General features: G+C 40.9%; 1 protein-coding gene, 1 non-coding gene and 1 pseudogene across 2 annotated transcripts; all 3 read left to right on the top strand.

Annotated features, from left to right (window-relative positions):
* Positions 1-46,449: 46,449 nt before the first annotated feature.
* LOC143676591 (mediator of RNA polymerase II transcription subunit 27 pseudogene) lies at positions 46,450-47,317 on the top strand (annotated as a pseudogene).
* A 20,848-nt stretch (positions 47,318-68,165) lies between these two features.
* On the top strand, positions 68,166-68,356 carry LOC143678613 (U2 spliceosomal RNA). The gene has a single exon (XR_013173392.1). It is a non-coding gene; the product is annotated as a U2 spliceosomal RNA (small nuclear RNA).
* Positions 68,357-80,755: 12,399 nt separating this feature from the next.
* Positions 80,756-143,800, top strand: SERPINE2 (serpin family E member 2). Its single transcript, XM_077155273.1, has 9 exons — positions 80,756-80,951; positions 112,898-113,178; positions 115,720-115,947; positions 129,041-129,238; positions 136,386-136,584; positions 137,848-137,948; positions 139,822-139,908; positions 141,946-142,029; positions 142,996-143,800. The coding sequence occupies exons 2-9, from the start codon at positions 112,920-112,922 to the stop codon at positions 143,031-143,033; spliced, it is 1,194 nt and encodes a 397-aa protein (XP_077011388.1). The 5' UTR covers positions 80,756-80,951; positions 112,898-112,919; the 3' UTR covers positions 143,034-143,800.
* Positions 143,801-144,179: the final 379 nt, after the last annotated feature.

The following is a 144,179-nucleotide window of genomic DNA, read 5'->3' as shown; positions in this document are numbered from 1 at the left end:
TTGCAGACGCTCTAGCTGCAGTAGCCACCATCTGTCAAGCCAAACTGATAGCAAAACTTCTCAGTCAAGAAACCCACACAGTCAGCCCACAGATTTGTAGGCAATAATAGATGGTTATTTCAAATGAGTTTGGGGTGGCTAACAGATGTACGTCCTAAATACTTCCTATAATCAAACAAGCTTTGGAAACATTTGCCTGGAAAGTAACTGCAGCTTTCTTGGAATAAAGAGCTAAGTCTGAATGCCAACCTCTATAAATTCCCTAGTATTTGGCTCTTCTTCCTCATTAATTGAACATAAATGAAAATGTAATTAGGAAAAGTCAATATTAACTTTTAATAGTTTAAAAAAATCCACGGAAAGCTGTCAGAAAAAATATATCACCAAGAATTACGACCTCCCAGGGAGGCTGGAAGTTAAGATTAGAAGCAATCATTAGCACTTAGGTAGTTTGTTCATTACAAACTCTCCCCATCCCCACAAATGGAGGGCAGTATTGACATATAAAGCCAGTAATGTTTCTCAATTGTACTAATCTTAAATAGGCACAGGTACAATAATAATTTTCAAGTATAGAGTTTGGGGGCCTGGGAATAGGTATTGAATTCTTCATTCCCTAACAAGGGGCACAGACTACAGTTCTCTTCATCTCTTGCCCTAGAACAACACTCTTTTTAGTATTCATGACGAATGTCTATCGCTGAAGCTTCCAGATGAACGGCTTGATGACTGGACAGGAAATCCTGTGCACGTCCATGGACATCCTGCCTTAGACAGTTTTTAGTTACCAAAAAGTGAACTGCATTGAGTCACAGCAGTGAAGGAGAAAGAATAAAGCCTTAGTTATATGGATCATTTTTAACTTGCCTGTAGGTCAGCTGGAAAGTGAAAAGTGAGGCACCTTAGGAAAGGTGTGCCCTTGAGGAATCCAGAAGTCAGGCGGCTTGACCAATCTCACATTTCTTCCTTCTTCAGAGCTGATGAACAGACTATAACAGTGATGCTAATGATACTTTTAAAATTAACACATTGATCTGAGATTTTATAAGTGTATTTATTCTCCTTTTACCAGTTAATCCATTTTCTTGTTGCAAAAGAAAAAAAGACTGGCATTGCCTTGCTCTTTATATTATTTAGTAGGATCTTAGCCATTTTGAAAAAATAAAAAAATAGCACCATGAAGGTGATTCGAAAAGTAACAAATTCTGAACAAATTTGCTTGGACTTTAAGAAACCATATGTTTGTTGTTTAGCATTAAAAATGAGTTTAGAAGGGAAAGAATCTACATTTTTTGAGAAATGTCCATCATGAGCCAGGGTATAATATGAAATAATCATACCTCTAGCAGGAGAAGACTTGGGGAATGAGAGAACCCCTAGCTGTGTGTAGCTTTTTCATATAAGCCCTTTTGCATGCATATAATAATTATCTTTGATCATATCTAGTAAAGTAGACAGGGAATGTTTTAGTACACCCACTGTACAGATGAACAAACTGAGGTTCAGTGATATCAAGTTAAATACTCATCTTAGTTAAGTACACATGATATAATCAATAACTGAACACATTTAAAATAAGTAACTTCCAGTTCAAGGTGGAAAATTAGAGAATTAGACAGATGTAACTTTCTCCTGAGTCTTCATTAAATTTATTACTAGGGAGTAATAATTAGGAGAGAAAATAATAATAATAGGTAAAAACTCACCAAAAAAAAAAATAAAGAGAAAGGAGGGACTTTTAACGGATTCAAGAATTCAATATATTGCTAGAGAAAGAGAAAGCAGGTATGAGAAGTTGTGAAGCAGAAGAATCTGAAGACACGAGTAGATAGAGATGGGCTAGCATCCGAGAAAGGAGATGATCTGCCATCAAGAACCACAGGAAAGCTTGAAACTTGGGAATTCCAAGTGCAACAGAGTGTCCGGGCTCGTTATGGGGCTGAATATCGGACAGTGGATAATTGAAGTCTGTAGACTAAAGGGTCAGCTCAATTTGCCCACCAGGAGCAAAGGCCCAATAGACAGGCGTTTGCTCCTCCAGCACGGAGAGCTCTTTTCCTAAAAATTGATGAAACGGTCAAGAGAACTAAGGTGTTTATTGTCTTAAGTCGTAACCCAAAGAAATAACCTGCACATTCTAACGTTAGGGTTCCAAAGCATAAAAGCTGGATTACCACCCTTTCATCCTAATTTAGACAATAAACAAGCTTCATCCATCTTCATTAAACTGTAATTCCTCAGAAACCCTTCTGAGATGTTAGACTTCTTAATTTCACACATTTATTTCTTTAATATTTAAAAAAGCTATCTTCATAAATTTGGAAATTAAAAAACAAAAGAGCAAATTGTCATCTTGAGATATGTTTATTATTTATGCTTATGCTTTTATATTAATTGTTTCTTCTTGATAATAACATTTAGAATTTTTTCTGGCTAAAACAAAACACATATCCTACACTAAACAATTTAAGGATATGCATTAGTTACTAGACTGATCCCCACAGAATTGAATATTGTAACAAAAAAACATTGAAAAAAGGCAATCTGGGAATGATTAAATATATCACTATGCTATGATGCTAGTAAGATTTTTTTAAGTAAGATTTTTAAAGCCTGTTTTTAGAAAATATGTCCATAATTTATTACTGAGTGAAAAAGTAAGTTATAAAATATGACAGAATATTATAACAGTTTTAATTTAAAAGTTATACTTAAATATGTATATGTATTGAGAAAAGTCTGAAGAGGTATTCAATAAATTATTATCAGTGCTTGGTCCAGGGGATAAAATTATGGATAGCTGGGGGTTTTTTTCCACGTTTGCTTTTTAAATATTCTATATGAGCATGTGATATTTAAGTAATTTCAAAATTGTTTCACTGAAGCAATTTAATAGTATTTTTTTCTTGATTTTTCACTTAACATTATAGCATAAGATTTTTCCCAGTTAGAAGTTTTTCAGAGTAAATGTTTTTAGATTCATCAGGAATCTTCTTTTTGAAGGCTGTGCATACTATCAAAATACTAATATCATAATTTAAATAAGTGTCTATTATTGAATATTTTTGGAAATATAAATGATGCTAAAATAAAAATCTTTATTTAAAAACAATTGTCTCATTTCTGAGTTTTCTGAGAATATTTTCCTAGCAGTGAAATTACTAGAACCCAGGAATATGAATTTTTAAAGTCTCTCAGTTTATGCTGCCAAATTTACTGTTGCAGATACTTCCTTATCTCTATTCTCTCCTGATAATTTCATTTCTTAAATTTAACTCTTTAATATTTCTGTTATAGGTGTAATGTGAGATTATAAATTTAGTTTTGCCCCTAGATAGTTTAGCCAATTTTCCCAACAGTATTGCTGAAAGCCATTCTTTTACATTAGGTGCAATATCTGACATAGTTGTATGTGCAATTAGTTACAGGGCTATTTTTTTTTCCATCACCTTTTGTTGCTAAACATGAAAATTTTAAAGTGTTTTAATATTTAGCAAAAGTCCTTTTATAATAAGCATCTTTTTCAAAGCTATCTATGCAATTCCAAGTCTATTAACTTTCTATTTGTGACAAATTACCACAGACTTAGTTGCTTAAAACAACACAAAATTATTATCTCAGTTTCTATGGGTCAGGAATCCATGATTAAGTTAGTGAGGTCCCCTACTTGGGGTTTCACACAGCTGAAAGGGTTTCATGGTATCACAGGAGCTGCAACTTTCTGTTGAGACTCAGAGTCTTCTTCCCAGCTCATTGGTTGCTACAGAATTCATCTTGTTGTGGTTGTGTGGCTGATGTCCGGTTTTCTTGCTAGATGTCAGCCAGGCACAGCTCTCAGGCTTCTAGAGGCTGCCCACAGTTTCTCTCCAAGTGTCCCATAAGTAATTTACAGTAGGTTGTGTACCTCCTTCCAGGTCAGCAGGAGTGCATCTCTCTGGCTCTCTACCTTCTTTAAAGGCTCTTCTGATTAGGTCAGACCCACCCAGGCTCATCTCCCTTTTGATTAGCGCAAAGTCAACTGATTAGCAACCTAATTAAAGGTGTGATATCTCATCATAGCCACAGGCTCTGCACACGCTGAAGGGGAAGGGATTATAGAAGGTGTGTAAACCTGGGGGGGTGGGTGGTGAGTAGGGGGAACCTGGGAACTTCTTCAAATTTTGCTTACCACACTTACCATTATATTTTTCCAAATGAACTTCAGAATTATGCTTGGCCAAGTTCTAAAACAAAATCCCATGGAAATGTTTTTTCCTTGTAAATGATGTAAACATTACATTTAAGTACAGCATGCATACAGAAAAGTATACAAATCACAAGTGTACAGATGGAATTTTCACAAAGCAAATACCTCCCCAATAAGTACCCAAATCAAGAACTCCTTATGTCCTTTCCAGTCCCCCCCATGGTAACCACCACCTTGACTTCTAGATTGGTTTTGCCTGTTTTTGAGCTTTATTTAAGTGGGGCTTGCCATAGTTACTCTTTCGTGTCTGGCTTATTTTATGCCACATTATGCTTGTGAAATCCATCCATGTTGCAATATATAGTTGTTTGTTCTTGTTGCTGTATAGTATTTCACTGCGTGAATTCACAACACCTTATTTATCCGGTCTGTTGGATTGTTTCCAGGTTTTAGTTATGATAAATAGTGCTGCTATGATCATTCTTGAACATGTGTTTTGGAGAATATAGATCCATGGATATTATAATTATAATTTTTATTAACTCTATACATAATTTTGGCAAGAGTTGAACATTTACCATCTTTGATCCAGGAATATTCACCTACGTAAGTTCAACTTTATATCAGTAATGCCACTGTCATGCTCACCCAGTTTAAGGTCCACTGGCCCTTGTTAAAGAGACAGAAAGAAGGCAGGAACAAGGGAATTCTGATTTCTCTTTCACCTGCTAATGTTGTACCATCTTGCCAAAATATTGTTCTTGGCCATCTTTGTTTGTGTTCTTGTTCTGAGAGTAGATGTGATGCCTTTTGTTTTCCTTCACTTTTCTCAAGCATTCAGTCCAGACATTAGCTTTCCTGACACATGCTTTTACTTTCACTCGTGGTTATCTCTTGCTCATCCAACTTTTTGTACATGACCTTTTAAAATGTACACTCAAATCAAGAAATCTCCCTGGGGGACAATTTGGACTGTTTGAAAAGTCTTCCCTTTCTGCTTTGTGCATTTTTAGAAATTGCCCTTCCCTCTTGAGTCATACTCCTGTTGAGAATATTTTCTTCACATTTTACAAAGATTTGCTTCAGTAAAATCATGGATACATTTTGTGCTGGTTTGAAACTATTGTGCACCCCAGAAAAATCATGTTCTTTTAATCCTAATCCAACATTGTAGGGTGGGACCTCTTGATTAATCGTGTCCATGGAGATATGAGCCACCAAATTGTGGGTGATTTTTTGATTAGCTGGAGATGTGACCCCACCCATTCAAGGTGAATCTTAATTGCTTTACTGGAGTTCTTAAAACAGCCAACACAGAGAGCAGAGATCAAATGCTTGGAGACAGAAAGAAGAAGCTCAGAAAGGAGGCCACTGGAACCAGGAACCGAAAGCAACGAAACCTGGGAACAAAAGGCCGCAGACATCATCAGGTGCCTTCCCAGCCGACAGAGGAATTCAGATGCTGCCTTTCCTCCAAGAAGGTATCTTCTTGTTGGTGCCTAAATATGGACATTTTCACAGCCTTAGAATTGTAAATTTGTAACCTAATAAATCCCCTTTATAAAAACCTATCCATTTCTGGTACATTACATTCCAGCAGCATTAGCAAACCAAAACACATCTTACTAAGACTAAAATTCCTTCCAAACAAAGAAATAATCATCAGGCTTGCCAGGGGTTGATTGGATATCCTGTTTTAGACCAATGAAGCTTCTAGTCAATGGTGGAATGCTGAAGAATCCCCTCACTGCCACATCTGACTTTTGAGCAGAGCTTGTTCTATATATCTACATTAGTAACACACCTGCCAAACAGCTAGACCAAGTAATTTGTCAGTAAAGTACTCTCGGCACGAATCTGAGACATATGTCTTGTGATTCTGACCCCCCCCACACACAACATCTCCACATGGGCATCAACTCCCCAGCCACCTGGTCACCACTGCAGTTCCTGTGTGCTCCTTGAACTGGAGCAAAAGACCTCTTCCATACTCTTTGAGGGCCATGGGGACACTATTCCTCCTAGGAACATCATACCATACTCATTCACCTTTTTGGCAATGGCTGCTCCATTAAACTTCCTATCTTCAGACAATTCCAGGTCAGAAGCAGGTAACACACTCAGTGTTTGCTTATGACCCAGCCCCCCCAGAACACATATTAAGTTCTTGGAGGATTCCCTTCTTTCTTTCACCTCTACTCAGACAGATGCAACACAGCAAACCTGCCCATTCTGCAGCTCAACAATCATTCACCCAGGGAGCAGGCACTGGCCTCCCCTCCGCTGAAACCTCCAAACTCTAGGAGCAATTCCCTTGGCAATTCTGGGGCCACTTGGCTGGACAAGATGGTGATGAAGGTGGAGGAAACAACTTCCCACCATTACACAATTACCAGTGGTCTCTGCCGCCTCTTTAACTCTCCCCTTCCTCTGACAAGTCCCCACCCCACATCTGCTGGGGTATTGGCCAGATATGCAGCTACTAAGACCCAGAGCAACTGCCTGGTCTGGCATTTTATGCCTAATTTTAGAATTCAGGAGTAGCTAATTTTTTTGTTGTTGTTGTTTTCAGCTTTGAATCTAAGTCACTTCTTTAAAAAATACATTTTATTGTGAAATTAACATATATGCAAAAAAGTGACAAATTTCAAAGTACATTTTAACAAGTGGTTTTAGAACAAATTTCAAAGTATGGTATGGGTTACAGGTCCACCATTTCATATTTTTCTTTCTAGCTGCTCTAAGACACTGAAGAAGAAAACAAAATATCAATATAATGATTTAGTAGTCATACTCATTTATTAAATCCCATCTTCTCTGATACAGCTCCTCCTTCTCCTTTGATCCATGTCCCACTCCTTAGGGATATTTGAGCAATGACCATTCTAACTTCTTCACGTTGAAAAGGGATCTTGACATTATGGGGTAGTGGAATGTGCCAGTTTGAAAGGATTATACACACTGGAAAAGCCATGTTTTAATCCTGAGCCATTTTGCAGAAGCAGTGATTTCTTTTAATCCCTATTCAGCACTGTAGATTGGAAAATTTGATTAGATTATCTCCACGGATATGTGGCACGCCCAATTGTGGGTATTAACCTTTGATTAGAGGGAGATGTGACCCCACCCATTCCAGGTGGGTCTTGATTACTTTACTGGAATTAAAAGAGGAAACATTTTAGGGAGAGCCACAAGAACTATGAAAGTCCACGCAGCCAAATAAAGAAGGAAAACGTCCTTGGAGATAAAGAAGTAAAGGTCCCCTGGGGAGCTTCATGAAACAAGAAGCCAGAGAGAAAGCTAGCAAATGTTGCCATGTTCACCATGTTCAGTTGAGAGAGAAACCCTGAACTTCATCAGCTTTTCTTGAACGAAGGTAACCTCTTGTTGGTGCCTTAATCTGGACATTTTTATATACTTGCCTTAATATAGACATTTTCACAGCCTTAGAACTGTAAACTAACAACTTAATAAATTTCCCTTTTTAAAAGCCATTCCGCTTCTGGTATATCACATTCTGACAGCTAGCAAACTAGAACAGGGATGCAACTGGTTGATCATCTTGGATAGACTGGCAACTCTGGGTTTCAGGGTGTATCTGGCCTAGGAACTATCTCAAGATTATAGGTTTTTGGAAAATAAACTTAGTGAGTGAAACTTTTAGAGAGTCTCAGATAGAGCCCTGAGTATTCCTTAGGGTTTACAGGAATACTGTTGTGAACCTTAAGTCACTTTTGCAAAAAAATAGAAAGGTCTCAGCCAACAATAGGCTACAAAAGGAAAGAGAATACAATAGTTGCATATAGTTATAAATGCTGTGAAATAGGACAACGTGATAGACAGTGACTAGGAACACCTTCAGCTATGAAGGCTCAAGGGTAGCCTTTTTGAGGAGTTGGTACCTGAGACTCCACCAGAATGATGGAAATCACCAGGACCTAGGGAGATGTGGGAGAAGAGGGAGTTGCATGTGCAAAGACCCTGAAATTGGAGTAAGCTTGACAATTTTGAGAAACAGAAAGAAAGCCAGTGTTTCTTAAAATATGCTTTTTTGCCTTGGGATGGCCAGGACCATACCCTGAATCCTCAGCCTGTGTCCCAAACAGCACCATTCATGCATCAATGACAATACATTACAGAACCTCTCCTCACCATGGAGAGAGGTGATAAGCGCAGCTCCGTGAAGCCCTTCTTATAATAGAAATATATATAATATGAATGCATCATTAAACCTTGAATCCTTAAATGTTGGCAATGTAAAAAAATCACTCCGGCCTACTTTTGTGTGATACACACACACACACACACACACACACACACACACTAGTGGGAACACAACCTTGGGGTATTTACCCTCTGTTGATATATGGACATCCCTTAAAACGAAGTAACTAATTCAAGTCTTCATAAAGGTACCTGGTACCCAGGAGTCAGTAATCTACAACTCTGAGTTATAAAATGAGGAAGGTGTTAAACACCTGGATGAACCAGACATGGACAAAGAAAAGAAAAATTCTTCTTGGTGTACCTGTTATCATCAAGCAAGAAAAATATGTTTGTAAACATTTCATTGCAACTTCTAGGAAAGGGAATGATCAAATGTTTCTAGGAGTCGGTAGGGAAACTAATTTCATGATTCAAATTCTTATATCAAATGCATAAAATACTGCCTAGATTTCTTTTAAAAAAATAAAATTTTCATTTTCAAAAAAGAATTTCTAAAAGCCACCTAAACTTATGTCCCTAGTGAGAAATTGACCAGAACCCTGGCCAGGATTCCTTTGCACAGACAACCCGACTCCCTTGTTGTCCTGAGGGAGCTGTAGCCACCCCTGCTGCTCCCTGGGCCCTGCCCTCCTCCACCAGAGGTCAAAGCCGACCTAAGTGTGTGAGGCGCAAGGAGAGGCTGGGACGTGGGGAGGCTGGGACCGTGGTTGAGACCCTCCACAAAACCCTGAAGCCGGACTTACAGAAACAGAGTCTCCCTAAGGCTTCCCTGATCTCAGCTGTTCTCAGCTTCTCATTTATGCTTTTTCTCCATGGGGGCTCACAATCAGTATCATGGTGGTGAGAGATGACTTATGGGCTGTCTCCTTTCCTCTCTTCCCATACAGCTGGAGACTCACTAACACAAACTAAACAAAACAAAAGCCCTCCTCTTCCCTCCCTCAGTCAGAATACAAATCTCTGTGCAAATCCACGCTCCCAAATAGACTTCCAGTTCAGTTTCTGGCCCTCTAGCTCCACAAACAATCAAGTCTCAAAACATTAGTGATTAACAGTTATAATCGGCCAAATTCAAATATGGTCTCCAAGATTTCCTTCCCCTCTCCAGCTTGGCATGCAGCCTTTCTGGAATTCTCTGGGACTGTTAACATGATAGATTTTACTCCTATTACTAGGTTTTGATATACAGTTGACCATAAGGTAGGGAGATTGAATGGGTGGGCCAGACTAATCCCATGAGCCCTTCAAAGCAGAGTTTTCTTTTATTGGTTGCAGAAGAGGAAGTCAGAGATTTGCAGCAGGGGAAGGATTTGATGCACCATTCCTGGTTTGAAGATGCAGGAAACCACGTGGCAAGGAATGTGGGCATCCTCTAGAAGCAGAGAGTGGCCCCTGGGTGACAGCCATCAAGGAAATAGGGACCTCAATCTCACAACTGCAAGGAGCTGAATTCTGCCAATGATCTGAATGAGTTTGGAAATGGAGTCTTCCCCAGAACCATCAAACAAGACCTCAGTCTAACAACAACTTAATGTCAACCTTTGAGACTCTGAGCAGAAAACACAGCCATGCCCTGCCAGGATTTCTGACCTATAGAATTGTTAGCTAGCAAATGTGTATTGTTTTAAGCTGCTATGTTTGTGGTAATTTGTTACACATCAGTAGAAAACTAACACACAAATAATGGTCATTTGGCTCATTAATAAGTCAAGATTTTAAAGAATAATGGGGGTCTTGAGCCTCAGAGTTCTACTTCCTGTTTCTAAGGCTTTTCTCCAAGGATGACTAGGACTCTCCAGGGGTTTCCCCAAATCCAGAGAGAGTCATATAAATGAATCATACACGTAAATGTGTGATTCCCGGGAGGGCTCTGAGGCAGCCATCTTGGTCCCAGAAAATAATTACTGGAGATGCATTATTTAATTATTTGCTTTCACCCCTAATTATTCTCTTACCATTCTCTGACACTTAGCTAGGTTTTTATTTCAAGGTCTTATTAGATATTTCCCTCACTTAATAAATATTTGCTTAGACATCAAAAGTTGCTTGAACTCATGCTATGTTGGCCCAATTTAGGTGGATCGAGTAAATAGATGTCATATGAGAGAGAAAAGGAAAGATAAGAGAGAAAGATAAATGGAGGAAAGAAGGAAAGAAGGAAGGAAGGAAAGTAGGTAGGTAGGTAAGTGTATTAGTTTGTTAAAGCTGCCAGAATGCAATATACCAGAAACAGAATGGCTTTTAAAAAGGGAATTTATTAAGTTGCAAGTATAAAGTTCTAAAGCTATAAAAATGTTCAAACTAAGACATCCAGAAAAAGATACCTTGGTTCAAGAAAGGCTGATGGGTCTGGAACACTCTGTTAGCTGGAAAGACACGTGGCTAACATATGCTGGGGTCTCTGGTTTCTGGTCATCTCTGATAGCTGGCAAGGCACATGGCAATGTCTGTTAGTTTTCTCTCCTGGCTTCTCATTTCATAAGGATTCCCTGGGAACATTTTCCCTCTGCATCTCTGAAGGTCTATAGCTGTGTGAGCTCTGTTGGCTCTGTGGGCTCTGAAACTTTTTCCAAACTGGTTCCCTCTTAAAGGGCTCCAATAAGCGACTTCACCTTGAATGGGTGGAGACACATTTCCATGGAAACCACCTAATCAAAAGGTACCACCCACAATTGGGTGAGTCACATCTCCATGGAAACAATAAAAAAGATCTCACTCAGCAATATTGAATGAGGATTAAAGAACATGGCTTTTCTGGGGCACACAACAGTTTCAAACTGGCACAGAGGGAAAAAGAAGGAAGACAAGAAATGAAGGAAAGGAGAATGGGAGAGGGACTATTTCTGTTATCTATTGCTACATAACAAATCACTCCAGAACTTGTGGCTTAAAACTAGCAGACATTTTATCATCTTATGATTCTGTGGGTTGATAGGCTCAGCTGAGTGACACTTTAGCTCCACATGATGTTGGCTGGGAGTGCAGGTATCTGGGAACTTGAGCAGTTGGAACTTGCAAAGATGATACCCTCACATGGCTGGAAGGTGGTGCAGATGGCTGTCTGAAAGCTCAGCTGGACTGTGCACCAAGCAGTATGGTTCTCTTCCATGTGGTGTCTCCATGTGCCTTAGTATCCTCACAGCATGGCAGCTGGGTTTCAAGAAGCAAGAAGTGAAAGTAGGTCTTTAGATCTGGACTCAGAAGTCCCAGGACATTATTTCTGTTGCCTTCTAGTGGTGAAACCAACCATATGGTCAACCCAGATTCAAGAGGATAGGAAATAAGCTCTATCTTTTGATGTAAGAAGAGGCCTGCAGGTTGGGGAAAAATTGTTGTGATCCACTCATACCACAGAAAGGGAGAAGTCTTCAACCCCTGCCCCTTTCCCAACCCCACACCCACCCTTGCTTACACAGAAGCCAGAGCGATCCTTCTAAGACTTAGGTCAAATCATGTAACTCCTCCTCTCAAAACCTTACAAACATATACAAAGCGATATAAAACCTGCTCCCACCCTCAAGTCCCTCCACCCCAATCTCTGGGACTCTCTCCCAGGCTCATTGCATTCCAGGCTCACTGGTCTCCTAGCTGTTTCTCAAACTCCCCAAGCAAATTCTTACTTTGGGGAATTTGCCTCTGTTCTTTCATATGTCTGGAAAGTTTTCTTGGCTCAAATGTCAGGGGAGCTTTTCCTGATCATTCTGCATGAAATAGCAACCTCCATCACCCCACTGACATTCCCTGGCCACCTAACAAGCTTGGTTTTTCTTCATGACACTTAACACCTGGATGACTATTTATTCATTATTTGTGTGTTGTCAGTCTTTCCCCACCAGACTGCACATGTCCTTAGAATAGGGTTTGTCTGTTCTAGTCACTGCACTACCCCAAGTTCCTAAAAGAGGGCTGCACATTGAAGCTCTGTGCATATATATATATTTGTTAAAAGATTTGGATAAATGAGTGAAGGGAACCTTAATGATTAATAAAGGGGGAAACAGCATCAATTCTTAATCAGCTGAAAGCATGACATTTACTGCCTTTCCTAGCAAAAGCAGCAGATATTTTCAAAAGGTAGTACAGGTGAAATGATGTAGTGATAAAACCTTATTTAAGCCCTGTGAGAACAGAGTGCCAAGGGAAATAAAAAGGTATGATGATATGATGATGTGAGTAATCTCTACTCTGGTAGGTATGTCTTCATTTTCATATCATGTCCATATCAGGGCTTTGGATTTGAGTGAGACTCACCCACTGGAATCTGACAGTCTAGCATAGGCTAGATAGATCTATCCACAAGAAAAAGTGGTCTGCTTCTCTGCACACATCTATGATGTGCGTTTTGAATCTGTGGCAACACTAAAGGTATATCTTGAAGCATCTTCTAGATCCTCCAGGGGTTGTTTTCATAGCTGGCTTGCTAATGGTGCCCACTGAGACATTACATCATAAGTCTGTACTGGAACAATTTGATGCCAGAACATTAACCCTTTATGGGGATCGTCACTAAGTCTTTAACATCAAAGGATAAGTCTGCAACAACCTCTGACAGAGAAATGGGAAGTGGCAGTTATACCTGTTCTTCCCAATTACTATATCTCACATATATTATATCTCTACTGTAACATTTCTTAAATGCAGACTACTCAGTCTTTCTGGCTAATGGCTGCATAAAGCAACTGATGGTTCACTCCTAGTTTACTGATAATGAATAAATTAAGATTGGGTTTCAGAAAAGATTAAGAGAAGACCAAGATGAAGAATTGAAGAATTCAAACTAATGGTCTGCTTTTTAGTGCCCGTGTAGATTTTGCGACAATAATAACATAAAAACTACCACCTAAGAATTCACATTGAGACACATCTCTAGTTTCCAAATCAGAATCTCCAGTTCAGTTTCCCCTTACCAGAACATTTCTTTAAAGACACTCCATGAACTCCTGTGAGACACCTAGGAGTAAAAAAGAAGATTCTCAGAAATAAATTTGACAGACACTCTGTGGTAGTTTCCTAAGGCTGCCATAACAAATACCTCAAACTGAGTGATGAAAAATACAGAAGTTCATTGTAACACAGTTCTGGAGGCCAGAAGTTCAAAGTCAAGGTGCGGTCAGGTTAGTTCATTCTAGAGGCTCTGAAGGATAATCTGTTTCATGACTCTCCTAGTTTCCAAAATTCCGTGGCATTTCTTGGCTTATAGATGCTTCTGCCTTCACATGGTTTTCCCACTATATATCTCTGTGTCTTCTCCTTTTCTGTCTCTTATCATTGTATTCAGGGCCAACCATAATCAAGGATGATTTTGTCTCAAGATCCTTATTAATTACATCTGTGAAGACCCTTATTGCTAATAAGGTCACATTCTGAGCTTCCAAGGGTTAAGACTTAGACATTTCTTTTGAGGGGACACAATTCAACCCACTACACACTCTTAACTCAAGCTCTCGTCAGTCTCTGTGTCTCACAGCTACAGATACTGGTCATTACTTGGTTATAAAGCCCAGATGGAATGTATAGCATTGGTCCCTTTCTAATCTGGAGTGCCCCCACCCCTCTCAGAAGTCCTATTTCATTCCTTTTTCAAAGCTCTGCTCAACTTATATCTTCCCAAATGCAACCCAATGATTCCCACATAGTCCAGACACCCCCTTGCAAAATCCCACTTATTCCTCAGACACCTCCATTTCCCCAAATTCATATCTAGTCACAGAATACACTGAAAAGCATTTGGGCTTTAGATTCTGATCTAAATAGCTTGTAGCTCTGTCACATGATCTTGGACAAGGTCACATGATACCCTCTCTGAGGTCCAGTCTTTTTATCTATAAAATAAGGGTTGTTGTAAGAATTAATGATATGGTATATAAAGCATCCAGCTCAATGCGTTACTCATACATAGTAAGGGATCAGTCAAGGCTAGCCAATATTATTCTTCTTCCAGGGATCACCTTTCACCTACATATTATTGAATGCCTACTCCAGGCACAGCAGAGAACAGGCATTAAAGGAGTTTTATAGAGGCCAGAGAAGAAACATTATCGCCCTCAGAGAACTCATGACTGCAGTTTCGATGTTCTGAAATTCTTAGAGGAAGAAGGTTTAGTAATTTCCTGGAATCAGAACATGACCTTCATGGATCACGACTCTAAGAAGGCACATACTTTCACATCACTAATGGTAGGTATTTACTCTAACTTAAAATCTCTTCCAAAAAGAAATTACCTTTTCTAACAACATTTTCTCTCCTAAAGCCTGTTTTCTCTAGCTTCCTGGCTATTCTTGCAAACCAAGTAAGACCATCTTCTTCTAATCCTCCATGTAATTTCTGGTATTTAACCATTCGGTCACTTTTTAGCCATCTTTGATTATTTAAATTGCGGAACTTTGATTTGGTCAGCAAATTCTACAGGTCTAATGTCACCGTACTAAATTCCATATAAGCACTTATTCAATCAAATGAAAAATCTCTATTTGTGACCTTCCCTGAGTTTCTTTGGCACAATGCAATTGTTGATAAAAATGATCCTGAAGCATTGTAGGCTCCTCTAACATCTTCCGAATCATCTAAAGAATCAATAATAATCGGTCTAGTTTGTATGCTAAGTATATTTCCCTTGGGACTGGCAAATCTACCTATTGTTTGCAAGATAAAACTCATAGGTTGTACAATAAATCATGAGACTGATAAACTAATTGTTCTTTTCCCTGATCTTCTTGGATGGCAGGATGCTATTATTTTCTATAGTCAGTCTAGTCGCTATTACCTAAATCCTTTCACTTTAACAGTCAAGACTAGGGTTATATGCTAACAGTCCATGGAACTAATTCAGTCACAAATGAATTTTGCTTGGTTGGCACAGGGTAAAAAAGTATGCTATTTTGCTTTTAGGGAGTAAGTACTCCCAAACTCAACATGGACCCTACCACTCTACTGTAGTTTTATCCATTATGCTATCTGCCTGGTCCCTGAAAGTGTTTGAGTTATTGAGCGCTGGAGAAATTTAGCAATTCATTGGAAGATATTCAACAGTATTGGCTAATTGGTTCTCTTAGAGTTACTAATAACCCGTAGTCTGTTAGGCACACCCATGCAGAGTTACTTTGATCATTCTGACTCATGGACTCATATTCCAGACCTACTCAGACAGTTAATTGTCAGATTATTTGATTCCAAGAACAACTGGCTAAATATCATTGAATTATGGTACCTTGGTATTTCCCAAATAACACTGTGAAAATACCCAAAACAACAATATGCTTAATATTTTACCTTAGTGGAATACTTGATTCTATAATTTAGAATTTTGAATGAAATCCAAGCTGGCCCCAAAAATCCCAGAACAAACTTAAGAATGTATCCAGGAACTTGAGTTTATAAGACATAAAAAATGCCAAATAGACCTATCAGTTTTTCCCATACGGAAAACTTGATCTATTTGTGTGGATGGGTGTTCCATAAAAGAAGAATTTCAGGTGGGCCATGGTGGCTCAGTAGGTAAGGGTGCTTGCCTGCCATGCCTGAGGACCCGGGTTCGATTCCTGGTGCCTGTCCATGTAAAAAAAAAAGAAAAGAAAAACAAGAGTTCCTTGGTCAAATATATTGGGCAAACTCTGCGAAATATAGATAAATATGTCTTTTTTTTAACTGAGGAATCTCCAAGAAGAGCATACATATTATTTCCCAAGTTCATTTGCCTAGTAAACTCTTTTTGGACACAGCATCTATTCCCTAGTATTCCAAGGAACATACTTTGAGAAAAGCTGATGTAAGCTGGTGAGCAGAATTTAGGACAAGTACTTCAGTGAGAATCTGTTGTCTGAGGCCAAACTAGTGGTTCAGAACTGCTGTGTATCACTCTTTCTTCATCTTTAAAATGAATAGGTTAACTTCTCTTCCAGTTCTAATACTATTTGATTTTTCCCCACAGCTTTATACTATTATATTTAGTAATTTTCACTAAATGACAAAAGGGAAAGAATTTAAAACAGAAATTCCAGGATTTCCCAGTCCCACCTGACTTTGTAGAAATACAGGTTTTCAAGGCCAAATTATTTTCCCAGAGGCTCACTGAATTTACCGAAGTGGAATTGCAAGTCTTTAAATGTTAAGATCACTAAAAGATGTCTGTTGTTGGTTGCTTCATCAATCTGAGATGTTTCATATGATTATCAACAGAGCCCTTAGCCAATCTCCTTTGAATGAGGAAATCGAGATAGGCTAAAGGACTTTGCTATTTGGTTTCTTAACCTTGAAAGAGGTGGGTCTGAAATTAGGATCCCCAAAGTCTCCAGTTTAACCATGTAGCTGCATTTACTTTGGAAAAGGAGGTCACGATAGCCTATCTCCTCTCCTTCTGGGTCTTCACTTCCTGGAGTTTAAAACTAATGACTCATCTTTAGGATTGGCTTAAATGGCTTGGCAACAACCCCACTATTTTCAACAGTGATTTGTCTTTTGATAGCTCAAGAAGAAGTGGGAGCAGTTTGATACAGGCCATGGCCTTCTCAATTTATGACTCTTATTTTTAAATCCAAGAAATAGAAAAATATATATCTGCTTGTATCTAACTGTAAGAAAAAAATGGGTTTTCTTGTTATGAATGAGAGCAGAGTATTGTCTGAAAATAATACATTCAATTAATTAATGGATTTCTAATAAAGTACATTCAAAATGAATTTTAATTCCCATTAGGCAATATTTTTTAGTGCTGTTTGTTCTGAATATAGACGTAAGCATGCGCTTTGACTTTTCTTCTGAACGACAACTGGTACTAAAGGAATTGAAAGTTTTCAATTATATATTTGATGGGATTCAGGAAAACTACCTCATTGTCTTATATGAGAAATCGCCAATATTTGATGAAGGATGGAAAGTACACACAAATCTTTATTTAATTTTTCTAGCAAGGTTTGGTGGAAGTGGGAGAAAAAGTATATATTTAGAGGAAATTATATCAATCCAAGCCTACTGGCTGTAAGGATGGAAACTCAACTCAATCTACGACCTAAGCTAAAAAGACAGTGGGTTGGTTGGGAAGTCTGAGATATTCAGTTTGCTCTAGGTACAGTGAGAACTGGGGCCTTGTGTGTGATGCCTGGACAATCTCTCTCTCCATCTCCATTATTTCCATCTCCATCTCTCCATTCATTTCTGCTGGGTTTTCATTTCAGCCTCTCCGGTTGCCACCAAGGTGTCTTCTCCCAGTCCATGGCTACTTTGTCTTGAAAAAGAGAGAGACTCAGTTTCCATATATTAAATTTCATGGAGGTGCTCTGCAGGATTGTGAGTCATGTGACCATGGATGAACCAATCACTGTGGGCAGAGTAATAGAGTACTCTGATTGGCCAGTCTTTGGTCCTGTGTCCACCCCTAAAGCCAAGATTGACTGGACTCATCCACCCACCACCATGGAGGGACTGTTTCCCAAAGGAAGAGAGGCTGGCAGGCATAAACAAGAGATGACTACAGCATTCAGGTGCTGAAGGTAACCTCAGAATTTAGTGAGCCTCCTCATTCCTACCCAGGGTGCTGCTGAGGACTTCTAACAGTTGTGATGACTACAGCACATTTGTAAAACCTCTTCCTGCCAATTATTGACCTTCTCTGAAATGCTTGGTGATATAAGACTTGAAACTTAGGCACTCAAAAAATGTAGTAAAAATGAAAAAAAAGATTACTGGGAGAAAGTGCTTAGAACTCAAAGAAAAACTTTTTTTAAATTTATTGATTGATATTTTATGTTTTGTCGATACTTCAGAAATTTCCTTTTGTTGTTGTTGTTTTGGTTTCCAGTTTGTTGTTGTTTGTCGTTGTTTTGGTCTCCATGACTCTCCTGCTCAGATATCCCCCAACCTGTGAACTGGTATCTGAAACATCTTATATGTGAGCTCTCCATGCCTGAAAAATATTTTTGCTGCAGGCTTAGGATGTAAGCAATGATTCATAGTTTAATATTTGCTTGAAATTCTCACTTTGCCCTCTGATTCTTGGTTTTTTTTGCCTACTATTCTCTCTGCTTGGAACACCTGTCTTGCTGTCCACAAGTAGCTGGCCCCTTCTCTCCTCCATTATCATGTCCACAGAGAGGCTTTCCTGCCCTCTTGTAATAAAGAGGCCACTTTTCAGTTACTCTCTATCATGGAGTCCTTTTGGCTTCATTTATGAAGCTAATCATAGCTGCTTACCTGTTTATTAGTTTACTTGCCCGTTTGCTGTGGTCCAAGGTTATAAGTCCCATGGGGATAGGGGTCTGCATTATTTACCAAAACTCATGCAACTGCTAGCACAGTGCCTGGCACATTGTAGAGAGTAATAAATGAATGAATAAGGTATTTCAGAAGGGGGAGGTCATTTAAGTACTTCTTGGCCTTTGGCTTGATTGAGAAGATTGGGGTGGGGGTATGGAGTATGGAGATCAGGAATTTATGGTTACATTCTGGCAAAAATTAGAAAGGTGATGAAATGTGTATGGGGTTCCAGATCTCTACCTAAGCCATCATCTTCTGGTTCCCATTTCAGCATATCTTCTCTACTCTCTGCCCTAGAAAAATGTGCTCTTAGGAAAGAGTGGATAAGCTACTTCACTGTGTTGTATGTGACTAAGAACAGCTTAACATAGTAACCTTAGCCACAGCTTTTGAATTTTAATAGAAATCAAAGCCCTAAACTTTTACCATTAGATTTCAACTACAGGATTAGAAGGGATAGATTTATGGTGTGTCCTAAGAATCTGGAAACATAAGCAAACAAGCAAAATGTCCTCAAGGGCATCCTTAATTTGTAAAGAAATAAAATAATATTATCTTTGTTTCTAGAGTTAATGAACATTCTATAATTTCTTATTGTATATTATATATGTTGGGGGGGAGAGAGGGAATCTTTGAAACTCACACTTTTAGAAGGTTCTGGACCTAAAATAAAATGGGTTATTCTAGACTATAAGTAAAGAAGGTACAAAACAAGCAGTCTAGCACCCTCGAGAAATTTTCATAAAAGGCTGTGGCTAAGGAAAGGAGTGGAGGAGTGGGAAGTGATAAGTGAGGAAGGAGGAGAACGGAAGGCTCTTAATCTTAGTGAGTTCTAACAATTAGGTTGGAAAGCAACATTTTTGCCTGAGGCAGATTAACCAGGATTTAAAAATGTGTGTGTTTATACATAGGAACATTTTTTTTTGCTTTGTTCTTATTGGGACTTGAAGCTGAGTTCAGAATAAATCTATCTTTACCAATGTACCTTGGCTCAAAAAGTTGCTCAATATTGGCAGAATTCTTTTTCTAAGAATTCTTTTTCCTTTTTTCTAAGAATTCTTTTTCTAAAGAAGTCTGATCCTCCTGGGACACACCTTGTTGGTTTATAGGCTTCTACTCTCTCTTAAAACACAGATGTAAATTTAATCTCTCTTGATTTGGGTCCATACTGGTGGCAAAGGCCGCACCATAGGGCACTATTAATAACAGCACTTGGTCATCCTTGTCATATGGGTAAAGCCTTTACACAGCAGTCTGGGCCATTTTGTGTCGGGACGCCCAATTTCAGACAGACCATTCTCAGCTGATTGGGTTTTTTTGAGTTGTTCATCTGAGCTTACGTCCAACCCCTTAACCTCCCTCTCCGCCTTAGTAACACCCTTGCAGTTGCAGTCAGTATTATTGATGCTACTAAATCAACTAAGCACTCGATCCCAACTTATTTAGGCCATAATAAATAATGCTGCTAACATTTTTATATGCCATATATATATATGCTATATATATATAGATGCTGGGCCTTCAAGTACCTTTTTTTTTCTTTTCCTTCTAGACACCACAACTAAAGATTCAAGAGTGATGAGATGAATAGCTAGGTATCTGCAAACAACTCAGTGTCAGAAAAAACTTGCTGATACCACAGAAGCCAATGGAATCAGGCAGCCTCTTTCCACTTGTATTTAAGCAAGTGGCATCACCCTTTATAAAAGGAGCCTTAGAACAGTGCTCAACAGGTATCTTCCACCCTGTGCTGTGATGACCACTTTTCTATGGTCTTCGTCTGCTAGACCTCAGCTTAAAGAGCAACTATAATGTTAATTTTATTCTTTTGTCCTCACCAGTGAGCCTATCAAGGGGAAGTTTCAGCTTTTGATATCTCTGTATTTAGCATGAAAGAATAAGTTGATACCTCAGCAATACTGTCATATTTTTTCAATCTTTTGAACTAGCTTTGACATTTCCTATATCACTTGTTACCATTTCAAAAGGACCCTAATGTATAATTTAACTTATATTGGGAATTTCTATACTCACTAACCAGATTCAATCTGTAAAGTGGTTTTGAAAATTGTGAATACTGGAATTTAATTACATAGACATTTTTTTTTCAGTAAGTGTTTGTTTAGTTTTGGCCATGGATGTATCTTGGGTCAAAATGAATTGCTCTAATTTTTCAATAATCTGAAAAATGAGATATATAAGCAGTTAGAAAGAGCAACGTCTAGTGATAGCGATCAAAAGCAGTGTGTTCTCTGACCAATGCACTCCAATGACCAGTTTCTGAAACTTCAGTCTTCCAAGAGAGAGTTTATTGGTACACACAAAGCTGGAGATCAGATGGCCTATCAGTCTAAAACTCTGTCTCCCTGAACTGCAGTAATTCTGATAGTTTTATAGTATCAAAAAATGGGCAAGCTGTAGGATAATGAGCACAATGGCTCAAGATGATGAGGTTAGAGATTATCTAATTATTGAGCAATGTAGATTGATTACATACTTAGTCACAGAACATATACAAGAAAATGGTAGTCTTAATATGATGATGGATGTGATTTTTAGTTTTATAGTGAGGTATATCACTTATATGTTAAAGTTGAAGCTACTGCGCATGTCAGGGAACCAATTTTTATTAGATCCAGCTCCATCTAGCAAGATAGTTTCGGAATTAGGGTGAGTTAATTCTCGTCTTACTCAAGGCCCTTCATAATAAAAATTAGTGGCTGTCTTTAGAGATCAGAAGACTCCAAAGTTGAAAACAGGATAAGGGGTTGCAACTGAGGGTCAGTCACAAGGTTTTTGCAATCACAAGATAAAAGCTATATAATTATACAATCATTATCAAAGATCAAGGCTGCTGGGTTACAATTCAGCAATTTCAGCTGTTTCCCTCTGGCTATCCTAATACAAATATTGATATAAGATTCAGTAATCACAATCATTTGCTAATTCTTACTTCTCATTTACATTAATGTGAAGCTATACCATGAATGAACATGCTCACAAAGCTCCAGAAAGTGTGCAAAATAATATAACTTTGGAGTTAGAGCAAATCTCTTCTAACTTCCGATTTTATAGATGTGGCCCAGAGAATCTAGTCTAAAGTCTTAGAGCTGGATAATGGCCCTTGACTTTAATATGGAACTGAAACATTGCATTTGCCTTATAATTTTTTTCAAGTTATATCTGTTCACTATCATTTATTCAATTAATATTCATTGATTGATTATTACTATGTGCCAGGCACTTGGACTTTATTGCAAAGTAACACATGCCAGGTGGGCAACAGTAGCCCAGTGGCAGAATTCTTGCCTGCCTTGATGGAGACCCGGGTTTGATTCCCAGAGCCTGCCCGTACCAAAAAAATAAACAATAAATAACACATGCCTGGTCCCTGTCCTCATAGAGTTAATAATTCACATGAATGAGATATACAAATAAATAAATTAAATAATTACAAATTGGAATATGTGCTATAAATGAAACAATCATGAGGTTGAGAGAGAGAATAACAGAGGAATGCTCACTTTAAATACAGCAGTTACCTATAAATAGTAGTGCCCAATTTTCTACAGAAGGGGCAGTTAAACCCGTAAATTGAAGAATGAAAAAGTGATAATCATGGAAAGAGTTTGGAGAGACAAGAAAAGAGCATCCCATATATCCAGAGATGCCTTCAATGTTTTTGAGCATGAGGCTACACTCTGATAAAGGACATACTTATAATGTCTGAGGATGAGTCATTTGCTTGACCTACCCACCTGGTATACCTAGTTCAGTTCCTCATTTAGCTCAAGACAATGCTTCTTACATCTATAATGAAAGAACTTCTGTTATTCACACTGAGACCCAAATCTCATACATCTTCTCCCCACCCTCTTCCACTTTCTGCATACAATGTTGGAAAGCGATTGAGGTTGCATAGTTTTCCACTGCTAGCCTTGCTCTTGGAAGCTTGACTCTTCCTGATTTAATTGAGGATAGATTTTCCTGGCAGGAAAAAATAAATAAAACACAAGACTTAACAAATATTTCAAGTAGTTCATGAGTCGATGAGAATTCTACCTGTTCTCTTCAGTTACATTTATAGCATGATGACCTCAGTTCTCCATATTTCACATACTAAACAGATATGTGGCTTAAAAATGATGTCCAGAAATTACAGTTGCATTGGGCCTACTGATTTGATAATATGAAAGGTTTTGCTGCATCTGAATTCATTGGCCTTCTTCAACTCTGATCCATTAAAATATTCACAGCCAAAAAAAAATGTATTCACAGCCCCCGATGTTCATCTTCATTAAAATGTTTTTTTTCATTTTGCCCTTTGGGCACAAACAAGAATGTTTTATTAATGTTTCAGCCAACTCCAATCATACTCCTTGTCAGACCTCACACATTATAATATAAATGTTTTACAGATAACATGAATGTGAACCCACCCTCTCTGTCTGACTCAGTAAATAACTTGACCTATTGAATAATCTGGGATTTGACTCCCATAGCTTGCCAGAAGCTTGATTTTTCTTCAGCTACGTGGTTGTGATGGAATGGTATTAATGAAGCGAAGCTGCAGACTTGGTTCCCCTGGGGACTAATTAGCTTCACACAGAGAAAAATTTCTTCCAAATTCCCCTCATAACCCTAGCCAGCTATTTTGGAAGTGTATCCATTAGCGAAGGCAGGATATTTTATGCCACTTGCCTTCTAAATTTTACAGAATCCCTCTTCTTCCCCTGAAAAGATTCTTGCAAAGAGATGTAAACTCTCCAGTTCAGTTTCTTTATTTCAGAGTCACTTCTTAACTTTCTGGATTCTGTCTTCCTTCCAGCACTACATTGAAATAGTTCCTGCTACAACCACCAGCAATCTGCTAGCTACCCTGTGTAAAGACCATTCAAAACCAATCCATTTTTTTCCAGGGAGGAAAGACAATGGCAGACAGTCCCAGTCATAGAAGATAAATGACCCTTACTAAATTCATTGTGTGGGGCCATTGTTGGCTAAAAACTCTCATCTGAGTTGCTCTTTGGGAATAACTATCAGCTGAAAGAAACCAGCTCACTCAAAGTTTTGTGTCTTCCTGGGGACAGCCAGCATCTAGTGACTGGCTGATAGGTGTAAAGACTCAGCCCTCTTACCTCAAATCAAGATAAACTTAAAGGGCCATATCTGTTCTCCAGCTCTCTATGAGACCAACTGAACCTTTGTCGCAACTACTCTAATATGGCAGGGAGACTAGCCACATAGTGGAAAAGCATGTGATGGATTGAGATAGTACAGACAGATGTTTTGGGAATGGGTTTGCCTTTCTTGCCGATAGGACCTCAGCCAGCCATGCTATCCAAGAGCTTACATAGCTTCTGATCCACTGGCATGGCTCCTACATAACATCACATTAGACCAAAGAACCTACTTTACAGCAAAGAGGTATAGCAGTGGTCACATGATCATTGAATCTGTTGATTCTGTCACTTACTGCACCACCCCGAATCTGCTAGACTAGTGGATCAATAGAATAGACTTTAGAAGGTACAATTAAATTGACTACTTGGAGACAATACCCAGCAAGGATAGGGACCCTATCCTCCAATATACAGTACACACTCTAAATCAGTTACCATTATATGGTGTTGGGTGGAAGGAGTGGTCCCACTTGCAATCATGCCCAATGATCCACTTGTGCTTTTAGTCCCCCCAAATTCCATCTTAAGTATCCTGGTTCCCAGAGTGTAAATATTGCACCAAGGGACAAAGCTATCAGGCTGCATGGCAATTGCTTTAGGCTTCTCATGATAAGAGACAAGAAGGCAATCAAGGAGTCTCCATCACGGCAAGAATGATTGATCTGATCATCAATAGGAGATATGGTTGCTGTTACACGTTGGCAATAGAGAAGAATATATTTGGTGCTCAGTGACCCAGTTGGGTGTTTCTTGGTACTCCCATGCCCAATTTTGATAGTAAATGGATAAATATGGCACCATAGCCTGAAAAGGGCATATTGAACAGGAGCTCAGATGCCTCAAAGTTGAAGATCTGGAATTACTCCACCAAGTTAACAACCTAAATGAGCAGAAATAATAGCTGAGGATGAGATCTAGAATGGGTAGGTCAGTTGCAGCTCTGAGATCAGCCACAGTGACAGGGCCTGTAGTTCATCCTACTAGCCCTTTTCTTCTAAGATTTCCCAAGAAAAGACATCAGACAGAATCCCAGGGAACTTGTTACCTTAACTTGCTACATGAAAAAATAGGATCCAAGCAGTGTAAGGGGTGAATTATAGGGCATATTTTAGGATACAATCCATATTGTCTTCAGAATTAAGGCACTCATTCCCCCAGTTGCTGGGAATGTTGACACTGAAGACTTTCAATTGTGTTGTCCTCCAGAAATTGACCTTTGTTACAAAGAGCCACCACATACAAGGCCATGCCTTCTTCTCGGGTGCAGCCCACATCAATGCATAGTGAGTGCTAGGAGGGTATAAAGAACCAGTCCCTCTGCCTCAAGGCAGGAAAACTCTAAAGGACAATTCCTGTGTGTGAGTGCTTCACAGAGTAAGATGGAAAATTCTTTGTGACTGTATCACAGTTTAACTTCTGTCTCTGACCAATCCTTTCTACACTCCTCCATGAGTACAGATGTTGGTGACACCCAATGAAGTTTCTACACACTAGGATCCATAGCAAGGTCTGTTTCTGGGGAACCTAGTCAGAGAGATGGTATAACAGAGTTTAAGGGCATAGATTTTGGAGCCCAATTGAGCTGTGTCAATTACCAGCTTTCCATATTCTACTCTTTTTTTTTATTGTGAAATAGAACATATATACAAAAAACCCCAACATATTTCAAAGTACATTTTAACAAGTAGTTATAAAGATTTCAAAGTTTGGTTTGGGTTATAGTTCCACAATTTCAGGGTTTTCCTTCTAGCTACTCCAAGACATTGGAGATTAAAAAGAAATATCAATATAATGATTCAGTAGTCATACTCATTTGTTAAACCCTAAATTTTCTGTTATAACTCCTCCTTCTCCCTTGATCCTTTTCCCAATCCTTATGGATATTTGGGTTATATGCATTCTAACTTTTTTAATGTTGAAAAGGGATGTCAACAATCTGGTACAGGGGTATGGTACTGGTTGATAGTCTTGGAGAGACTGGCACCTTTGGGTAATAAGGACTTACCTGACCCACGAACCATTTGAAGATTTGAGGTTTCTAAAAAGTAAACTTAGTGTGTTCAACTTTTGTAGGATCTCAGATAGAGCTCTAGGTATTCTTTAGGGTTAACAGGAATCATTAGATTAGATTAGTCATCTAATGCCTAATGTTAATGAGTAAATGAGTTATTAATAAAGTTTTAAGCACAACATTTGACATAAGTACTAAATAAATGGAAGGACATATATTTTAAGCATATCTTCTGTTGAGTTCCCCCAGAAGCAGACCCTGATCCAAAATATTTGAGCATAAGTAGTTTAATCCAAAAAAACACCCATTCCAAACCATGGCAAACAGCAATATCTAGCTGAAGTTTTCATATGAGTATCTTCCAGAATAGCCTCTGGACTCTCTCTAAAACTCTTAGCCACTGATGCCTTATTTTGTTACATTTCTTTTTCCCCTTTTGATCAGGAAGACATTGTCAATCCCACAGAGTCAGGACCAGATGTAGTATCATTGCTTGAGCAAATCAATACATCCCCTGGTATCTGGTATGCAGCTATTGATCTAGCAAATGTTTTTTTCTCAATAGCTATTAGTAAGGACCACCAGAAACAGTTTGCTTTCAGCTGGCAAGGTCAGCAATATACTTTCACTGTCCTACCTCAGGGGTATATCAATTCTCCAGCCCTATGTCATGATCTTGTTCTCAGAGATCTTGATCATTTCTGCCTCCCACAAGAAATCACACTGGTCCATTATATTGATGATATCATGTTGATTGGACCTAATGAGCAAGAAGTAGCAACTACTCTAGATTTACTGGTAAGGCATTTGCGTGTCAGAGAATGGGAGATAAATCCAACAAAAATACAGGGGGCCTTTCACCTCAGTAAAATTTCTAGGTGTCCAGTGGTGTGGGGCATGTTGAGATGTCCCTTCTAAGGTGAAGGATAAGTTGCTGCATCTGGCCCCTTCCACAACCAAAAAAGAGGCACAACACCTAGTTGGTCTTTTTGGATTTTGGCGACAACATATTCCTCATTTGGGTGTGCTACTCCGGCCCATTTATCGAGTGACCAGAAAAGCTGCTAATTTTGAGTGGGGACCTGAACAAGAGGAGGCTCTGCGACAGGTCCAGGCTGCTGTACAAGCTGCTCTGCCACTTGGGCCCTATGATCCAGCAGATCCAGTGGTGCTGGAAGTGTCAGTGGCAAATAGAGATGCTGTCTGGAGCCTTTGGCAGGCCCCTATAGGAGAATCACAATGCAGACCCTTAGGATTTTGGAGCAAAGCCTTACCATCTGCTGCAGATAACTACTCTACTTTTGAGAAACAGCTTTTGGCCTACTACTGGGCCTTAGTAGAGTCTGAACGCTTAACCATGGGCCACCAAGTTACCATGAGACCTGAGTTGCCTATCATGAGTTGGGTGTTGTCTGACCCACCAAGCCATAAAGTTGGGTGTGCACAGCAGCACTCAATCGTAAAATGGAAATGGTATGTATGAGATAGAGCCAGAGCAGGTCCTGAAGGCACAAGTAAGTTACACGAAGAAGTGGCACAAATGCCCATGGTTTTTACTCCTGCTGCCACATTACCTTCTCTTTCCCAGACCAGAGCTATGGCCTCTTGGGGAGTTCCTTACAGTGAATTGACTGAGGAAGAGAAAACTCGGGCCTGGTTTACAGATGGTTCAGCATGATATGCAGGTACCACCCAAAAGTGGGCAGCTGCAGCATTACAACCCCTTTCTGGGGTATTCTTGAAGGACAGTGGTGAGGGGAAATCCTTCCAGTGGGCAGAACTTTGAGCAGTGCACCTGGTTGTTCATTTTGCTTGGAAGGAAAACTGGCCAGAGGTGCGTTTGTATACTGACTCATGGGCTGTTGTTAATGGTTTGGCTGGATGGTCAGGGACTTGGAAAGACCATAATTGGAAAATTGGTGACAAAGAGGTCTGGGGAAGAAGTATGTGGATAGACCTTTCTGAGTGGGCTAAAAACATGAAGATATTTGTGTCCCATGTGAATGCACACCAGAGGGTGACTTCAGCAGAGGAAGATTTTAATAATCAAGTGGATAAGATGACCTGTTCTGAGGATACCAGTCAGCCTCTTTCTCCAGCAACTCCTGTCATTGCCCAATGGGCTCATGAACAAAGTGGTCATGGTGGTAGGGATGGAAGTATGCATGGGCTCAGCAATGTGGACTTCCACTCACCAAGGCTGACCTGGCTACAGCCACTGCTGAGTGCTTAATCTGCCAGCAGCAGAGACCCACACTCAGCCCCTGATATGGCACCATTCCCCAAGGTGACCAGCCAGCTACATGGTGGCAAGTTGATTACATTGGACCACTCCCTTCATGGAAGGGGCAGTGATTTGTTCTAACTGGAATAGACACATTCTCTGGATATGGGTTTGCATTCCCTGCACGCAATGCTTCTGCCAAAACTACCATCCGTGGGCTTACAGAATCCCTTATCCATCATCATGGTATTCCGCATAGCATTGCTTCGGATCAAGGAACACACTTCACAGCAAATGAAGTGCGGGAATGGGCGCATGCTCATGGAATTCTCTGGTCTTACCATGTTCCCCATCATCCAGAAGCAGCTGGATTGATAGAACGGTGGAATGGTCTTTTGAAAACTCAATTACAGTGCCAACTAGGTGGCAAAAACTTGAAAGGCTGGGGTAATGTTCTCCAGGAAGCTGTGTATGCTCTGAATCAGTGTCCGCTGTAGGGTGCTGTTTCTCCCATAGCCAGGATCCATAGGTCCAGGAACCAAGGGGTGGGATTGGGTGTGGTACCACTCACTATTACCCCTAGTGATCCACTAGGAAATTTTTTGCTTCCTGTCCCTGCTACCCTGAGTTCCTCTGGTCTACAGGTTTTAGTTCCAAAATGGGATGTGTTTCCTCCAGGAGAAACAACAATGATACCACTGAACTGGAAGTTAAGATTGCCACCTGGTCACTTTGGGCTACTTATGCCTCTGGATCAACAAGCCAAGAAGGGGATTACATTACTGTCCGGGGTAATGGACCCTGACTATCAGAAAGAAGTAGGACTGCAACTACATAATGGAGGTAAAGAAGAGTTTTCTTGGAATATAGGAGATCCCCTAGGGCGTCTATTAGTGCTACCATGCCCTGTGATTAAAATCAATGGAAAACTGCAACAACACAATCCAGGCAGGACTACTAATGGCTCTGAAACGTCAGGAATGAAGGTTTGGGTCACCCCACCAGGTAAAGAACTACTGCCAGCTGAAGTGCTTGCTGAGGGTAAAGGGAACATGGAATGGGTAGTGAAAGAAGATAGTGATAAATATGAACTTTGACCACGTGATCAGTTACAGAAACGAGGACTGTAATGCTGTTTTGTTCATGTTATACTGTTTAAGTTGTAAGATATCAAGTTTAGGAATGAATGTTGCCTAAGGATTTGCACCCTATTCTGGAGAGATTTAATGTGTTTCCAGTTATACGCAGGACAGTTGAGTATTGTAAGGTAAAAGAAAAAAAAAGTGTGCTTATTTGTTTTCATTTGGAAATTAAGTATGGTTTAAGGTGATATATATATATAGGTGCCAAGTTGACAAGGGGTGGACTGTCATGTTAGGGACATGTGTCAACTCGGCCAAGTTGTGGTAGCTGTTTATCTGATTGGGCAAGTACTGTCCTGTCTGTTGCAATGAGGACATTTCATAGGATTAGGTCATGATCACGTCAGCTGCATCCACAGCTGATTCCATTTGTAATCAGCCAAAGGGGAGTGTCTTCTACAATTAGTGATGCTAAATCTAATCACAGGAAGCCTTTTAAGGAGGACTCAGAGGAGACAGGCCCCATTCCTGCTTCAGCTGGTGAGCCTCTCCTGCAGAGTTCATCCAGACCCTCCATCGGAGTAGTCGGCTTCACAGCCTTCCCTGTGGATTTGGACTCTGCGTTCCTGTGGTCATGTGAGACACTTTTATAAATTTTATATTTGCAAGTGTTCCCTGTTGATTCTGTTTATCTAGAGAACCCTAACTAATACATCTTAGTTTCTCTGCTACAAACATAAGTTTCATATGAGGAAGTCTCAAGATCAGGGGCTTGGCCTATTAACTTGGGAGTCACTAGTATTTGAGGGAGTATCTAGGATTTCCCAGGTGGGAAAGTTTAATAGTTCCCTATTTTTTCTCCAATCCCTCAAGGGACTTTGATTATACTTTATAGTTATCTGCCCCACATACCCTGGGATGTATGCAGGTAATACATTAAGCTAAAAGAATTTCAAACCTTCATTCCCATTCTAGGCTTCATTTTTGGGTTGTTTAAATCAGCTATCCAGATAAGTTGAGTTAGATTGTAGGCTACACAGAATTTACATTTTGGGCAAAATAAGGCTCTCATCCATGTTTTTCTCTTTAAGCAAGATGCTTAAATTCTGAGTTTCTGTTGCTGTATCTGTAAAATGATGTTAGCATGAGGCTCTAATGCCTAAAGTTAATGAGTAAATGAGTTATCAATAAAGCTTTTAGCACAACATTTGACATAGGTACTCAATAAATGGAAGGACATATATTTTAAGCATATCTTCTGTTGAGTTTCCCCCAAAGCAGATCCTGAGCCAAATACTTGAGTGTAAGTAGTCTAATCCAAAAAAACACCCACAGGGGATGGGGGAATGAGAAAGAGAAAAGACAGAAGCCAGTAAGTAGCTTTTGCTGTGGGAAGTTGGGGATCAGTCACACTAGGAACCTCTGAAAGACTGGGTAGAAGTTGCTTGCCCTGTGTTGTACCATTAAAGAAGTGAGTAAGCTGAGGTATTTGCTCTCCAATTCCTATCCATCACCGGTTGATGGCTTCCCCCAGGGGCACTAATTCCTTAGAATTTTTAGTCTGCCTCACCTTTCCTTGAGCTAAACACACTCCAGAAAGCTGAGGAAGCCCCTAGAGCCAGTGGTACTTATAGTTGGAAGCCATTGCTGGATTTTGGAATGGCAAGAGCTGAGGGGCTATGGGCTGGGCAATGATGACACTTGCAATAGTGTGTGCCTGCATATGTTACTAGTTAAACAACACCAGCAATCTTTTTGCACATTTTTCCTTTATTCAGATACTCTCCTCTTCTCTTGATTCTTTCACTGTCTTGTATTTTGGTGAGCCTCTCAAGATTTGTTTCTGAACCTTTCCCAGTGAATGCCAAGAGTCTTTATAGTAACTTAACCTTTAGGGAGTGGTTTGAAATAGACTAGCTCTCCAAACATAGCCAGGTTCTTGCTTTGAGAACCTGCACCTTCTCATGCTGGCAGACTGAGGAGATCCCAGGTTCTGTTTCTCTCACATCAGACTGCAAACCCTTCTCTGAGACTCCCTGGACATTTCTGAGACGCCCCAATGCACAAGTCCTTCCCAGTGCTCATGGAGTTTGAAAAAAAATTGCATAAATTAAAATTAATTGATGAGGCTATTAGAAACACTTCAAAATGCCTTTCTGCAAATTGATACACAAGGTGAATATTTGTTCCACAAACATTTATCAGCTCTGTGGAGAATTCTAGGCATTGTGCTGGTGCTAACTTGCTAATTTATCAGGGACAGGAATCGCCAAGGAAAGTTAATAGCTGTTCTAATAAATGCACATGTTTTGAGGTCCACATTTCTATACAGGTGAATGACTGTACATGTGGTGGGTCAAGGTAGAGAAAACTTCTGACCCTTTACTTGGGACATTCCCATGCATCCTGCAGTTCTTTTGGCCCTGGTTGTACTGTCTAGGCATGATGTACTGGGGAAGCATTGCCCCTGAAGGGCATTGGATGCAGAGGCTACAATGCCTCCCAGAGCTGCAGGTCCCCTAACGTTTTGGAGGATGACATCCATATGCTTGAAATAGGAGGGAAATGTGATCTTTCCACCCATTGTTCTTAGACAATTGAGTCCAACCTCTTCCAACCTGCTTTCTAGACTGATCTGGCTCAAGTAATCCACCCAGCTATGATACCCTGGGCTGAGCCACCCATGGTGACCCAAGCATATATATTTTTACTTAACTGCTTTGTAAAGTGTTATCTCTCCCAGATCGTGAGTGAACACCTAGAAAGCAGGAACAAGATCCTAACCTTGTCCTAACTCAGTAAACCTATTAGATATTCAATAATAATTTTAAATGAGTATAGAATGAAATTCATTAAAGAGTTGGAAAATGAATGAATATTGACACTTTTCTCCTCAAAGTTGCCCACTGACTTGGCATCACAACCAAAGGAAAAGTCAAAGTCTTGCAGTGGCCCTCTGTGAATCAGCTACCTACACCCCCCAAATCTTATCTCCTGTCTCTCCCTTTGCTCACTTCTCTGGCCTTTTTATTCTTCCTTGAATGTACCAGGCACATTTCTGCCTCAAGACTTGGCAAGATTTTCCATTTTTAGCAAATAGAAATAATGGATGTCCAATTCAAGTTGAATTTTAGATGAGCAATCTTTTTTTTTTAGTATAAATATGTCCCATGCAATATTTGGGACATACTTATATTTTAAAAAAATGTTTTTTTGTTTATGTTAAATTCAACTTGAACTAGGAGTTCTGCATTTTATCTAGCAATTCTTCATGGTGATCCCTCTGCATGGAATATCCTAGATGTCCACCTACCTCACTCCCTTACTTCCTTAAGGTCTGCAGATGACACCTTATCAGAGAAGCCTTTCCTTCATTCCCGTCTAAAAGAGCACACCACCATCACCAACTCCATCCCCCTCTTTCCCTGTTCCAGACTTATTACACTTCTTAGAACTTGCCAGAGGATATTTTTAGAGGCTGTTGTCTATCTTCCCCCACCAAAATGCTAACCCTATAAGAGCAGAGACATTTCATTCACTGATGTATTTTCCTTGCCAGGGGCAGAGTCTGGCACAGAGTAGTCCCTAGTAACTGCTTATTGAGTTAATGAATTTGAATGGCCTATAATTTGCTTTAAATTATTGATTCCTATAGAGATAATATACAGGTGATTAAAACATTTTAGTTAAGTTAAAAGTTTAGTATCATTCTCCTTCAAGAGTTAACCATTGCTTCCTATCACATCCCTCTCCATTCCTCATGACTTTCTCTCGATAAGAATATGTCTCAAGTGAGGAAGGAATTAGCCTTGACTCTTGGGCTTCCTCAGTTTATTCTTTCCCTCCTTTGTTCCATGTTTGATGCCAGCTTAGAAACATGAGTGTCACTTATTTATAAGTTACAGAAAAATATTTAAGTTCTCATCCTTTGGTGGCAGAAAAATGTAGTAGTAGAAATCCCACTGACAATTGAATCAGAATGCTTGTTTGACCTTGAGTTTTCCTTGAGATGTTGTATGGGAAAAAATTATCTGGAATGGACAATCTTGGGAGAGCAAAAATTGACATGAGTAGTTGAAGGAGTGACCATGTTATTCCATCTCACATTCCACTTTTATTTTTGGCCCTTGCCCAAGAGATAGGGAGAGAAAATGCCCTCTTTTATTACAGAGCTCAGGTCTAAAGGTCATTGTGGTTGTTATACAAGCTGCCAGGTGAAGCATACTCCTCTTCTTTCTATTTCTTAAGTACTTGAAAGACAAGGTATTGTTGTAAGCTACTAGGCAAGACCCATGTTTCTGAGAAATGGACAATAAAGGAAAAAAAGGATTCTCAGCTCACCTAGCCAGTGCCCATCAGGACATTCTTTACCTTCTGAATCTTTGCCTAAAGCTGGTTTTTGAGCTAGGTACTACTGGGTCAGTATGAATAAAATGGGGTTCAGAAGGACTTACTGCTTCCCTATGCTGTAATCAGCAGAGAGTTGTCATGATTTTTCTCCCATCTACCACTACAGCAACAGCACATTAAGCCAGTTTCCACAACCATGTGACTGATTCCTTGACAACCTACACCAGAATCTAAACTCTGCATTGGGAATCTGGAATTCCTTAGCAGGCAGTAATCTTCATGATTTTTCTCGGTTGTTCAGAAATTGTTAGTGATACTCTAGTTTCTGTCCCATCAAGGATCTTCTGCCTGGCTTTCAAAACTCTCCATTATCTATTCCATTACCCTTCAAAACTCTCCATTATCTACTTCATTACCCTACCTTGCCAACCTCCAACCCTTCTCTCCAATTTTTAACTTATTTTCTAGTCACAAATATCTGCATCCAGACCTTCTCTAATAGTGTTGCCTTTGCCCTCTCTATTTGCAGAAAACCTATGTAACATTTCAGACCCACTTCAGCCTTTTCTGAACTCTCTATTTTCTAAAACTACAGATTTATGATTTGATTATATACTTGCTGTGTTTTAATATTTTTTGTAGTCTTTTCTCCACAAATAAATTATAAATGCCTTGAGATCTGGAATAAGGATAGGCATATCAAAAAACAATATCTAGAAAATTGTAGGAAGAAAGTGGAGCAGGAAGCTCCAGAAATCAGTTCCTCCACCAGAACGATTAAACAGGCAGAAACACTCTGAATCAACTATTTTGAAACTCCAGAATCCAGTAGAAGAGTGTGTAGCATCCAAGAAAGAGAAGGAGGAAGAGGCTGGTAAATTATGGTTTGCTTGGCTTCAGTAGCTCCTGACGTTTGAGAAAACCTGTCATCATGAGCTGAATACAAACTCAAGAAACATTCGTCTCAAGGACTAAATCCTAGAGTTAACATTTTAAAACATTAAAATGTACAATGTGCAACAAAAGATTAGTGGAAAAGGAAACAGGAAATTATGACCCATCCATAGGAAAAGGATAAAACCCCAGAAAACATCAATGAAGAAGACAAGATTGTGGACATACTCAATATTAAGACTTTTAAAAATGATCTCCAATTTAACAAAGAAGATAACTAAAGGACATCAAGAAAGCAATGAATAAACAATATAAGAATCTCAATAAAGAGATGAAAAATTTTAAAGTAAACCAAACAAAACTACTGTAGTTGAAGACAGTAATAAGTGAAAATTTTCTAGGATGGTTTCAACAATAGACTGGAGCTGAAAAAAGGAAGAATCAGGGAACACAAAAACAAGTCAATTGAAATGAATCAGGCTGAAGAGCAGAAAGAGAAAAGAAGAGAGTCCAAAAGCCTAAGAAACCCGTGGCATACCATCAAACATATCAATATATGCATCACGGGAGACCCAAAAGGGGAAGAAAGAGAAAAAAGGGACAGTAAGAAGATTCAAAGATATCATGATAGGAAATTCCAAAATTTAGACAAAGACATGAATATGCACATCCAAGGAGCCCAGAGAACACCAAACAGGGTAATTCTGAAGAAAAATATGCCCAGTCACATATAAATTATACTGTCAATTGCAAAAGACAAGGAGAGAGTTCTGAAAGCTGCAAGAGAAAAGGAGAGAGTTCTGAAAGCTGCAAGAGAAAAATCAATGCATTTCGTAAAGGGAGGGCCAATTATATTAAGTGCTGATTTCTCATCAGAAACTACAGAGGCAAGAAGGTAGTAGGTTGAAATATTTAAAATGCTGAGAGAAGACAACTGTTATCCAAGAATTTTATATCCAGCAAGACTGTCTTTCAAAAATGAGGGAGGAATTGAGACACTCCCAGATACACAAAGCCAAGGGAGTTTATCACCACTACATCTGCCCTACAAGCAATGTTAAAAGAAGTTCTTCAGCCTGAAAAGAAAGGACTTAGTGGTTCAAAGCAGCATAAAGAAATAAAGATCTGTGCTAAAGGTAATTATTTGGGTAGTTAAAACTGCCAGTACTATTGTATTGTATTCTTTGGTATGTAACTTCACTTCTTACTTCCTACAGGTGCTAAAATGCAAATGTGTACAAAGTAATTCTAAATCTGGGTTTTTAGACATAAAATATACATAGATATAAATGGTAACAAGTACCAAAAAATGGTGGGGGGACAGAGGGGAAGGAAAAGTAAATGTGCATGCTGTTGAACTTAGGTTGGTATCAAACCATATATGATTGTTATATATTTAAGATATTCAATTTTAACCCCATGGTGACCACAAGGAAAATAGATGAAAAGTATATCCAGACAGAAGTGAGACAGCACTCAATATGGTATAATATTAAAAAGCAGATAAATATAAGTAGGCATTAATGAAAGTGAGGAACATGTATAGGAATGGTGTGTGTATGATACTGAAGTCGAGCTAGTATCAAATCAAATATGATTGTTATATATTTAAGATATTACGTTTTTAACCCCATGGTAACCACAAGAAAAAGACGTGAAAAATATAACCAGATGAAATGAGAAAGTACTAAATGTGGACCAATACAAAAAATATTAAATAAATATGAAAGTAGGAATTAATGGAAGAAGTGAGGGACACAAAAGGTATAAGACTTAAAAGACAAAATGGCAAAATGGCAGAAGTCCTGCATTAATAGTAAATGTAACTGGATTAAACTCTCCAGTCAAACGGTAGATTGGCAGAATGGATATTGTTCTAGTTTGCCAGCGGCCAGAATGCAATACACCAGAGATGGATTGGCTTTTAATAAAAGGGGATTTATTTCATTAGTTCTTCAGAGGAAAGGCAGCTAACTTTCCACTGAGGTTCTTTCTTATGTGGGAAGGCTCAGGGTAATCTCTGCTGGCCTTTTCTCCAGGCCTCTTGGTTCCGACAACTTTCCCTGGGGTGATTCCTTTCTATGTCTCCAAAGGCCTGGGCTGAGCTGTGAGTGCTGAGATGAGGTATGCTGAGCTGCTTGGGCTGTGCTGCATTGTGCTCTCTCATTTAAGCACCAACCAATTAAATCAAACATCATTCATTGCAGTAGGCACGCCTCCTAGCCAATTGCAGATGTAATGAGCAACAGATGAGGTTCATGTACCATTGGCTCACGTCCACAGCAACAGAACTAGGTGCCTTCACCTGGCCAAGTTGGCAACTGAATCTAACTACCACAGATATAAAAGCATGACCCAACTATTAGCTGTTTACCAAATACCTTAAATTCAAAGACCGTAAGTGGGTTAAAAGTGAAAGGATGCCGGACACAAAAGGACAAATATAGTATGATCTATACCATACTATAACAGTATTTCATAACATTATGAAATAATTAGAATACACAAACTCATAGAGTCTTAATCTAGAATATAGGTTAGCAGGGAAGGGGGAGGGGTAGAGTAGAAAATGGGAATTAAGGCCTTAAATGTACAAAGTTTGTACTTGGGATGATGAAAAAGTTTGGGTAATGGTAGCACAACATTCTGAATATAAATAAGAATGTATGAATTCAAATAATATATTTGAATATGATTAAAAGGGGAAATTTTAGATTTTATATATATATATATATGTTACTAGAGTAAGATATTTTTAAAATTCATGGGCCTGTATAACACAAACAGTGATGCTTAAGTTAATCACAGACTATAGTAAACAGTACAATTTAATAAAAATGTGCTTTCATTAATTGTAACAGTGTACTGCACCAATGCAGTGTTAGCAATGGGGTGGTATATGAACCCTGTATTTTATGCATGAGTTTTCTGTAAACCTGCAACTTCCTAATGAAAATAATAATTTTTTAAAAACTAGGAAGGACTAAGCTTTGATAAAGCAAGCAAACAAAAAATGATACCTGATGATCGATTTGTTTTTAAAAGGCCCCAATGGCACAGTTGGTAACACAGTTAAGTTGGTGGCTACATTTCTAGCCATCAAATAAAAGCAGTAAGATAAAGAGAAGTTTGTGGTTTCAGTGGTTTCCTGGTTTTGGACTTTAGACAAATTTATTTTACCAAATTTAGGAAATCCCCAGTATCTTGACACTGGATCAAATAAAGGCTGCTCCACAGCCTCTGTTTGAGGAGTCAGAAATAAACATTTTGTGCTTAACACTGATAATATATTATCTTTCATTCTTACAACAACCTTTATGCCACAGGATTGTTCCCCATTATGAGACAAAAAGCAAGTTTAACCAGGAAAGAAAACATGCCCATGTTCACATAGTCAGTGTCACGGTCAGGTTCATGTGTCAACTTGGCCAAGTGGTGGTACCTGTTTGTCTGTTGGGCAAGTGCTGGCCTGTCTGTTGCGATGAGGACATTTCATAAAATTAAATCGTGATCACGTCAGCTGCATCCACAGCTGATTCCATTTGTAATCAGCCAAAGGGGAGTGTCTTCTGCAATGAGTGATGCTTAATCTAATCACTAGAAGCCTTTTAAGGAAGATTCAGAAAAGACAGACTTCCTTCCTGCTTCAGCTGGTGAGCCTCTCCTGTGGAGTTCATCCAGACCCTTCATTGGAATCGTAGGCTTCACAGCCTGCTCTGCGGATTTTGGATTCTGCATTCCTGCGGTCACATGAGACATTTTTATAAATTTTATATTTGTGAGTGTTCCCTGTTGATTCTGTTTCTCTAGAGAACCCTGACTAATAGAGTCAGTAAAGAGCAAAGTCAGGAATTGAATACAGGCTGAGCTAGTTTTGAAGCCCGTGAGTTTTGGCTTCCAGAGCACCTTCCACTGATGCCATACATATAGATTTCAAACACCATCACCATTGGGATAGAAGAACAAAATTGATGGACTCAGGAGCTATCTGAGAAACACTCAAACAAATTGGCAGCATCATATACCTAGGGATTAGTCAATATTATTTCTTTACATTTCCAGGGATATTTGAAAAAATTAAATTCACAAAGTCTTTAGAGAACACCACATTTGCTCAAAAATTTGGCAATGCTGAAACTGATAGTGCTCAAAAAATATTAAACATCTATATGTGATTGATTGTCCTCCTCAGGAAAAAAAAATCAATGTTTGCTTTCCGTCTAGTTTGGTATAACATTTTTTAAAAAGAGGGTTATGTTTAGAAATCTAAAGTTTAATCCAAACACATCTGGGGATTCCATATGGCTCAGTCTTGCAGTTACATTGAAAAACCTATGCTTTGACAGTCAAAACCTAGCTTATTGGAAATTCCATTCTTTACTTGCATCTCTCATGGAATATCAAAATGGATCAAATTCATAAACCATGGAAATATGTCTCCAACCTCCTTCTCCTCTCATCCCCATTTCTCTTCTACACTGAAGTTGCTTTGAAGCCTATCATTTGCCAAATTCAGCAAATTTTTTCTGATCTTCAACCCATATGAACTCATTCTTTCACTTTTCTCTAGTCCAGGATCTCTCTCAACTCATTCTTCTCATTTAACATCACAACAATTTCTGAGAGAAATTGGGTTAGCAGAGTCATGCCATTCTTAAAGTCATGAAAATTAACAGTGGCCCCAATTTTTCATGGCTCTTTATGTCCACATCTTTTGCATGGTGGCTTTTTAGCTCCTGAAGTCAAGACGTAGAAGTAACTGTGCATAAGATCCAAGTTCCAACCACAAGAGGCCTTGCCTGCTTCTGCTCTCCCTCTCTCACTCAGAACCCTGACACCATTATGTGATAAAACCCATTAGCCTGCTGGAAGATGAATGGAGATGAGGACATCCTACACCAGTTTATGGCCAACCAATCCTCAAACATGTGAAAGTACAGCCAAGATCAGCAAAGCCAGCCTGCAGCCAACTCACCAGCTCATCACAGGCCAAGTCTAGGAGAACCACCAGCCAACCCAAACTCGTGAAGTAAATAAATATTTGTTGTTTTAAGCCACTATGTTTTGGAGTGGTTTGTTACACACTAGCTTACTGATACTAAGCGAACGATGGGGAAACTGCAACTGGAAGCAGAGGGGAAGCAAGGAACACTCATTTGTGAATAAATTTTGTCTCCTTTTGGAGGGGTTCTAACAATGGGCAATACTGGGGTTCGGTGTTAACACTCCCTCTTTCTTTTGGTCTGACCTGCATGAATATCTTTGTTCAAAATCAAGCAACTATCTATGGACTGCCTGTTAAAATGTAGAAATCTTTTCTGGCCAGTGCTTGATCATAACAATTTGACCTGTGATCTTCCTTATAATCTGAAGCAAAGGTCCTTCTCCACCACATGCATGGCTCCTGGGCAGAGTCCACTGTTTGAGCTTTGCTGAGAGCAGTGCTTGACTCTATCAATGAAACATTTATCACAGTCTGTGAAAGGTTTATGTGTGAGCAATGGCAATGTGTAAGTCATTGGTTCCTTACAGAACTGTAATAAAATCTACATATTGGCTGCCTCCGCTTAGGAAATATTCCTCTTCTGAGGATATTTGTTTGCTTTCAGACATATTGGACATAAATTGTCTTGACGTTAGGGTATATACCACAAAGACACTGCCAAGTGAAATGCTTTCATCGCATTTGAATTCTATCACTACAAGACATGCTTGAGCTAGATTTCTAAAAAATAGAGCCAACATTATAACAATGATAAAGCACTTCTTCAAGATTGAACACGCATACTTCAAGATAAATTAAATGATGAAATTATCCGTAATGTCACCATCTGGTGGCACCCTCAATATGTTACAACTATTGCCAAGTATTTTATTAATACCTTATAGCAAGAAAAGATAATTTTTAAATGGACATATGGGATTGTTTTCTAGTCCTTTATAATCTCATAATAGTACATCAGAGTATCTTTGGGGTTTATTTACTTACAACACAGAAATCAACTGTAACTAAATTAAGAAAAATAGTAATTTATGAAAAGGATAAGGGATCGCTCTCACAATCAAAGGAAAGCTAAAAACAAAAAAGCAAAAACAGATTCCAGACTCCAGAGAGGCCAGGGACAGGATAGTTCTGGATAAATAGATATCAGGAACCATTTAATGTATAATATCATCAAATTGGCATGGTGAAGGACCTTGTGCTGGTTTGCAACTGTTATGTACCTCAGAAAAGCCAAGTTATTTCTCCTAATCTTTCCAGTCTTGTGAGGGCAGACCTATTGCTTAGGGTGGGATTTTTTGGTTAGGTTGTTTTCATGGAGATGTGACCCACCAATTGTGGGTGGGATCTTTTTGACTAAGTTCTTTTCATGGAGATGTGAGTCACCCAATTGGGGGTAGGACCTTTTGATTAAGTATGGAGAGGTATCTCTGCCCATTTGACATAGGTCTTATCAGTTTACTAGAGTACTTGAAGATGAAACCATTTTGGAAAAAGCTGCAGAGCCAAAGCAGACAAAGACATTTGTCGATGCGAAAAGAAAATGCCCCCAGGGAAGCCTTTTGAAACCAAGAGCCAAAGCAACAGCAGACACCAGTTGTTCTAATTTGCTAGCTGCCAAAATGCAATATACCAGAAACGGAAAGGCTGTTAAAAAGGGGAATTTAATAAGTTGCTAGTTTACAGTTCTAAGGCCAAGGATATGTACCAATTAAAGCAAATCTATAAAAATGTCCAAAACAAGGCACCAACAAGAGGTTACCTTCACTCAAGAAAGGCTGATGAAGTTCAGGGTTTCTTTCAGCTGGAAGGGCATTGTGGTGAAGTTTCTCAGCTTTCTCTCTTGGCTTCTTGTTTTATGAAGTACCCTGGGAGGTGCTTTCCTTCTTCATCTCCAAACGCTGCTGGCTGGTGGACTCTCTGCTCCATGGTTCTGCAGCATTCTGCTGTGGCTTTCTCATGGCTTTAGAAAGGGCTTTTTCCTCTTTTAAAGGATTAATGGATGGAGTCACAACTCCATGGTAGCTATCGGATCAAAAGTTACCACCTACAACTGGGTGGGTCACATCTCCTTGGGAACAATCAAAATGTTTCCAGCCAGCAATATTGAATGAGAATTAAAGGGCATGGCTTTTCTGGGGTCCTCCACAAATTCAAACTAGCACACCAGCCATGTGCCTTCCAGCTGACAGAGGTGTTTCATATGCCATCAGCCTTTCTTGATTCAAGGTATCTTTCTCTGGATGCTTTAGTTTGAATGTTTTTATGGCCTTAGAACTGTAAAACTTGTAATTTAATAAATCTTCTTTATAAAAGCCTGCCCATTTCTGGTATATTGCAGACCTCTAGCTGATTTCAGTCTTCTTGTGCTATTTTTCTTAAGAATTAAATTTTAAGAAGAGAGTATCTTCTTGTCCTAACTTATGTCAGCTACTCAGTCTTGACCAAGGTAAAGCTGGGCCACTTTGATAGACAATTCCATCTGGATTGCTTTGAAAGGGGTAAAGTGGGGAAGGAAGAGAGGTAGTTCCCCACAACAATCTTGGGTATTCATTACCAGAAGAATGAAAAACGGATGCCAGGAAATCAAACAACATAAGTCTGCCATAGATGAGCACACACAGTAGATTTTGAAAAGCTGAATGAACCTCCTTCCCCTATTCCTCTATCATCTTTAGCTCTATGTGAAGCCTTATAAGTACCATTAGAAACATTCCTTGGATGAGTCTGGGGTGAGAAGAGGGACAAAATATTTTAAAGATAACTTGAAAGGAGAGAGGCTAATAGCTTTCATCTTAATTGGGCACAAAGTAGAGCTTGTTATAGTCACTTACGCAAGGTGAAAAGGAGTAGAGAAAATGCAAAACTGTAAATGAACATGGATGATTTGAACACCATAATCTATCCAAGGTGACACATAAAATTAACCATCACAGCAAGTGAGATGATAAAGTCATTGTCAGGAAAAAAAATGCCATGATGATCATTACCTTCCTAGGAAACCATACAGATGAGCCAGGCCAAAGATGGTGTTTGCCTGTATTAAGATACCAACATTCTACAAATCTAAAATATACATTCAAGGGTTCCTAGAACAATTCCAATTTTTGTACCTTCCATGCTAGCTCTTCTAGGGCTATCTCTACACTCTCTCCTTTGTATCCAAGATGACTCTTTCCTCTTATAATTTATTTAATTTTGTCTTGTATTATTATTAGTGGTGATGGAGAACAACTTATTATTACTCATCCTATAAATATCTTCTCCTATGCTTACAGGTCTTAAACTTATTACCAATCCTGCTATGAGTCAAGCTGAAGGCTAAATAACCTTTATGCATCGGTCTATGTACTGAATCTTTAACAAATTTTCCTGAAGAAGGGGTGTCATCTTCACTGTGTTCCAAGAGGAGGCAAGGCTCGATTTGTTCTTCATTCAGAGCAGAAATAATTAGAAGAGGAAGAATAATGCTTCCTACCAAGAATTGACTTGGGAGTTGATCCCCAGCCCTCCCTTAAAAATGTATGCACCTGAATATTCTTTCACACAAATGTGATGTGGAGTTTCTCTAGAATATGTTAAGGATCTCAACCTAGAGATGTTACAATCTCAGCATCCCAGGTTGGTGGGAAGGGAAGAACCAGAATAAGAGGGAGCCAGGAATAGCACCAGCTGTAAGATCAGCCCCTAACCAAATAACCAATCATAAAATATAATAAGAATATCTGGTCATAATTATACATGCTAGAAATTATGTCAAGTGTATTATATGCATGGCCTCATTTAATTCTCTTATCTACCCCTGCTTTAAGGTTGTTTTTTCTTACCTACAGATAAAGAAACTAGGGCTTTGAGGATAAATAAATGTATTCAAGATTAAACTTCTGATACTAGTTGTGCCAGTTTAAACTGTCGTTTCCCCAGAAAAGCCATGTTCTTTAATCCTCATTCAATATTGCATTTGATTGCTTCCATGGAGATGTGTCACTACCCATTCAAAACGGGGTTCCTTACTGGAGCCCCTTATGAGAGAACTATTTCGGAAAAAGTTGTAGAGCCAACAGTGCCCACACAGCCAGAGACATTTGGAGATGAAAAAGGAAAACACCCCCTGGGGGAGGATCATGAAACAAGAAGTCAGGAGAGAAAACTAGCAGACATAGCCATGTACCTTTGCAGCTAACAGAGGTGTTCTGAACCCATCAACCTTTCTTGAATCAAGGTATCATTCCCTGGATGCCTTAGCTTGGACATTTTCATGGCCTGAGTACGTAAAGGTGCAATTTAATAAATTCCCTTTTAAAAGCCATTCTGTTTCTGGCATATTGCATTGCAGCAGTTCACACATACTAAAATACTGATCAAAAGTGGTGTATTTTCTGCCCAATTCACTCAAGTGACCAATTCCAGAGACACCAGGGTTTCAAAGAGAGAACGAGTTTGTTATTATAAAGCACGAAGCAAGAGATCAGATTGCCTATTCACTTAAAAATCTGTCTCCACAAATTGCAGTAACTTTGATTTTATACTATCAAAAGATGGGCAGGTTTTAGGATAATGAACACAATGGCTCAACATGACTAGATTAGAGATGATCTAATTATCGAGTATGTGCAGACTGATACCATGCTTAGTCACAGAATGTATGTAAGAAAATGGTGGCCTTAATATTATGATGGGTGTGATTTTTAGTATTGTAATAAGGTATAGGTCACTAAAAGGTTAAAGTTTAAGATACTGCATATATCAGACATGCCAATTTTGGTTAGATCCAACTTCCTCTAACCAAATAGTTTAGGAATTGGGGTGGGTTACTTCTGGATTGACTCAAGGCCCTTCATTCCTAAACATTAGTGGTTATCTTTAGTGATCATAAAACTCCAAGTTGAAAAACAGAATAAAAGGGCATAAGTAGAGGTCAGTTACAAGGTTTATCACAAGAAAAAAGCTATATAGTTTTATAAACATTACCAGAGATCAAAGCAACTCAATTATAGTTCAGCAATTCCAGGTATTTTCCTTTGACTAATCTAATACACTAGAAAGTAAAAAGAGATATCTAGATAATGATTCAGTAATTGTAGTAATTTGTTAAATCCTAACTTCTTGGTTACAACTCCCCCCTCTCATTTGATCATTCTTTCAATCTTGAGAGGTATCTGGGCAATACTATTGCAACTTCTTTATGCTGAAAAGGGGCATCACAATTAGAATAGTGGAATGAAACTGGTTGTTATTGTTGGAGAGACTTGTTCCTCTGAGCTTCAGAGCTTATCTGGAATAGGAATAATAGAAAGACTTTGTGCCTCTGAAAAATAAACTTAAGTAAAGCATCTATTAGTCTTAGATAGAGTCCAGGGTATTCCACAGGTTTTCAAGAACATTGTTGGTTGGGGGTTGACATACTGTAGCAGTTTGCAATATATGGCTGAAACATGTCTAAGAATGACTTCTGAACTCTAAGTGAAATCTCTTAGCACTGAAACTTTATTTTGTTTTATTTTTACTCCTTTTGTTCAAGAAAGCATTGCTGATTCCTTGATGCCAGGGCTGGGCTCATCCCTGAGAATCTAGCCCCACGTGTCCAGGGTGATTTACACCCTGGAAGTCATGTTCCATGCAGGGAGGAAGGTAGTGGGTTTATTTGTAGACTTTGGCTTAGAAAAAGGGCACATCTGAGCAACGAAAGAGGTTCTCTGAGGGTGACTTTTAAGCATTGATTATAAATAGCCTTAGCTTTGCCTATTTAGAGAAATAAGTCTTCTAAGTTTAATGAACCCAAGGGCTTGGCTTATTAAATTGAGAGCACCTATTGCATAAGAGAATAGCAGGAATTCTCCAGGTTGGGAAGTTTAATAATTCCAAGTTTTTCTCCAGTCCATCAAGGGACTTTGCACATTCTTTTTCATTTTCTGCCCCAAATACTCTGAAATACATCAGAGTATTATATCAACCTGTACAGATATCAAGATCTCATTACCTATTCTAGGTTCCATGTAATTAAGTTGTCTAAATTAGCTGACCAGACAGGTTAAATTTGATGGTGTGCTACAGAAAATTTAATTTTTGGAGAAAATAAACATATCTTCCTTTGATCTCACAGAAGCTAAAGTTCTAAAATACAGATAATATCATCTTTACTTTGTATTTTGATTTACCTTAGTTCTAACCGAATCAGCTTCATTCACATATCTAATTAAAGTCTAATCTGTTTTTCAGCTTCTTCAACAGTTTCTGTATGGAGTAATGCTAACTTTCAGAGTGGAGAAGCTTAACTCCGAGTTTTAGTGTTACTCAGATACTCAAAGTTCCAGGCAACTACCAGGTTATACAAAGAGCAAAGCATCTCAGAATTTATAAATAACAGTTAAAGCTCAAGAATTATTGTGACTGCCATAGGAGCTTACAATCTAAGCCCTAATTTTCTTATAAGCATTTTCTAAATGAAGCTATTTTCAGAAATAAAAACATTTAGTAGTTGGCTTATATTGGGATCATCAACCACAAACCATAGTAGTTTTTTCCAGTCTCACCTTTACACATTTACCAAGGTTGTGTTAATTAACAGATAGAACATAAATTATATATTTGTCTTGTTTCTCTCTTAAAGTCCTTTTTTTGTTGAAGATGAAGTTCTGACATAGCTGATCACATGCACTTTTAGAGATGTTTTAGAGCAAAGTAGTGTAACTGACATGTAAATTTGGTTGTTTCCAGGTCTGTAACATTCTTCTAAGTATCACTAAAACCAGGACTAACATCATACTCTTGTTTCATATCATGCAGCTCAGTATCAGGATATAACATGGACAGTGAGAACATTGTCAAGTCTCTAGGAATTTTATACAATCTTTAAATATATGAATAACATTTAACCCATACAAATTTACCTAATAGAAGGAAGAAAATCCTTTTAAATTATTATAATACTTCCCAACACTTCCTGTGTAATATATTAAATTGTTTTAGCACCTCACTTTTAGAAGGTGAAAGAAAAAATCCTTTGCAACGGTTTCCTTTAAGAGTGAGAAGACGGGCGGTGACAACATGGCGGACGTGCTAAGTGTCAGTGTGAATCTGGAGGCCTTTGCCCAGGCTATCAGTGCCATTCAGGCTTTGCGCTCCAGCGTGAGCAGGGTGTTCGACTGCCTGAAGGATGGCATGCGGAACAAGGAGACACTGGAGGGCCGGGAGAAGGCCTCCATTGCGCACTTCCAGGACAACTTGCATTCAGTCAACCGGGACCTCAATGAGCTGGAACGTCTGAGCAATTTGGTAGGCAAGCCATCTGAGAACCATCCTCTCCATAACAGTGGGCTGTTAAGCCTGGATCCTGTGCAAGATAAAACTCCTCTCTATAGTCAACTCCTTCAAGCATATAAGTGGTCAAACAAGTTGCAGTACCATGCAGGTCTAGCATCTGGCCTTTTGAATCAGCAGTCACTGAAACGTTCTGCTAACCAAATGGGGGTGTCTGCTAAACGTAGACCAAAGGCTCAACCCACGACTCTTGTCTTACCACCTCAGTATGTTGATGATATAATTAGCCGCATTGACAGGATGTTTCCTGAAATGTCAATCCACTTATCCAGACCTAATGGAACATCAGCAATGCTTCTGATTATAGATTTCTAAGCTACTTGCTGCTGCCACGCCCATCTTCTCTGATGTTGGAGGAAATTCTCACCTGGCAGGAGAGCGATCACCCCCCCTGCTGCCTTCGCTAGTAACCTGTTCCCTTTGACTTGGGAAAAAGTTGGGACCCATACTGTATGCAGCAGAGAACCACTCTGGGATGTTTAAGTAAGAGATAAAAGTGTTGTTTTCATGAGTTAATCTGGTGTTGTTCTGGAAAGCTTTGGAAGGGGAATGAGACTTGTGGGGAAAGACCAGTTTGGATACTGTTGAAGCAGGCCACATTTGAGCATTCCAAATGTACCTTTGCTTTTTGTAAAAGGCATTTTCTTCTGAATCAGTGAGGCTTCCTTCAATGCAATCAACAGAAACTTACTCTGATTAATTTAGGCAATCTAAATTAATCTGGCTTCATTAAAAAGCAAACAAAACCAAAACAGTTAGTTTTGTTGCTTTTTAATGCTAGATGGTCATGCACTCAAAGATAGAACTGGCCTGCCAGAAGGGACAAAACTGGGGTAGCTCCAGGGATATCAAGAGTAAGAGTAAGAGTAAGTCAATGTTCCTTTTGCAACCCTGTGGCCAAAATGATTTGGCATCAACTGCCTTCCATCTCTTTGTCTGTGTTCATACATTCTAGGGAGCAGTCTCGCTAGCCTAACCTGGGGTTGACTTCCCGTATGGACAGATAAGAGGTCATGTATTTGCAGCCCACAGAACTACGTAGGGTGGAGAGGGAGTAATTCCACAGATGAAGAGGGATGGAGCTGGAGAAAGCAACAGTCTACATGATAAAATAAATGCCCTGTGTTCAGAGCTTTATGGCTTACACAGCAGTAATCTCATTTGATTCTCACAGTGGCCTTCAGAGTAGATAGACCCAACTGTTTTTAAGAAAACTGAGACCCAGAGAAGTGCAATTGTTTCTGCAGGGTTATGTACCTAGAACACTTGCTCCCAAGCCTCCAGGATACTTTCCTCCTCCCATCTCTGATAGGTCATGCTATTGACAAGTAAATTTGAACCATCAGGCACTGGACTAGTCATTTTCTCTTTAAAAAATTTTATTATATACTTTTATATACATAAAGGAATTATGTAATATATATGTTATAAAGCATGATGATAAACCCGTGAACATACCACCAAATTTAAAAAGCAGAACATACCAATTCATGCTTCTTCCCAAGCACTGGCTGTCCAAACAAGGGCCACCATCTTACTATCATTCCCTTCTCTTCCTTTTTTTTTTTTTTAAATATTATATATTTTTTATTATTGCAGTAATATGTATATAACATAAAATTTGCCATTTTAACCATTTTTAATACACATTTCAGTGGCATTAATTCACGATGTTGTGCTACATCACTATTTTCCATTATTAAAACTTTTCTATACCCGAACTGAAACTCTTAACCCTTTAGGCAGTAACTCCCCATTTGCCCTCCCCTCAGCCCTTGCTAAACTCTAATCCACTTTCTGTCTGTGAATTTGGTAATTCTAGATGTTTCATATAAGTGGAATCAGGCAATATTTATCCTTTTGTATCTGGTTTATTTCACTTAGCATAATGTTTTCTAGGTTCATGCATGTTATAACATGTATCAGAACTTGTTTCAGTTTCCTGGCTGCTAAATCAGATAGCATGCAATGGTTGGTTTAAACAGTGGAAATTTATTGACTCACATTTGAGGCTAGGGGAAGTCCAAAATGAAAGCATCATCAAAGCAACACTTTCTCCCAGAAGACTGTGACATTCTGGGGCTGGCTATCAGCAATCCTAAGCCTTGGCTTTTCACCTGGCAATACACATGGCAGCCTCTCCACATGGCTTCTCTGAGCTCCATTGACCTCTGTCTTCTGGCTGCTTCTCACTATGTCTGTCTCTGTCTCTCTCACTCTCTGTCTCTCTGTCTCTCTCTCTCACTTTCTCTCTGTAGCTTTCTCTATAAGGCCTTCAGTAATAGGATTAAGATCCATCATAATTCAGTTAGGCCACACCATAATTGAAGTAGTTTCATCAAAAGGCCCTACTTAAAATGGCTCCTACCCACAGAAATGGATTAACTTTAAGGACATATTTTTCTGGAGTGTATAGCTCTAAGCCACCACAGAACTTCATTCCTTTTATGGCTGAATAGTATTCCATCCTATAGATCCCTATATTTTGTTTATTCATCCTTGTGTCAGTAGACATCTGGGTTGTTTCTACCTTTTGGCTATTGTGAATAATGCTGCTATGAACATTGGTCTACATGTATCACTTTGAGTCCCTGTTTTCAATGTTTTGGGGTACATGCCTAAGAGTGAAATTTCTGGGTCATATGGGAATTATGTATTTAACTTTTTGAAGAACTGCCAAATTCTTTTCCACAATGGCTACACCATTTTCCAGTCCCGTCAGCTGTGTATTAGAGTTCTAGTTTCTCCACATCCTCACCAATACTTATTTTCCTTTCTTTAATTAATAGCTATCCTTGTATGTGTGAAGTGATACCTCTTTATAGTTTTGATTCATATTTTCTTAATGGCTAATGTTGTTGAACATCTTTTCAAGTTTTTAATTAGCCATTTGTATAACTTCTTTCAAGTTCTTTGTCCATTTTTTTTATTGGGTTGTTTATATTTTTGTTCTTGAGTTGTAGGATATTATATACTTTGGATATTAAACTTTTATCAGATAAAAAGTTTACAAATGTTTTCTCCCATTTGGTAGGTTCTTTCTTTGTAATGTGTTTTGATAAATAAGTTTCTAATTTTGATGACATCCAGTTTATCTTTTTTTTTTTTTTTTACTTTTCTTGCTCATACTTTGGATATAAAGCCTAAGAAACCATTAAAAGAAAAAAAGAGTGAGAAGACATGTCTTCTGAAATATAGAATGATAAGGTCAATATAAATGTCAACAAGGACATTGTTCTGATATGATATAAAATTTTTGTCTTCTAGACAGAGTATTCAAATGGCTAGGAAAAACATTTTATAACCTTTCATTAAGAACAGACCAACAATCCACATTATTTTACAGGAGAAAAAGCCAAACTCCAGTTTTGTATGAATGCATAGTTTGATACAAAAGCTCTTTAAAAAATATTATAAACAGGGCTATCAAATTTTTGCTCAGTGTTGACTAGGACAGTCAGAATTCACTTTCACAAACCTTTTACAACTTTTCATATTCATTCAGGGTTTGTCTTACATATTAAAACTAGCCATTTTACTTTAGGACAAACCATACTCCCTTAGACAAGCTTACCAAATTTTAGTCAGCATTGACGACAATAAACAAAATTCACTTTTACAAACCTTCTACAACTTTCACTTCAGCTTTGTCCTTCACATTCTTAAGGACAAAATCACACACTTTTCTTTAGCAAAGCATTTGTTATTTCACATACCTGCATTATTTAAGTTACCAAAAAAGATCTTTAACATTATCTTTAAATATCTTACAAAACATAATTATTTTAAAAATAAAATTTGTCAAAATAATAGTGTAATTTCATTAAACACAAACTTATTCTCTCTTTTTTTTTTTTTTACCATAATGGAGATCAAATAGATATGTTAGCTTATTTTATCAGTTTATGTGGATAAATTTAGAGAGAACATACTAAATTAGTTCGTTAAAGCTGCGGGAATGCAATATACCAGAAATCGAGCAGCTTTTATAAAGGGAATTTACTACGTTACAAGTTTACAGTTCTAAGGTTATAAAAATGTCCAAACAGAGGCATCCAGGGACAGACACCTTGCCTCAAGAAAGGCTGCTGTCTGAGCACAATACTACCCAATTGTAATGCAATTATGTTAAAACACTGAATGAAGCTGCATGTGAGGTATAGGTTTTTTGTTTTTGTTTTTTTTTGTTTTTTTTCTTTCTATTATTGTTTTAATTCTTATTCTGTTGTCTTTTTGTTTCTTTTTCTGAATCGATGCAAATATACTAAGAAATGATGAATATGCAACTATGTGATGTTATTGAGAATTGCTGATTGTACATGTAGATTGGAATGATTTCTAATTGTTTTGTTAATTCTTTTTTTAATTAATAAAAAAAAAAAAACTACAAAAAAAAAAAAAAAAAAAAAGAAAGGCTGCTGTCTGTCACATGGGAAAGCACGTGGCTGGCATCTGGTGGTCCTTGTTCCAGGTTCCATTGCTTCCAGCTTCTGATGCCAGTGATTTACTCTCTAAACATCTGTGGGCCTACGCTTAGCTCCTCGGAGACACAGCTCTGCGTTCTGGCTTCTTTAGCGTCTCTTAGGAAGGCATATGGCAATGCCTGCGAGGCTTTCAAGCAACTATCTCCTGGGGCTTCTGCATTTCCAAATGTCTGTGTCTGCATACACATCTCTTTGTCAGCTCTGAAGCAAAGCATCTGCATCTAATCAAAAGGCCACATTAACATTTGGGTGTGTCACATCTTCATGGAAGTAATCTTACCAAAGTTCACACCCATGACTGAGTCAGTCTCCATGGAAACAATCTAATCAAAGATTTCCATCCTAAACAATAGGTCTGGCCCCATAAGATTGGGTCAGGATCAAGACATGGCTTTTCTGGGGTACTTAATAGTTTCAAGCCAACACACATACCCAAGTACAATAAAATTGAATTTGTTTGACTCAATAAGTCATCAAAGACTTCTGGAAAGATGGTGGAATAAGATAGGCTGAGTTCACACCTACTCCAAGGAACCGCTAAAGAATCTATAAGAAAAGGACCAGGGCAGTGACTCCAGGGTGCAAATGACCTAAGAGGGTCTTCTACACCATATGGGGAGATCAAAAAAGCTGAAGAATTGAGACACAGAGAACCAGAAACCATCCAGCTAGTGCAAAGAGTCTAATGTGCCTCTTTCCAAATGGAAGCCGGAGCCCTCAGGAGTGCATGGACAAGAAGGCAGGGACTAGGAAGTAAGCCAAGCCAACTCCTTGATGCACCACACCCACACATGCAGCCACCCCTTGTGACCAACCCATTTGTGCACCATGCACCTGATTCCTGCCCCCTGGTGTCCCAAGAACCCCCACCCAGCCCCATCAGGACCTCTAAAATAACTCTAAAAAAAAAGCAGTGCAGGCTAGTCCCCACTTCCACCCCTGCACACACAAATGTGTCTTGCCTACCCTCAGGCCCACGCACTCACATCCCCCCTTAACCCCTGCACCCCCTATATAGGTGCACCTCCACATCCCAGCACCCCTCCCCAGCGCACACACCACCCCACCACATGCTTCCCACCCTTCCATCCCAGTGCCACTGACACCCACCCTCTGTGCATGCATGCACACATGCCCCAAACCCATGCACCCTACCCTACACATCCTGGACTCCACAATGCAATCCCAATGACACCCATGCACCATGTGTGCACACATACTCTGCTCACTCACCCACCCTCATGCCATACCCTTTCACTCACCCATCCCATCTCTCCATAGCTGCACCCCCCATGCCTAGCGCACCCTCACAACACCCTCAAATGGCCTTCTGCTGTGACCTGCCTCCCTGTCTCACATGCCATGCCCTGTCCCTGTGCTTTGAGGACTGCCTGAGCTGCACCTCACCTCCACCACCTCCACGTCACCCCCTCACAACCCTGAGCCATGCACCCCACGCCCCCAGGTATTAGCATAGCACCCTCACCCCACACCTAGCCCTGTGCCGTGCCCTGCCACCTCATCATTGCACCCTGCACCACACTGAGGACCTGCCCCACGCCCATCCTGCAAATACAAACCTTAGACTACTGAATGAAGTCAACTTCCAAAGTAACCATATTAAAATAATTAAATGCATTGAAGGCAATGTAAAATCTCAAAGCATATGAAGATGGAGACAGATATATTCCAGCCTAATAACCAAATTAAAACACTGGAGGAGACACAGGCTTTGGAACAACTAATCAAAGATGGTCCTATAACTCTAAAAAATAAACTCAAGGGATTGTCTAAAGACATAAAGGAGATCAAGAAGACACTAGAATGGCATAAAGAAGAATTTGAAAGCATAGAAAAATAGCACATATCACAGAGATGAAAGATACTGTAGAACAAATGGAAAATATGCTAGAGACACACAACAGCAGATTTAAAGGGCACAAGAAATAAGTGAACTAGAGGACAGGACAATTGATTTCAAATGCACAAAAGAAGAAATGGCAAAAAAAGATGGAAAAATTTGGGTAGAATCTCAGGGAAAAGATGGATAACATGAAGTGCACAAATATAAAAATCATCGGTGTTCCAGAAGGAGAAGAGTAAAGGGCTAGGAAGATTAGTTGAGGAGATAATGGGGTAAACTTCCAAACCTTTATGAAAGACATAAATATGTAAATCAAAGAAGTCCAATGAATCTGAAATAGAATAAATCCAAATACACCTACTCCAAGACATATACTAATTAGTCTATCAAAGGTTGAAGAAAAGCAGAAAATACTGAAAGCAGCAACACAAAAGTGATCTACTGCATACAAGGCAAACCACATAAGACTGAGTTTAGACACTCAACAAGTACCATGGAGGTGAAGCAGTAGTGGTATGATATATTTAAGGACCTGAAAGAGAAAGATTTACATCCAAGTGCTCTGTACCTAGTCAAATTGTCCTTCAAAAGTGAGGGAGAGGGTCCATGGGTTCAGGGGTAGAATGCTTGCCTTTCATGCAGGAGACCCAGGTTCGATTCCCAGACCATACACCCCCCCCCCCCAAAAAAAGGTGAGGGAGAGATTAAAACTTCCACAGATAAACAAATACTGAGAGAATTTGTCAACAAGAGACTGGCTCTATAAGAAATATTAAAGGAAGTTCTGTTGGCTGAAAAAAATATAAAGGAGAGGGAATCTGGAGGAAGGCACAGAATTGAAGAATACCAGTAAAGGCAATTTAATGGATAAAAATAGAAAGAGGGAAAAGAGTATATATATACTTGTCATATACATACGACAAATAAAAGCCAAAGAACAAGATGGTAGATTCAAGAAACGCCTTTACAGTAATATCTTTGAATGTTAATGGACTAAACTCACGAATTAAAAGATAGATTGGCAGAATGGATTTTAAAATGTGATCCGTCTATATGTTGTTTATAAGAGACTCATCAAAGCCCCAAGGATACAAATAGATTGAAAGGGAAAGGATGGAAAAAAATGCTGCATGCAAGCTGTAAGTAAGCGAAAGAAAGTAGGAGTAGCTATACCAATATCAGACAAGATTTTAAATGTAAAGAAGTCATAAGAGACCAACAAGAACATTAAATATTAATAAAAAAGACAATTCACCAAGAAGAAATAACGATCATAAATGTTTATGTCCCAATCAAGGAGCTCTAGAGTACATGAGGGAAATATTGGCAGAACTGAAGGGAGTGATAAACATTTCAACAATAATACTGGGAGACTTCAATACACCACTCTCCTCTATAGATAGAAAACCAGACAGAAGATCAACAAGGAAATGGAGAACTCAAACAATTTGATAAATGAATTAGACCTAAAGACATATACATACATCATTATGCCCCAACACCACAAGAGATACATTATTCTCAAGAATGTTCATGGAACATTCTCCAGGATAAATCATATGCTGGAGTACAAAACAAGTCTTAATAAATATAAAAAGACTGAAATCATTCAAAGCATCTTCTCTGATCACAACAGAATGAAGTTGGAAATCAATAACCTCCAAAGAGCCAGAACTTTCACAAATATATGGAGATTAAATAATGCACTGTTAAACAACCAGTGTGTCAAAGAAGAAATTGCTACAGAAATTGGTAAGTATCTGGAGACTAATGAAAATGAGAATTCAGCATATCAGAGCTTATGAGATGTGGCAAAGGCAATGCTGAGAGGGAAATTTATTGCCCTAAATGCCTATATTAAAAAGAAGAAAAAGCAAAAAACGACAACTTAACTGCTTAGCTAGAGGAACTGGAGAAAGAACAGCAAACTAACCTCAAAGCAAATATAAGAAGAAAAATAACAAAGATTAAAGCAGAATTAAGTGAATTGGAGAACAAAAGAACAATAAAAAGAATCAATAAAACCAAAAGCTGGTTCTTTGAGAAAGCAATAAAATTGATGGACCTCTAGCTAGGCTGGCAATGAAAGAAAGAGAGAGGATGCAAATAAACAAAATCAGTAATGTAAGGGAGGTTGTTACCATGGACCTTGAAGAAATAATAAAAAAAAAAAAGGATACTATGAACAACTATATACCAACAAACTAGACAACTTAGATGAAATGGACAAGTTCTTAGAAACATAAGACAAACTGCACTGATTTAAAAAGAAATAGAAGATCTCAACAAACCAATCACTAGTGAAGAGAGTCAATCAGTCATAAAAAAGTCTTCCTACAAAGAAAGCCCAGGGCCAGATGGCTTCACATTTGGAATCAAACATTACAAAAAGGACTAACACCAATCCTGCTCAAACTCTTCCAAAACATTTAGGAAAAGGGAACACTACTTAACTCATTTTATGAAACTAACATCACTTTAATACCAAAACCTGGAAAAAACGCTATAAGAAAGGTAAACTACATGCCAATCTCCCTAATAAATAGAGGCAAAAATTCTCAACAAAATATTAGCAAATCGAATCCAATGACACTTTATAAGGAATAACACTACAAACAAGTGGAATTTGTACCAGGGATGCAAAGGTGGTTCAACACAATAAAATCAATATAGTAACAAATTGAAAGTGAAAAATCACATGATCATCTCCTTTGATGCTGAAAAAGCATTAGACAAAAGGCAACATCTTTTTCTGATAAAAACACTTCAGTGTGGGCCACAGTGGCTCAGCAGGCAGAGTTCTTGCTGTTATGCCGGAAACCCGGTGCCTGCCCATGCAAAAAAAACAAACAAAAAAACACACTTCAAAAGGTGGAAATCAAAGGAAACTTCCTCAATATGAAAAGGGCATATATGAAAAACCTTTAGCCAGCTTTGTAAAGTAAAGTGAAGTAAAACTTTCACTATTTGCAGATGACATAATAGTGTACTTGGAAAGTCCTGAGAAATCTATAACAAAGCTTCTTAATTTGAAAAACAAATTCAGCAAAGTAGCAGGACATGAGATTGTGCAAAAATCAGTAATATTTCCATACACAAGCAATGACCTAACTGCAGAGACAATTAAAATAGTGAAAGTTTTGCTTCTTCCTTTCCAATTTAGATGCCTTTTTTTTCTTTTTCCTTCCTCATTGCTCTAGCTATAACTTCTAGTACAGTGTTGAATAATAGCAGTGACAGAGGGCATTCAAAATAGCAGTATCAAGTATCTAAGAATAAACTTAACTAGGGACGTAAAAGACCTTATACAGAAAACTACACAACATTGCTAAAATAAATCAATGAAGATAAAAATAGCCTGAAAGACATTCTTGCTCATGAATAGGAAGGTTAAAGACAGTTAAGATGTCAATACTACCCAAATTGATCTATAGATTCAATGCAATACCAATCAAAATTCCTACAACCTATTTTGAAGGCTTGGAAAAGCTAGTTATCAAATTCATTTGTAAGGGAAAGAGACCTCAAGCTTAATATATCCTATAAAAAGAAGAAAGTGGGAGAATTAACATATCCTGATTTTAGAGCTTATTATAAAGTCACAGTGGTCAAAACAGCATGGCACTGGTACAAAGGTAGAAATATTGACCAATGGAATTGAATTGAGAGCACAGAAACAGACCACCAAATCTATGGTCAACTGATCTTCAACAAGGCCCCCAAGTCCACTGGGACAAAATAATCTTTTCAATAAATGGGCATAGGAGAACTGGATCTCAGCAGCCAATGAAAAAGGACCTTTACCTTACACTCTATACAAAAATTAACTCAAATTAGAGTTATATGAGATTAAATATGAGAACCAGTATCATAAATCTCCTAGATGGAAATGTAGGAAAACATCTTTAAGACCTAGTAATAGGAGGTAGCTTCCTAAACTTACACCCAAAGCACAAGCAACCAAAGAAAAAATAGTTAAATGGGAACTCCTCAAAATCAAATGGTTTTGTGCCTCAAAAGACTTGGCCCAAAAGGTGAAGAGGTAGCCAACTCAATGGGAGAAAATATTTGGAAATCACTTTTATTGGATAAAGGTTTGATATCCTGTATACATAAAGAAATCATACAACTCAAAAACAAAAGAACAAACAACCCAATTATAAAACGGGCTAAAAATATGAATAGGCATTTTTCTGAAGAGCAAATACAGATGGCTGAAAAGTACATAAAGAGATGCTCATTCTTATTAGCTGTAAGGGAAATACAGATCAAGACTACAATGAGATACCACCTCACCCCTATAAGAATGACTGCTATTAAACAACTACAAATGTTGGAGAGGATGTGGAGAAATTGGAACACTTATGCAATGCTGGTGGGAATGTATAATGGTGCAGCCACTATGGAAGACAGTTTGGCAGATCCTTAGAAAACTAAATATCTAATTGCCCTACAACCTGACAACACCACTACTCAGTATATACCCAGAAGAGCTTAAAGCAGTGACACAGACATTTGCACACCGATGTTCACAACAGCATTATTTACAATTTCCAAAAGATGGAAACAACCCAAGTGCCCATCAACAGACGAGTGGATAAACAAAATGTGATATATATATATGATGGAATATTATGCAACAGTTATATGAAACAATGTCCTGAAGCATATGACAACATGGATGAAACTTGAGGACATAATGCTAGGTAGAATAAGCCAAACACAAAAGGATAGCTGCTGCATGATTTCACTTTTATGACCCTGGTAAAGGTAAACTCAGAGACGTATAATACAGAATATAGTGGACAGAGATACATGGAAGCTAGGGATAGGTGAACAGTTAGCTGAAATAAGGTTGAATTGAAATGTAAGGGAATAGATAGAAGTGAAGGCAGTTCATTAGTGGGTCTATAAATAATACTGCCATATTGAAGGTGAACATGATTGAAAGGGGTTTTATAGAGCCATGTACCCCACTGATTAACACTACAAATATTAAAAAGTTCTTGCATGAACTACTTCAAAGGTATGTATCTTATACAAAGAGTTTAAAACATCAGGGTATAGGGAGGAAACTACTATTGCATACTGTGGGCTATGTTTAACAGGAAGACATCAACAGTAGTACAGCAATACCAGAGGTAAATAATTGGGGGGGGGGGGATGGGCAAGAGTTAAGGGGAGGTTTGGATTTTCTATTCGGTGAGGGTGTGTTTATCGGTTATTTTTCTCCTGGGAGCAAATTGTCTAAAATTGAGAGTGTTGATGATTATACCACTAAGTGAGGATAATGTGAGACATGAACTGTTGACTATGGACATTATATATGATGCCCAATGGATGGAAGTGGCTAAAGGATACACTAACTGAAAAGTAGAATGGTGAACTGCGGTGTATACCTATGATAGAAGATTGTACTGCTACAGAAAAGAACAAAGTTGTGAGGCATGTAACATTGTGAATTAACCTGTGGGACATTATGTAATGCAAAATAAGCCAGAAACAAAAGAGCAAATATTGTATGGTCTTATTTAGAAAATACTTATAAGAAAATTGGGGGCTAGAATGTAAGTGCTTATAGCAGTCACGTTCAGTCTGGAGCTAAAATTGTTATTTCTGGATTTTGAGAGGCTACATATAGGTAACCTGATATTTCCCTGAAACTCTGGGTACCTGTGTGACACTTAAGACTCAGAGTAGGAGTTCTGCAGGCCTGAAAGTCAGCATTGCCACATATAGCAACTGTTAAAGAAATTGAAAAAGTGATCAGACTTCAATAAGCGATAAGGATGAAGCTGATTGGGTCAGGACTAAGGTAAATCAGAATGTAGGGGAAAGGAGGACATTAGGACTTCATCTACTCTATGAGACCAACAAAAGGGAGGTTTATTTTGTTCCAAAACTAAATTTTCTGTAGCACATAATCTGACTCAACCCGTCTTAATAGATCATTCAAACCACCAAAACACTTACAACCCAAAATAGGAATAAGGACTTATAATTCTATATAGCTTAATGTAAAGCCTGGATACATCCCAGGGTGTATTGAGCAGATAATTAAAAAGTTTGGGCAAAGTCCCATGAGGTATGGGAGAAAAAAAATGAAACTATTAAACTTTACCACCAGGGAAACCCCTATACTGTCTCATATGTTAGGGACCCCCAAGTCAATAGGCCAAGACCTTGATCTTGAAGCTTGCTCTTGTGAAGCTTATTTATGTAGAAGAGAAGCTAAGCCTACCTATAGTTATGCCTAAGACCTACTTCCAGAGGAACTTTTTTGTTGCTCAGATGTGGCCTCTCTCTCTCTCTAAGCCCAACTCTGCAAGTAAAATCACTACCCTCCCCCTTGCATAGGACATGACATCCAGTGGTGAGAATCTCCTTGGCAACATGGGCTACAACTCCCGGGGATGAGCCTGGTCCTGGCACCATGGGATCAACAATGCTTTCCTGACCAAAGGGGAAAAGAATCATAACAAATAAGTTATCAGCATCTGAGAGAGTTCATATAGAGTCGAGAGGCTACTCTGGAGGCTACTCTTGTGCAAGTGTCAGCTAGATATTTCCATTTATCATGGTTTTCCAAACCCCAAACAAAATCATTCCTGCCAACCCTAAAGAACACCTAGAGCTTTATCTGAGGTTCTACAAAGGTTCCATGCACTATAATTACTTTCCAGAAACCTACATCCGCCAGATGGGTTCATAGGCCAGACAAGTCCTGAAACCCAGAGAGGCCAGCCTCTCCAGAACAATCACTTGTTCCATACCCCTATCCCATATTATCAGCAGCCCCTTCCAACATGAAAAAGTTAGAGGGCGGGCCATGGTGTCTCACTGGCAGATTTCTCACCTGCATTGCCGGAGACTAGGGTTTGACTCCTGGTGCCAGGTTTGATTCCCAGTGCCTGCCCATGTAAAAAAAGTTAGAATGGGCATAGCCCAGATACCCCTAAAGATTGGGAGAAATATCAAAGTAGAAGTTGGAGTTATAGCAGAGAAGATAGAATTTAACAAATGAGTATGACTTCGGAATCATTACATTGATATTTCTTTTAGTCTCAGTGTCTTGGAGCAGCTAGAAGGAAAAACCTAGAATTGTGAAACTATAACCCATAGCAAACTCTGATATCTGATCTATAACTAATTGTTGTGGTGTGCTTTGAAATTTATTGCTTTTTTGTATATATGTTATTTTTCATTAAAAAATAGGTCATCATTAAAACAAGAATAGGACTAGACATTGTCACTGCATTTTTTTTTTTTGGCAGCTGTATTTGCTTTAATAAATCCCTTCTACTGGAGGTTAAAAAAATTTCTTTGTTTTCAAAATATCCTAAAATTATGAACAGCCTCAAAAGAATAATGACTATCAAGCTCTGGAAAATATACTATAATTGTTTAATTTATCCCAAGGATAAATCTAGGAAAACTCTTCCATAGCTCTCAAGCATATTTTCTTTTAGTTACTGAAATTCAGCAATTAGATCTTATTCAATTACCTCTATTGCAAGATAGAATATTTATATTTTCATTATGATTTGTTTACATGGTTAGTGTTGCAAAGGTATTATTGGAGAAAAATAATTCTAATGGGGGAATTCCTTCAGAACAAACATGGCCTATTCTGCAGCATTTCTTCATTGCCTAATTTCTAATCTCCAGGCCCAGTAGAGAAAATTCTAAACCAAATCCTCACCTCCCGCCTCTTTCTGCCCTCAGTGCTTCCCTCCCATAGCTGCTCTAGCTCGTTAGGTCCTGAGGGCAGATACAGGTGAGGCAGAAAGAATGAAGCTTGTTCTATTGATCTTGGTTTTAAAAGTTTCCAATTATTAGATCTATTTCACTTGAAGCTGTGACCCAGACAACTGGAAAAGGCTTTGCTGTTTCCTGAGACCACCCTCTGCTGCCTTCGGGAAATCCCACGGGGAGGTTTTTTTCCAATGTCCCAGTTTGTTTACAGTAACCAAAAATACTAATGCCTTGAACCCTGGTGCCTAGAGGATTTTTTCTTTTTCTCTGGGACTCCAGGAGTACTAATATATAAAGAACTATATATATATATGCATTGTATATAAAGTACAAATATATATATTAGTATGTTATATATATATATATATATATATATATATATATATATCTTCAAGCAATTCAAACAAAGCTGCTTAAGACTTTTTTGTTAATTTACTGTTACCTTCGGGAGGTATGAAAATATACATTGAACAAGCAGAAAAATACTTTTGAGAGAGACAAATAAAGGATTGAATCTACATCATCTTATCCCATTTCTGTTCTCTTTTGCAGTACAACTCTAACTGTAACGCAGCATCCTTTGCTATGGAACACTTTTCAGGCCATTTCTCTCCTGATTCCAAATTCTGTTGAGGCCAGACTGTGTTACAGAAGTAAACTATTTTTTGGTTTTTTTTCCCATAGGTCCATAACTAAAACCTTTCCAATTTTTAAAAATATGGTGCACAGGGTTACATTCAGAAATGCTATTTGAATTAGAATTTCCCATTTTAAAGATTTTCTGCAATCAGTAAGCAATTAGGAGCACTTGAACAATAAAAATGCAGTAACACATCAATTAACAAATTTAAACAGGCCCTTAACACTTACTACATGTTTAAGTAACACACCAATAACTAGAGCAAACATACCGATTCACAGTGAAACAGGCATCATACACTTACTTAATTTCATTAAATGCCAATTAATTGTTGGATTACTTATTTTCCAGGAGTATACTCAACAGACGATCCCAGGTCAGGGCCTCGAACCCTGATGGAAAGATATGCAGAAGACAGAAAGGTGTAGGAGTCAGAGCCAGGGGAGATTATTCTGAAAACAGGACCCAGAGCCTCAAACCCAGGTCCAGGGGACCTGAACCGCTGTACTGACTTCCCAATCCACTGTTACCTGGAGGACCCACTCACCCAGTCAGACGCCCGGGTGTGGAACTGGACACTTTCTCTCTTTCAAGCTTTGTAAGTCACCAAGGGGCTGCAGTGCTGGCAGAGCAGAGAAAAGCCTGGTTGCCAAGACTAAAAGAGTCTAGTGGCTGCAAAAGGCATGATTATCATGATGCCCCTGTCCTACCGGGCCTCCAGAACTTCGGGCAACTGGAATCCTTGCTTCTTAGGAACATTCGTCCCATTGGATCACAAGATTGACACTCATCAAAAGTAGTGAGTTCTCCACCCAGTATGTTCAAATGACCGATTCTCAAGACACCAGGGTTTCAAAGAGAGAAAGAGTTTTATTGCTAAGTGTGAGGCAGGAGATCAGATGGCCTACTGGCCTAGAAGTCTGTTTCCCCAAACTGTAGTAACCCTGATAATTTTATAGTATCAACATACGGGCAGAGTTTAGAATAGTAAGCACGATACCTCTAAATGACAAGATTAGAGATGATCTAATTATTGAGCTTGTGCAGATTGATTACATGCTTAGTCACAGAATGTAATAAAGAAAATGGTAACCTTAATGTGATGATAGGCCTGATTTTTGGTATTATAGTGAGGAATAGGTCACTTACAGGTTAAAGAATAAGCTACTGTGCAGGTCAGACAGGCAGGTCAGCCTGTCTAGCAAGATTGTTGTGGAATTAGAGTGGAGTGGTTCTGGTCTGACTCAAGGCCCTTCATAATAAGCACTAGTGGTTTCTTTAGTGATGAAAAGACTCCAAAATTGAAAAACAGGATAAGGGGGCATAAATGGGGACTAGTCACAAGGTTTTTACAATCACAAGATAAAGACTATATAATTCTACAATCATTATTAGAGATCAAGGCAGCTGGATTACAGTTCAGCCACTTCAGATATTTCCCTCCAGATATTCTAATATACAAGAATGTAAAAAGAAATATCTAGATAATAAATCAGTAATCATAATCATTTATTAAATCCTAACTTCTCAGTTACACTTCTAGGAAATGTCAGAGCCAAAATGCAGAGCAGGCAGTCTGGGTCCAGGCTCAGGCTTACAGCCCCTGCAGGCTCCAGGTTGAGGTAGAACCTGGCCTGGGAGCTCGAGGTTGGGGGGAGAGGGGGAAGAAGGAAGGCCAGCGCCCCAGGAGAAGGATCTGACAAGGGCTGGGAAGGATGTGGGAATCCACTTATGCCTGCTGCAGCATGGGCCTGGTCTCAAATTCCAGATGCCCAAATGCCAATCCATGACAGTACCTCACAGCCTCAGTCATGCCTGGTGTAAAGACTGGAGACTTGTTCCCTGCTGGGTCATTCAGGCAGAGCCAATGAAAGGTAAATCTGGCAAATTATCAGGAACTTCCAAGCCACTATGGCCCTGCTTGGTATCTGGCCCTAAAGCCTCAAATACCCAGTCACCAAAGAGTCTCTGGGCTCCCTCTGCACCCTCAACCCAAGTTACCACTCTTCTCACAACCAGTGCTCTGTGTCCAATCACCATAATCTGATGGGTACTGCATTTCCTGCTGGACCTGAACCCTAAAAACCTGCCCAGTCCCTTCCTGCCTCATTCCATTTCCAGTGAGCTCAACCCTGTCCCTCAACCCAGCATTCAAAATGTTCCTTCCCACTTGATGCTGGGTACCACAACTGTGCAGAGATCTTACTAAAGTACCCCCAGTCCCCAAACTAGTCCACTCAGCTCCTGACACCAAGCCAGACTAAACCCAATCCCATTTCCTGGTAATCAAGATGACTGGCTGCCTTCTTTGGGGAGGCGCTCCCAAAAGGCCCCGACCAATGGTCGCAGTCCCCACAGCCCAATCTGAGCCCACTTACTGACTGTCCCTACCAACCTGTGGGCCAAGCTTGAACAGGTCACAGCCCAGGGAGCAAAGCAGAAGCCCCGGTTCCTTGACTGGCCCTACATGGGTGGGACAGGCAGGAATGAGTGTTCCCGCAGCATGGGTCACCAGGGTAAGAGCCACTGTGAGCTGCAGAGGTCCTTTGACTTCATGAGAACTGGAGATTGAGAAGTGACATCATCCCGCTCCCCTTTCCCTCCCTCCCACTTCTCAGCATCTGGACTGGATGTTCTGTTATTGGGGCAAGCCTCTGCCTCAGGCTTCTCTGCATATCAACTGATATTTCCAATTTTGAGATTGCATCTCTTCTCTGCTCATTGTTTTTATGGAAAAAAACAACAACAGTTATGCAAGCCTCTTCTGCGCCACCTCCTTGGCCAGCCTCTACACAAGTGGGATGTTGCTCCTTCGGGGCTTGGGGCTGTTAAAGCTGAGGGCCTCACTCATTTCAGGGGAACCCAAACTCCAGCCGCCCTCACAAAGAACAGCCTCAGCTCAGCTGCTGCCCAGTAGCTCTCAGGAGTTTGGCTGGTAGAAGCTGTATTTCCAGGTGGTCGCTGACTCTCCCCATGGGAGTCCAGACCCTTAACTTCATTCAGGCCTGAGGATAGGTTTCAGCAGTCTGCAAACAGGAGCGCCCTGGACCTGTATGAAAATATTTGAATGTGCATTTTCCTGAAAAGAGGGTTTTCTACTATAGTCAGACTCACCCTGCAGTCAGAATGATCTTAAAAATTGCAAATTTGTTTGGGATGGTGCATTAACTTGAGAGTATTCCAGCCTTCTACCTCCTCTCACCTGATAAAAAAATTTTGTTTTTGCTGCTTAATTTCTTCCCCTTAGTTCTACTTTTATCAACCCAGTCCCAATGATTGTTGTGATACTGAATCAAGATAAATGGGTATAGAGATGATACTTAGAGAGTACCTTCTCTGAGGAGGGCTTTGGAAAAGGATAAGTTGTGATAAAACAATGGCCTGGAGGGTTGAAAACTTGGGAAAGTAAGGGGAAAAGACAGAAAGAAGGAAAGAGACAATGAAGAGCTGAGATGTTCCCAAGTTGTTCTAGGTTTGAGGAGGAGAGGAATTAAGATTTTAAGAAGTGCTGCTGTGCATTATAAATTATATCTTGTATTAGTCATGTTATGCTACTCTAACAAATAAACCCTGAAATCTCAGGGTCAAAAAAAAAATGGATTTTACTTCTCACTCATCCACAATCTGATGCAGTCTCCAGCCTTCTTATATCTTATAACTATGACACCTAGAACACATGGCCCCCAATATCACTGTGGCAGATGAAGCAAGGACTGAGGGATCTTATAGAAAATTAAGAAATATTACTGATGAAACTCAGCCTTATGGTCCCAACTAAACTGTAAGGAAGACTGGAAAATGTAGAGAAGCAGACAGATATTGAATAGGCTCTAAAATTCTCTGTCAAAACTTCCCTTGAAAAAGCTAAGACATAGGTAAAGATTTGAACTATCTTTAATTTCAAATTATTGTTAGTCTTTCTTTATTTTTCCGGCATGGGCAGGCACCGGGACTCAAACCCAAGTCTCCAGCATGGCAGGCGAAATTCTGCCTGCTGAGCCACCATTGCACCACCCTGTTAGTCTTTCTTTGAATGCAACACTATAGTAAGACGGTGCCATAAGGTGCCAAGAAGGAATTGGTTAAGGTTGTATAATCACATCGTTCCAGAGTGGAGCCCTTTGTTGATGAGAATTCAGAAGCAGTGAGTTCTCTGCCTGATGCATTCAAATGACCAATTCCTGAGACACCAGGGTTTCAAAGAGAAAAAGAGTTTATTACTCGGCGTGAAGGAGGAGATCAGATGGTCTATTTGCCTAAAAGTCTGTCTCCCCAAATTGCAGTAATACTAATTGTATAGAATCAAAAGATGGGCAGGTTTTAGGATAATGAGTACAATGGCTCTCCATGAAATAATTAGCGGTGATCTAATGCACAGATTGATTCACGCTTAGTCACAGAACGTATGTAAGAAAATGGAGGCCTTAATATGATAATGGGCATGATTTTTAGCATTGTAATGAGGTATAGGTCAGTTACAGGTTAAAGTCTAAGCTACTGCACATGTCAGGTGGGCCTATTTTGGATAGATCCAGCTGCCATTATCAAGATCACTTTGGAATTGGGGTGGTTACTTCTGGGCTGACCCAAAGTCCGTCGTTAATAAACATTAGGGGCTGTCTTTAGTGATCACAAGACTCCAAAGTAAAAAAAAAAAAAAAGATAAAATGGGTAAGAATGAGGGTCAGTCACAAGGTTTTTACAATCACAAGGACACAAGATAAAGGCAACACAATCATTGTCAGAGATCAAGGCAGCTGAATTACAGTTCAGAGATTTCAGGTATTTCCCTCTCTCTACTTCAATACCAGAAAATAAAAAACAGGAATATCTGTATAGTGATTGAGTAAGCATGATCATCACCTATATTCTACCTTCTTGGTAACCGTTGTATTTCTATTGCTCTCAAGACAGAGATCAAAATCCTTACTATGGGGTGCAGGGTTTCAGTTGTAGAACGTTCGCCCTTCATAAGGGAGACCTGGGTTGGATTCCCAGACCACGCACCAAAAAAAAAAAAAAAACCTCCCTATGTCCTCTGAGACCCTACAGCCTCTGGACCATGCCGACCGCCTCAGTCTTAGATCTACAACATCCTCTCTCAGTGTCTCTCCTGCGGCCCCACAGGTCTTCAGGTTCCTCAAACCCAACATGCTGCTTCCCTCCCTGCAGCTTCGCATGTATCATACCTCATTTCTAGAATACTTTCCCTCCCGCCGCACTCACTTCTGGACCTCAGTTCACACAGTGCTTATCAGTGTAGCCTTATCTTAATACTACTCCTTCCCAGTCTAAGCCATATTCTTCAGTTATTCTTACACAGTTCTGTATAATTTCTCTTTTCACTTATCACAGTTTCTCATTATATGCACATGCAATTAAATTAACCATCTGAGCAATTTGGCTTATTAAATTAAATTGATCAACATGCTTGATTGAATTCATTATTTGATTAATATCTGTCTCTCTCCCAAAAGACTGCAAGCTCTATGAGAACAGGAAACCTGTCTGTTTGATTCACTGCTATATCCCTGAATGTACTCAGTAAATATTTGTTAAAAATGAATGAATCAACCGATCAATAGATGAATGAATTCTGAAAAAAGACTGCATCAGAAAAGTTAATAACTACCTTTAAATATTCTAAAGTTATATGTGTTAATTATGAGGCTTTTAGCTGCAAGTAAAAGAAATTACAAATCAAAATTGCCAAGACAATAGGGATATTTATTCTTTTATACAACAAGATGTCCCTAGGTTGGGTGCTTCCTGGGTGGGTTAATTCAATAGCTCACTGACATCATCGGAGGCCCAGGTTCCTTTCATCCTCTATCGCCTCTGACCTCAGCAGGGGGTTGCCTTAATTCCTCTCATGATCACAGACGTCTTCTGCAATTCTGGGCATCAAGTGGAAGAAGTGATCTTCTCTCTTTGTGTGAATCTCTTTTTATCATCAAGTCAAACTTTCACAGAGGCCCTCACTCCCAATTGACTTCCCTGCAAATCTATCGGCCAGAATTAAGTCAATTGGCAAACCATTGGCAATGAGAACAGGATTATCATGGTTGGACTAGGTTAACCAGGACTCACTCCTCTGATAAGTCATGGAGGGTTAGATGCCTGAATAATATCCAGATTCTGTTGCTAAGGGGGATGGGAATTCAAGATAACCAACCACATCTGCTACATACTGGTAGGCAATGAAGGTGCTACGGAATATCATAAGCTCTTTACAAGTATATTGCCAGGTTTCGTTCTGAGTATATAATTTTTATATAAGTACCCATCTTGATGTAGCAATGAGTGTGAGATAGAATGTTACATTAAGCTGGCTGCTCTTCTGTGGTGTGGTGTGGGGTATACTTTCCCGTGATAAGGGGCAGGAGGAATAAAATATTATCAAGATGTCTTTACTAGAACATGTAAGACTTTGTCTCATGAGTAAATCAGAATAAGAACAATGCAGATAATTGGATTAAAGGGGGACCAAGTGAATCATTTCATACTCATAGACACAGTTTATGCACAAAAATTTTCGCATTCCAAAAGTGTTTCATGTTTCAATAGCATTGAGTACACCTGGCATGGAGATCTTGGGTCCTAGATCCTGCTCTCCAATAAAAAGAGTCAGGGCTCCTTGAACTAATGACTGATTCGAGGTTTGAGGCAGGGAAATTATAAGATGAACCTTGATATCGCTTCTCGGCCTTTTGGCTAAGATCAAGTGTAATATCTGTTCTTATCAGTTTGATATCTGGTGTGTCCTCTGTCCAAGGACAATATATTAAATGGATTTTTGGAGAAGGGAGATGGAATAGGAGCTTGCTCCGTCCACTCCACGCATCGACCTGGTATTGTAGTACTTTCAGGAATGGTGCAAAAAAAAAAGATGAACCTTGAGTATCTTGTGGTGTCAGAAAGACAGGAGATGCTGGACAAACAAAAAAATGGGGCATGTCAAAGGGACACAGAAAGTGCTCCCAATGGGCAAAGCTAGAAGAATCTGAGCATTAGTTTAGTACTGAATTACAATCCAAAGTATAAAATAAACATACTTAAGTCCTTACTGATATGAAGAAATGATTGAGCAAATTGAATCTTGTAAGAGAAAGAGATCATTAATGAAAAATTGGGGGAAATTCAAATAAATTCTGGAGTTTAGGTAATGACAATTTTTTGCCAGAGTTAATTTCTTATTTTTTGAAAAATGTAAGAAATCAACAATAGCAGAATCCAGGTGAGGGGTAAAGGGGGATTCCATATATTATCTTTGCAACTTGTGCTGGTTTGAAACTGTTATGTACCCCCAGAAAAGCCATGTTCTTTTTCCTAATCCAATCTTGTGGAGGCAGACTTATTGTTTAGGATGGGACATTTTGATTATGTTGTTTCCATGGAGGTGTGACTCACTCAACTGGGGGTGGGTCTTTTGACTAAGTGGTTTCTATGGAGAAGTGTCTCTGCCCATTTAAGGTGGGTCTTAATTCACTTACTAGAGGAAAGCTTTAAGAAGAAACCACTTTGGAAAATGCTTCAAAGCTGATACAGACAGAGACATTTGGAAATGCAGAAAGAAAATACCCCCAGGGAAGCTGTTTGAAATCAGAAGCCAAAGGACTAGGAGATGCAGCTACATGCCTTCCCAGCTGTCAGAGGTGTTCTGGATGCCACTGACCTTTCTTGAATCAAGGTATCTTTCTCTGGATGCCTTAGTTTGGACCTTTTTATGGCTTTTGGACTGTAAACTTGTAACTTAATAAATTTCTTTCATAAAAGCCAACCCATTTCTGGTATATGGCATATCCAGCAGCGTCAATAAACTAAAACACAACTTTCCAGCAACTCTCAAGTTGTCACAAAATAAAAAGTTAATTTTTAAAAAAGTTTACCATGGACACAAACAGATTGAGAGCCATGACTCTAAAATCTATGTTTGGATTAGGCAACGATATCGAAAAGCCAGGTTGCCTGGTTACCTGAAACATATAATACTGATACCCAGCCTTCCTTCCCTCCACTACATTTTCTCATGCATGTTTTGGTATAATGCCATCAACTCATATTAGAAGACTTTATAACACACAGACCTAATTACTATTAGTACATGATGTGATGTCATCTCCATGAAAAGCCACAAAAGAAATATTTTAGACTTAGTCTAAGAGTAGTCATGTTTTGCCTAATCAACTTATCTTTAAGTCTCCAGCCTTTGGAAGCTTAGAGCCAAATCTGTCACCCACTTTCATGCATCTATGGCCATCCTCATTCCTAGCTTCACGTTAGCACCTTACCTTTATCTTTCCTTTGCTGAAATCTCCATGTTGAAGAACTTGGCTGTTCATCTCCAACCCCTGGCACCCAGCTCAGTGCCTGGCTCTTTGTAGCAACAACTCATGCAGGATTTATTCTGTGCTAGACATTCTTCAAACACTACAAGTATTAACTCATGCAACTTCCGTTCAGAAGATTTGAATGTAAGTGAATACATCCTCCTCCAGGCAGTGGAGCCTAATCCCCTTGAGTGGGGGGCTGGCCTTAGTGGCTTATATCCAAATAATATAGTATGGAAAGGGAAGAATTAGTAATTTTACAATAGAGTAATTTTAACTAAATGTCAACATAGATACAGATGAAGTAGATACTGCCATCAACTCTATTTTAAAGATAAGGCAATTGAGGCACAGAGAGGTTAAGCAACTTGTCTGAGTTACAGAGAAAGTAAATGGAAAAGCTGGAATTGGAATCCAGGAAGTCTAACTCCAAAGTCAGCGTTCTTAATCTTAAAATGCCAAATGGTGTGTAAAGTGGGAAGGAGAGAGGGAGAAAGATGAGGCGTGGGGGTGAGAGAGGTGGATCTCTAGAGATTTTTCATTGAAAAGGTGCTGGCTATTACTTACAGGTACAGAATTTGAGGTGTGTTAAAAGGATCTCATAACCACTTCACCCAAAATATCTGCACCAAGTGATACATTTCTCACTATTTAGGGTTTAATACAATAAAAAATCTCATTAAAATGAAAATATTGTTTGAAAGGAAGTGAAGCCAGTATTAAAATTGATTTATTGCCCTAGCTGGGTAATAAATCCTATAGAATGAGGCACAGAACAGGTGAATTTTGATGTGGTGAAGGAAGACCCAGAATGTGCTGAGTTTCCCAGGAAGTAGGAAGGAAAGAGACCTGTGACTGGGGAGGCATGAGAAACCGCTGGGGGTCCCGGGAAAAGGAAGCCCAAGGTGGTGAGGAAAGGATAGAGAAGTACCCAAAAGTTGAGGAACAGTGTGGGCAAAAGCCTCACCCACCTGGACATTTCTCCAGGGACTGGTTGGTCCTACAAAACATCGTGGATAAGCTGACCCACGGCGGAGTCGGGTAAGGAGAGTCTGGGAAATTTCACGTCTGTTCCACATTCTGTTTGCTTTCCCTGAAGTGGCCTTCCTGTCCCGTTTTGTCCTCATTCTTTCAAACCATAGAATCTAAATAAGACATAATAGTCTCAAAAAGACCAAAGTTATCTAAATCACTATTCCCCATTTTTTGCATGCAGCATTGGATACCTATGAGTCAGCAGAGTCTGGAAATCTAAGTTAGAATAATGATCATAGCAGCTGTTTATTGAGAGCTATCAAGGTGCCAGCTCTGTGCTTGGTACTTCCTATGTGCTTTTCGTTTTATCTTCTCAGCAACCCTAGGAGGTAGTATTACTACCATTGTGATGACCAAGAATTTCAGGCTTAGAGATATTCAGGGACTTCCCTAAGATACCAGACAAGCAAAAGAGAGAGACTTCATTTGAACATTGTTCTATCTGCCTCCAAATGCATGCTCTTAACCAGTTTCCCAGCCAATCTGCAGTTACTTATGAGAACTTGGACAAGTCATTTGGGTTCTTGGACCCCAACTTCCTTGCATATTAGATAAGCAGGGAAAATCAGTCTTCTTAAACTTTAGTGTACACTTGTATCAAGTGTTAAATAGATCTTGTTAAATTATATATTCTGATTCAGTAGGTCTGGGATGGAGCCTGAGATTTTGAAACTCTAACAAGCTTCTAGGAGATGTCGATACTGCTCGTCCAAAAACTACATTTCAGAAGGAAGTGGTCTGACTACATCAGTATTTATATTAGTGTGCATAAGTGACATCTGGTGGGCTTGTTAAAAAATTGAGATTCAGACAGATGTTGGATGAGTAGGTCTAAGGATGGATTCCCAAGGGCAGTTTGAAGATGATCTTGCTGGCCATCCTTGGACTACGCTTTGAGAACTGTTGGCCTGGGTGGTCTGTAAGGTCTCCCCTTCACTCCAGAAATCTTTAGAGAGATTTTCAATGCTAAGATGACACAGGCATCAACAGTGTTAATAGATGGAATTAGTTAACAGCTCTCACTTACAGGCCCTCTCACTGCTTGTTTGTTCCTAGACCCTTTAGGGTAGAAGTTTACAGAGCCTAGATCAGAGAGGCTTGAGAGGGACCTTCTCTTATCTGATACAATTTAATAATTGACTTCTAATCTTTAATAAGGGCGAGACAATCTTTTCTTAGGAGGTTGTAAAAATGGAGGCATCATTATCTTCATTAAAGCCAAAATATTGTGCAAGGAGAGGTGGTAAGTGGAGGCAGATCAGGGAGGTGGGACACATCCTTCACCACCACGGAGAAGCTGATGGCCTGAAACAATGAAACCTGCTGCTCTATACTGATGCAAGATGCAGCAAAAGTCAGCTCCTGCCCTGCAACCAGCCATGGAGATAACAGTTGCTATCCTGTGGGAAGCCACAGTTATCTCCCATGGGAAGAAAAGCTGCCCAGGTGAGTGTGTGTGTGTATGTATATTTACTCAGAAACTGTCTTGGGAGTTTAAAGGCTGGTTGTACTAACTCTGCACTCTGAGTAAGCTTTGACAATTCAGGGATCTGCCTAAGCATTTGGAGGTAGATAAATATGGCTTTTCAGGATGTTTTTCCACCCTGGCATGAAGCTAGGAACCCAAAAACAAATTCCTCTGTTTGGAACAAGAAATGCCAGGCCACTCGTCCTGACCCTTGTCCACTTTCACCTCTTCCTGACACCTGTCAGTAAGGCATGACAATAACAGTAATAAATGCAATCATTTATTAATTTCTACAATGTGCTAGGCACTATAAAAGATGCTTCCATAGAACTCTAAGGGCAGAAGGGTTGGTGCAGAGAAAAAACAGGAAGGAACTAAACTTGATCAATTCTGTGCTTCAGGATCAACACCAACAATAAAACATATGAAGAACTTTGGATTCTGTAAAATATTTTCACCTATATTATATTCATTTCTCACAGCAGTCCTATAAAAGGTATTTTAATGCTTTTTTTTCTAGACATGAGTCAATTGAGATCCAAAGAAGTCAAATTACTTACCCAATTAAGAGATGGCAGAAATGGGACAAGAAGCCAGGTCTTCAGGCTTCCAATTTCCAGTCTTCTCTGCTTCCCGTCAACAGAGTTGGAGAAGGTACACGACTGAGGATATGAGATGGGACAAAAGCATGTAAGGCTGCCCAAGAGACAAACTTAGCTTGGTCTTTGAGTTGCCATCATTTTTGGAGCAGAAAAATTAATTGCATCTTTCATTCATTCAACAAACATTCATTATAGCCTCCTAATACGAGGCACTGTATGATATGATAACTTAAAGACATACTAACATAGTGTAGGGCTTTGAGGTTGGAATGTAAACCAAATACTTCAAGGCAGGATGTGATAGTGCAAAATAAGCTATCCATACTAAGCACTACAAGAATGTTGTATGAGAAGAGATGAAAGCCAGTTAGGCTGAGAGGGAAAAGTTGTGAAGAAAGAAAATGAGTTCAGTGGCAGAGAAGGGTAATGGTAATTATGTTCATAAGTGGCACAGTAATTTTTCCTATCCTGCAAACCCCTTTGTAATGTGACTTGCCACTCCTTCCATCAAGATGTAGAGTCTGTTTTTCTTTCCTTGAATTTAGAATGGCCCTGTGTCTTGTTCTGACCAAAAGAATGCAAAAGAATTGACACTGTAAATTCCAAGGCTGGTCCATAAGAGACCTTGCAGCTTCTGTTTTCACCCCTGGATTCTTGAGGCACCATGTTAAGAAATTGAGTACTCTGCTGGAAAACATGATGTAGAGAGAGGCCCAAAAGTCTAAAATATGACAAGGCACAAAAAGGCCCCAGAATATGAAATAACTGGAGAAGAAGAGAGAAGACAGATTTTCAGCCACCCCTGCTGAGGACCCATATATGTAAGTGAGGCCTTCTTGAATCTTGTAGCTGTACGAGTGAGGCCAGACAACGCTTACCAAAGATGAGCCAAGCCAGTGGAACTCTGCCTAGATGATCTATGCAGTCATGAACAAATAAAGTGGTTGTTAGCTTTAATATTTGAAATAGTTTGTAAAGCAATAATAGAGAACTGATACAGATGGAGTGAAGGTAGGGTGTTCTAGGCAGAGTGAACGGTTTGAACAATGGCACAGAGGTAGGAAAATACAATATGAATTTAGGCAAGTAATTCTGTTTGGCAAAGCCTTTGGGAACACATCAGGAAAAAAATGAGACAATAAAGTTAGGAAGGTGGGTTGTGGTCAGATTGTAGGAGCTTTCATTGTAATAATTTTTTAGTGAGCACTTTTTATGTGTCAGATATTCAACTAAGTCCTCTTCATGGATTAACTATTTATCCTCAGAATAGCCTTATGAGCAGGTTATACTATTATTATCCCCCATTTTACAGGTAAGAAGACTTTAAGACTTGGTGGTTAAATTACTTGAAAAAAGTTAAATAGTGTTGGGCCTGGGATTTGAACACAGGCAGTCTAACTCCTGAGCCTGTTCCAATAACTTCTATGGCAGATTGCCTCAACCGAGGAATTTGGACCTTAGTATTAAAAAAGGGCTTATTTTAAGCAGGGAAGTGGTACGACTGAAGCAATACTAGAGAAAACTTGCAGTGGTGGATAGGATCTGGAAATTAAAAGAATAATTATTGAAGTGGTCCAGGTATGAAATTAGTGTCTAAAAAGTTCTGAAATAAATGAGTCCCTAAAAAACACTTAGTTCCTGAAAAATATTCCTGTAAAACACTAAGGAGGCCGAGGGAATAAATGGTTTGGGGAGTGAGCTGATTTGAATCTGTTGTGTACTCCAGAAAAGCCACATCCTTTAATCCTCATTTCATACTGCTGGGTAGGAAAGCAATAGGCTGAGCACTCAATCTTGGGGTTGTTCATATGAAACTTAATCCTGCAAGTAGGCTAAGCCTACTTAAAATTAGGCCTAAGAGTCACCCCCAAGAGAACCACTTTTGCTGCTCAGATGTGGCCTCTCTCAGCCAACACGACAAGCAAACTCACTGCCCTCCCCCTCTTTACCTGGGACATGACTCCCAGGGGTGTGAACCTTCCTGGCAACAAGTGGGACAGAATCCTAGAGTGAGCTGAGACTCAGCATCAAGGGATTGAGAAAAACTTCTCGACCAAAAGGGAGAGAAATGAGACAAAATAAAGTGTTAATGGCTGAGAGATTCCAAAGTCAAGAGGTTATCTTAGAGGTTATTCTTATGCATTAAATAGATATCACCTTTTTAGTTAAGGTTAACAGAGAGGCTGGAGGGAACAGCCTGAAAATGTAGAGCTGTGTTCCTGTAGCCATGGTTCTTGAAAATGATTGTATAATGATATAGCTTTTGCAATGTGACTGTGTGATTGTGAAAACCTTGTGTCTGATGCTTCTTTTATCTACCTTATGGACAGAGGAGTAAAACATATGAATTAAAAATAAATAAATAATAGGGGGAACAAATGTCAAAATAAATTTAGTAGATTGAAATGCTAGTGATCAACAAAAGGGAGGGGTAAGGGGTATGGTATGTACAAATTTTTTTCTGTTTTCTTTTTATTTCTTCTTCTGAATTGATGCAAATGTTCTAAGAAATAATCATGATGATAATATACAACTATGTGATAAAAAAGAATGTTCATATTGTATATTGATTGGTTTTATTAATAAAAATTAAAAAAATATTGCTGGGATCTTTTTAATTGTTTCCATGGTGATGTGACCCACCCAATTGTGGGTGGAAACTTTTGATGAGATGGTTTCCATGGAGATGTGTCTCTACTTATTCAAGGTGGGGTCACTTACTGGAGCCCTTTAAGAGGGAAACATTTTGGAAAAAATCTTTAGTGCTGACAGAACCAATAGAGCCCACACAGCCAAAAGACCTTTGGAGATGTGGAAGGAAGGTGTCCCCAGGGAAACCTTATGAAATGAAAAGAGAAAGCTAGCAGATGTCGCTATGTGCCTTTCCAGCTGACAGAAGTGTTTTGGACCCATCAGCCTTTCTTGAATTAAAATGTCTTTCCGTGCATGCCTCAATTTGGACATTTTCATGGCCTTAGAACTGTAAACTTGCAATTTAATAAATTCCCCCTTTTAAAACCTGTTCCATTTCTGGTATATTGCATCCCAGCAGCTTAAAAAATAAAACAGGGAGAGAGATGATGAATTTGAATTTATACTTGTTAAGTTGGAGGTGATGGTGGGATATCAAGTGAAAGTGTCTGTCAGGCATCTGGAGATTTGAGACCGTGACCTTGAGACACAATTCCAAGACACAGCCTTGGAACTCATCCAGAACTAGTAAAGCTACACATTTCTAGGGTGCATCCATTAGGGGTCCTTGGTTACAAGCAACAGAAATCGAATCTGGCTAGCAAGCAGAAAGGATTCACAGAAACAAAGGGTCTGCTGTGCACCTATATTCAGGACAGGCAGGGATCAGGGCAGCTCAGGGATCCAGATAAGGAGAACAATGTCATCAAGCTGAGATGATGCAGCTCCAACCACTTTCCCACTTCCTTCAAGATTCAAAGTCTGGGAAACAATCTGGTTAGCTCGGTCGTTGGCCTACCCCTTGGCTACAGGAACCAAGAGTACCATGATTTCCACTCCCATCAGGATGGTGCATAAAGCAGAAGCAACTCTCTCTGCTATCAAAACTGGGAGAAGAGATGCCAGTGGCCCCCAATTTATCAACGCTTACTCCATGAAAGCGTATAGAGAGGAGAGGAGAGAACCGATGGCAGATGATTGCATGGCACCCATATTTAGGACCTATGGGAGGAGGAAAGAAGATTTAATGAAAGAGAGATAAAGGCAGGCTGAGGAATTGGAAGATGGTTAGAATGGGCAAAGGAGTTTCAAAGATGGGTGAAACACTGGGCTAAATGCTGCCAAGATATCAAGGGTGACGGAGAACGAAGCAAAAATACCGAAGCTGGTATTTGGAAGTTACTGGTAGCCTTTTGGGGGGAGGGAGGGAGAGCGAGAAGAGAGTGCAATGATGGGGAGAGGAGACAGATGAACGAGGTTTAAGAAAGTACAGAGGCAGCACCTATTGTTTTTTTGGGAAATGAAAGGAGAGGAGCCACAGTGTGGTTCAAAGGAGTCAGTATCACAATGATCCTCAGAACCTGGGGTTCTCTATCTTATCTGACCAAACACATGTAGAAAAGAATACCCAGCCCAGCACTCAGTAATGTCTTTTCTCTGAAGCGCTTGGTGAAAAGCAGTGAGGACAATGGTTAAGTGCAAATTGATGCTCTGGTTTAATCTGTTTTAGAAACTGGAGAAAGAGGAAATTGGATTTATTTGAAAGCCAACTTTAATAGGAAAGAAAAAGGCAAATGCCTTTTTAAAGCTAAAATAAAATAATAATAATAATAAAAATAAAAACTACACCAAAGCAATAGTCCCAGAAACTAATTTTTTAGGTGAACTGTTTAACCAGTCTCTTTCCCCCTGGTTGAAACAATCTTACGTAACAGCCTGTACATTTATAATGTTGTGTAACAAGTAATGTGATGATATAATAATAAGTTTTAAATAGGGGTTAGATAGGAGATGAGCAACTGCTATCATCTTATTATCATAACATCAGTCATTCTTCCAGACAAAACACCATCACCCATTGGGAGTTAAGGACAGTTTTTACTTAAATACAAGGTCATATTGTCTGGGTGCATGGAAGAACCGTGGGGGCAGGGTGGGGGGATTCTCTTCCTCTAAGGCACTCAACGCTGGCCCTCTTCCAAGAGAGGAAACAAGACTAAATAGATCATTTGTTTTATTCTGTTTAGGCATTTCTTGTGTTTCTCCCAACTGCAGCTTATGAACACAAAGCCAAACTCAGAGCCTGGCTGAAGCTGGCTAAATGCCAGGCTACATTTTTTTTTTTTTTAAGGAATAAACAATTTGAAGCTCTCTCTGAAGATTAAGACAGGCCAAGCAGTTGAAGGACAAAATGAAATTCTGCTGTGAAGGTGAAGTTGCAAAGACAGAGCCAGGTAGGAGTGTTAAATGATTTGGATTTCTCAAATAGGACTGAGATAGAGATAGGAGGGAAATGCCAGTTGGAAGTTCAAAGCCATGAAAAATACATTTCAACAAGGATATAACATTATAGGAAGAACCTGCTGCCTATGAGCACCCAATTGGGGTTAGAGGACAGATTCTTTGGGGCAGCCCCACAAAGATTGGGGTCAAAGTTGCTGGTCACTTGACGCCATCAGGTCAAGAGTGTAGCTTCAGCTATTGCTTCTGTCTCCTCTGGCTGGCCTAGGGAGAGCCAGCCAACACCAGCCTTGCCCTCCCCATAATAAGCATAGTTGGTATTCCCAGCATATCCCACTGGCAGAATGGGTCTTTGTCTTCAGTCAGTTCCCTCTGGGAGACACTCATCGGCAGTCCTATCCACTGTCCAAGCAGAGAGAAAGGAGCATTGGTGGTTGGGTTTAGTTCTGTGTCTTAGTTAACACTGCATCCTGTCTGATTTCAGAATTGACAAGTCATGTAGAATATTGCTCAAAATGTTCCTTCAAAAATACTGGGGAGAACAGGGAAGTGAATGGCAGTCCTTAAAATGTAAACAAAAGGGATAAGTTCTGAAGACTTCTGAATGTATTTTATAGATGAAGAATCCAGGTTTTAATTATGCTCTAACTGTAAAAATAAAGCTTTCCCCCCCAAAACACCGAGTCAATGAAAGGCAAGAGACTGAAACCCTATAAAACAAAATTAGGTACATTGCTTTCAAAAACTAATTTGACTTTACAATAACTTTACTAAAAATTAAAAATTACAAATAATTACCAAAAGTAATTGAGATATTAATCAATGTATCAAGGTTAATATCCTGATTGTGACGTGTAATTGTTTTGCAAAATGTTACCTTTGAGGAAAACTGGGCAAAGTATACAATACACTCTGTATTATTTCTTCCTAAAATTATCTCAGCTAAAAATATGTCAATGTTGGAGTGCGCGGGTAGTTCAGTAGTAGAATGCCATGCAGGAGACCAGGGTTCAATTCCAGGCCCATGCACCCCCCCCCCCTCAAAAAAAAGTGACTCAGATAGAACTGGATACAGGGAATCAGGCAGGTTTTCACAATCTGGTTTCACCCACATTTCCCAATCGCAGTTTGTTTCCCCACTAATTCCCTGAATGACCAACCCACCTCTGCATGGGGAAAAGGCTACCTATAGCTTCCCAAATACACAGTGCTCACCCCCACCTCTGACCTTTTCTTCCCCAGCTCTCCCCACCCCATCTCCTCTGAATATTTCCCAGCTCCACTCAACTGCCCTACCTGACTACACCAGGCCTCAGCACTGTAGCTGAAGCAGCACTTATAGCTCATCATAACTTGGCATTTGTCCATCCATTGGTCAAAAATATTTGTTGAGCAGCTGATAGATGTGTAGTATGGCTTTTGGCACTAGGGAAGGGGTGAGTTGGGAACAGCATTGAACAGGTTTCTCTTCCCTGCCCTCTGGGAGACTCTATTCTAACCACAGAGCATAGAAGAAAAGCAACCAAGAGATGAGCTAAAAATAATAAAGGAATTTCAAATATGATGAGGGCCACGAAAAAAGTGGTAAGTTGGAAAGGGGAGGAAATGAATTTAGTTCAAGTGGTCAGAAAAGGCTTCCCTGAAGAGATGACATTTGAGTTGTGACCTCAAGGATGAAAAGGTGTTACTGAGAAGATACTGGGAACAAGAAAAGGCCGAGGGCACGAGGAAAATGGATGTTATGTGCTGCTCCGTAACTGAATATGCATATTAGGCATCATGTAAAATGATGAAACCAATTTTCCTTTGTGACTTGTGTATCCTTCTTATTTTAAGCTCAAACCTCCATAGCTCATTTCTCTATTCTTTAGGGGCTGTGAACTCCCTTAGACTGGCCCACGGTTGAGACTTTTAGAAGCAAATCGCCACCCCCCCACTCCCCGCCCATCCCCACGCAGACACCCACCACACTGTCTAGCACGGCTGCCTACCGTAGTAAATGCAAATCGATCGTCCAAGTTGCTCTATTAGTAGATCCAACCTTAATTCAAGGCTGTGTCCCAAGGAGATTTACCACGACTCTTTTCATGGTTTCGGGGCCTTCTGCACTCATGAACTCAGGGAAACCTCAGTCATGTCATTAAAGTTGGGTTTCCACAAACCTAACCTGGCGCAAAGAGGAACTGAGCGAGTTGGGGGTAAGAGAGCCGGAGCTGGACGGTAACTCGTCGCCGGCCTCTGAGGTCGGCATGTCTCGGCGGCGCACAGAGTCCCACCAGGTGCATTACCGGGAGGTAAAGGTTGGATTCCGAGGGTTCTGCAGATACCTCATGCTGTCACCCGCTTCTAGGAATCGAGCTTTCTGGATTCCCTTGTCTGCTATCTGCTTACGGAGTCCCCCGAGAGCCTCCGCGAGGTGGAGAAGTCGGCTCTGGGGCACCCTGCGAAGCACCGAGACGGCCGCCCTGTACCCCTCCGGCCGCGCCCTGGCACCGTTATCCACGCCAGCCGGGGCCGGAGGGCACTGTTCCGGGGCGTCTCCCTGGTTCTCCCAAGGGGTAGCCAAGACAATATGCCGTGGGTCCCAGGGACGCGCCACAAACCCTCATCTCCCCCCGACCCACCCCGCCGCCGACCCAGGCGACCCACGTGCAGCTCGACCCCGGCAGGCGCCACACGTCGGGGTCGGTTCTTCTCCCCGGCGCTTTCCGGGCACAACCCCACGACCGGGACCCGCAGCGGTGCCTTGCGGGAGGCCGCGGCCGGCGCGGGGACGTCCTCGGAGCCCCGGCGCGGGGGCGCTGCGGGCCGCTGGCACACAAAGGAGGCGGCGGGAAGGCGGGGCGGGGCGGGCCAGAGGCGGAGTCGCGGCCGGGGGCGGGGGCGGCAGGAAGGGGCGGGGGCCGGCGCGGCGGCGGCGATAAAGCCCCCGAGCCGCAGCCGGCCAGTTCAAGCGGCGCAGGGCTGCACGGAGCTGCGTGCGTCTGGAGGCGCCACCGCCTCTTTCATTCCCGGACACTCGTCGCTGCCGCCGCTCTCCGTCCTCCGACTCCGACTCCGACTCCGGCTCCGGCCGCGCCACTCTCCTGGCCGCCACCTGGGGATCCTGGGCGGTGAGTACGGGCTGCGCGCCCCGCCACTCCCGCGGACGATCCCGGGCGCCCGGGGGGCGGAGGGGCGCGGTCGGCGGTGCCCTTTGCTCTGGGGTCTGTCCCCTGGGCTCTGTGCGCCGCCGGCTCCGCGCCGCGACCTTGCGTCGGGCCCCGAGGCTGCAGGGCGAGAGGGGCCGGAAGGTACTGACGTCGAAGCGGAGGGAACTTTCTCAGCCTCCCTCTGCCAAGGCTGGGTGCCGCCGCGCTGGGATCCCCGAGTAGAAACCCGGCAGGGCGAGGAGGGGCCGCGCCAGCTTTGGCGTCCAGGTGTGCCCGCAGCTGGGAGTCCTGGAGCCGGCGGGGAAAGACCCCGAGCCCGGCTCTTCTCTGTCTCCATCCTAGCTGGCGCCCCTGACCCTGAAACTGAGGGACCCAGGTACTCGCGGGCGTCCCCTACCCGGTGCACTTGGCGTGTGCGCAGCTGGATGGGGAAAGACAAATGGGCTCTTATAGGTTACCTCCCCCTGAACGGGGTGGGGGTCACCAGCGGCTTGGGGGAGAGCCCTTAAACTGATCCCTTTCAAGCGATTTAAGCCTGTTGAGTAGGTCTTTGCTTTTTTCACCTGTAGCAATGGGGATTGCAGTGCTGCTCAGTGATTACAGGTAAGGTGAAAGTATTCGGAGATTGTGGGCAGAATTAGGTGTTTAATTTGCCTACAAACCGAGCAGGGAGGGAGGGCTTCTATTACATAAGACAACACTGCACCTCCAGTTATTATGGAAGATGCTATTGAAGGTTTTGGTTTCTTAAATAAAGAAAAATAATCTTTACGTGTAGGTCTTGAAGCCACTTAAATGCTGCTGTGGCTTGTTTTGACTACTTTGAAGAGAGCCTTCTTATGTTTAGCATCGACATAAAAAGGTGTTTAAAGGTTTGACTTCCTCTTTCAAGTCGGGAAGCAGTTTACTTCTCCGAAAACTGTTCTGGAACAATTAATGTGATAATTTTGTACTTCGGAGATTTTATAAGAAAAGTTGAGCACAGATAATTGGAAGACATGTACGTGTTGCTAATTTGTATAGCTAAAGCTCACTTCAAAAAATTGAAGGTAGTTTAAACGTTATCTGCATATCTGAATCACTAATTGTGTGCTATGTGCAGTATTTGAGCAAAAATTTCCTACAGCTATGCAAAGGAAGGTGTTAGCCTAAATGATCTAAGGTTTCTTTCAACCCCCCAGCTTTTATGATTCTTTATTAAAATAGTGTTTGAAAATGTTGTAGGGTACAGAGCTGAAGGTTATGAGGATGTCATTCATTTTCTATTCTTAAAAAAAAAAAAGAAGAAGAATCCATGAAGAAAATGTCTCCCTCCTGTCAATTTCACATCATAGTGTAACTTCAAAGGATAAAAATTTAGTCTCCAAACGGGGTTAATTTCCAGTTCCACACGTGGATGATTAGCTACTAGTTAGAGATTGTTTTGAGGCAGTAGAATTGGAAATGATGGTGCTCTAGCCAGCCTCTGTGTTGACATCCTCTGCCAGCCCATCATTCTCCCATTGGACAGGGTACTTTGGCTCATGGGCTTTCTCCTTTCCTCCAGTCCCAAAGTCCATCTGGGTGATGATACTCTGAATTCTCATTTCCTTGACCATCTCAAATCCGGTGACTTCCAAGTACTCCATAGTATTTAGTCCACTAACTACCTCCAGGTCTCACCCTTGCCCAGAGATGCTCAGCTTCTGAAATTGGGAAGTCCACTGTCTCCATCTCTCAGAATCACAGCCTGTTATGCCTCTAGGTCGCAGACTCATACTCCCGTTGTAACTCTTCTGCCATGCACGAGAGTTCCAATCCCTTCCCTCCGTGTTTCGCAGGTGACTTCCTGGCCCACTCTACCGAGAAAAATAAAAGCCACCATATGGAAGCCTCTCCATGCCCCAACCTCTGTCCCCCATTCCCAACCTACAAACTTTGCTGTGTCTACTCAGTCATTCAGTAACTGTTCTTAAGTGTCTCCTGTGTGCCAGGCACTTTGCTGGGCCCTGATATACAGTAAATATAGCAGGTCCCTGCTTTCTTGGAACTGTTATTCTTGTGGGAGGAAATAAAGCAAATATAAATATATTATAAAATGGAGAATTAAACAATGACAGAAGTAAAATCAAGTTGGGGTGAGGAACTTCGAGAAAGTTAGAGAAAGCCTCCCTGAGATGTCTCCAGCTGTGTCCCGAGTCCCCATGCTTCCTTCTCTTCAGGAATCCTGCTCTCCTCTCTGTTTTATCTCTACTTCCTGCTGCTGAACTGTTTTCATTTTTGCAATATTTTAAAAATGCCTTAAACTCCCTTGACCCTGCATCCTCCTACCTCATCTCTAGTTATCACCATATCTCCCCATGCTTCTTAAATTTCTTACCCCCTTCCTTACCCTGCCCTTCATTCTCTGCTCCCTGCAAGCTGGAGGAGACCCTGGCAATTTCCTGAGCAAGTGATCTTGTGGCTTCTCCTCGAGACCTCTCCGTGGCATCTTCCCTAGTTGTCATCTTTTCCTGGTTTTCTTCCTGCCTCACTAGCATCTCTGCTCTCTCCTGGGGTTACCCAGAACTCTGTCCTCACCCCTCTTCTCACTCCACATAGAGCCTTTGGGTGAACTTCATTGCCACAGCTTCAGCTCTCTCCAGTGCAAAGGGAGTCCCAAATCGGTATCTCCAGCTGAGAGATCCTCCTGTGTTACCTACAGTCTAGTGGACTTACCCGTATCCTTTAGGCAAAAGAAAACACAAAGTATAGTAAGTCCAAAACTGATTCTAGTTTTCACTGTCCCCTTTCCCCTCGGTACCCACTTCATCCTGGGCCACGCTCTGTTCCTGTTTTTCTTTGACAGTGATCTAACCATTCACCGAAGCATTAAAGCAGGAGGTCCTCGGCCATGCTAGATTCCTCCCGCACCCCCACATCCCGGCGCCACGTCCTGTTGTTTCGCTGTGCTTTTTAGGGCCCTTAAACCTCCTCACTTTAGAGTCCGGAAGTGGCAGAAGCATAGCCAATGTGCCACTTCCAGCTGGCAGGTATGTGTTGTAGGTCTGCAAAAGGTTTACAAAAATTGTGTTAATATTTAGAAATCTGGAGCTGTCACTTGGATTTATGGATTTCCCTTAAAAACAGGGCCTGGAACAGGGGCCCTGCATCCCCGTGTGGTGACCTTCGGCTGGCGCTGAGTTCCCAGAGCCCCCCCACGCTGGAGCTTGCTTGCTTCTGGCTCGCCGCTGGACCTGCGGCACTCATTCCCAGTGCCTGCCTGCTCCTCTGCACCCCGAGATGGCCACAGTGGCAGCAGCCTGCTGAGGGCCCGGTGCGCCGTGGCACCCGGTCTCCTGCCTGATTTTCCTGCCCCTAATTTTGCACCCCATCCCACCCCCCCCAAATGCAAATCTGCTTTTGTTCCTCCCGGTAAACCTCAGTGCCTGGCACTCACCTTTGGGATAAATCTGACTTCTGGAGGAGTGGCTGTGTTACATCACAGTGTGGCAGAATTAGTTGGGCTTTCCATCATTCTGCATGCATCATATTTGAACTTCTCAAAATGCGTCTGAACTTCTGTAAGAAGGTTTGTTAACACATAATTCTGGTATTACCTCACCTGTGTCAATACCACAGTCTCCGCTGCTTTACGTTACAGACCATTTCCACAGACCTCACCACACCCCCACTTCCTCACAGTCTCCCTGGGAGAAGGTGGGGCAGGGTTGGGTCCACGTTCCAAACAGCAATGGGGAGACTGAAAGGGGGCCAGAGGAGCATCCAGCCCTTGCAATCTGGTTTGCAAAAAGCCCCATTTAATACCCGGTACCTGGGATCGTGCAGTATGTTCCCAAAGTGTGCGGCTGCCTTGAACTGGTTCAGAACTTGAGCTGCTCTCAGCGCTCAGCCAAGAACTTTCCACGGTGTTCCGCTGTCCTGCCAGGGACTTACTAGGCTATTGGCCATTGGTAAAGAAACTGACAAAGCCTAAGCTTTCTTCAACCCTTTCCCACCTCCTTTGTCGTGTCATTTCCTAACCTTTATTTTCTCACAAAATTGAACTTCTTGTAGTCTCTCCAGATCCTTGTGCCACCCAGCCCGTGCCCCCTTGCCCTTGCTTCTGCCTGGATCTCTCCCTCTCCTTCTGTGTCATACATCATTGGGCCAGCTTTCCCTTTTTCAAGACTCAGGTTTTGTACCAACTGTTCCCACCTGCTCCCCACTCTCTCTGATGCATGTGTGGTCAAGCCACCGCCACCCTACCCCTCACACACTACCCTGTACGTGCCTCCTTGATAGCACATACTGTGTATCTTAGTTTCGTGGGCCTGCCGTAACAAAGCCCTACAAACTGAGTGGCTCAAAACAACAGAAATTTATTGTCTTACAGTTTGGGAGCTTAGACGCCCAAAATCAAGGTGTCTCGCAGAGCCACAGTCCCTCTGAAACCTGTAGGAGAGAATCCTTGCGTGTTCCAGTTTCTGGTGATTGGCTGGCAATCCGTGGCATTCTCTGCCTCGGTTGTCACTTGGCCTTTTCCCTCCATGTCTTTCTCTCCCCTCCTCACCAGTCATATTGGATTAGGGCCTACTCTGTTCCAGTTTGGTCTCATCTTAACGAATAACATCTTCAAAGGCCCGGTGTCCAAACAAGATCACATTTACAGGAACCGGGATTGGGACTTGGACATGTCTTTTGCGGGGGACACAATTCAACCTATAACTCTGTTATTAGAGCAACATGCCTCACCCACTGGCTCTCAGCTCCGTGAAGCCGGAGTCTGTGTTTTAGTTTTATCTGCATCAGCGCTGCCACGTGGCCCGAAGGCATTTATTGAATGTCTGAACCAAAAGCCGTGTTCATATTTTTCACAGGATGACTGCAAGTTTTATGGAAGAGGACTTGTCTTTTGGGCTTAAGTGGGAGTCCACCCCTGGATCCCTACCCCTGGTTCTGGCACACCAGAATTTAATTTGTATTTTCACGTTTTTGCACTCTTTGATCACCCATATTTTTTGAGATACAACATTACTAAGGGAAAGGCAGAGGCTGATACAGAAGTGCTCCTGTGTCAGCGTTCAGTTTAGTTATCCTCATCCGAATAGTGCCTGACTTGGTTATGTCTTCCTGGAGGTCAGACGACTGGACTTCATTCTGTATTTCATGGTTTATACAAAGGAGAAGAATGTATTCTGGTTCCTTTCTATTATCCTTCTCTGTTGGTGATGGGGTGTGTGACCTTTTCTCTTTTTTTGCTATGACAGCTGTTTGGCTAATGTCTTTGGCCAAGTTTGGTGGAAAGAGCCCTGGTTTGGCAGAGGGTATGGGCTGTATCACAGGCGATCTGGAGAGTTGACCACCTAGAACTCAGTTTCCCTGTCTATACAATGGGTGTGTTGCATTAAATGATCTCAAAGCTGTTTTCTTAAAAAAAACAAATCTGTATCTTCTTGACTTACTTTCCTTTCTTATCCAGCTTCCTGAGAAGTATCAGGTCTAGATGATATAAATGCTATGAACTTCCTGTCTTTCTGTCTCTCTCTTCAAACTCTTCTCAGTGCCTTATGAGATCATTCTGACTCTCCATCAGCTTGGCTTTTGGTACTTAGAAGTAGCACATGATGATTTAGTTTGTATTCCTACTTACTTGGAGGCATTTATATAAGTATTAATAAATTTAGTCCCATTATGCATGACTCTACTTTCTAAACCGCTATCTTCCATCCATAAATGTGTCTGTTTTCTCTTCCCCAAGCCGTTTTTTTCATGAGTTAGAATTCAGGCCTGATCAGAAAAGTCGATATTGGTTAAAAAAAAAAAAAACAAACAAACAATACTCTTAGGTGTGTTAAAATAGAATAAAATGGAATACAGTATATCTTTAGGTTATTTTTCACCTATATGTTCATAATTTGTCTAAGAACACTGAAAGATTAGTACACTTTATTCCTCTATTGAGAAATGCTCCTCTCCTTCAGTGAACCAGGCCTATTTACAAAGTCAGTGGTTCTCTCCTTTATTCTGCTGTCAGATATCTGGATTTGGAAGAAAGTGAGCCCAGTCTGGAGGAGTCACCATCCTTTCTGGGGCTGTGTGGACGGAGATGTATCCTCAGCCTAAGCAACTCTCTGTTTTCAATTCTGTTTGTATATTTTGACAAATGCATCCCCTGATTCATTCTTGAATTCCTTCAAAGGTTGGGGTGGACGCCTTAGTTCAAGAGCACATCAGGGATGCTATTGCCTCACGTGACCACAGACTTTGTCCTTTGCTTAAGGAGATAATTTGAGAATTGGAATCTACTGTGTCTTTCTATTGCTATCAGTTAGTTCTTGGGTGAAAGATAACATGGGAGAGATTTTAATGTAAAAGAAAAAGCGTGTGAAAAGGCAGAAAGTATTTGCAGTAGTGGCTCCAAAAACTTGGTAAATATCCTTTTTTTAATAGTCTCCTCCCCCATCCCCCACTCCCCAGTAAGAGCTTTAGTAACCTGGGGAATTTCTCTTGAGAGCACACCAAAAATAGCATCAACACTCCCTCCTACCACTTGCCCCCACTAGGTAGTGCCAGCTAATCTATCTATGGAAAAAATAACCACTTGTTTTTTTTGTTTTAGTTTGTTTTTGCATGGGCAGGCCCTGGGAATAGCCACTTGTTTTTAACCAAAGTTTATGACGGGCCAAATCTTGGAGGGGTGTGTGGGTGGATATATCAGAGTTTAACATCACTCTAAAATGAATAAGGTGACTGTAAATGAAAAAAATACTTTTCTGTTTCTTTTGAGAAGATCGTATATGTATCATGTGGCAGTGTTTGCGTCCTTTACTAAAATTTCTTTCTTTTTTTAAATAGGGAATCCACATAGGGAGACATTATTTTTATTGAGGATCTGATCACTGTTTAGAATATATGAGGTAACAGCTACTGCAGAATCTTTGATTAAACAGGATAGAAACCCAACAATAACCCAGGCAAATATATAGAGTTGAATGGAGAACAACTGGCTTACATAGTCAAACCCAGGCATGGCTCTGGATGACTGGAAGCAGAGCTTCAGGGCTTTGGGGTTCCCTTCTCTTCCTTCCTGTCTCTGGTCTCTGCCTCTCTCTGCAGGTTGTCTTTGTTCTCTCAGTATAGCAGGGACCAGGACTGAAGCGGCTCCAGGTTTAACTCATACAGCCTCGTGATGGAAGAGGAGATAAGAGCTTCCCATCAACTCCAGTTGGGAAAATCCTACGTGGGGGGCTCTGATTGGCCCAGTTTGGGTTATGTGCCTTTCTCTGGGCCAATGGCTGTGGTCAGAGGATTGGAGTACTATGACTGGCCAAGTCTGGGCCACATGTTCTGGGCCAAGTCCTGTGGTCAGCTGGGGAGAGGTGTGCCGGGCAGGCAAGTCCCCCCAACTGCCATTAGTCTTTATTTTCAGCGGGCACAGGCCCTGTGTGCTCTCCTTGAGCCCCATGCTTGCCTGTAGGACAGGTATTAACAGCGTTCCCATTCATACAGGTGGGGAAAGAAGGGTGTGGAGGAGACAACGTGCTGTTGGTCACACTATCTCTGTGTGCTCTGCGAGAACTTGAACCCAGGTGTGTAAGTGTGTGCACCGTGAGCCGATACTCTGAATTTTCAAAGAGCTACATCTCATTGGTATTTATACCTCCTTCAAAAGAAATGCCTATCAAACAACATGCCTCCTTTCAGAAGACCATCATCTCACTTTGCTGCATGATCTTCTCCAGAAACACAACAAAAACACATGAGATAGAGGCCAAATAACTTATGTTTTTTTCTGTTTTTGCTTCCTCACCCCTCCCTCCCACTCACCCACCTCCCACCCCCAACCTCCGAGTTCTTTGGCTAGATAGATGCTTGGTCTTTTCTAGGACTCACGTCTAAAATTAGCACTGACCTTTGGGTTGAAAAGGTAGAATGCATTTACCCAGAGTCCAAGTGAATTGCTGAGGCTGAGCTGGATAAGTTTTATCCAGCTAAAGAATGAGTGTGACATGATTTTTAAGATGCCTAGTTGAACTCCACAAACGTGGGGAGACAGCTTAGATTAATGTCTGAGATTTAACTTTTTCTAGAGTTTACAGTTAACCTTTGCTTGGTACTCATAAATGGTTGAACTGTAAGTTCTACCAGTGACTTGCTGGAGGCCAGAGGGCCTGAAGCAAGTGACTCGAAGTCTCCAAACGTCAATTTCTTCATCTTCCAGTTGAGTGTAATGTAATCTGCCTCTAATGCTGTCATGAGAATCCAGTGGAGGTGAACCTCTGGGATGGCCACAGCGGCTGGCACAGAGCTGCCTTATGGGCGTGAGGTGTTAGTGATGGCGGTACATCTGTGGCAGTAGTATGGGTGAGCATTTAACTCCTCTGAGACTCCTGTTCTCGTTATATTCTTTGACCCTGTGAGTGAGTGATTTGCTGCCAGACCCTTTTCCTCTAACAGTTGTGGTGGCAGGTGCTGATCACCTGGTCAGCTGGTCATCAATCAGTTGGTTATCTGTCCTTCAGGCAGGCTTCAGGCTTTTCACTTTGCCCTTGGTATTTGTGAGGACTTGTAAGTGACTGGGTTACCAGAAGGTCGTTCCAGGGGCTGGTGCATATTGCAGGCCAGCCCTATTGGCCAGGTACCTGTTTATTCTTATGCCAGTTATGAAAAATAATCTGTTTGGCTTCGTATTTGGGCTTTTGCATGCGTAGCTTCCAAAATCTTCACTTTTTATCCTTGTTTTTCAGACTGTGAAAAAAAAAAACATTCTACTGTGTCTGATGTCAGGATGCCCAAAAATAACCATTTAAACTTGTGCAGAATGTATTTAAAATGTGTGGTCATTTAACTATGACTTGACTCCCTCAGTATAAAAAGTGTTCTGAGAACGTTCAGCTAACCTCAGCAAACATTCTCAGGTGGGAAATGTATTTTCTGCTGCCCTGAATATGAACTTTTAGGATTTGCCTAGCAGATACCATTTAGAATTTCATCTACCACTCTGAATCTGTGCCCACACCTTATTTGTGGCTTGGACAGTAAGATGGGTTTTTCTAGCTTATTGTTCTGTGTAATGCCTTAATTATAAAGTGAGTTTTTTTCCCCAAAGGAATGGAGTTTTAAAATTAAATTCAAAACTAAAAAATTTGAAATTAAATTACTAAAGAGTACTAACAGCTCACACCCAATTTGTGTTAATTTCTTGATGACATATTAGTTAAAATAGTGATTCAGAAGATTGGCTGAAGATGCTAAAGTAGTCATAATAAACCTACCTGTCCTTGTGCAGCAAGATGGTAAATGATGACTATAAAAATGCTAATCATACTTTTTGGAAATTAATTCAGCAACTACGAGAAACATAGTTGTTCCTATGCATATGTATCACTTATGAGCCTACAATTTTTTTTGAGTAGGATAAGCACATATTTTTACATAAACAATGGCAAAACATACTCTTATCTTATTGTTCTAGTTTGCTAGTTGCCGGCATGCAACAGACTAGAAACAGAATGGCTTTTAAAAGGGGGAATTTATTAAATTGCAAGTTTACAGTTCTAAGGCTGTGAAAATGTCCCGATGAAAGCAAGCCTATAAAAATTTCCAAATTAAGGCACCAACAAGAGATTACCTTCACTCAAGAAAGTCTGATGAAGTTCAGGGTTTCTCTCTCAACTGGAAAAGCATGAGGTGAACGTGGTGGCTTCTGCTAGCTTTCTCTCCAGGCTTCTTGTTTCACGTAACTCCCCCCAGGGTGTGTTCGTTCTTCATCTCCAAAGGTCTCTGGCTGTGCGGGCCCTCTGCTTCTCACAGCTCTGCTGCTCTTTCCAAAAAAATATTTCCGCTTTTAAAGGATTCCAGGGAACTAATCAAGACCCACCTGGAATGGGTGGAATCACATCTCCCGCCAATCAAAAGGTTGATACCTACAGTTGGGTGAGCCACATCTCCTTGGAGGTAATCTAATCAGATTCCCACCCAGCAGTATTGAGTGAGGATTAAAGGACATGGCTTTTCTGGTCTATCTTACCCGCCCATGCTCCTTCCATAGGACCTAACACGGAAGCCCAAAAGAAGCTTGAAAGGGGAAAAAGAAATGAAAAATTATGCGTCACCCATTAGTCGAATACCACTAGGCCTATTTTATATACATTTATTAGATAAGTTATCTCACTGACTTCTAACGACTTTTGTAAGGCAGGAAATTCCTCCTAGTTTACAGGTGCGGAGACTGAGATTCAGGGGTGTGGAGCAACCTACTCAGTGTCCCCCTGATGGGTGTTGACCCCCACATCTGTCAGCCTTCCTGGTAAGGGGCTTCTATTCTGAGACACTGTTTTCAGTGAATGACTGAAGTTAAATATTTAGGTCATGACTGAGCAACACAGCCAGACCCCACAGATTGAAGGTGGGAACACTGTTGCACTGAGGGTGAATTTAGGAGTCAGATGAACTTGGGTTTAAATCCCGTCTCCATGCTTAGAAGCTGTGTGAGAGAAGGCTACAGAGAGTTACCCCTTCCCTCTTGCTTATGGGAAGACTCCAAGAGAGCAGTCCCTGGCATTGATGGGAGCTGTGGGCAGGAAATGTGCTACACATGCATTGCCTTACTGCGTCCATCCACTGGCCCTGAGCTCATTCTGGAGGTAGGGAACCTGAGGGCTCATGAGGTGAAGGAATGTGGGTGTTCTAGTTTGTCACCACTGCTTGACACATTCCACATACTGATGGGCTTGGACTTAAAAAAATAATAATAGGGATCTGTCTCAGTTTTGGAATCTAAAAGTCCAAAGCCAAGGTATCAGCTGGACATAGCTTTCTCTGATGTCTGTAGCGTGATGGTGATGGCTTGCCTGAAGTTCATACCTTGGTATCTGCCTCTGTCACGTGGCCATGGCTGTCACCTCCTATCTCCTCCCCCCTCCTCTTGTATCCGAATTTCCTTTGCTTATAAAAACTCCAGTCATACTGGATTATGGTCCGTCCTGATTCACTTTGGCCTCACCTTAACTAATAGGCTCTTTGATGATCCTATTTACAAATGAGTTCACATCCACAGAGCTGGGGTTAGGATTTTGGGGGGACATGATTCAATCCCGGAGACTAGGCAAGTGACAGACCAAACCATCTCAGGGTCTCAGTTTTCTCCTCTGTGAAAAAGGACTGAATGGATGAAACTCATGAGTGACTGGTTCAGAAACAGATGAGGAAGGCACATTTGCTTGAAATTCCCTTAATCAGTTTTCATTATGAATCCTTATGGAGGTTACATGATGAAAAAGGGTTAAAAAAGAAAAAGAAGTAAAGAAATTTAATACAGATTGAGTAATTATTCCTGAAGTCATGACTTTACAGTTGCTAAATGTTGAGTGTTGTATCAATTAAGGTAATGCTAGGTGCTGTAACAAATAAACCCCAACAGGTACAAAGGCTGAAATATGATGGAAGGCTGTTTTCCACTTGTGTAAAGCCCAAAGAGGGTGTGTCATTTTCAAACCTGGTAATTCAGTAACCCAGCCTCCTTTACTCTTGTGGTGCCACTATTTAATAGCAGGTGACTTCCAGGCTCTTGGTGCTTGTCAGCATCCAGCTGGGAGAAGCAGAAAGATCCCAGAGGATTGCATGTGTGAGGTTTTGATGGACCAGCCTGGAAGTGGCATATACATCACTTCCACTCCAGTTTCACTGACTGCAGCTCGAACTTCTGGCCACTTGGATTTACAGGTAAAGCTAGGCAGTGGGTGTCTGGGAAGAAGAGAAAATGGGTTTGCTGAGGAGCTAGACACTCTTTACCCAGTGAAATTGTACTGAAACTGCTGAAGGTCACCTTTAAAAGTACTCCAGTGGGCAGGCCATGGTGGCTCAGTAGGCAGAGTTCTCGCCTGCCATGCTGGAGACCCAGGTTCGATTCCTGGTGCCTGCCCATACAAAAAAAAGTACCCTAGTGAATCTGGTACTCTGGGGCTCACGAATATACTTTTCATATGAGGCCACCTGAGCTGAGGGTCTACGAAAGTCTTCTTGTGGCCTCGGATAACGTTTTCAGTGACAGCATCGCACAGGCTGTACCACAGGCAGCTGAGAGAAAAGAGATGGTGTACTCTGGAAAATCATCACACAGCTCAAAGCGTGATGACAGGCATATGGGAAGTGCCTGGGAAGAGTTTGAATTAAATTGCTTTGTGGAAGGTGAGAATGGAAAGGAAAGCACTATTTCTAAATCATAATATACGTGATTTCACATGTTAGTCATCAAGTTTATATAAGCAGGTTGGCCAAAACTTGTAGCCGGCCAGGTTGGGAATCTTCTCACTGGGGAAAAAAGAAGTGCCTTGTCTTGGGAATGTGTTATATTCAAGCAATTAGGGGAATTAAAAATCAACCAAGGAAATAATTTTGTCCTGGAAGAAAGGGCATATAACTCTTATAGCATGAGAAAGGGGTGTCAGGTGTGCCACAAACACAGCTCAGCACCTTGGTGCAAAAGCAGGGGTGAAAGCTCAGGAATGGATGGGTTTCCAGTCCTATGCTCCAATGGGGGAATGGAGAAGGACCTGGGGGAGAGAGTGAGTGAGAGGCAGGTGACAGGCATGTCCTTGCCCTCCCTCTGGGAGAGGACTGGCAGCTGCTGGCCTCATGGTGGTGGATGCACCGCATGCTCCCTCCCTCACCTCTCTTCCTCCTCCCCACTGTGGGGCAAGGACAGGTTACTCAGCCTCTCTGAAGCTCTGTTATTTCAGCTCCCTACTAAAGGGCTCCTGCAAAGATTCAGTGAGCTGCCATTTCACAGTGCTGTGCACACAGTAAGAGCCTTATAAATATGTCCTCCTCTTCTCCTGGGCAATTTCTCCCAAGCCCCATTGTTGATATACATCCACTACATCGATGGCAATGAGAAACCGAGAAGTTGGGAGATGCCCTCCCCCTATAAAATGTGACTTTAGAATCCACAGATGATGGATTCCCCCTCATCCTACAGGTTGTTCCTCGGTGCAGTGTCTTACACCAGAGGTTAGATAAAGGTGAGAAGGAGAAATTTCATTGTCACTTATTTTTAATTCTGAAAGTTCTTGTTCTTCTGCCTTATCTTTGGATGTAACAAAAACTAGATTAAAAAAGAAGAAAAAGAAACAAATTGAAAACTGGACCTATGAGGAAGAGTTCTGAGGTGCTTTACGGTTCTCAGGTCCTTTCCCTGCAGTGTCTCAGGTGCCCCTCACAGCACCTGGGGTCCAGGGCTGCAGAGAGGAATTACTGTTGATGTTACAAAGGAGGAACCTATAAACCCAGAGAGTCATATGATTTATCCACTGCGGCAGGCCCCAGGCCAGCAAACAGGCCTGTTCCACAATCATCTTAAAGTGGACACAGGTTTCTTCTGGGAAATAGGTAAAACTTTCCCTTTCCCCAGTTCCTCCAGAAGGCATTGGCAGCACCTATTACCAGGGAAATTGAGTCAGGCTAAAGGAAGAACTTCTGTATTTGGATGATTAAAGCCACAGCCTTCCACTACTTCAGGTGATTTCTAAGCTTTGTTGCACTTTGCTGATTTGCTCATTGGTTACTTGACAACATGTAAATTTTCCCTGGTCATCTTTGAAAATATTCCTTTGGGATTGTATTTATTTGCAGGCTCTTAGAACCCAAAGAAGATAGCAAAGGCTCTGAGATAAAAGCATAAGGGCCCTTATAATAAAGATGGTTATTAACCATCTTCTCACATCTTCCCCCATTCCCTACTTCAGAAATATTCCTACTTTAGAAATATTTTCAGATCCTCTGCCTATAGAGGCTTATGTTCTTACTTGTTTAATTCATTTTGGAAGGTATCTGTCTCATATAATTTCCCCCTAGAAATTAAAATGAGGAAGCCAGGGACCATTTCATTCTTATATGCTGCCTCAACTTCTGATGCTAAAGGACATAGGTGGACCAAACCCGTTTGAGTCTCCTGCACCAAACCTGGGGTGGAGAGGGAACTTAATTGCAAGAACTGGAATGAGAAACTAGAATGAGAAAGAAGAGATGGAAGTATAACCAGGTACCGTACCACAGGCTCACTTCTGTGGATGCTAGAACTTACCTCAAAGTAGCTCTGAGGTCATCTAATGAAAAATAGAAAATAATGATTTCATGTTAATTGCTAGAATCTACTTTTTAAAAAAATGCGAAGTCTTTAATATAGCTGGAGGGAACATGGGAATAATGTTGGCTATCTGCTGTCCCTGAACCTTTTAATTTCTGCACTGCATAAATGAGCCTACTGGAGGACCTAGACACGTGCCTTAGGAAGCTGAATTAGCCACACTGAGTTCTTTCTTTCCCTTCTCCCTTCTTAGGATCTGTAGCACATTCCTGCCTTTCCTCTGTTTCCCCTGCTGAAAAGGTAGTAAATAAATACTTCGTGGTGCCAACAGGAGAAGAAACAAACAGGCTGGGGCACTGTATGCTATTTGTATGGTGTCAGAGAAGCTGCCTGCTTAGGCAGACTCTCTTGGTAGGTCATCACTTAGGGGCTGTTCAGAGAGGTTGACTGACAGTTACCAGTTGCAAAAGATGGATGAGCAGTGAGAGGGTCCCACAGCCAATGAGCACACCCCACCTTAACAGACTCTTCATGGAAGCCCTTTGTTATCAGAAGGTTGCTTCATACAGGGGATATGAATGCAAGTGAGGTGGTTGGTGGCCCAAGTCATAGAACTAAACTTTGATAATTTCATATGGCCTATGAGGAAGTTCTTAGTCATCAGAGCACAGATGATTAAGCATAGCAGCAGAGTTCTATGTAGGTGTCTTCATCCCCACATGCCAATAATAAGACATTAGCTCCTGGTGACAAGGTATTGAAATCAATAATTTCTGAGTCCTTGCATTTGGGTTTGCATATCTAAGGAATCATGTTAAGTTGTGACTAGTACTTTCATTCCTTCAATAAATAATATGTTCTCTGGGGTCTTTCCTATAACTATTGGTTCAGAGTACTTTGAAAACTATTGCTTTTTTATTTCTTTGCTTTGTAGATATGTTATACTATACAATAAAAAAGTTTAAAAGAAAAGAAAAAAAATAAATAATGCGTTGACTGCTGACTGTGCTGCTTGACTTTAAATTCTTATGCTTTAATTCTTTGCTAGTTTGGAGCTCAGCCATTAGTTGTAACCGTTGCTGGTCACTCTTGCATCTTGGCTGCTGGGAAAAGTTAGGCTGTTCTGGGTTTCATCACTTCTTGCTAATTTGCTGATCATGGGACACTAGTGATCAAAAGTGATAGTAATTGCATGTAAAGTCAAAGCAAACCCTTGATGTTAGCTGTCACTTTCTATTGTGTTTCCTAGTCCTTTAAATGCTTGTATCTGCTTATAGTCTGTAGGCTTTGCTTTTCTTCTCTGTTGCTTCTACCATTTTGCTTTAGTCAAGGCATAGGCCCTTGATAACTGTTTTGTTAACTAGTAAAGTACATGAGCTGTGTGTGCAACCCCTCAAGCTCTATCGGAAACTGAAGATGAAATCTTGAATCTTTACATTCTCCCTTTTCCAGAACTCAAGAGTCTTGGCACTCTGTCTTTGGCACTTGCTACTTCAACAATGCCTTTCTTCATTGCAGCCATCACATCGCACACCTCAATCAGCCCGTGTTTCCCTCACGAGTGCCCAGGCCTCCTCCCTTCTAAGTCCAGGGCAGTGGCTCTGGGTTTAAGGGATCACAGCTTGGGCTCTGGAATGAATGGTGTTCACCTACACAGCCCTTCCTGCAGGCAGGCATCTTGTACTCTTTTGGAGATGTGCTACAGAGGTTTGAACCAGTCAGGTCTAGGACTATTTGTTTTTGCTTTTGTTTTTGTTTTTGGGAAAGCAGCTCTATTAAAGACGTTGTTTTAAAAGTCACTTGGAGCATTAAAAACCTCAGGTCATCAATTCACAGTGTTAAAATTTAGGAGTGGTTGGGGCTTCAGGCAAGGAATATTGAATTAAATGTGTAGAGCACTTTAACACAGCGTTTGATTGTACATTTTAAAATAGGGAATGCAAATTGAAATTCCTCCTGGGTGCTTTAAATCATGCATTTTAAGTGTGGTAGTTCAATTAGTTGCAGGAAAAAAATACCATCAGTGTGGCTCTATTTTTACAGCTGGGAATTGCTCTGAGAACACAATTGACTATTTCATACATGTGAGATTTATTTAAATGACTTGTGGGGCATTTACAGTTTAGCCAATAATTGAAAATATTGTTGCAATGTTGCAGGTAGAACTAGGAAGTCATTATACCTTCCTGAGGAGGTGCTCCAAGTGGCATTGCGTTAAAGGGGGGGAGGTGTTAGCTCAGTTTTGGAATTCAGCCTTTCACATTTCCTCCCTGGGTTTTGCCTCACCAAGAGAAGAATGGGAAAATTCCTGAGGGCCTAAGGATTTTCTGGGATGGTGCACTCTGGAAGGACTCAAAGCACTAAAGTTATCATCTTGTTCCTCAACTTGTTTTTTGTGTTCACCACTGGGTAAATGGCCAAATCAGATCTGTGGAGCCCTCACCTCCCCCTAACTCTTTTGGGACTCCCTGTTCCTTCCACCACCCATTTAATGTCACACGTCACCTAGAATACCGATGTAGAAAGTTGCCTCTCAGGATGTGCTAACCAGCCCCTCTCCTCCAGGGCTAGCGTAAACTTAATAAGAATTCAGAGTACATGATCCCTCTGAAATGAGGTTGTAAACTGTGGTTAGGTAATACTGTATTAAAAATGCATTGTTGCTAATATGATTCAGGCAAAATATGAGTTAATTGGGTATTTTGTGGGCAAAATTAAAATCCTAACCATGATTTTCTAATTTCTTTTTCCAAGACCAGTGGTTCTCCACCAGAGGTGTTCTTTCACCCCCTCCCTCTGGGGACATTTGTCAGTGTCTGGAGACATTTGGTTGACACAGCTGGCTGCTGGGGGCTGCTCTTAGCATGTAGTGAGTAGAGGCCAGGGGTGCTGCTAAGCATCCTCTCATGTTTAGGTCCCCCCCCCCCACACCCCCCACAAGAAATTATCCGGCCCCACGTGTCAACAGTGCTGAGGTGGTAAAGCCTTGCTCTAGAATAATAAGTATGTGTTCTTAAAAAAAAAAGGGATTTCCCAAAATACATTAACCCGCAGCCTGCTTGTAAGACAGTGTCTTTTGTACTCGATACTAGTATTTGGTGGAACTTAAGTGGATTTTGGAAGACCTGGCTTTTTTATCAATCTCTCAGTTATGTACTGCGCAGCTCTACGGCCCAGTGCATGGTGGTTTTGCAGGGCTGGGGTACAGGCGTGAACAGGGAGCAGGGGGTGGGGGCAGGGGCATGGAGGCCTGAGGCCGGAAGAGCCTAGCAGGTCCTGAGCCCACCTGGAGACCCCCTGGAGGAGGACAGCATCTGGAGAAGGAGCCACATCCCGGCCCAGCAGGCAGGCTCCCAGGCGGAGACGGGCAGGGGCTTTGTATTGGGATGTTAGAGCACAGGGCAGCCCGGAGGGGCGGTCTCCTGGGCATCCGAGGTTGACGTCATCTTCCGGAGGTGTGGGCGGTGTGGGCCGGGGGCAGAGGAGATGGGGAGAGGTAGACTATTTGGGAAGTATCTTGGAGGCCGTGTGATAGGACTTGTTGGAATGGGGCGGGTGGAGGGATGGAGAAGGATTCCCTGACTTAGGGCTGGGATTCCTGGATGGATGGGTGGGTGGGTGACTGGTGCCCACTTACCGGGGTAAGGATATCGTTTGTTTTTCCTTCCAACCTAGAATTTTTATGAAAACTGGAGGGGGAACTTCTATAAGTCTTTCTACCCTCCCCTCCCCACCTTTTTTTTTTAAAGTAATACTGTATTCTAGAGTCTGCTCTGCTGGCTAAAATTTAAGGTTTTTTTCTCCTTCTGTCCATTTTCCATCATCATAGGCTTCCCAGTGTAGCTCAGAATTATTTCTAAATGACCCCTTCGGGCAATCGTGAGGCATTGTTAGTGCTGGGCATTTCCTCCAACTAAGCAAGTAAAATAGCAGTGATGGAGAGCAGGCTTAAATGCATACCTCAGCCATTGAGTTTCTACCACCAGCAGAGGCCGGGGCTTGTCTGACTCCACCTCATCAAACTTTTTTTAAACCCCTCCAGTCTAAGCCCACCCAATTTCAGTTTCAGGCTGCTAAGAAATACCCTTCCTGTTCATGCACTTGGCAGTCTTGGAAAGAACACAAGGAAAGTCGCTGGAACCTATTACCTGTTTCCTAAATGGGTCAGTGACCAGCAGACACTTCCTGAGCCTGTCACCAGAGCCCTTGTTGGGGTGTATGGGGCCAGGCTCTGTCAGACCAGGTGCCACCCCGGGAGGACGAGGCCATCGTGCAGGGAGTACCACTGCCCCGGGAGGATGAGGCCACCCAGTACATCCTCCCCTGAGGACTTGTTTGACCAAATGTAATGCTCTTATGAAGTCTTACACTAGACCCTTGAGTGTCTCCTAAGGCAAAGAACTAAAGGAAATGACCCACAACTGAAAAGAGACCACTAGTAAATAGAAAAGGTGGGTAGTAGAATACCTTTTGACATTTAGAACTGAGAATTTTTAAACATTTTGCAGGAGAGGAAAGTGCGTTCGGGACTGTAGGTGGAGGAGGGGCCCTGACCTGGACCTGGTGGCAGGTCCCCAGCCCTCCTCCTAGTGGCACAGCCCTCAGGAACCAAGGCATGTACTGCTTTTTTTCAGTCCTCACAGCAACCCATAAGGAAGGCATGCCTCATACCCATTTAACAGATGAAGAAACGGAGGCCCAGTGAGGTTGAATACTGATAAACAAGCATAGTCAATTGGTAGCAGAGCCAGGATTTCAACTCCAGTGCAGCCCCCCAGCTCCTCTTAATTATTTCTTACAGACTCTTTTGGGCTTGAGATACTCTGTCTGGAACCCTCTTGCCGGATCCCAACCCTCTCCTCCTTTGTCCGCTTGCATCAGCTTACCCTGAGATCCCTGCCCACGCTGTCCTTCTACAAAGAGACCATAAATGGCCACTGCCTGCCACCCCGCCCAGGGGGCGCCTTAGCTTCCTTTGCTGTATGTCCCATCTGCTTTCAGAACATTTGTAAACTAAATATATAAAGATGAATGTAAACAGCAATTTAGTAATGTGATTATACGGTTAAAGTCAGCTCCCCCCCCCCCACCACCACCACCATTGGGCTGTAGGGGCAAAGGTTTTTTAACTACTTGTAACACAGGATTCACAAAAGTAATTGGCTTTTATAAAAGTAATCCTCTCCCACCTCGGGAAGCCTTGGATTGGAGATTCCAGGGGAGAGCTGCAGTGTAAATTGGTGTCAGGGCTGTTGTTGCTTTGACAAGAAACCGCCGTGTGACTCCAGACTGAGGCTGTGAGTTTAAGTTAAGGAAAATTGGTGGTATCTAGTGGGGAGTGTGGCTGGGGGCTGCCTTGTACTCTGGAGCAGGGTTTCTTGACTTCGGCACTGCTGACATTTTGGGCCGGATGATACTTTGCTGTGGACCTGGCCCTGTGCATCGTAAGATGTGTTTGTGGGAAGTTTAGCAGTATCCTGGTTTGAAAGGATGTATATACCCTAGAAAAGCCATGTTTTAATCCTAATCCCATTTTGTAAAGGCAACCATTTCTTCTAATCCCTATTCAGTACTGTGTGTTTGGAACTGTAATTTGATCATCTCCCTGGAGATGTGATTTAATGAACAGTGGTTGTTAAGCTGGATTAAGTGGAGGCGTGTCTCCACCCTTTTGGGTGGGTCTTGATTGGCTTATTGGACTCCTATAAAAGAGGAAACATTTTGGAGAATGAGAAATTAGGAAAGAGCAGAGCAGAACAACATAGCCACGAGAAGCAGAGACCACCAGCCAGAGACCATTGGAGATGGAGAAGGAAAACGCCTCCCGGGGAGCTTCATGAAATAGGAAGCCAGGAGAAGAAGCTAGCAGATGATACCATGTTCACATTTCTCAACTCTTTCTCCTTTTCCAGTACATGTCAGCTTTTTATTAAAATTTACTGATCTTCTGATTTAACCACTGTTCTTGTGCTCTGTAACTTTCTCTGCTCTCTCTGCTTATGCATTTCGACTAATCCAGAATTTAAATTCCTGCCGCTTATGTTTTATAAACATAAGTGTTTCATTATGTTCATTGCAGACATTTCTAAAAATACAGGATAACATAAAGAATCATAGATTCTACTTCTACTCCTGTCACCAGAAATAAGTATTTATATAGATAAGATCTTCGTATCCGTCTTTCTAGTCTTTTCCTTTCTGTGCCTGTGTATAATTTTTAAAATTAATCATACCATGATTAATCATACCATAAATTTATTTTATTTTATGAATACCATAAAATTAATCACACCGAAATGAGAGAGGAACCCTGAACTTCATCGGCCTTCTTGAACTTAGGTATCTTTCCCTTGATGCCTTAGATTGGACATTTCTATAGACTTGTTTTAATTGGGACATTTTCTCGGCCTTAGAACCGTAAACTAGCAACTTATTAAATTCCCCTTTTTAAGAGCCATTCTGTTTCTGGTATATTGCATTCTGGCCGCTAGCAAACTAGAACAAGCAGCTTCCCTGATTCTGTGCATTAGAAGCCAGTAGGCCCTCTCTCACCTCCCCCACAGCTAAGACACCCCAAAATGTCTACAGACATTGCCAGATTTCCCTGGTTGAGAACCACTGCTCTAGAGCAAGAAACATCATGTTCAATTCTGGTGTCTTGCAAAACTGTGGTCAGTTGTTTACTCCAAGTATTTGATGATTTACGCAGGGACAGGGAGGGAGAAAGAAGACAGTGTTTCTTTGAGTGTCCCTTTTAGGCAGCGTGACAGACTGGCTAAGGTGGTGGCTTTGAAGCATCGTGTGCCATCTGTATGATCTGGGAAGGTTACTTGATTTTTCTGAGCCTCAGTTTTTCTCCTACAAAAAATGGAAATATTAAGGCCTACTTCTGAAATTGAGCTAGATATTGAATTTACTTCCTAAATTGAGCCAGCTATTAAAGCCCCAGGTAAAGTGCCTGGTCTATAGTAGACATTTCATAAATGATTGCCATTATTCTTGAGTACTTAAGAATGTATTCCACAAGCTTTAAGCAAATGGGAATTAAAAAAAAAAGTTTTGCTGCTGCTACCTAAAACAGTAATGGGAATAGTTAATTTTCATTGACTTGCAATTTATTTCACAAACATATTGAACTTTTATTTATATTAGGGACTGTGCTAAATGCAAGGAATAAAGCATTGATAAACTGAAATTCCTGCCATCTAATGTGCTATCTGATATCAAGTATGTAGATCAAGGTAATTAATATGTAGATTTAGTCTCTTAAATAGGTCAAATGATGTTCATCCAAATAAACTATTTACTGAAAAAACTCAACAACAAATGGCCTGTGGATTGTAATGGGGCTGTAACCTTCATTTGAGTGTATGTAAAAGGATCCCACTAGAATATTTCTCAACTCTTTCACCTTTTCCAATACCTATCAGCTTTTTACTGATAGAATTTACTGATCTTCTGATTTAACCACTGTTCTTGTGCTCTGTAGCTTTCTCTGCTCTCTCTGCTTATGCATTCAACTAATCCAGAATTTAATTTCCTGCCGCTTATGTTTTATAAACATAAGTGTTTCATTATGTCCATTGCAGACTTTTCTAAAAATACAGGATAACATAAAGAATCATAGATTCTACTCCTACTCCTATCACCAGAAATAAGTATTTATATAGATAAGATCTTCGTATCCGTCTTTCTAGTCTTTTCCTTTCTGTGCCTGTGTATAATTTTTATAATTAATCATACCATAAATACTTTTCTTTTCTCATTTAAAATACACCCAGAATATATTACCATATCTTTGCGTTTTCTTCTAAGATATGTTCCTTAACTGCTGAATGATATTGTATTAGATGTATGTCACTAACTGTTCCTCCTTGTTGAATGGTGAGCCAAGGATAAAGTGTAGGTGATTCCCTAAGGACGTGCTCCCAGGTGGAACAGTCAAGAAGCAGGAAAGTGGGAATGAAAGGGGAGGGGCCAAGCAGGGATGGCTGTCAGGTGAAGCCCAGAGTCACTCAGCCCAGGGGAGCTCTGGAGAGTCTGTTATCCTTTGTAGTGTCTTCCTCCTGGAGGCAAAAGAGTTGGGCTTTTTACTCCCACACCAGACAGCCTTGTCTGTTCACCTCCGGGGCAGGGGAACAGTGCAGTAAACTCCAAGCCACTTAAGGCTCCCTAAGAGAGTGAGCTCCAGCACCTGCTCATTAGCAAGCTCCTGACTTAATAAGCACAGACCATTAGCAAAGGGCATAGAAAGCCGGAGGAGAGCGCACAGAGCTGCCAAGAGGTAACCCGCAGTGTCCACTACATTGCAAAGTTAGGTTGCGATGTTCAGTTTGCTATTAGAAGTGACTCCACAGTGAGCATTTTTGGATACAGCTCTTTTTGAATATTACCTTAGGACTGATTGATAGAAGGTGAATTCCTGTGCCAACAGGTATAAGTATTTCTAAGACTATACGTACTAAAGATCACCTTTCAGAAAGGTTTTTTTATCAATTTACATTTCCAACACTTGCTATTAATTTTTTTTTTTGGTATGCTATATAGTGGGGTCACATTTCATTATTTTTCCATGTGAGTATCCTGTTATTGCAGCACATTTGTTGAATTTTTGTTTGTTTTTTGTTTTTGTTTTGCACTTGCTACTAATTTTTAACTAGCATCAGTCAAGAGCACATTGGTTTCTCACCTATGAATTGTGGATCTGCAGATAATATCGCAGTTACTGCAAAAAATCACAGAAGTCATGCTCTTGGTCCAGCTTTGAGTATAAACTAAATAAGGAATATCTCAAAATATGATTTTTTGGAAGTATATCTAGATGTTAATGATAAAAGCAATTTATGTTTTATTAAAGTATTAATGAATTCTTGATAACTTTTTACCATATATTTACTCAACAAGTTCTAAAAATATAGCTAGCCGTGAAGTAGTCTGCAATACTTTCCTGTATCTAAAAAGGGTATTAATTATTTAAAAATTGGGAACTGTTGATTAATAAGACTCTAACTTGGATTATCACTTGGCAGTCGGACTATGAAATCATGCATTTGAATCCTTAAACCCTTGAGGATTTTTAAACAGCTATTAAAATAAGAATTAGACTGTTTCAGGAGTTGTGCATTGAGGGAGGGAGCCAGCATCATTGAATACCTCCTGGGTTAATTACTGTCTATCTGTGCTTATTTAATTCCCATAGTCACCTAATAAAATCTGATTTCTAATATGATAGAGGAGAAAGCTGAGGTTGATAAAGATTATGACTTGCCTTGGATCTCTTGATTGGTGGATGACAGAATTTGTAATGTAACTGAATTTTCCCTGAAACTATGCAGAAAATAGAATAAAGGGCCCATAATTGAATAAAGGGTCCATAATTTTGTGTCTTAAAAAGATGAACAACTGACAAGGCCCCGTTTCTCGCTCTCCTCCTCCTTTGCTCCCCTTCCCCGACAAAAGAGACTTCTGAATGAATAATATGTGATGAAAAGTTGGATGTCTGTTAAATGGTACTTAATAATTAAATGTGTCCTATCATTGGAGAAACATTGTAGACATGGTTGTCATACATTTAAGTGGCTGGAAATGGTTTTCTCTTCCCTAAGCATTTTTAAGTTACTTTCTGACTGAATTAATTAATGTCATGGAAAGAGCATGTGTTTTGAAGTCTGACAGTCAGAAAAAAAATTAAGAAAAAATTCAAATAGGACTTCAAATCTGTATCTGGTAGTCTAAGAGTACATACTTTGAAACCACCAAACTGCTGTCAGTTTGTACAGTTGGCATTTCCTGTTTGTTCTTCTCTAAGTTTCAAAGATGCTGACTCATTTTGACAACACTCTGTAGACTTCCTAAGGGTATCAGGACGCACGTAGGTCTGTGTATTCATCTAATTTGCTATCGAAAGAAAACACAGTCGATTCTTTAAGAATTGAATATAAGTTTTGATGAACATATTTCAGTCATGTTCATAGAGGTTTGATAGACCAGAGTCCTTATCTTGTCATCATAGGACCATTTTGGGGACTTAAGCCCAATTACTTGTGCATTACCAGTTCCTGTCGCTTTGCCTTCAGCTCCTCAAGGGTCTCTACAATGTCTCCTGTCAAACACCCATAACAGTTAGATCTTTGCCTATTGGCAACGTATTGGTGAGAAACATTTGGTCTCACTGGGCATAACAGTCCTACTTAAGTTCATTTAGAAGCCACAGTTTGGCAGCCCAACACCTCTGCTAGGCATGTATTTCTTGAGGAAGTCCCATCAAGAATTACTGCTGAGATATATCATGATTCTCATGTAACCTGATATGAAGTTTTTTTCCACCTCCTGTAGCCCATCTAGAAGAAATGGTAAGTCCTGAGGCAGAATAATAAGGGGTCTTAGAGTCTAAGAATCAGGATCCTAGAAACAGAGAGAACAGGAGGATGGCAGAGCTTTCCCAGTCCATGAGAAATCCTCACCTTACCTTGAGGGGAGGAGACTGGTTGCCATGCCATCCTACCCTGTACACGCTGGGGAAGACTCCTTGTCATGCCGTGTGCCAGTTGTTCCCTCCAGGCTTCAGCATTATTCAGGCTTCAGCCCATCCAGGATGGGCTTGATTTAGGCAACTCACTGTATTCATGTAAGGGTGAACCCCTTGGATTATTCTACCCCAGACTTTTAATATCCACCTGACTCCCCATCATTTCATCATCCATTGTGCCTTCTCTGGCAGTATGGCCATGGGAGTCAAACAAATTCATATACTGACACGAATAAAATGTCAATAGTTCAAACTTCCTGATTTGAATTTCAGTGTTTGGATATAGTTCTGAGAGTGAAGCAAATGGATTTTGGATTTTCCACATCACCGTTGCCCAGTATTTCTATAGCTAATTTAGAGTTTACTAGCTAAGAGTGCTCAGATACTGGTATCTAAATACTATTTCCCACTCAAAGGAGGCAGGACTCCTTAGAGAAGAGGCCGACTTCACCAGGGATAGGAATTGTAGAAAATGAACTTGGAATATCTTATCAAACCAGAAAACAAGGAACCCGTCAAGACTATGAGGTCATATCAAAAGGGTTCAAGCTCCTTTTGAGCAATGATAAGAATAATTTTTGCAGTGGATTGAGACCCTTAAAAATGTGTTGAAAACATGAGATCATAATGACACTTGGGGGAAAACCCTCTGGTCACCTTAAGAATGCTGATAATTAACTCATTATTTTGAGAACTGTTAGATATAAGGCATGAATCTAGTAAATATCTTGCCTTTGCTGTACAAACTGTACCTCAGACTAACCAAATAAGTTGGTTATGGGAAATTTCTTTTTCTGGAAGTATTCTAACTAATAAAAAAAGAAGGAAAGTTAAAATTACAGTAGCACTATTTGGCAACCCCTAATAAGCCAAAGCGCTTAGGCAGTAATCAGATTCTTGCTATCATCATGAAAAAGTCTAGCATATGTGTCTTCTGATTCCAGCAGATTGAACAACATTCCTTTGAGATATCTTTGCAAAAAAAAGAAGATGGAACTGAATCTAATCAAGCCCTAGGAGTAGGGGGTGGCAAACCTTTTTCTGTAAAGGCCCAGATAATATATGTTTTTGGGTTTGCAGGCCGTGTGGTCTCTGTTGCAACTAAACAACTGTCTTGTAACTATTCAACTTGCCATCTGGTAGCATGATGCAGTCATAGACAAAACTTACGAACAGATGTGGCCGAATCTTTTCATGGCCATAGTTTGTGGACACTTCTGTAGATTTAACTACCAATTTATAGGAAGACAAAGGAACTTACTAAACAGCATCACTTGGATGCATTCACTTATGGAAAACTCTACAAGACTAAAGAATTGGTTTCTTCAATAAATAAGTTCCAAGGTAAAATTAAAAATAGAGCCCCTACGGAAAGATTAAGGCAAAAAAAGACAAGAAACATATCAACCAATTGCAATATATGAATCTTATTTAACTCTTGATTCAAATGAACTATAAAAAATTAAAAGAATCAAAATTCTAACAATGATTAAGTATTTAACATAGTAAGGAGTTATTAATTTTGGCTAATGATATTGTGGTTATATATTTTTTAAAACCCTTTAGAGCATATGCTGAAATATTTTGAGTATTTTATGGTATCTAGGAATTGCATCAAAACAATCTTTGAGTTTAGAAGAAATAAAATAAGTATGAGTTGGTTATTTATCTGGGTGTTGGATACTCTATTAATTAAAGTTCTCTAGAGAAACAGAATCAGCAGGAAACATCTGTAGATATAAAATTTATAAAAGTGTCTCAAACTGTGGGAACATAGAGTCCAAAATCAATAGAGCAGGCTGTGAAGCTGACAACTCCAATGGAGGGTCTGGATGAACTAAACAAGAGAGGCTTGCCGCTGAAGCAGGAAGAGAGCCTGTCTCTTCCGAATCCTCCATAAAAAGTTTGAAGTGATTAGATTAAGCATCACTCATTGTAGAAGGCATTCCTCTTGGCTAATTACAAATGAAATCAGCTGTGGATGCAGCTGACATGATCATGATTTAATTCTATGCAGTATCCTCATAGCAACAGACAGGCTGACCAGACAAACGGGTATCACCACCTGGCCAAGTTGATACATGGACCTGACCATGACAGTTTCGAGGGTTTCTTATCTTTTTGCATATGTCTGAAATCTTCCTTGATAACAAAGATTTTTTTAATGTATTAATTTTAAAATTACACAACTTTAAACTTTTTTTTAGAGGATGAGAAGGGATGGAGCACTTCTCATCTATTTAGACTCTGCTGGGTCAAGCTAAAACAGATGTGAGTCATCTAAGAATTGGAACCAGGAGAACCTTCCCCAAGTTTTGTTTCCTTCATCAAACTGTTCATATACAATTTATTTGTTATGTCAAATAGAGCTGACAGATACTGTATTACTTATCTTTTTCTTGTGTGCTATATTTTAAACATACTTTATTTTGTAAAAAAGAATTTATTCAGTGGAAACAAGCCTCATCTTTTGTGACCAGCCCGACCAGTCTCCCATTATCTGATCAGTTAGGATTGGTCCATTACAGGGGTCTAGTTGCAAATGCTAACACAAATGGGAGAGGTGATTTGGGGCTGCCTGGATGTGTTTCAGCAGGGAGCAGGCTTGGGTGGCAGTGGAGTGGGGGAAGGAGGGAGTCATGGCCTATTGGAAAGCATGCTGCATCCCAGCCCTGGGAACGGTTGCTGTGCAAGATGCTTGCCATGGAAATAAGGGCCCACTGTTCCCAGAACTTCCGTTCTTTTTCAATCCAGAATTGTATGTGACACCTCTTGATTTTTAGTTACTTCAGATTAGAACTCCCTGTATTCCAAGTCAAACACTTGAAGAGCCTGATTTGGATTGTGGGTCAACCTCTGATATAGTGTCTATCAAAGATAAAGCCCGAAATTAGACCCGATGGGCACTAGAATTCTTAAGTTCCATGGCTCTGCTTTCTGTAAGCTCCAGTCTGGTTGGGAAGGAAAAAATATACTTGAAAAACAACTAAAATGAGAGGTGCAGGTAGCAAATGCTGTAGGAATTAAGAGATGGAGTAAGCCCATCTCTTCCCAGTCAGGGAAAGCTTCTAGCAGACAGTGGAAGGAGCTGGGGGAAGCGCCCCTGTGGATAGATGGAGAGTAGAGGGGAGAGGGGACTCCTGGCAGGGGCCATGGAGCAAAGGCACAGGCATGGGAAAGGCCAAGGTCTAGCCACAGAAAATAGGACCTAAGCGGAGAGTCAGCGAGCATCATAGATGAGTTGTCCATAACCCACTGATGGAAATATTTTTTTTCAGGCCAAGACAATGTTCTGAGTGATCAGGTGAAAACAGGTAACAAACAGGTGAAAGTGTGGCTCTGAAATTCAGAAAACAATTGAGGATTTGAGCTGCAGATTTGAGTATCATCTGTGTAGACATCATGTTTGAAGTCATTGGGTTCATAGAGAGTGGGCTTGTCTAGTTTCTGCCATTGGAAAATGGTGAATCCATTAATGTAAGTGTTCTAGTTTGCTAGCTGCCAGAATGCAATACACCAGAGACGGATTGGCTTTCAATAAAAGGGTATTTATTTAGTTACCATACAGCTCTTCAGAGGAAAGGCAGCTAACTTTCAACTGAGGTTCTTTCTCACGTGGGAAGGCACAGGGCGATCTCTGCTGGCCTTCTTTCCAGGCCTCTGGTTTCCAGCAACTTTCCCTGGGGTGATTCCTTTCTACATCTCCAAAGGCCTGGGCTGAGCTGCGAGTGCTGAGATGCAGTATGCTGAGCTGCTTGGGCTGTGCTACGTTGAGCTCTCTCATTTAAGCACCAGCCAATTAAATCAAACATCATTCATTGCAACAGGAAGCCTCCTAGCCAACTGCAGATGTAATCAGCAACAGATGACGTTTACATGCCGTTAGCTCATGTCAACAGTAATAGGACTAGGCACCTCCACCTGGTCAAGTTGACACCTGAATCTAACTACCACAGTAGGGGTGTGGTTTGTGTTCTGGAATTTGCAAAACTACCAGTATATCATTTGCTACATTAAATCTCACTGAAAGCTTGAAGCAGTACCCAGTTACTTCAAAAATGTTCTCCATACTGGAAGAGTGGAAGGGTTTGGCATAACAGAAACCAGAAGTACATGAGGAAGGAGAAATTTGACATTTGCAAAGACATGCCTCTGCATGTTTGTGATTTCTCTCTGTGGATGGTCTAAACAAAAGAGATGACTTTGTGCAAACATTGTTCAGGAAATGGAAACATTTCAACAAATATATGATTCTCCATATTGATGCTGCCCAATACATTTGGGCAACACCATCATTCTTTCTTCCTTGTTTGAGGGTTTAAGGTATGACTTTTTTTTATTTTTACAAGAAATAAGGGTTTGTTATATTCTTCCCATAATGGGACTCTGTTCTAGAAGATTAGACTTCAAAGGGTGATAACTCCAACAGTTATTTCCCATATAGGAGTGTCTATTTGGGAAGTAATATAAACCTAAGATAATTTATGAACAAGCAGCTATTCTCTTGGCTTTCTGAACTTTGAAGAGAAATCTCAGACATGTACATGAGCCAGGTGAGTTTAGACACGTGACCATTTTGGCCTGGGAAACTGAGTCCAAGAATAAGTTATTCCCAGAACACCCATCAAAATACCTCTTATTCCAAGTTCCACACAGCTCTGACAATAGCCCAATACATTCTTATGAAAAAGGCAGGCACCTCTCAAAACTTTCCCAAAGTTCCTGAAACCAAGAAAAACACCCATGGCAGCCTTCCCTCACTTTAAGAACGAGACTGTTCTTTTAGCAGAAACTCATAACCAAGCAAAATTCTGCAAAGTAAGTTGGGTGTTTATTTGGGAGACTGTCCTTGCTGACTTCAAGACGTTAGAGCTGCTAGATTCTTTACTATTCCTGATTCTTCCTACATATTTTACAGTGTTCTACATATATCTGTAGTGTTTAGGTGACTCAACTTTAGGACATCAGAGGCAAAACCAAGTTGATGTTTTTTCAGTAAATAACTTGTGAGGGTGCACACTCAAATATTTATTCAATCACTTGCTAATCCAGGAGGATTTCTTTGGGAGGCTTGGGAGTGTAGGTTATGGCACACTGAAGGGGCATAGATGCCAGAACAAATTATAATGAGAGAGTCAGTAATTCAGATTAACGAAGTTGGTACTGGCCTCTGTATCTGACCATTTCTAACAAAGATTACTCTGATTGTTTTATACTTATGATGACATGTGGTTAATTAAATTTTAAAAAGGAAATGTAATTCCTGAAAGAGAAAGGGTGAAAAGGGAGAGAGTGAAGGAAAAGGGAGAGAAGGAGATAGGGAAGGAACAATTCCTAGTTTTTAGAGGAAATTAGTAAAACTTCCATAGGCAGAATTTGGAAGCTTTCCAAGCCCAGTCTTGGAAAGGAGACTGGGGAGGACAGGTTTGTTTTTAGAGGCAGTCCTGGGTACCAGAATCAAAATAGACTACATCAGCCGTGGTAAAGCCCCAAGAAGGAGCGAACGTACATAGGTCCCTTACATGCTTTGAATTTAGACAGAGTTTACCAAATTATTTCACAGTTCAGCTCTGCAGAAACGCTGAATGTTCTACATTTTTTAAAAATGTGTTTTGCAATGTATAAGAAAATAGTGGTATCCGTTTGAATGATGGCCGTACTAGTTCTCCTTGTAACCCTATTTGTGTGTTTAAGCCAAACGGTGAATCGGGCTTCTGCTGATATTCCTCAACCCAATGCAGTTCCTTTCCTTGGAGAATGTTTTGAGTTAACAGCGAGGCTCAGGACTAAATACAGTTACTTTCTGAGCCATGCTCAGTAACACTGTTTTGAGGTGGTTAAAAATAATTCATAGAAACAGAAAGTGCTCATAAGCCACTAGGTTTTATTCTGCAAGTATTTATTGAACATCTGTGACCTCGGGTGGGGAAGAAGAAAAAGATCACGAAATGGAAGGGAAAGAGACACCAAATGCCAGTTTCACTGAATGTTTGTTCTTGTGCCCTTTCTTTTCCCCGGAGCACACATGGAGGCTGTGCCCTCTCACTGCAGGTCAGCCGTCTCTTAGAAGGCTCTGCTCTCTCTCATTCTCTGCCAGCGCCCTCAGCGCTGTAATGTAAACACACGTGACAAGAGGGCCAAATTGGCTTTGTGGGAAACTCGTGCTTAGCAGGAACTCGGGTCTATACGGGAGGAAGCAAATCCGCAACATCATGGGTTCTGCTTTTGTTTTACCAGCTGCCACTTTCAAAATTCTTGTTTATTGAAAGCATTTGCTTTTTCCATAAAATATGGAAAGTTCCTGCCTCTTACTCATCATACCAAAGGAAGCTCAGTAAGCGATAGGCAAGGAAGGCGGCTTATTTAAAACAAATCACGGTAATTGAGAATTTCAGGGTAGCCAATTGTTCGTCCCTGTTGTAGAATTAAGGCTGTCACTTACTTTCTCAATTAAAGAATTGTTAATTAAAATCAATGTGATAGGCTTTGGGTAAAAATACCAGGCACCCGTGGGTATGATATAATTCACACCAACCTGGGGGATGCACTCCTTTGTTTAAAACCCTGCCATGGTTTCTCCTGCCCTTTGGATTGGAAGCCACATGCTTTCCTGTGCTCTGCAGATGCCTCCTGACCTGGCTCTCCGTCACCCTTCTCTGCCTTACTCCTCCCCACTGGCCACTAACACACAAGTCCATTCCCACTGCCAGGCTGTGCTCTCTGCCTGGGCTGCCCCTCCCTGCCCTGAGGGGGGCAGGGCGGGCTCTTCCTCCTCCTCCAGGGCTCATCACACCGTCCCTCTGCACAGGTGGCTTGCCTGCCCTCTCTGCTATCGCCCCTGCCCCCAGCCGCTTCCTCTGCTCACATCACTCTGTTCTATTATCATGGCCCTTATCTCTCTCTGAGATTATTTACTTACTAATTTGGTCTCTGTCCCCTCTCTAGAATGTAAGGTCTATTAAGCAGGGATCTCATCTGTCTTGAGTATGCTTGTCTGCCAGCACTTAGAAAAGGGCTTGGCACATAGTAGGGCCTCGGTAAATATTGGTTTAATTGAGTGAAGGGTCCTTATGGTAATTAAATAATGATTAGAACAGCATTCGGCACAGAGAAGGGGCTTAAATGGACTTTTGCTTCCTCTCCCTCCCCTTCCCCATGGCATGTGCATTGAAATCCAGGTTAATCTACACGATTCTATCGTAAGTATGTTGATTTGGCGTCCAGCTGCACTGAGTTCATTCGCTCATACCTAGCTTGGTACAGACACCTCCCCTCCCCTCCCCAAAGTGGTCAATGAAGTATAATTAAAATATTTTTGGTCTAATCTTTCAGGTTGTCCTCGCCGGAAGGAACCATGAATTGGCATTTTCCGCTCTTCCTACTGGCCACAGTGGCTTTGCCGATGGTCTCCTCCCGGTTCAATGCCGTGTCTCTGGAAGAACTTGGCTCCGACACAGGCATCCAGGTCTTCAATCAGATTATCAAATCCCGGCCTCATGAAAACATCGTCGTTTCCCCCCATGGGATTGCGTCCGTACTGGGGATGCTCCAGCTGGGAGCTGACGGCAGGACGAAGAAGCAGCTGACCACGGTGCTGAGATACGGCGTGAACGGTACGATGGCAGGAGGGCCCTCCTCGCCTAATCTTCCGTTGTGGTCCCGCGAGCAGACAGGCCAGGGGAGCGTCCAGGGAGGCCCTCTGGGTTTAGGACCATCTGTTCTCAAGGAGGAGACGTCCGGGCATGAGAAGTTACAGCTGCATTCTGGTCTCTGTTCTGGAGCAGTGGGCTTGGGGTCACTCACCTGATCTCTCCCTGGCCGAATTTTCTCATTTCTGCAAAGAAATTGCTACAAATGAGTTACAGTTGTGAATGTGCTTGTAAGCCAGGGAATCCAGTGGGTGTGGCTATAAAGGGCAGCAGGAGAACTGTTCGTCCATGTGGTGATGGAGCATTTCTGTCTCTTTGATTGGCTGTGGCCGTAGGGATCTACCTGGGGGCTAAAATTGCATAAAGCCACACACATACACACCACATGCATCTACATGTACATGCGCGCACGCATGAGCAGGTGTACCACTGGTGACGTCTGAATAAGCTCTGAGGACTGCACCAACGTCAAATTCTTAATTGTGATATTGAACTGTAGTTCTATAAGATGTTACGATCGGGAAGGCTGATGGATGGACCCTCCCTGTACATTTTATTGTAACCTCTGTGAATCTGTAATTCTTTCAAAATAAAAAGTTATGAAAAAAAAATCTACGGCACAATGGAAGAGGTTCCCTTTTACTGAAAGAAAAATCGCTTTTAATTACCTATTTAAATTTAAGAGCTTAGATCTCCTAGCACCATTGTTTTGCTTTAGCTCAGCCTTTCTTAATTTAGAGTCATTTTCCACCTGCCTATGGGCTGTAAAGTTCAAAGAATCTTGACGGCACTGATGCCTTAGCTGGGAGAGTGGGATGAGCATGCTCAGGATTTGTGTATTTACATGCTTCACCCTGTTTTCAGTACAGCCTCCAATGCCCCCAGCACTGAATGTCTAGCTGTACTGTTTTGTTTGTGGCATTAAACTTTTGCATGAGTTTGCAGTTTGTTCACCTGTTGGAAGCATGAAAAGTCTAAATAGTTGGAACACACATTTCTGCCCCTCGCTTGGAAGTTCAGAAAACACTTGGTGATTTATAACTTCATAGCGAATCACTGCTAGAATTTATGGCCTTGTCCAGTGTGTTCCAGGTCCTGGTGGCGAATGCAGTTCCAGAATAGCACCTGGAGTTGGCTGTTTGCTGTAATGCTGAGCTGCGTGAATATTAAGTCAGTGTTTCTAGAGTTTCGACAACATTGGCACGTTGGAAACTGCCCTCCATCCAGCCCGTCTTCCTCCTGAATGGCTAGCAGTAACATTGTGAAGTGTAGCTTTGGTTTGCAGGACAAGTTCGTCCAGGAGGAGCCCGGGCAATTTTTCAGGCCACTGTGGGGACTCTGCCCCTGGGAGCTCTCAGCATTGAGGCTCTTGTTGAGGCCAGGGGGCAGGACAGCTTGGGGCAGTGAGGGCAGAGCTGCCCTAACCTTTTCCAGGCCGTCTGGCCACCAGGACTGAATGCTGGAACTCGGCCCTGAAAGTGTCTTTTAGCCTCTGGAAGCTGTAATTCCTCTACTTGTGAAATGGGACTAATAACTCTGCAGTACCTGCCCCGTAGAACAGTCAAGAAGAATGGACTCAGGAAGAGTCAAAGCAAGGGCCCTGTAAGATGTAAGGCCCTGCCAGTCCCCTCTTTGCTGACCCTGGTAAGACCTTACCCCACCCTTATTTAGGGAATCTGAAGAAGGAGGTAACAGGTACTTCGGGAGACCATCAAGGTGACTGTAGCAGGACTGTTTTGGGGCATTGTCATCTTGAGAAAGACCCCAGGCAGTTAAGAAGGAACTATAATTCAAGATTTCCATAGAAATACTTTTCATTCTTGTTTTTCTCTTTTTCATGAACTAAAACTAAATGGAGCATTCATGAATGAGTCATGTAAGATAAAGCTTCCATCACCATAAAATTAATCTCCTTGCTGTTCTGAGTGCTATATCAAGTAAAAATCATTGTTCTGGGTGGCGACACATGGCAATTTTTTGTAACCATCCTAATGCTTATTTTGTTCATTTTTTTCCCCCAAAATAGAGAAAAGAAATAGCAGTGTAAAATCTTTGGCAGGGAAAGAAATAGTGCTTTAGAGTTTAAAATAAAGATAGGATACGAGAAATAGAAAATAAAAATGTTTCATTTGATTTTTTTTTTTCCCTGCCTGGCTACATAATTGGAGTATGACTTGCTATCCAGAAGGGCTGCCTGGAGGATGAGGTCCAGTGGGGAAGAAGTGGGAAATGCTTCAAGACTGCATGTGTCGATGCTAGCTACAAATACCTTATGATTATCTCCTTCAGTCGCAAATAATTGTAATACATATTTTGTTCTCCACCCCTCCCCCAGCCCTCACTTTTTTAAAGAAAAGGCCAGTGAGAAAGCAAAAGACTCCTGCCATTTAAACTAATCTTGCTTGTACTGTTTTTATTTGCCAAAAGAGACTGAAGGAGGAAAAACAAAAAAAACTTCCTGAATTCTTCTGGACATCTGATTGTGTTTTCTGATTTCTCCTTTAGGAGTCGGTAAAGTGTTAAAGAAGATCAACAAGGCCATCGCCTCCAAGAAAAATAAAGATATCGTGACCGTGGCTAACGCGGTGTTTGTTAAGAATGGCTTTAAAATGGAAGCACCTTTTGTCATGAGGAACAAAGATGTGTTTCAGTGCCAAGTCCAGAGCGTGAACTTCGAGGATCCGCCCTCTGCCTGTGATTCCATCAATTCGTGGGTTCAAAACGAAACCAGGGGTGAGTGACCGCAGTTTCCCAGGACCTATTGTGTGTGGTTTTACACTCGGTGAATGAAATCGTGAGGTAGGTGCTAGGCGTCCGGCTGGCGGCTGGAGGCCGGACCCTTGGACCATGTTCTTCCTTTGCTCGCTTTGCCCCTGGAGCATGGCTGCTGCTTACAGAATCCCCTGGGGATGCTTCTCCCTGTAGAACCTGCAACAAAGAGGGGAATCAGCCCCCGCCCCCCAACTCTCCTTTCCTCTCGTGTTTGTCTCCTCAGGGTTCTCACCTACAGGCTCCTCTTCGTTTTGAAGGTTTTGTTGCCCATCCCTTACAGCTTTTGCATCTGTCTCCCCCTTTGCCTAGAATGTCCTCCTCATCCTCTAAGATTTGGGATTGATTCTCTCACAGCCTTTCCTGCCTCTTGCCTCTGCCGTCCCCAAGAAGTGGGCACGCCTCTGCTGGGAGGGTTCGCCTTTCACGGCCCCCTCCACTACACCACTCTGCCCGGCGGGTACGACGACCCCTTTACACCCGTCTTCTCCCATTGAACCGAGGAGATTCTCATGTCGGGGTTTTCAACCTGTGAAGTTCGTAAACTGGAGGTGTAGGGAGAAATGTCTGAGAACAGATGCAGACCTGGAGCAGCAGAGGAAAGCTGGCGCTAGAGATACAGATTTGGGACTCTTTATTCATAAACTGCCATTGAACGTGGCAGTAAAGCCATGAGAGGGGGAGCTGAGGAGCCCGAATAGGGAGAAGCACCCCAAAGACAGAATCTGGGGGAAAGCTGACCTTTCAGGATACATTTCCCAAAGCTCCATTCCTGGAATGTCTGTATCAGAACCACTGGGGAATTACCTCTAGAATGCTCATCCCTGGACCCCCAGGCCCTGAAGCAAAATCTCTGAGGCCGGGGCTTAGGAATCGACATTAAAACAAGTTCCCCCCGTCTCGGTTCTTACATGTGGGAATGTCTGGGAGCCCCATGAGGGCCACTGACCAGCGGACAGGGAAGGCTCTGGTTGGCCGCAGGGACCCAGGTGGCTTGGTCGATCCGTGGCAGGCCTTCTCCACAGGGCCCTGGACCAGGCGAGCCTGGCTGCCTTCCTTAAGCTGCAGGACCATCGGGGTCCAGCAGATGAGAGGGTGGTTGGTGGTGTCTTTGGGCTGCCAGGTTTGGAGGGCCTGAGGGCAGTGGGAGGAAGCTCCAGGCTGGTTCCTGGTCCTGACCGTGGTTGGACAGCTCTCAGACTGCAGATGTCACCGCACCCTTTTGTTACTGTGCCTGTCCTTATCTGTAGGGCAGTAATATGAAGTCACACTGTTTACTGCCTGACAGACAGTTTCAAACCCTCTACTATGAGTCATATCGCTCAATTGCTTACTTCTTCTGGGGCGGTGCAGGTGGGGGGAATGAGTGATTAGCTCCAGCAGTGCTTTTCAGCATGCTCAGACCCAACTCCTTCTTTTTAAAACAAATATTTCTAATAGTCACTGTACTATCCTGAAGTGAAATCCATTGCTCATATAATCTACACATACATACACAAATTTTTAAAAATGAATACAATGCCCAAAGTGTAAACAAAGGAAAAGAAAAGAAACATAGCTTATTTATGTACTCAGTAGGTCAACCACTGGGTGAAGCTACCCCTGAACACATGGCAATGTAGCCAGATTCTTGGAATAGTTATGTATTGAAAGCTAAAGAAGTAGACCTCATGGGTGTGTTGTGCTGGTGACACATAAACCACAGTTGTGTTGTCACTGCTGACACAGTTTTTCTGAAATGGCGCAAAACTTTCAGTTTCTAAACAGAATAGAGGGCAGCCCCCACTTGATTTGCATGCTGGTTGCATTCCTGGCAAATTGGGTGAAAATAAAAGCATACAAAAAATACCTTGTGTTTACATGCACACTCCATTTTTGTTTTCTTACCTAAAAGAGTGAGGTTCTGGGGTCACAGGATGATATGACAAGCAGGTTTTTTCGCTGACGTGAATATCCACTGGGGCATTTGAAGGTCATGCAGGAAGCAGGACAATCCTTTGTTGTGTGGGACTCTTGAACACTGCAGGACAGGCAGCATCTCTGGCCACTGCCCACTCTCCCAAAAGCACTCCCACAAATTTCTGAACTGCCCCCCGACTCAACTGCCCCCTTGTGCAATGATGTGGGACCTTGGAGATCCAACAGTCTCGATCTGAAAGATGGCCGAGTCCATTCCCTAGGGAGACTAATACCTTCCTAGAGAGGCTGGCCCACGAGGCTGGTCCCAGTGTGTGAGTGCTGTGTGCTGTCCCCAGCGGGTCTGCCTCTACCACCCTCTCTGCAGCCTCAGCTCCTCATCCTGGCATTCTCTGTTCCAGGCATGCAGGCTTCCTCCCAGACCCTCCTGCTCACCATCTCTCTCCTGTTGCTAAGACCCCAATGTACATCCTTGCTGCTGGAAATGCTTTCCCTTCCCTGCTTCCTCCCGTGAATGCCTATTCAATTTTTATCCCATCCTGTGAGTGGCATCAAAGTTAAAAGTACAAGCTCTGAACCCAGACTGCTTGAGTTTGTATTAGACCTGACCCTTATCAGCTCTGTAGCTTTGGGCAAGATACTTAAGCTCCCTGTGCCTCGGTTTCTTCATTTGTAAAGTGGAGACATAATAGAGATATACCTGTTAGAAGAGTTATAGCAAGATTCAGGTGGTTGTGAGGCTATAAATAATATATGTGAAGCATTTAGCGGCGTGTCTGGCACTTAGTAAATGGTAAACAAGTGTGAGCTGTTTTTATAACAGTCAGCTCAAAGAATAACTTTCTTAAGAAATCCACCTGTCTCTGACCTTGTTGACCAGGTCAAATCCCCCATTATTTGCCCTTCTAGTCCTGAGAAACTTCCCTTCAAGGGATTTGCTACAACTGTAGCTTTGCATTTTTTTCTGAGTCATTTATTTCAGCCTCTCCTTCTAATTGAAAGCTGTTTGAGGGCACAGTTCATTTTCATTTTCTTACCAAAAAAGGGTACCTGACACATGTGGGCATCTAAGGATGGATGAATAGATGGACACATAGACAGTTAACTGTGGTTATTGGTGACAGGCTTCCCATGCCCCCATGTACCTCCTCGCCTCTAAACTTTACATGCCTGGTCTTTCTTTTCATTATTTTCTATTTTCTCTTAATTTCATGTCCCCTTATTATATTTTAGCTCTCTTCCTGGAAATCAGAGGCTTTCTTTTTTTTGAGGTTTTATAATTTATCTGAATCACATGACATTTTTGCTTATATACAGTATATATGTCAAGTATTTTTAGGTTATCATCAGTTCCAAAAAAATGAAACATAACCACTTTTTTTTTTTTTTGGTGTAAACAATGGGAATTTGTCATTTATGGTTTTGAGGCCAAGAGAAGTCCAAAACTGAGGAGTTATCAAGGCGATGCTTTCTCCCTGGAGGCTGTGGCATTGTTGGGCTGGCTGCTGGTGATCCCTGGCCCTTGCTTTTCTGTCTCAAGGCAGTGCACACGACAGCATCATCTCCTTTCTCTCCCGGTTTCCACTGACTTCCAGCTTTTCCTCCTCCACATGGCTTCTCTCTGTGCCTGAATTCCAGTGTTTTGCTTTATTTTTTTTTAAACTTTTTTTATTGTATAGTATAACATATATACAAAGCAAAGAAATAAAAAGCAATAGTTTCCAAAGCACTCTTCAACAGGTGGTTATAGGACAGACAGATCCCAGAATTTGTCATGGGCTACCATACGATCCTCTTGTATTTTTCCTTCTAGCTACTCCAGAATATAGGAGGTTAGCAGGCTTAAATACTTTTTTATCATCACAATTGACTTTTTTTTTTTTTTTTTTTTTATTTTTTAAAGAGAGAGGGAGGAAGGGAAGGAAAGACAGAGAGAAGGAAGGAAGGATGGAAGGAAGGAAGAGAGGAAGAAAGGGAAACATCTTTAAACATTTTCTTGTTTTTATTATATTTTGTTTGTTTGTTTGTTTTTTACATGGGCTGGGGCCGGGAATCGAACCGGGGTCCTCCGGCATGGCAGGCAAGCACTCTTGCCCGCTAAGCCACCGCGGCCCGCCCACAATTGACTTTTTTTCCTTCTTTTTTTTTTGTGAACGATAACATATATACAAAAAAGCTATAAATTTCAAAGCACAGCACCACAGTTAGTTGTAGAACATATTTTAGACTTTGACATGGGTTGCAGTTTCACAATTTTAGGTTTTTACTTCTATCTGCTCTAAAATACTGGAGAGACTAAAAGAGATGTTAATTTAATGATTCAGCATTTATATTTATTTGTTAAATCCTGTCTTCCATGTATAATTCCACCATCAACTTTGATCTTTCCATACCTCTCTTTGGGGTTGTTTGGGTTACAGCAATTCTAAATTTTTTATATTGGAAGAGTCTGTCACTAATATGGGGTAGGGAGATGGAAGTATCTGATGTTCTGGAGAGGCTGGGCTGGGTTTCAGGACTTGTCTGGACTAGGGACCCATCTGGAAGTTATAGGTTTCTAGAAAGTTACTCTAGTGCCTAGAACCCCTGTGTGATCTTATATATTGCTCTAGGTGTTCTTTAGGATTGGCTAGAATGGTCCTGGTTGGGGGTTGGCAGGTTATGATAGCTAGCAAGGTCTACCTGAAGCTTGCATAAAAGCAACCTCCAGAGTAGCCTCTTGACACTATTTGAACTCTCTCTGCCACTGATACTTTATTAGTTACACTTCTTTTCCCCTTTTTGGTCAGGATGTAATTGTTGATCCCACGGTGCCAGGTCTGGATTTATCCCTGGGAATCATCTCCCACGTTGCAAGGGAGACTTTCACTCCTGGATGTCATGTCCCATGTAGGGCGGAGGGCAGTGATTTCACTTGTAGGGTTGGGCTTAGAGACAGTGAGGCCACATCTGAGCACAGAGGTCCTCCAGAAGTAACTGTCAGGCATACCTATAGGAGGTCTAAGCTTCTCTGCTAAGTACATAAGATTCACAATAGTAAGCCTCATGATCGAGGGCATGGCTTATTGATTTGGGTATCCCTAAGGTTTGACACAGTACCAGGGGATTCCTGATAGTAAGATTTAATAGTGCCATAGTCTGTCTCCCCTCCCCAGGGGACTTTGCCAATACTTTTTGATTATCTGCTTAATGTACTCTAGGATGTTTCCAGGCATTACAATAATCTATACAGGATTAAAGGACCTCTTTCTTATTCTGTGCTTCCTGTGTTTCACTTGTTCAAATGATCTCTACAGATAGGTTGAATTAGATTATGCACTACAGAAAATTTCAGTTCCAGATCAAATAAACCTTTCTTCTGTTTGTCTCAAAGAGTATGTGTGCTCTAAAATATAGACACTGTCTTCCTTAACACTATGTTCTGAGTTATTTTAACCCCAACCTGTTTGGCTTCATTCTTATCTCTAAATATCAGGTTATATATATATATATAACAGCCTCTCAAAATCCAGAAATAATGATCACCACTCCAGACTTACTGTGTCTGTCCTAAAAGCTTAGAATCTAAGGCCCCTGTTTTCTTATAAGCATATTCCAAAGGTGACCATACCATTGTTATTTTTTTGTTTCTGGCTTATTTTGTCTCACCAAATGTCCCATATGTTCATTTACATCGTCACATGCCTCACAACACTGTTCCTTTTTGTAGCAGCACAACCTTTGTTCATAAATATATACCATCATTCGCCAATCTGCTTTTCTGTTAGTGCATCCTTCAGCCACCTGCATTCATCAGGCATCACGTAGAGGGCCCAAAGTCCACAGTCCATCAACATTCTCAATTTCAGATAATCTCATTGTTCCCAAGAGGCAGAAAACCAATAAACACACCCTCGCTAAATAGGAAATCTAAACCTCCTCTTAACTCTTGTCTCTCACCCCATTATTTACCTCTGCTGTTGCTATGGTAGTGCTGATGGTTTCCTTTTGAACATAGCTTGTAACATGCAATAGCAGTTTTCCCCCTGTACCCTGGACTTAAACCCTCTTTATACAAGAATCATATCTTTGAAGTAATTCTTATGAGAACTCATTCATATTTCTAGTGTGAGTCAGTGGGACATGTAGGTCTATACAACCCCTTTCAATCTTGTTCATCTTTAATATGGTAATATTATTTCTAGACCCACTAGTGAATCACCTTCATTCCTATCTATTCCCTTACATTGGAGTTCAACCTCATTAGCTAAGGGTTCACCCATCTCTAGCTTCTATGTATCTCTAAGTCCCCTATATTCTGTATTATAAGCCTCTGATTATTCCTTTATGCTGGTCATAAAAGTGGAATCATACAGTATCTATTCTTTTGTGTCTAGCTAATTTCACTCAGCATTATGTCCTCAAGGCTCATCCATCTTGTCATGTGCTTCAGGAAGTCATTTTGTCTTACCGCTGCATAATATTCCATCGTATATATATATATACCACATTTTGTTGATCCACTTGTCTGTTGACGGGCATTTGGTTTGTTTCCATCTTTTGGCAATTGTAAATAATGCTGCTTGGCAATTGTAAATAATGCTGCTATGAACATCGATGTGCAAATGCCTGTTTGTGTTGTTGCTTTTAGCTCTTCTCGGTAGATACCAAGTAGTGCTATTGCTGGGGCTTGGGGCAACTTGATATTTAGTTTCCTAAGGAATGGCCAAACAGTCTTCCATTGTGGCTGCACCATTATACATTCCCACCAGCAGTACCTAAGTGTCCCAGTTTCTCCACATCCTCTCCAACGTTTATAGTTTCCTGTTTGTTTAATAGCAGCCATTGTTATAGGTGTGAGGTGGTATTTCATTGTAGTCTTGATCTGTATTTCCCTTATAGACAATGAAAATGAGCATCTTTTCATGTACTCTTCATGTACTGTATTTGCTCTTCAGAAAAATGCCTATTCATATCTTTAGCCCATTTTATAATTGGATTGTTTGTTCTTTTGTTATTGCGTTGTATGATTTCTTTGTATATACAGGAAATCAAACCTTTGTCTGATATGTGATTTCCAAATATTTTTTCCCATTGAATTGGCTGCCTCTTCACCTTTTTGACAAAGTCTTTTGAGGTGCGAAGCATTTGATTTTGAGGAGTTCCCATTTATCTATTTTTTGTTCTGTTGTTTGTGCTTTGGATGTAAAGTTTAGGAAGCTACCTCTTTTTACTAGGTCTTGAGGATGTTTCCCTACGTTTTCTTCTAGAAGCTTTATGGTGCTAGTTCTTATATTTAGGTGTTTGATCCACTTAAAGTTAACTTTTGTGTAAGGTATAAGATAGGGGTCCTCTTTCATTCTCTTGGTTATTGATATCCAGTCTTCCATGTCCAATTATTGAAAAGACTATTTTGTCCCTGTTCAGAGGATTTGAGGGCCTTGTCTAAAATCAGTTGACCATAGATTTGGTGGTCTATTTCTACACTCTTGATTTGATTCCATTGGTCAGTGTTTCTGTATTTGTGCCAGTACCATTCTGTTTTGACCCCTGTAGCTTTATAATAGGTTTTAAAGTCAGGGAATGTTAATCCTCCCACTTAGTTCTTCTTTTTTAGGATGCTTTTAGCTATTCAGGGTCTCTCTCCCTTCCAGATAATTTGGTAGTTAGCTTTTCCAAAGTTTCAAAGTAAGTTGTTGGAATTTTGATTGGTACTCTGTTGAATCTGTAGATCAAATTTGGGGAGAATTGACAACATAACTATTTTTAGCCTTTATATCCATAAGCAGGGAATGTCTTTCTACATATTTAGATCTTTGATTTCTTTTCACAATATTATGTAGTTTTCTGTGTACAAGTCCTTTACATCCTAGTTAAGTTCATTCCTAAGTATTTGATTCTTTTACTTGCTATTTTGAATGGCATTCTTTCCTTAACTGACTCCTCAGCTAGGTCATTGCTTGTATACAGAGATGATACTGATTTTTGCACAGAAGTTTTATATCCTGCCCCCTTGCTGAATTTGTTAGCTCAAGTACCTTTGCTGTAGATTTCTCAGGATCTTCCAAGTATAGTGTCATATCATCTGCAAATAATGAGAATTTTACTTCTTCCTTTCCATTTTGGATGCCTTTATTTCTTAGCCCTGCCTGATTGCTCTGGCTAGAACTTCTAGCACAATGCTGAATAGTGGTGACAGTGGGTATCCTTGTCTTGTACCTGACCTTAGGGACAATGCCTTCAGTCTCTCTCCATTGAGTAAGATGCTGGCTATCGGTTTTTCATATATTGCCTTTATCATATTGAAGTAGTTACCTTTGATTCCTATCTGTTGGAATGTTTTTATCAGAAAACAATGCTGAATTTTGTAGAATGCTTTTTCAGCATCAATCGAGATGATCATAGATTTTTCCTTTTTGAATTGCTAATGTGCTGTATTACATTAATTGATTTTCTTGTGTTGAACCATCTTTGCATTCCTGGTATAAGCCCCACTTGGCCATGGTATATAATTCTTCTAATATGCTGTTGGATTTGATTTGTTTTCCTTTCTTATAGCATCTTTACCCAGTTTTTGTATTAAAATTATATTAGCTTCATAAAAAGAGTTAGGCAGAGTTCTTTTTTCCTCAGTTTTTTAGAAAAGTTTGAGCAGGATTGGTGTTAGTTCTTTCTGGAATGTTTGATAAAATTCCCCTGTGAAGCCATCTGGCCCTGGGCTTTTCTTTGTAGGAAGATTTTTGGTGACTGATTGAATCTCTTTACTTGTGATTGGTTTGTTGAGATCTTCTATTTCTTCCTGAGTCAGTGTAGCTTGTTTGTGTGTCTCTAGGAATTTGTTCATTCATCTGAGTTGTCTAATTTGTTGGCATATAGTTGTTCAAAGTTTCCCCTTAGGATTTCTTTTATTTCTTCAGGGTCTGTGGTAATGCACCCCTTCTCATTTCTGATTTTGTTTATTTGCATCCTTTCTCTTTTTTTTGTTTGTCAGTCTTGCTAGTGGCCCATCAATTTCAATGATTTTCTCAAAGAACCAACTTTTGGTTTTATTGATTCTTTCTATTGTTCTTTTATTCTCCCATTCATTTATCTCTGCTTTAATCTTTGTTATTTCCCTCCTCCTATTTGCTTTGGGGTTAGTTTGCTGTTCTTTCTCAAGTTCCTCCAGATTTGCTCTTAAGTCCTTAATTTTTGCTCTTTCTTACTCTTTAATTTAGACATTTAAGGCAATAAATTTCCCTCTCAGCCCAGCCTTTGCCACATCCCATAAGTTGTGATAAGTTTTATTCTCCTTTTCATTCATCTCCAGATAGCTACTGATTTCTGTAGGAGTTTCTTCTTTGACCCACTGGTTGTTTAAGAGTGTGTTATTTAATCTCCATTTATTTGTGAATGTTCTTGTTCTTTGATAGTTATTGAGATCCAGCTTCATCCCATTGCGATCAGAGAAAGTGCTTTGAATAATTTCAAGGTTTTTAAATTATTAAAGACCTGTTTTGTGCCCCAGCATATGGTCTATCCTGGAGAATGTTCCATGAGCACTAGAGAAGAATGTATAACCTTGAGCTTTGGGGTACAATGACCTATATATGTCTGTTAGGTCTAATTCATTTATCAAGTTAATTTCTCTATTTCCTTGTTGATCTTCTGTCTGGTTGTTCTGTCTATAGAGGAGAGTGGTTTACTGAAGTCTCCTACTATCAGTGTTGAAACATCTATCACTACCTTCAGTTTCGCCAACGTCTGTCTCATGTACTTTGGTGCTCCTTGATTGGGAGCATAAACATTTATGATTGTTACGTCTTCTTGGTAAATTGACCCTTTAATTAGTATATAGTGTGCTTCTTTGTCTCTTATGATGTCGTTACATTTAAAGTCTATTTTGTCTGATATTAGTATAGCTACTCCTGCTTTCTTTTGGTTACAACTTGCATGGAAAATGTTTTTCCATCCTTTCATTATCCTTGTGTCTAAGATGAGTCTCTTGTAAACAGCATATCGCTGGATTATGTTTCTTAATCCTTTCTGCCAATCTATCTTTTAATTGATAAGTTTAGTCTGTTAACATTCAAAGTTATTATTATGTGAGAGTTGGGAAGTTTTCCCCTATTATATCCTCAACTACTCATCCTAGCTCTTTACTCCTCTCTTCTCCCTCTGGGACACCAATGATTCTTATATTTGTGCACTTTGTTTTGTCTGTCATTTTCCTGAGTTCCCATTTGATTTTTTCCATCTTTTTTGCCATTTGCTATTTTGAGTCTTCAAAGTCAGTTATCTTGTCCTCTATATCACTTATTCTTTCTTCTGTCTCTTCAAATTTGGTGTTGTATACCTCTAGTATGTTTTTTATTTGGTCAACAGAGTCTTTAATCTCTGTGGTTTCTGCTATTTTTCTATTTATTCTTTGAAATTCTTCATTGTACTCTTTCTATTTTCTTGACCTCCTTTATGTAATTTCTATCCCATTTATTTTATTAAGTAGAGTTGTATGAACATCTTTGATTAGTTATTCCAGCTTCTATGTCTCCTCTGGTATTTTAATTTGGTCATTAGGCAGGGCTATATCTATCTGCATTGCGATGTGCTTAGTGATCTTCTGCTGTCTTTGTCGCATGTAAATATTTTGATTGATTTACTTTGGGAGTTGATTTCTTTCAGTAGTCTAAGGCCTTGTGTTTGCCTGATGGTTATACAGTAGGTAGGGAACAGGGCATGGGGTGGAGCACTCAGTAAGATGATTTGTTTCAGGGCAGGGAAGGGCGCAGGTTGGGAATGTTAGGCTGATGCTTGTGAACGTGGGCGCCCAGCAGCCAGGGAGGATGCACTGATCTGGGGGCGTAACCCTGGTGTGCACTGGTCTAAAGCACTGGGTCCTTTGCACGTATGCGTAGAGCTGTGGCAGCAGGTTGGCATTAGGCCTTTGTGGATTGGGGTCAGATGTGTCTTGGCTGCGCAGGATGGCACTTTCTCAGAGCTGGGAAGTAAGGCTGATTGCTGTGGGCATGTGCGGTTGTAGGACTGCTGCAACTGCAGTTCCTAGAGCTGAATGACGTGATTGGGAGCCCATGTGCATGTGTGAGCCTGGGAGGGCCTTAAAAGATGGGCTGAGCTCAGGGAGGGTGGGGTGAGGCTGTGTGATATACTATGGGCAGAGGCTGGGCTATCCTGGGTATGGAAGTTAATGCCTGCAACCTTAATGCGCTGGCAACAGCCTGCAGGGAGCAGGAAGGAGGTAGTGCTCAGGAGGGGGTGCAGGAGAGGGTGCAGGAGAGGTGGGTTGGGGTAGGGGTGTGGGGCAGGTACCTGCTTTGGGGGCTGGTGCGGTGAGGACCACTGGAGCATGGGGAACGGGAGCAGGTGACAGGATTCAGATGCGTGGGGTGTGGGGTGAGTTGTGGGTCACGGCAGGGGGGCGGGGGGGCTGTGCTGGTGAGGGTAGCATGCCCAAGGAACATGGCCGGCTGACTTTCCGCGCTCCCGTCTGTGCACTTCCGCAGACTCTGTGGCTCCTTGCAGAGGCATTATTTCTCTCTACAATAAAAGGTTGAAAAAGTTTCTTCAAACAGTTTTTGGGCATTGCCTGTATGTAGAACATAGCACTAGGAAGCATAAGAGAGTGAGGATACTCCTTACTCTCCTTCAGTTCACAGATTAGTTGGGGGAGAGAGATTTTAAATTGACTAGAATGAAACATCTCAATCATAATGGCTGTGCCGAGCTCTGGGCTTTATGGAAGCGGAGAGGAGAGGCCTCCCCTGGGAGCTGGGGAGTGGGGAGGGGAGTCAGGGAAGGTTTCTAGGAAGAGACCTTAGAGCTGTCGGAAAGGCAAGCAGAGGTTGGACTGGGTAATGCTTCAAGCAAAGGCAAGAAATGACATTCACTGTTGGGGAACCACCTCCAAGGGGTTTGCTATCGCCGAAGCACATAGGATCTAACTCTTGCCTTCCAGAGAGTCACCTTCTCTGTAATCACGGCTGTCTATCGGTAGCATACAGATTTTTCTTCCAGATCCTGATTTAAGGTGGCATTGGCGCCCCCTTGTGATCTCAACGAACAATGGCGACGACCCTCTTAGTCCGCATGCCATGGGTGGGAAAGTTCCAGGAGTGCTTATTTCCTGTGGATTATTTAGAAGTCTGCTATGTGCATCAAAATCTTCTTGAGCTTCAGTCAGACGTTCTCTGCTGATTTAGGCATCCTTGCTTCAGAAAAAAGGATGTTTAAAATATAATAACCTATATTTGTATCAGGTGTTGTTGTTTTTAAACATACATAGGCTAATTTTTAATAGCTTTGAGTATTAGAACTCTATTAGAAAAAAAAACAGCTGAATCATCAAAGACTAAAAAAAATAGGAACCTAAAAGAAAAAGCAATACTGTAACCACAACTAACACTTTCAGGAGGATCTTTGTAGTCACACAAGAGTGTCCTGAAGCTGGAACCATAGTTTTTGCTCCTTCATTGCTGAGAGAAAGAATATGGAACAGAGAAGCCTTTTCCTGCACTTAGGAGTCCCTGTAGGACTCTTCTCTTTTCCTCTGTAATATTAGCACCTAGTTCAGTGCCCAACCAGAAATATAAACACTGGTTTTTAGTTTGACTCTTCATTAAGTAATTATGAGGCTTTGTGGTTATCAGAGATTCCAAACCCTAATGCTCAGCATTTCTAAAATCATAAGCAAAATTATTGTGGTTTCCTTTGATAATATTGCATGGGTGGAAACATTTTTTTTACATTTGGGATTAAATCAACCCAGCAGCTATAAATAAAACCAAACAAAAACTGCTTCTCTTATAGGGACCAAAAGCCCTCACTGGCAGTCATACATGTCAGTTATTAGCAAAAAAAAGGGAAATTAATTATTAAATATAGCTTATATTTGAGTAAATAAAATTTTCTAAAATGTGGGGCTTCTCCAGAAGAATTTCTTGATGAAATTTTGGAGCTGTCTAACTAGAGGATCTCTGAAATCTTCTGATTTGGGGGGTTTATTTTCCAACCTTACTTTTTAGTGAGGAAAAAATAAGAGATTTCTTCAAAAAATCTTTCACACTCTTCCCTTTGATTTTTTCAGTCTGCATGATCAACAGGGGCCCTGTGCCTTCAAATTGGCAACCGATCCTGATGGTTTTTCCTTTATTTTTTTGATTTACAGGTATGATTGACAGTCTCCTCTCCCCAGACCGGATCGATAGCATGTTCACCAGACTGGTCCTTGTCAATGCCATGTACTTTAAGGGTTTGTGGAAATCACGATTTCAACCTGAAAACACTAAGAAACGTACGTTCGTGGCAGCTGATGGGAAGTCTTACCAAGTGCCGATGCTGGCCCAGCTCTCCGTGTTTCGGACTGGTAAGTTTATGTTTGACGAGGCCGGGTTCTTGAATGCGCCAATGATAGAAAGGCCATTCACTGAGTGCTGTAACTTTGTTCCAGTAACAAATCCAACTTTTTGTTTTTAAAACAAGGACTTTTTGTGTATATGGTAAGTCTTTTTGTACATACCAATTCTTTTTTGTTTGGTATCCTATATGGTAGGGGTCACATTGGATTCTTTTCCATGTGATTAATCCCTTATCACAGCACCATTTGTTGAATTTTTTGTTTGTTTGGTTTTTCATTTGTTTGGAAAGTGCATGGACTGGGAATTGAACCTGGGTCTCCTGCATGGCAGGTGAGAATTCTACCACTGAACTACTCTTGCACCCCCACATATAGGCTTTTATGTTGATGATTTAAAGAGGAAAAGGACAATTGATAAAATAAGAAATGTAAATGGGTATTAAACAAATGAAGGCATTATCTGCTCATCATTAGTAATCTTACGTTACCAAATTAAAAATAAAAAAGTAAAAAAATTGTCAGATTAGCAAAAATTACAAAGATTGGTAAAATCCAGTCATGGCCCTTGTAGGGGGGAAGTGGGTATTCTCAGGGTCTTGGGGGACAAGGAGTTTTGGTCCCATGAACTTTTTCCAAGCCCCACTCAAAGGAATTTATACTCTGAAGATAATCACACACTGGCAAATAAATGGAAACCAGATATGCATTATATAGTGGAACACATATAACTAAATTTAGTTTTACAGACGTAGAAAGCTATGTATAATAAAAATATGTACAATATATATAAATAAACATGGCTTATTTCAGAAAGCAAGTTATAGAATAGCAGCTGCTGATTCATATCATTTACGTAAAATACTTTATATAAATTCATATGTCTATAGAGATATGTCTTAGAGGATGTTTAGTAAATGCTAACAGTTGTAGGATTACAAAAGCAGTGTTGTTTTACTTTGCTTGTTTTTTTTCTAATGAACATGTATCATTTTTACAGTTGGGGCAGGGGAACCAATCTCTGCTGTTATTTCCATTACCATAGATAAGTAAGTCTAGTAAATGTTTTTCATACCTTGTTTCATTGAGGCACCCTTGATCCAGTTTAAATAAATCCTTTTTCTTCTACGTTAGCTTTTATGTTTCCGTTCTATACCTGGACATGTGGGTTCTGAATATTACCCTTGGGTAATTAGTGTATATTAGCTTCAGGCACAGCTCTACATTTGGCCAGCTGTCTAATTCTTTAAATCAAGGAATGGCTTATGTGAGGGACACAATAAACAAAGTCTCCTTTCCTTCTTGCTATGAGTCACCAAGCCTCTGGGTAAAATTTTGCGTTTCCCTCACAAATGTTGTTTGAACAGATATTATGTCCTTAAAAGTCCTTAAACGTTATCATGCTAATTACACTAACAGTCACCCCCACTTGCCCATCACACCCCAGCCCTCCTGCTCCCAGGTGCCGTGATCCGCAGGGACCTCCTGGGAATACTGGTGTGCCCACCAACTTGTATCTAAACCAAAGCTATCTTATTGGAGGCTGACTTTTAGTACACACTCTAATTTAAAAAAATTGAAAATGGGGAGTCAGGGCTCATTTACTGTATGTTTCTATTACTGGAAAAATAATAAGGAAGCCAATAGATAAAGATTAAAATGTAGATTCTATAGACATTCCCCTGGAAGATGAAAAGGTGTGTTTTTAAAGAAATGCTTTTCTTGGCTACATAGGATGTTCTCAGAGAGAGGAAGTGGGTTATGTCTTAAGGTAGCTTTTCAATTGAGAACTGATTTGTGCGTGTGTTTTATGTTAAGTACTGAAAGCAGAAGTACATTCTTACTGGCAAAAATTGAGACTCTCTAGAACTAGTGTACTGGCTGTCTTCCCTCCTCCTTCCCTGATTCATACCGTCCCTTCTTCACTCCCCCCACACCCTGTCCTGAACCCCCAGGAGGCTCCGACAGTGGGCTCCCTAGCTCTCTGACTTCCTGTTGATGGACCAGTGGGGCCAAGCAACAGGCGATGGCAGTGAGGGAGGGCAGAGGTTGGGGCCTTGGCTTCCCAGCTCTGTCTCTGCAGAATGACCATGCCACTGCGTCCCTCAGCAAAGGCCTCAGCTCTGCCTGGGGGGTCGATTCCAACAGCCAGTTTGTGGTTCCTTCCAGTTCTGCAAGGACAACCTGGGTCACGGCTCCCTCCCCTCTCCCCTTTTGGCCTCAGGCTGCTGGAAATGGTGGTCCACTGGTTGTAGCCCCAGGGTACTGCCCTGCTGCTGTCTCTCTACTCTCTCTGTGCTTTGTAAGTGGCTCTGCTGGTTAGTGTGGAGTCCTGTGTCCTGTGGGGCGCTGCCTAATCTGTACTGGATTGAACAGAAGTTGCAAATCCCCTTCTCCCACCCTTTGCCGCAACCCACAGTAGATGCTGTCAACAGTTTGATGTCGTCCTTCTTGCCTTCCTTCCTGTGCCTGCCATGGGGCTTTTGCTGAGTAAACTGGAGTTGGAAGCCAGCCCCTTCCGTGGGCCGTGCTGCAGAGCTCGTGCACATCAGAAGGTCCCTGTTTTCCTGCTCTGGCCAGAAAAGCTGATTTTCACAATAAAACTTGGCAGGTTTGTCTTCATGTGGCTGTGTCAAGAAAACATAGCAGTCTGTGGTGGCCCCAAGCCAGCTTTATTTTTATGGCTGCAGGCTGCTCGGTGACCAGCTATTTTCATTGTATCTTGTCCCATCTGGCTGTGCCCAGCAGGAGCTCAGAGATGGGCAGCCCAACAGGAGGCCCCGCTCGCCCAGCAGCTCACCAAAATGCACTGCCCGGGTGCCCTCTCCACCAAGCCTGGTTGTTGATCACTTGTTTGAAACATTCATTCAACTGATCTGTTTTCTTGACTCCTTCTCCACGATGTCATCAAACTCATGGGTGAGATTCATTTCATACCATTTAAGGGGAGGAGGCAAAGTTGAAGAGGCGGGGAGAACCCTTTTGACAGATGCCTCATAAAGTATAGGCACCTCAAGGACAGAAATTTTCTATTTTTTTAAAATAGTGTATTTCATGCTCATTGCAAATACTTTAATAAAATAGTATATAAGAAAGTTAAAGTTCCTCTATAATCTCATCTCTCAGAGTAAAAATCCCTATTAACTTCTAGAGATATCATTTGAGATCTTTTCAATAGATATATAATTAAGCTTTTTGCATTCATAGGATCACCTTGTAATTTCTTTTCTGTAATCTGGTTTATTCATTAGACAATATATAACGAAAAACTTTCTGTGTCAATTCATGTGTATCTCTCTGATCCTTTTATCAGTGGTTAATATTCCATGGATGGACATTTACTTTTTTCCTATCATAACACTGCAGTAAACATCCTTGTACATAAATCTTTAGATACTTGTGTTAGTATTTCTAATGGTAATTTCCTTGAATAGTAATTGCGGAGTCAAAGTTATACGTTTTTTTGCTTTTCTGACTATGAAATTAGATATTAGAGACATTTTTATTTAAAAAAAAAAACAGCCATAAAGCGTTTCCAAATTTGTATTTCCAGCTCACATCTCTCCTCTGAGCTTCCAACTCTTATCTGCTTGTCCATAGAACTACTCGGTTGCCTGTTAAGTTCTAGCTCCCCAGACACGTTATCTTCCTGTCCTCCCCTTAGAGTTCTTCCCCATTGTTCCTTTAGCTCAGCAAATGACATTGGTACTCACTGAGTTGCTTAAGCCACAACTTCTTCTCCATCAATTGCCCCCAAATACCTTTTCACTCCAGCCTAAAAAACAGAGAACTTAATACAATGACATCTATTTGTTGCGTTTTTAAAATGTATTTCAGTTTCTACTGAAGTATAGTCTGAACAGCTCCTTAAGAGTTTAGGAAATCTTTAAAGCTACTTGTAGTAGAAGGTATTTAGAGGGACTTTCAGCTATAAAGCTTTCCTGATAAGTGTTTCAAATGTTCTTTCCGCTTTTACAAGCCAAGAAGAGTTATTAACGTTTCTGAAAACCTTGGTTACCTCCTCCCTTGCAGGACTTAAAGTGGGAATCAGGTACTTCAGGGAGCTTTCCAGAAGAGGGGCTCATCCTAGAAGCACCACTCTCAGAGCTCTAAATCTTCTCCAGATGTTTAATATTTGACTCTTCACCTGTTGTTTTCTCATTAAAGGTGTCATTGATCATTTAAAAGAAAAGACTTGTTTTTTCTTTTTCATCTCTTCTTTTCAGAATGAATGAACCGCTGTACCATTCCTGTCCTCCCTAAAGAGCATTTAATCTACTTTCTAGATGATAAAGAACAGAGAGCCTGGGCAGGGCGTTTTACAGGGAAATGGTCTGGAACAATGACAGGCTCCATGCCCCAAGGCTCCCAAGTACCCTTTCCTCTCTTGATTCTTTCTCTCAGAGCATGGTTTCCCAGGGTAGTGTGATTCTGCGTTTAGGCTGAGCAGTGACATAACATTCAAGAAGGGAGGTTTTTCACAAAGCTCCTTACATCAATAGATGAAAGTTTCTGCTCTGAACGCTGTGCGCATGTTATCTTATTTGACTGTCCCACCTCCTTCATGAGGTAGGAACTATTACCCCATTTCACAGGTAGAGAAACTAAGACTTGGAATTAGGTAGTGCCCAGGTTCCAGAGCTACGTGCTGTACAGCCAAGACTCAGACCCAGAACTCAAGTCCTTAACTGCCACACTTGACCTCTATAAAAGGGTTCTGTGAAAACAGCACTTTTGTGACTACGTGGAAGTAGAGGAAAAGGTGTAATTTTATCCCCACTTTCTCAAGTCTCAAAGTAAAGAGAGCATGTGAGGGGTGTAGATGGATGGATGATGGTGACACTTGTCATCAGCTCACATGATCGGAGCACAAGTGGCCCAGGGAGAATAGATGTGATTGGATGCAAAATGGCTAATGTTTATTAATGTCCAAGAGGCTGGCCCTCATCAGTAGAGAATGGATTTACTGGGGAAAAGTAAGGTAGAAGCCCTCTCTCTTCTACTTGGTCATAACACACCCGGTTCATAATCTTTCATCAATAATGCCCCCGATTCTTCTTATAAGAACAGTTAACATTTGTGGAGGTAGTGAAGTACCTATAGGCTTTTATTTCACGCCCTGGAGCAATCATTTATTAACTGCCTCCCAAATTTCGGAGTTTTTAAAAATCAGCGCTGCCAGAACAGGGACTTCTTTGAGGATTAAAGGGCTCATTAGGAGGTATTTTTTCTCTCTTCCTTATTGATTTTTCAGTTTCCGCAGAGGCATTTTATTACACAGGGTAAAAGTAAAGATGAAGAATCTTATCTTTGATGCTTTAAATAGCCCCAAGACAGGAGGCAGGCTTCCCCAGCTCACCAGCAGAGAAATGCAGCAGGGGGTTCGGGGGTGGGGGGAGAGAATACACTAAGCAATTCTACACATTGCCCACATATTGCATACTTAAGGAGAAGCTGCTGTCGTATCATACTGTGGTCATATATTCTAATAGCTTCACTATTTTTATCCTATTTTAAGGATAAAAGTACTCTTTATGTGACAAAGGTAAAGAAAATTTGCTCTTTCTATCTTTTGGTCTCCGCTCCCTCCTTCCCTTCCCCTTTCTGATATGGAAAACTCAGCTTATTGAAGTTCAAAGGAAGTGATTGGCAGAGGTCATCCCCAAAGGAAAGGCCAGTGAGAATCATGAGAAACTCTTGCTCTTTCATGAAAGAAACTCTCTCTGTGTCCACGATGTTGCTCTTCTGGTTCATTTGGGGAGGGGGCTGGCAACAGTCATTGAGTGGCCACCATGGGCCAGGCACTGTTCTGAGTACCTTGTGTATCTTTTTCCTCTCATTTAATCATCACAGAGACTCTAAGAGAATCATACCTTTAATATACCTAATAACTCCATTCTAGATAAAAGAGGCACAGAGAGGTTAAATAACTTCACCAAAGTCACAGAGTTCTTTTTAAAAAGTTTGAAGTGTTTAATAAAACAGGTGGGTTTCCATTCATTTAGTCAGTGATTATAACTCTTTACTGTAAGTACCTAATTTAAAGTTCTCATAGAATGCTAAGACATGCTTTGTGGAAAATTCTTTTCTTAGGAAGTTAACAGCTTCCCCGGGCCCTGTATATCTGAGCTGGGCTTCTAGCTGATGCCTACCCCATCGAGATTTCATCCACTCTAATTAGTCAGTGCTTGCACTGTTGTTGAGTTATTAAATATTTGAATATCAGTCTCAAAAAGCTTTTACATAGCATTAAAGGGTTCTAAGGTCAAATTAGTTTGGGAAACATGGGGATAATTGGAGTTAAATGGTTTTCTTTCCTTAAAAATGTCTCAGAGCCTTTACAGTATTGAGATATCTAATGATTCTGCAAAAATTGAGTATCTAGCATTTCCTAAACCTATTGGAATATGGAATCCATTTGTCCACAGACCATGTGGCAGGTTGAGTGTTCTTTAGACAGCATTTTGAAATGCTGGTTTAACTCAGTTTTGGGTTTTCATTAGTAAGCAGAAGTACCATATAATATCTAAACCATATTAGAGTTACTGGAATAGGTAAACATCATAGGGGTTCAGGGGAGTAAAGTAGGAAGAAGATGAACCTTTAACATCAGACATAGACATACCCCAATTCAAGTCGTTGCACTGCCACTTCTCAGTAGCCTGTCCCTTCGATCGTTATGTAATGTCTATGGGGCTGGTTATCCCTACCTCCTGGGGTGCTGTGGATTTACAGAGTGGGCCTAAAATATTGCAAGTGATACAAGCTGCTTATCTCCTCCCTTCTCTTCACTCGCACTTGTAGCTTCATCCAAAGGAACGTGTCTGAGACAACACAGTTCATTCTTGCATTCCTGTTATAAGGATCAGGTTCTTGCAGAAGGCATGAATCTTTTGAACTAGTTAAATTCTCAGCACAGACGATGTGGTTTTAGTGACACCAAAGGTGTACTGGTAAAGCACATCTAGACTGAAGAAATGCAATGCTTCACTGGGGAAAGAAGAAATAATTGTTTCTAAGGAAGCTATTTTTGGAAAAAGGCAAGTTCTCAAACTAATTGTTCTCAATCTCTGCTGAAGCTACCCCGGTGACCAGCAGCCACTCCTGTCGCTTCTAAAAGTTGTCCGCAATACACTGACTTTGTGTCTGATTTCTTTAGGGTCGACCAGTACCCCCAATGACATATGGTACAACTTCATTGAGCTGCCCTACCATGGGGAGAGTATCAGCATGCTGATTGCACTGCCCACTGAGAGCTCTACCCCTTTGTCAGCCATCATCCCTCACATCAGCACCAAGACCATAGACAGCTGGATGAACCTCATGGTACCCAAGAGGGTGCAGGTGATTCTACCTAAGTAAGTCCTCTCATTCCCTAAAAGAGAAAAAAATATATATGGCTGCTTAATCAGTGGCTATTGTGTTGGGTACCAAACAGCATGGGACTAAAGCCCAGCCCATCATGAAGCACCTTTTATTCTGCAGGAATCGCATGGTGCGAATACTACATTGTGCTCTTGCAAAGGCTCTCTTTCTTTCCTGGTACTTTTTGTATGGTGGGATAATTATAATGGGAAAGGAGAAAAGGCAGCCATGGTCTCTGAAAGACCACAAGCTCCTTGTGACATTGCAGAGGCTTTTAACATAGTTCATTCTGTTCAGATGATTCTGAAAAGCACATGCATGTCATCATATGATATGGATAAAAGCATCATGAAGTTTTGTAAAGAAAAGGTGGTCCACATGTTTCGATAAGGAGTGTTATTATTTCTTAAGTTTTAGCCATGAGTTACTGAAAAGCAGGCCCGAAAGCTAGGTGGTAAGGAAATACGTTTAAACCAGCCACACAGAATTCTTAACAATAGTTATCTAGGGCAGCTTGTCTATTATACCCTATAAAAGCAGACAAATTACCATTATAGGCCATCTGTGATGAGAATTCTACTCATTTCTGTCGTTGCTTTGCTACAAGATGAGGTAAAATCTGCTAAAATGTCCTCTAATGAAAGCTTAATAACTGACGTATTTACATAGCTTTAAACAACATAATCAATTGTAGTTATATATCCACCAGGCCAGAGAGCCCACAAATACACAAGAAACCTGTACTATCCTGAAGTCTAATAACCAAGTCACCTGTTTCTGTTTGTTGTCATTTTAATAGGAACATGCCTTTAGAATCCCAACGTGAACTAGCAGGCACCCATCTCCCCTTTCTTGACCAGCCCTAATACCAGTAAGGATGGTGGTAGTTATTGCAACCAAGAACTAGGTGTAGCCAGACTACCAGGAGCTTGTTAATACTCTGCCCCTCCACCTCACCCTAAGAAAGAGTTTCTTTTGGAATGGATGCCTTTTGTACATGGGGCTGAGAACACCCATACTTGCTGCTAGGATGTACTGCTCACTTTGCCTATTAAGTGTTTGAGAGATGAGGTCTTCTCTGCTTACCTGGTGTTTGAGTTTTATGTTAAATGAAATTGATATGAATTTTAGGTTGGTGTTCAGATCATATTTAAATCAGTTTTACATAGATATTTTTCCACTGGCACTGAATATACAATTATATATATTTTATAGTATAGTGATTTTCTCCCCCCCATTTTCTGCTATCTTGCTAGGTTCACAGCTGTAGCAGAAACAGATTTGAAGGAGCCACTGAAGGTTCTTGGCATTACCGAGATGTTTGATCCATCAAAGGCAAATTTTGCAAAAATAACAAGTATGTTCAATTTTAAACTTACGCTTACACATGAAGAAAATATTACAGACTGAGTCTCTGATTTGTTCAGAGAGAAGGGTTAGAATTAAGAATGTGTTGTCCTAAAACTGTCAAGGCTTAGCTTGCTGTATTGCCAAAGGATGCTATTGGTCTCCTTAATCATTTCAATCAGTTTGTAACTCATTCATCTGTACATTTCATGTGAAGCCCAAGTGACTATACGTAATTAAAGATGCATTCCATGTATTGTACCAATTACCTAAAATCTGGCACTTAATTGAATATTAGTCTTTTTGTTTTCAAATGAAAAAATTTTTCCTGTGTTTGAAAAAAATCAACATTGATAAGCTGTCAAATACTTGTTTCTTCCTGCTAGCAACAGCAGGTCTGCTCTATAGCCAGATATGTACTTTGGCATGTCCATGCCCATTAATCTGAAATAATATAAATTCAGATGAAGCTGATTAGAGCTTTCTTAGCAAAGCATCTAGGACATCCCTGGTATTCTATTGCTTCATTTGCCAATATACATACATTTTTCTAGAATTTTGTTTGAAAGATCAATCCGTCATCTTTTAAATTGAAAACAGCTCCCTCTCAAAGATGAGTCATAGTGTAAACATTATTTGTACTTCATTGTATATTTTTCCCCTTGACTGAAAAGAAATTTGTTCATAACCAACCTCAGCTGCCTGCTAGTGAATACCTGTGTGTATCTGTTCTGGAGGCAAACACGACTCTCCTGGTGAAATTGCAGCTCCGTGGATATCCTGACGCCCTGCAATCCTTTCCTGTCCACACTCTGCTCCCTAGCCGAGCAGCGTTAGCTCACTTGGGGCCTGTTGGAGCTGTATAGTCTCGGATCTGACCCAGAATCTTCATTTTAACAAGATTCCTCAACCCAGTAGAGTTTGAGAAGCTCTCATTTAATCTACTCTTTCTCCTTCAGAGTTCTCCTTTGTAGCCTAAATAAGGGGTTCACCATGAGGACCAGGTCCCCTCAAATCTCCTGAGACTTGCTGTTAAACTCTGCAAGTGCCTCAGACCCTGTAAATGTGCATCTTGGCCACAATCAGTCATTAAAGCTGCCTAGCAGTGCAGATGATTTAAAACCAGGTGGCACAAAAGGCACTTTTTGCTTCTTCCTCCAAACTTATGCCCATCAAGACTAAGAATAGCTTCCATTTCTATTCTCCTTCAAAGCTACACCTGGGTGGGTATTGCTGGAATGGTGAGGATTTACTGAGAAGGAAGTGAGTTTAGCAGGAAATCCCTGAGACGTAACTGTATTTCTGAGGCTAGCCCTCCACAAGAAGTCTAAACTCTTCTCATACTCCGCAGTCTTCTCTTACTACTGTGCCTTTGAGATGAGTGGCTTCTGTTGTGAAAAGCCAGCGCTTACTCTGCCATTAGCTGGCCGTGTGACTTATGGGAAAGTTTCTTGACACTCTGGGCCTCAGTTTCCCCATCGATAAACTCTCAATTCCTTTCTGGGTCTGGTATTCAGTGATTGAAAAATAATATTGCTGGCTTGCTTCTGAATGCTTGGGCTTCCTTTTCAAAGTTCTGCTCATTTTACCCTTTTTCTAAAATCCCTGGTAGCCAGGGTTGAATTGATAGAGACTCTAAAACATTTTGGGACTAGGACTCCCTCCGGCGAAATGAGTGTCACAGTTAAATTAGCAGAGGCAGAAATTCACTGCAGGTGACAGTCACTCACAGCCTTTAATTGCCGGGACTGTAAGAACTCACTTCTGATACCTTTTAACAATTGTAATTTGTCACGGCTTTGAGGTTACTTCCTCAACAACAGGAATCTCAAACAAATGCTGTTTTGTTTTGTTTTGTTTTTTAATTGTATTTTCTGGAATAGGATCAGAAAACCTTCATGTTTCTCACATCTTGCAAAAAGCAAAAATTGAAGTCAGTGAAGATGGAACCAAAGCTTCAGCAATAACAAGTAAGTGCTGGGTCATGTGCCAGGGCTGGCTCCAGTGTAAGGAAGCAGACACATTCCAGTCCATTCATCAATTTAGCAAATACACATTGAGCCATATTTCAAGCCAGGCACTGTGGGTTGGCCCTTTGGTGCAGTGTGAGTGTAGATGGGTCCAGGCGCTGCTTTCTTGGAGTTCCAGGATCTATTTCATTAAAGGAAACCACTTTGATGAGATAAATTCCTCTGGGTTTGGAGTGGGCAAACTTTTTCTCCAAAGAACCAGATAGCACATATTTTCAGCTCTGCAGACCATATGGTCTCTGTCACAACTTTTCAACGCTGCTGTTGTAGCGTGAAAGCAGCCATAGACAATACAAGGGAATGGACGTGGCTGTGTTCCAGTACAACTTTATTTCCCAAGATAAGGTTTGACCCCACAAACAGTAGTTTGCTGACCCCCTACTCTAGGAGCGTAAAGCGCATTCTGGCTCCTTCGTGGAAGAAGAGAGTGATTTTCGGATTGAAACAGAAAATAATAGGGATACTTGTAGTATAATAGCCCATCAGATCCATCCAGAACAAAGTGAAGGATTAGCAAGCATCTATTGAATTGCAGCAGGAGAGCTATACATCCTCGTCCTTGATGGTTAGAACATCCACATCTGCTTTTTCTTCTAATGACTTATATAATGAAGGAGAAAATAGAACAATTTTAAGTTGAATTTCCCCCCCTAATGATCCACATGAAATTGGATGAATAGATTTAGCCACACTCAGTGAGCTCATAAGGCGAATGAGTATTTTAGCTACACTTGCAGCTGGATTGCGTATCTCTCATCATTAGAAGGTACCATTTACACTCACAATGAGAACTTTACTGCCTTTCTCAAATAGCATGTATTTTTTATTCCTTTAAATAGCCTTTAAAACCAAGGTTAAAGCAAGAGGGCTTAGCATTTTTAAGGGGCCTTTTTTTCTTTTCTAGGTTAATGTAAGTGACATCTAATATTGCCTGAAGCTATTGACCAATTTTGCCAGCCAGTATGACTTTAAGACGGGCTGTACAATTTGTGGGGCCCAGTGCAGAATAAAATGTGGAGCCCCTTGTTCAAAACTCCTTAAGAATTTCAAGAGCAAGTGCAGGGCCATGTGGATGAGGGGCTCTGTTGGTCTTCCCAGGTCACACACCTGTGAAGCAGCCCTGCTAACTGTTTGTTGATTTATTTTTAATGACCCTGGGCGAGTGGCTTACCCTGGCAGAGCTACATGTGTTCCCTTTGTAACCTCAGGAACAGGGTGGTGACATTTTCTGGGGGATTGAGGAAGAGGAGTAGGCCTTCAGCAGGCAGACAGCAGTGTGCACAGCAGGTCACACCAGGCATCCACCCTCCCGCCAGGCCCTTTTACGGGCTCATGAGAGGAAGCCCCTGCTGATGAGTTCAGCAGAACAGGCATATCCGAGACCCAGAAAGCTGGAGAAGTTTGCTTTCTAGGCCAGATGTCTACACCTACACCTGTTGAGTTGAACTACAAGATAAGGTAGTAGGTCCCAGATGAGACGTTTGTGTTGCCAGTGCAAAGGATGCCAGAAAATGTCCTGGGATGACAGTGAAGGCACAGACAAGTTGAGAGTTGAGCTGGGCCTTGATCTACAGAAAGATTTGGATAGGCTAAAAGGGGCTGCATCAGCCAGGCAAATGGTGTGGGTAAAAGAATAGATATTAATAACGGTCACTCCGTATTGGGTGTTTATTACACGGTAAATCCCCTTCTAAGAGCTACAATATTTTGCATTATCCATTCCTCATAAGAACCCTAGGAGGAGTTGGCACCTTTAGTAACAAAGGTGACGCTTGTGTAGAATAAGTAAGATGCCAAGTATAAGAACCTGGCCCAGGGAGGTGCTTGGGGCATGGTGACCGTTGGCCTGTTGTACGGTGGCCAGCCTCTGGGACAATGAAGTGTGTCCTCAGATATCAGCATTCGAGGATCCGTCAAGTGAGCTGCCTTGCTGATATCGTGCTGGGTGTACAATGCGTTTTCCTTTTCTTCCCGCAGCTGCAATTCTAATTGCAAGGTCGTCACCTCCTTGGTTTATAGTAGACAAACCTTTTCTGTTTTTCATCCGACATAATCCTACAGGTAAGTGATTCTCCTCATAAATTTTTCACTCGTTAGAATTTAGAAAGTTGTATGGCAATTGTAGCTCCAGCCAACAGCATTGCTCTAAATCCATTTCCCTCTTGTCGGCAGCCACACACCTTAAAGAGAGTGGGAGATACAGCTGTGTTTATGCAGTGTGATGGAATTTTTTCAACTCTGACAGAATATTAGGTTCTTGGTTATTTTGTTTCTTTTGTTTTCAACATATGTAGTGGCTCAGCAGCTCTTTTGGAGCACTTTTGACATCTACTGGTTCTTCCTTATTACTTATAAATGTAGCGGTTAAACTGTGCAAGAAGTAGTCTTTACCTCCTGCCAGCCTGGCTCTATCCTTTTGACTTGGAAATTGTCAATTCAGTAAAACTTGGCTCTGTAAGTCGTGAGTTCAAACCTGGCTCTGTCATTCAGCTTCATCTTTAAAATGAGAACAACAGTAGTCCCTACCTTCTAGAAAAACTATGAAGCATAAAATAGATTATACTCATAAAGAAGTGGCTTCATGTTGGTACAGAGTGGGCATGTAATCCCTTTTTGGTTTTACTATTTTTTTTTATCAATAATATGAAGTAGTTCCTTATGCTTTTATAGCATTGTGGCTTTAATGTCATAATTATGCTGTGTGCTCCAGAGCTGAACGGTCCAATACAGGAACCTTTAGCCACATGCGATTATTTAACTTTAAATTTAAGCTAATTAACATGAAATACAATTTAAAGTTCAGTGTCTAAGTCACATCAGCCATGTTTCAAGTGCTCAGTATCTACATGAGACCAGTGGCTATAAGATTGCAACTTCCATCATTGCAGAAACTTCTATTAGAGAGTTCTTCTAGAGAGCAATAGGTTAAACATGGCTTGGAGAATTTCCCTTAAATATATAGTACCTTTCATTTTAGGGATTATTCTTTAATAGAGTTGTGCATTGTTGTTGTTCTTAATTCTGCAGGTGCTATCTTATTCATGGGGCAGATAAACAAACCCTGAAGAGTATACGAACGAACCATGCAAAGCAAAGACAACTTTGCTGTGAAGAAAAGACTCCTTTCTGACACCTTTCATAGTTCTGTTAAATATTTTTGTACATTACTTTCTTTTTCAAAACTAGTTCTTAGGAACAGAGACTTCAGTGATACAAACATTTCTGTTCTGGGATATTTTAGAGGGAAAGAAGGGCAGGATGGCTGGAACACTGTACTGAGAAATGAGTGGAAAAGCTTCAAAAGGTCTAAAAGATTCTTTAAACTACTGAATGGTTACATAGGTTAAAACCCCTCTTGAATATATACTGTCCAGGTTAGGATTTTTGTTTTGTTTTGTTTTTATGTGTGGCTTTTCAGAAGAAATTTAATCAGTGTGACATGGGGTGGGGGTTGGGATGCATTTTATGGTAGCTTTGACTTTTTTATGGAACAAAATATTATTTGCCTTTTTCATTTTTAAAAAAAAATTTTTTGTCCCATCCAGAGTCCAGAGTCTTGATAGTAATCATTATTTCGGGGTGGGGGGGGGAATAGAAATAGCTAAGTCTCTAGCTCTTTGTGTGTGTCTTTGTTGTTACTGTTATTTTATATGATGCATGTATTCACTAAAAAAAAAAAGTTTAAAAAACTAATGCCTTGCTAGACAAGGTTTGCTTTTGTGCAGTGTGCCTGTCACCACTGGTCTGTACTCTTTGGATTTGCATTTTTGTATTTTGTACGAAGTGAAAAAATAAAGTGTTATGAGTAGTTAAAAAAAAAAAGATGTGTTTCTCTACTTATTAGAAATACAACACATGAAAGGAGGCCTTTTAAGAATGCTGGACCTCTTCTAAAAAAATCTTTGCAGTTAGGCAAACAGCAGAAAATTCAAAGCCCCTGGAACTCTTCCTACCCTTTTCCTCTTGACATGGCAATCATTATCAAACGCTGTCTCTGGTTCAGAATGCCTCAGTTTATAGATCCCTTCAAAGGGGTAATTATTTGGTAATCCCAATTCTAATCTCAACCGCATTTCACACCTCCAGTGATGGCTGAATAGTTTCAGCAAAAGGTAGAGATTTTGCAGCAAGCACGGAGAGTTGCTGGGTACTAACATACATTAGAAATCTGAGTGGATGTGAGTATTTTACTTTGGTAATAGGCAGGAGTG

The sequence above is a fragment of the Tamandua tetradactyla genome, chromosome 3 (assembly GCF_023851605.1).
Source record: "Tamandua tetradactyla isolate mTamTet1 chromosome 3, mTamTet1.pri, whole genome shotgun sequence".
NCBI lineage: Eukaryota > Metazoa > Chordata > Mammalia > Pilosa > Myrmecophagidae > Tamandua > Tamandua tetradactyla.
This window is presented reverse-complemented; position numbering and strand designations above follow the sequence as displayed.

What these genes read in the sequence shown, in the direction of transcription:
- SERPINE2 (XM_077155273.1), top strand. Translation starts at nt 112,920, where the DNA reads ATGAATTGGCATTTTCCGCTCTTCCTACTGGCCACAGTGGCTTTGCCG. An exon ending in GCTGAGATACGGCGTGAACG is followed by an intron (nt 113,179 to 115,719) that starts GTACGATGGCAG and finishes TTTCTCCTTTAG; the next exon opens with GAGTCGGTAAAGTGTTAAAG. An exon ending in GCTCTCCGTGTTTCGGACTG is followed by an intron (nt 129,239 to 136,385) that starts GTAAGTTTATGT and finishes TGATTTCTTTAG; the next exon opens with GGTCGACCAGTACCCCCAAT.